Source organism: Monodelphis domestica, chromosome 3 (genome assembly GCF_027887165.1).
Source record: "Monodelphis domestica isolate mMonDom1 chromosome 3, mMonDom1.pri, whole genome shotgun sequence".
NCBI classification, from domain to species: domain Eukaryota; kingdom Metazoa; phylum Chordata; class Mammalia; order Didelphimorphia; family Didelphidae; genus Monodelphis; species Monodelphis domestica.
The window spans coordinates 226,692,361-226,836,539 of NC_077229.1; positions in this window are offsets into that span (position 1 = coordinate 226,692,361).

Genomic DNA, 144,179 nt, shown 5'->3' on the forward strand with positions numbered 1-144,179 from the left:
CTGAGAGACCAAATTGCTGAAGAAGATGAATCATATTAACTTTGACGTTCTTGCTATAAGTAAAACCAGAAGGAATAAGGAAGTTGTAGCTAAATGGAATAATGACACATAGGTGTTATTCTTGAAGAGGAAAAAAGGAGTTGGTAGAGGGAGTTTTATAGTATTACTGAAAGTTAAGAAATTTATTGAGATATTTAGTCACCAGGTATTGCAAAACAAAGTCATTATTTGTAGTAAGACCATAATGAAAATAATTGTAGCTTCTGTACCATCAGGAACTGAAACAATTCTTTAAAGAACTCTATAAAATTATCCAGATTCAATCAGCATACACTCTGATTCTTGTTCTTAGAATGCAAAAGTAAAAAAGAGCAAGGATGGGAAAAAATATATAGGAAAATAGTTGAGGAAGAAGAAATGAAAGACATCAAAAACTTGTAGTAGGTTATATAGAAGCTTCATGCCTCTTTATCTAGGGAAGAAAGCAGTAGCCATTGGTCTTGGTGATCACCAAATAACTGCATAAAGAAAAAAAATTGTTTGGAAAAGACTTGTTATTGATGTATGTTATACCTGAGTCAGCTGCCTGTATTCAGTCAGACAATTGACTCAATACATAGTATTGATTCTAAGATGGAAGGTAAGGGTTAAAATAAAAGAACTAACATCATGATTAGTAAAAAATAAGAAAGAATAAGTGGAAAAATACATAATCAAAATACTATTTTGATTAAAGTAATTAAAAATAAAAAATTAGAAATGGAAAAACAAATAACATTAACATTCATACAGATTATGATATTTCTTTCAGATTTTTAACCAGGTTAATTATACGCTGCAACAAGGAGACAAAAAAAGGTCAGAAAGAATCCTAGTTAGCAAATAGCTGACTTACTTGCCAGATGGAGAGAGAGATAGCTCCCCAAAGCAATAATTTCAGGCTAAAATATGGATTTGTTTATAAAATCCTTAAAGCATGATAGAGAATTATGAGCAATTTTGTCTCATAAAGTATAGAGAAGCAGCAGAAGATAAAACCAGATTAAAGAAAGTTTGGCAAGACCTCTAAATAAGCAAAGTCATCCCAAGGGAATTCAAGAATGAAAATGGAACAAGAACTACAAATAGAAGAAAAATGGAAAAGATTTGCAAAAAATAATCTTGGCAAACCATTTTTTCCCTTCAGAGATTGAGGAACAAACCACAGCCTAGACTGTACTTACAGAAGAAGTAGAAATGGCACTAAAGCAAAAATATATGGGAAAACCTACTGAATTTAAATATATATTTATATACATATATACAAGAATATATGTGCATATATATGATATGTATTAGAAATGATACATTCCTGAGTAGTTTGAAAGACTGATATATAAGGCTTATGAAGGAAGAAAAGGTACCAAGGAAACAGAAAAATCTTAGATCTTATTAATACCAAAAGAAGGCAAATGAAAGAACATCAATAATTATTGATCTACATGCTTAATCTCCCATCTATACAAAATCTTTATAAGAGTCATCTATAAATGAATCAAGAGCATCCTCAATAAGAGTATTAGTGAAGAGTAATCAGGCTTTCACAAGCAATATTCAATAGAGGACCATAACTTTACAATTGCATAATTAATGGAAGAGATATAGAGAATATGCAATCTCATTGTGCTTATTGTTTTTATGTTTTTGATTTTGCAAAACAAGTGTTTTGATTTGGTAGAATAAAACCATCTAATAGGATCTCTTATGATAAATTGTCTGCCATTTTAATATCAAAATCAAGATTCTTTGGAGGTTATAATGAATAAAATAATTGGGTTCAAAGATCCTTCAACAATAAATATCAAACAAAGGATAAAATAGGAAGATGTATATTTGTCAAATGTTTTTGCTATTGTGATGGAAGAAATCCAGTGCAGAGCCCAGGGTGAAGAGACATTCTCTCTGTTTGGTGAGGTCCTAATATTGTACTGGTGGCATCAAGACTCAACATTGCAGAGACTCTTGGATATAATCTGTAATCATTCAAAGATGTTTGGACTATCTATCCATACAGGAAAGACCAAGTAGATGAAGAATATCTATTCCCAGGTTGTCACATGCATGTTATTTGAGAGAGACAGTACAGACCTTGTGCAACTGTATCTCACTTAAATTCAATTCCCAGGCTAGTTAGTCATGACCCTCCCATGATGCCATTGTTTCTTTTTGAAAATGAAGGATGAATCATGGCTGAATAGGAAGAATGGGGTGGGCCAGATTAATTTTGAGAATTTGGAAATGTCTTTTATTAATCTCAGGCTTCTCATGAAAGCACAGGACCATCTTGTTAATAATAACACTGTACCAGTGTTGCTATATGGGAATGAGACATGGAATATTACTGCTTCTGAAGAACTACAATTAAGTATCTTGGTGGGGAACAATAGAAAGGCATCCTGCTTGATATAAGCAGGATGCAATATATAATTTTTGAGGAATTTTGAAGAAGTATAAATATGAATGAAAATGAATAAAAGATATCATTCAAAGATACATCTAGGTGGTCAGTGGACTGAGAGCCAGGCCTAGAGATGAGAGGTTCTGGGTTCAAATCTTACCTCAGATATATCTGAGTTGTATGGCCTTGGGTAAGTCACTAACCCCCCATTGCCTAGCCTTTACTGCTCTTCTGCCTCAGAACCAATACAGAGTATTGGTTCTAACAGGGAAGAGAAGAATTTTTTAAATGTCATTAAGGAATTCTGTGATAAGAAGAAATGGTGGGAGTCAGGAAAATCTGGGTTCAAATTTATTCTCTGACACTTTCTAGCTACGTGATAGTGGGAAAATTATGCAACTTTACTGCCCCTCAGTTTCCTAATTTGTAAAGTGGGAATAGTAGTATATTTAGTTCTTAATTCACTGTGACTATCAAATGAGGTAATAAATACAAAGCCCTTTAAAATTCTTAAAATATGGAATGCATATCAGTTATTATTGTTTGTAATACCACTGGTCAAAATGATGCTAATTGACAACTCACCAACTAGTGATATAGCTGAAAAGGGAGAGGGCATGATTTCCACTCCCAACTTTTTATATTCTTTGTGACCATTTGTGAGGCCCGATTTGTACAAAATCTCTGCAAAAGGATGCTGAAATAAAGAGATCTAATGTTGACACCTTTCTTGACTTGTAAAACCTTTTTAGGGGGTTGGCATTGAGAAACTGACATTTTGTTCTTCAGAATGCTACCCAATTTATGATATAATAGTGAGAACACTGCACCTTTCTCATTTCTTCTCTAATGCCTTCTGACAATGGCTTTCACTTTCAGTGTAAAACAAAATGGCAAGACTAGTATGAATTTCACTATTTCTGACAGTTAAATATATAAATTGTGCCTTTTCTCAGACAAAATAACAAAATGCCACCTTTGGATGGTGAACATTTACTTAAGGAATATAATGTTGAAGTATAAAAAAATCTCTGCCATTGTTTTTTGAGAAATAATTGCTGTATCTGGACCTCTATTATCAGAGAAGGTGACATTTTGCAACCCAACTCTTCTCAGCCTTCTTTGTGGAGATGAAAGTGGTGAATATGGTTGTCCTGGGTTGGACATATTCAGGATGGAAAGAATTTTGCTAATCTTGCTTATGAGCTTTTATTTGCATAACTATTGGATTTCATGAGTGAGGAACTTCCACTTCATGCAAATGTATAATAATATTTACTGTTACAAGAAATGTAGCTGACCCCCATCTTGAGAGTGCAAGAATTCAATGAGCGAAGGGTAGGTAACCCTATGATATCATAGATCCTGAATCCAGAGAGGGACAAGAGGGTGAAGGAGAAGATGCATTGGCCTTGGATCCCAGTGATTTAAAGGTGGAAGGGGTATCAGAGGGTTATCTGGTTTAATACCCCCATTTTGCAGATGAAGGAACTGAGGTCTGAATTGGTTAGAGTTCGAAGTCTTGGACTTGAATCACTTCATATCACATATTACTTGGGTATATTTAGGCAAGTTTTTTTAACTTCTGTGGTCCATGATTTCTTTACCAGAGACAGCTAAATGGAATAGTGGTTAGAGGTTTATGCCTGTAGTCAGAAAGATCTGAGTTCAAATTTGGCCCCAGGCCCTTATTAGTTATGTGATACTAGAGAAGCCATTTAGCCTCTGTCTGCCTCAATTTCCTTCACTGGACACAATAACAAAGATAATAAAGTGGATGTAATAACAGCATCTATCTTCCAGGATTGTTGTGAGGATTAAATGAGATAATATTTGCAAAGTAGCACAGGACTTGACACATAGTAGGTACTCAATAAATGCTTGTATCAGTCAAGCATACTAATACCAGGTCTTTACTGTGGCAAACAAGCACTTCATAGCATTATCACAACTTTATAGAAAATGGTTTTATGGAAGAAACAGGGGAAAAAATTAGAGACCTTTGAAGGAACAAGGGTCATAGACCAAAAGCTCTCCAGTATAGATGCTCAGTAGCAGCACTAAACATGAGGTTAAGGCCATGAAGCTTACTTTTACTACAGTTTCTTCTAGAGAAGTGAGGCATAAACTCAGTGCAATCTTTGCTGCCAAGCCAGGGGCAAAGAAAATGAGCTTAAGTACCTTCCTTGCTTGGTAAATAAGGCCAGTCTAGACTGCACATTTTCTTCAGGCTATTCCTTTTGTCCTACCTCCTGAAGTTGCTTAGTTGGGGTTGTCTGTAGTAGTTCCTAAAACTAGCACGCTGTCAGATGTTTATCCTCCTCAATTTGCTCAGGGTGAAGACAAAAAGGAATATCTATATAACTATATTTAGATAATAGATAAACTCTATTTTACTTCAACCTGCAGTCTTGCCATTTTTAGGGAGCAAATCAATGGTTACTACTTAGTTCCAAGGGCTATATATAGAACCTGAATTTCTCTAAAGGAAGTCATACTGCCTCTGAATAAGTACCTTATTTATATAGATTCCAATGTTGGGCTAATCGGCTATCTCTACAAGGATTTAAGGGTAAAATAGGTAAGGAGAAAAGGAAGTGGAATGGTTTTCTTTTTCTTATTCCTTACACTGTCTTCCTCCATCATCAGAGCCGGAGCTTGAAGGTTAATTAGTACAATCTTTTAATATTTACAAATTTTTTTTACTCCAAGTCATACAGGTAACATAACTATGATTTGAACTCAGGCCCTTTGAATCCATATCTAGTGATGTTTTCTATGATCCTACAGTTCCCTACCATTATTCCAAACTATCTGCTCTTATGTCCCAGAGCTAAGGCACAGAGAAAGAAATAAGAATCCAGGAAAGGAGAAGAGATGAAAAAAGGAAGGCAAGAGGGAGAATGGGCTGCAGATTGGAGTATATCAAGAGTTTGAATTTGGAAACGGAGCACATGGGTTTGAATTCCATCCCTGCCAATTGTTGTCTAGGTGATTATAAATTTCTTTATCAGAGAAAGTCTCAGTTTCCTCATTGATAAAATAGAGACAATAGTAGAACCTACCTCACAGGGTTGTTGTGAAGTTCAAATAAGAATATTTGTAAAAGACTTTGTAAATTTTAAAACATTATATAACTATTTTGATGATGATGATGATGATGATGATTCCAGTTCTGAGTGGGTAGGAAATGCTTCAAAAACCTCTAATAGCTAAGATATGATGTATCTTAGAACTCTCTTCCAGTGGTCTCTCTTTCAGATTCAGAATATAGAACACTTGAACATAGAGAATAATTGTTAAGGATGAAGTGACAAAGTCAGTCAAATATATTATTTAGTGCCAGGTAGGAAAGAACATTAAAATCCCTTGATTACTTTTCTTGAATTTGCCAAAAGTGACTACTAATTACATACATAGCCTTATAGTTTTATGAAAACAGATTTCAAAGAAAATGGTCATAGCATTAGATTGCAGTCAAAATACAGTACAACCAATCTTCAATTTATGAAATTGTTGTGTTCAAAAAGCCGACCTGTAAGTTGCTTGATTGGAACATGGAAGGCATTTCCCTACTGAGAATTTTACGTGGTAGTGCATTTATGACAAAAGGTTACATTAACATTATATTTCATATGAATTTAGGCAACAAACATTCTGAACAGGGGTCCATAGGCTTTACTAGACTTCTCTAAGGGAGTCCATGAACCAGGAGAACATTGTATGCAGTAACAGCAATGTTGCGGAATGATCAACTGTGATAGATTTAGCTACTCTCAGCAATACAGTATTCAGGAATAATTCTGAGGGATTTATGACACAGAATGCTAGCCACCTCCAGAGAAAGAACTGTCAGAGTTGGGAAGCAGATCAAAGCATACCATTTTTCCTTTACTTTTTTTTTATTTGGGGGTTTTGGTTTTATACGATTATTCTCTCACAAAAATGAACAACATGGAAATATGTTTTGCATGATAATGCATATAACCCAGATCAAATTGCTTGCTAGCTCTGGGAAGGGGGAGTGAAGGGAGAGAGGGAGAAAACTGGGATCATATAACTTTGGGAAACTCATTAGGAAATGTGTTATTACACATAATTGGTAAAATAAAATATCTTTATAATATAGGGGTTCATGACACACAAAATGTTGAGCCCCTTCCTTAGAGAGAAAGGCATTGACTAGCATCTGGGAGTAGAAAAGGTATTCTGTAGAAAATACATCCAGAGATTTAATTTGGGATTAACTTTGAGAACATCTTTTCTCATGGATCAGGAGCTTTAATAGCATAGAGGTTGATCAAGGTAGAATGAAACAAGAAGATAGGAGGAACTATGAGCCCAGAGAGTTGAATGTAAGGCCTTCAGCTTCCTGCTTGGGTGAGCTGTTCTCTGACAGTCCCACCTCAGCTCTTCAGTCATCCCATTCTTTTTGTCCAGAGTCCCTAGGGATTGGACTGTGAGTTTTCTTTTCACTGTAACCATCAGATGCTTCAGCCCTTGGCTTTGCTCCTCCTTGGACAACTGAATGTCAGAATATAGTCTTACAGTTTCTTTATTTAACCTCTTATTCCTGGAATAGGTACACAATCCCTCAAACACTCTTCACAAGTTTGTTTGTTTTTTATTGCTAGTTACACTGGAGAAATGAGGTTGGGGATAGATTGGCTCTCTCCTATGCCTCCCCCTATATTCTATTTCTTCTCTTAGGCTGTAGAGAAAGATGGTCACACACACATATATTAATAAATGTATTTGAATTTACAAAGGACTGAAGCATGATTAATCTATGTTCCTGGAAAAACAAGATAGGCTGTTTAGACTCTCCTGGGTATTTATCCTGGGATGAGGATAAGCAGAACCACTACACATCTTATGCCATTAGATTTTCCCTGGGACAGACCCTGAGGTGAAGCAAGAATTAGAGGCAGGGTGATCCCAGCTAGGATGAGGCTAAGGAAAGAGGGGAAAGAAATTCCAAGCAACACAGCAACTATGGAGAGAGAGACTTACTTTGGCCACTGGGGTACAAGCCCAGGACAGCCATTTCTGGGTGACTATTGATAGGAAAAAAGGCATATATCAATATATTAATGGGACTGGGTATACAAGAATAGGGAGCAGTCTGCATAATATATCTTTAAATGAGGTTGGTGCTGCATACAATGATAATAATGTGAAACTGGTATCTTGCTTGACATGATAAACAATGATTAAATTATTTAAAATGATGAAAAACTGACTTCCATTCTACAGAGATTGCCTCTTTGCCTTACCTAAAACATCATGCAAGCCAAATTCAATATTTTGATCTTGATTTTAGACTCTACAACCTAGAAAAAACATTCTAAATACTACTAGTTTGTTAGAGCCTTTGTGAGCCTTCTTTTGATGTTAGTAATTCAGTGTAGGGCCAATTAACTATAGTTTTATTGAAGGCCAGCATTCCTTACAATAATTTTACTATTCTATATTATCCTACATTATGACATGCACATTTGACCTCAGAAATTATATTATTATCACTTGAGACTTTTGACCAAAGAAGATCTTTTTCTTTTTCTTAAAGTGTGCTTTTGACAAATAATTTAAATTTGCACTTCTGAGATCAAAAAGTTTTACAGATGACTCTTATTTTTGTATGCGAAAAACCCTAATCAGAGAAAGATAACAGAGAAAGTATCAGTCTGTGACAACAGTAATTTAAAGTGAATATATCTTACCATAAAACCTAAGCCCAAATTATGCATTATTTAGAACTATTTTTGTAATGATATATCAAAGATTTCCAAAGTCATGAAAAAAATATAATGTCTTTAGAGGATGCCCTTAATATGCTGTCAATTTAAGCATCCCTTTCAAGTCAACTGACTTTTAAAGAAGGGACATATCATGGGGAGAATGATAATAGCACAATCAGTATTTAGAGAAATGACTCCTTTTCAGGGTTACCTTTCTCTTAAATTCTTTCCAAGGTTACAAAATGATAGAGGTTCAATACATGAATATGCTGCAACCCAATATGAGAGTATGAATTTAAGGGATAGATTAAATAAGAGGGTGATTATTTGTATTACAAAGAGACAGGACTTGAACAAAGGGATTCTTTTAGGTATTAAGCTCTGCTGCTGAAGGTAAATGTTTGTTTACAGATCATTGATGAAAAGGCTCAGGGCTGTCTTGGGCTAACCTGAGTCTAGTTTTCCCTGAAATGCAGATGAATCTTTCTTCAGTCTTTTGTGTACCCAAAGAACCTATTAACACAAATGTGCCATTTTTGTTTTCCTCTGATTAAAGAAAAAAAAAAAGATGAGAATTAGTGTGTTAGAAACCACTGCAGATTGAGGGCTAAGAAGAAAAACCATAAAGACAAATGCCAACAGGAACTCATGATTTGATTTACAAAAATTCAATGTATATACAACTTTTCCAAAAAAACATCCATTGCATAAAATGTGGCATGGCTGCATTTGCTTTTTAGGTTTCAAAGACCAAATTTTTTAGAGGTGAATATCATAGAGAAAAAAATGTTTGAGACCAATTGGAAGAGTTTCTTCAACTTGTGCTATGATTTTGTGAGCCAATATTCTAGAAGAAAATTGTTTTTGCATTGATGTTTTTGGTACACAGTAGGGAAAATAGCCCCCTGAGCAATACATTCAATATTCTTGTGCATGAAGCTTCCATTTACATGAATAGATGCTGGCTTTTCATTTAATTTTTATTCCTTTTAAGGGAAAAAAGCATATTGTGTGAAATAAGAGTTTGTTTAATATAATCCTTCTATCACTGAATGTTTGTGTAACCGAGACCAAGGGTATCTCTTTTAATTATCCTTTGCTAATGAACTGACCATTGTTTCTACAGTCTGTTGGGCTGGAGAGAAAATGAGAAACATTATGGAAAATTAGTTATTACATTTAATCACTTTGATCATATATGGATGCTGCTAATGTTTGTCAGGTCTTCGCATCCTCTCAGAAAAGGCCAGACTAGAGCTCAGCTCTCACATAGAGCATCAGTGCAAGGCACTGGAATAGGGCCAAAGGGACAATGCGTTTTTATATATGCCTGTAAGAATTAAAATGTCCCAAAATGAGGAAAACATCATAGATTCTCATCTTGAACAACTAACCTTTCTAAAAGAAACAATGGGGGCCAGGGCTAAAATCACCCCAGCTTAAAGTTTTAGAAGCTAGGCTTTGCCTGTGGTCTAAAATACTCTCATTAAATGAATATGAAGGGTGCTCAGTAGAATGGCTAACAATAGGAATCAGACTCCTTTGCCTATACAGAATTCTGAGATACAGGGTGTCCCAAATGTCTTAGAGCTGTTTCAACTTCGCTGCGATGCCTTAGTGACATGAAATTGCACCCAGACTTTTGGACACTCTGTGAGTCGTTTTCTGTTGCAGGCTGGTGCTGTTAAAAAAAAACTTAAAAAGGCTCAATATTCCTCTCATATTAGCTACAAAATAATAGAACACAATTATTTTTTTAGTAAAAGGTTATTTTCTGATTTATAGTCAAGTGAAAGTTCAGTGTTGTCTTTAAACATAAATTTGACAAAACTTTTCTAATTACTTCTATAAAACTTGCTAACCATGTCATTCATTTTGGTATAATTTTATTTTTCTGGATATGATAATAATAAACAATTTTGGAAAGCTGATCTCTCATTTTTAAATTCTTTCTTCTTTCTCTGCCATCTCTAAAGTTGGAATTATGTGACAAGAGGACAGTTTTTGAGAACATAATCAGTTAGTCATCTAACTGCTATATATAAAAATTAAAATGTTAGCCAGAGTAATGAATTTGTAGATAGAATTAAAATAACAAATCCATTATTTAAGTCCAATAAATCCATAAAATTAGTTGTGCATCATAGAAACAATATCACACTTGTACTTAAAAATGTAGCATCATGCAAGAAGTCAGAAAAGGATAGGAAATGAGGTAGTAAAACTTTATGGGAAATAGAAAAATACAGAGTATAATAATAAAATACCAGCAAAATGAAAGAAAATTAATAATTCTCTTCCTCTTTCTGACATGTTGAATATATAAGATTTTGGGAAAGGGATAAGAGAGTGCATCTGTCTAATGCCTCAAATCTCTTAATTTGGGACTTTTCTTAGACAGTCACATTCTAGGTACCATTAAGATAAATATCTTGTATTGAAAGGGAGAAGATATGAAAAAAAAGGCAGGCTAGTATGCTACATTCTTGTTATAAAAATTTAAATCCTATTGAAGGACTTATGGTTGCTGAGCCTGCGATAGCAACAGTTTCACATCTGCCTCACATATGGAATGCTACATCTTCTATAGCTGATGAAGTCTTATAGCTCACAGTTTGGTTGTTTTTTTTACTTTTTATCTGGGCACTTGACACTCAAGTGGTCTTTTTAAGAACAATCACACATGTACACACACATATATGCAGGCCAAGTCAAATTTCTGAATGGGGCAATGGGTAGGAAGTAGATGATGTAAATATGTGGAGAAGTGCTATTATTGCCCACTTCAAATGGAATATTGAATGGTAATCCCAATTGTAGTTTCCAAAGATCAACAGTATAAATTAATAGAAGTAGGGAAAAAAATTAAGCTCTGCCTACAGTACAAAAGTAAAGTCAATATTTAAGCCGGTTTGTATACAGTTATTTGCATGTTGTCTTCTCCATTAGATTGTTGCAAGCAGGTCAATCTGTCTGTGCATCCTCAGTGTTAGCAGGGTGTGTAGCGCATAATACATACTTAATCAGTTTATTGACTAATCTTTGATGGGAACCAATGCTTGCCTAAATTCTTAATATCACAATCTCCATCTTTAAAAGTACCATTGTGTCTAGGATAGACCTTGAAATACTTTGCCATTCAGTAAAATGTGAGCTTAATTAGAAGATATGAGGTTAGGACAAGTCTGCCTCAAAGCAAGATCATGGATTAGATGACCTCAATCAATCATTTAACATTTATTTATTAATTTTAAAAAAAACCAACCCGTTACCTTATGTCTTAAAATCAACATTCGTATTAATTCAGAGGCAGAACACTAAGGTTAGGCAATCGCACTTAAGTGACTTGTCCAGAGCCAGACAGCTAGAAAGTTTCAAAGGCAGATTTAAACCCAGGACCTCTGGTCATGAGGGCTGGCTCTCTATCCACTGAACCACTTAACTGCCCAATCAGTAAACATTTATTAAGCACCTAGTGTGTGCCAGGCATTGTGCTAAGTGCTCAGGACACAAAAGGAAGCAAAAGAAAGTCCTTGCCCTCAAGGAACCTACAATCTAATGGGAGAGAGCATGCAAACAAAAACACACAAAGCAAAGTATATATAGGACAAATAAGAAAGAAGGAAAAGAGGGAAAGCATTGGAATTAAGAGAGATCAGGGAAGGTTTCACGTAGAAAGTGGGATTTTAATTGAGACTTGGAGGAAACCTGAGAGGTCAACAGTCAAAGCAGAGGAAGGAGAACATGGAATCCCAGGAATATGGGGCAGCCAGGGTATGTTCCCAACTGAGAGATGGAGTGTCTTGTTCATGGATCAGTCAGGAGGCCAATGTCTCTGTTGGGGAAAAAGACAGGAAAACTGGAAGAATAGGAGGGGCCATGCCAAACAGAGCATCTTGGTTTTGTTCCTGGAGGTGAATAAACTGGAGTTTATTAAATGGGAGGGGATTGTGGTCAGGGATTGTGTGACCTGATTAGATCTGTGATTTAAGAAAACCACTTCAGTTGTTGAAAGGAGGGTGGATGGGATTGGGGAGAAACTTGTGGCAGTCAGACCTACCAGCAGGCTATTATGATAGTCCAGGCATGATGTGATAAGAATGGTGGTAGTGTCAGAGTAGAGAAGGGGGCATATTTGAGAAACCTGCAGAGGTGAAATCAGTAGGCCTTGATAACATATTGGATATGATGGGGGTGGAGATTTGGGGGGCGATTGGTGGGAGAATGAGAGGGTCTGGAAAGATGTTATCCTCTGTAGTAAAAGGGATGTTGATGGTGGGAAACTATAGCTTCTTTCCCTCCCTATAAGTCCAAGAGAACTCAATTCAAGACATGGCATAGATGGGATAACATATTCTATGGATTTGGTGTTAAAGAAAGAAGACTAATCAGTTTATGAAAAGAAATGCTTATACCCTAAATCATATCATTCCATAGCCAAAGAAGCAATGATTTAAAAATTATTAGGCTGTGGATTTTTTTTTCTTTAACACATCATCCACCACTCATTGAAAAAGAAGTTCTGTTCAAGTCTTGAAAAGAAGGTACTGTTTGTAAAGAATGACTTTGCTTTATTCTAAGTACTTCCTGAAAAAATTTGATGTCCAGAGTGGTACAGTATATTTAAACTTAATTAGGTTTTTTGCCACAGGGCACCATTCTGCTAGCCTTTATAAGTGGCCTGTGGTCTCATGTTCTCTGTGGGAGTGTGAGAAGGTTCTACCCCTTAGTTAGTACTTCTAGGGAACTAAATGATTAAGGAAAACAATTTCCTTTTATTAATTGAAAAAAGAAAAGGCAGATAAATGTGTCCAAGTGTGCTTTTATAGGAAATCTTAGGTGGATGATGGTCCCTTTTTATTCTTTGTGGCCTGACTTACTTTAATGACAACTTCCATTCCCACTTGAAACCAAACAAAAACCAAACTTGTTTTACTGTTTGTTGTTGTTTAGTTTGCTACACTAAAGAATGAAAGCTTTATTTTTATATATTACCATATGTCACTGATGACATTAAATGCATTGCTGCACACTCAAGCAGGATGACACAAAGCTCCTTAATTGTGGGAAAATTGTGTTTGCTTATTAAACTAGTTTCCTGTCTGATTCTGACTATAATTTTACTCCAGTTATGGAGCTCAAATAAAAATAATAGAGTTCCTCATATAAGATTAACTAGGATCTAATTGTCTCACAGTCACATATTTCAGTTTTCTTTTTGACTTACAGAATCACAGAATTTAAGAGTTAGAGGGGACCTGATGACGATGATGTCCAACCCATTCACCAAAAGAATCCCCATCATGACATACTCAACTAGTGGTTAATTGGTCTCTTTCTGAAGACCTGGAGGGAGGGGAGCCTACCTGATCCTGAATTATCCCATTCTACTTTAGGAAAACTCTAATTGTTAGTCAGTTTTTCTTAATAACTAGCTTAAATTTTCCTCTTTGTAACTTTCATTCATTACTCCATTTTTTGGTTGTTGTTCTCTGAGGCCAAACAGAACACCTATGAGTCTCTTCTCTGAAACCAGTCAGGTGCTTCCAAAGAAGACCAAAACCCCCCCAAGAAAAACCTGGGGTAAAACTGTGACTAAGTGGGTATTCTATATGCTTTATTCCCTCTAGCAGGAATAATTTACCTCCCCACTAGTAGGAGTATTAGTTTAAACTTTCCCTTTGTGGGTTGCAGTAATTTGCTCTCTGGAGGTGAACAAGCCTTAATATTATTCATTTGCTTCTTCAAATTCCTTGCCACAATTTTATTCACAGCTAAGGTTGGGCCAATAAAATATTTGGGATTTGGGATTTTGTAGTTAGAGATGAGGTGAATTACTCTAATCTAACCCAGATAATCACTAGATATAATAGTACTGGTAGCCCAGTCTAATGTGTCTCTTGCTAGTCCTGTGACTAGCTAAAGAGAAATGGCTCTATTTCTCTAAATCATTTTGGTGTTGACTGTTGTATTATTTATGTCACACAGTATCATCTGACCATGCAAAGATGTAAGAAATTAGTCTTTTCATCTCCCTATGTAGGATCAGGATGGGTATTCATGGAAAATTACCTTCAGGTGGCTCAGGATCATGGTGTTTTATTGACACTTGATCCCTCATTGGAACATACTAGTCTCCTTTTATTTGCACAGATTTCCTTCTCCCACCTCCCAACCTGTGACAGGGACACCTAAGAACTAGCAACTCTTTTGTAAATTGGACAAATGTCTATTACCAACAGAATCTATGGTTTTAATCTTGACCCAGAAATTTAATAATATACATCATATATTTTATTATATGTATCACAATAATATACATTTCATACATAGTATGTCAGAATGCTCCAATACCTACCCTTAATATACCAGGTAGTTATTTATTTTTTGTTTTTGTTTTGCATGCGAGTTCCTTTTCTCTAACCTGCACATGCATGGATTTTATGTTCTAATAGTAAATATCATCTCTTTGTTCATTCTCAGTGCCTGTGTCTCTAGTCTAGTAGTTGCCAGGGAAAAATACACCTCCCTCAAATTTCATCCTCAATCGACCTTCCTCAATCACTCTGAGCAAAAATCCGTCTCTAGCAGAAGATTCCTAAAGCAAGTTTGCTTTGACTCTTCACTGGTTCTTGGTATTTTACAAATCATGAAATCTTCTGCAAAATGCATGTTTATTCACTAGTTTAGTATAAGGTACATTTCCCTTATAGAACGTGGCTATCCCCTGCCAACAGACAATGATGAAGTCATAGAAATATGCAAATGTGGAAAAGATAATGTGCTTCAAATTCATCCAAAGGCATTTTCTTCTCTTTGTTTCCTTTTATGATCCTGATGTCATTTGGAATAAACCTTAATTGGGTCATTTTGTCATCTGCTGAGCAGTCTCCATTAGCAACTCTTTTTACCCTGTAAGTAGTGGTGGTGGCAGAGTCTCTGTCACAGGCAGTTGCCACTTAGTGAAGTTTCACAGACATATCTTCATTATTCATGCATGCTGTGTTTTATTGCAGATACCAGGTGTGAGCTGGGAACACCTCACTACACACAAGCAGCTAAAGAGGTCAGATGTCATTGTTAAAGCCACCGAGATAAAACTCCCCCAACAAAAAACAGCCTCTCTGAAACAGAGGTATACCATCACGTGATGGGTTGTGTCCTATGTCTTGTAAAGACACAGCAACTTAGGCCATATTTTATGGTAATGATTTAAGTGACCTATTCTCCAAGTTATGGGGGGTGGGTTGGGGGTGAGGGGAAACCTGAATAGTTTTTCTGATGAGCACAGGGGCATGTTTTCACCATATAACTTGTCATTAGGAAACCACAGCATTTGGAGGGCTTTAAAGTTGTCAAATTAAAATAAACGCCACTGACAACCAAGAGTATATATATATATATATATATATATATATATAATTGTAAACTCTATTGTATTTTCAACTTGCTCATATATTTATGTTTTTAATAAATTTCCTTCTAAATAAACTGGGCTCTGTTAAATATTTCCAAAGAGTACACAGGAGCCTTGTATGTTTCTTTTGCATTATCATATTGTAGTGGTAATGTATGAAATAATTACAGAATCTAATTAGAGAATGGTTCTTAGGTCATAGCAGAATTGGCACACTAAACACATAATAAATGTCTACTTTACTTTTAATTAACCAGCTTCTCCTTAAAGGTTTTTAATCACTAGATTTAGATAAGTGGGATTTGTAACGATTGTTAGGAAACTGGAGTGTCATGGAAAACATACCTGCATGAAGTTGGAGAGGAGTTTTAGGGAAATCATTGATGGCAACAGAGGACAGTTTTTTCTTCCATTGAGCATGAAGTTAAAGTGATGGATAATGCCATAATTCTTTTGAAAGCAAAAATAACCTTTTTCCATAAGCCCCAAATAAAATTCCTTGTTAAACTTCAAGAAAATAAATCTCTATCATTTGTTTAGTATGAGTGCTAAAATTTTCTCAGAAAGTAGCAAAATGTTTTAAACACAGTGAATACAAATTTTTGGAGGCAACACCAACATGGTAGAAGCATCCCTAGAAGCATAGTGAGTGATTATGACTTTAAAAAGTAACTTTTCATTTCAAACTTTCTCTTTTGCCTATTTAGCTTAAAATTCTCTGATTATATGTGTTATATTATCTCCTGGGATTTAGACTCTGGGTTACTGACAGAATAGCTTAATTATTACTCTTAAACTCACGGTGCATTTATCTCTCAGCTTTGACATCAATTATTTTTCATCACATATTTTATTTGTAGAATAGTAAGAATAAAAAAAAACAAAACACAAAACCTTTATGTGACACTAATTACAGTAAAGTCCCAAGAACTCTGCCTCTCCCCTTTCATTTAGTCAACTCAGTCTGTATTTTGTGTAGCCAGATTTTCATGGACATGTGTACTGCAATTTAAAACAATATGAAATAATGTAGAGAGGTCCTGTGATGGGAAATTAGGAATGACACGTTTAAGATAAAGGGGTGCAGCCACTGGAACAGTGTCTGATGAAGATTTAGAGTGATGGTGGAACACGTGAATTGTTTATCCATTCTGCCACACGATTGCTGCAAGCTAAGAGTGGTGCAATAATTTATTTGGAAAACCACAGTTTAGTACAGTGAGAAAAAGTAATCTACTACAACTCTGACAGGCAAGGCAGATAGATATGAAAAGGAGAAACAGATCTATTTCTTCAAATGTGGACAACAATTATGAATGGAGAGCAGCAGTCATTTATAAATTGTCTTTCTGTTACTCTCATAGATAGGTTCTTTGGGATAACTTGCTCCTAAACTTTCAAATTATGGTTTGATATCTTTGAAAATAACATATTTGTTGACTTCTCTTCTTGGGAGTGGCCTTTTGGGGTTTCTTGATGTTCTTTTTCTATCAGGTCATTTGTTTTCCAATAGGTGTCCCTTTTTATTCCTTCTAAAAGAAACTCTAAGAAAGAAAATGTCCAGAGTAATAACTTTTGGGTATTTGCATAATATGGCTATCCAGTAGTTACCTTGTTTTATATTCTCAATGTCTGGAACCTTTCTTTTGAACTTCTTTCCTTTCCTCTTGACTTCAGTAGGTCACTGTAATATGAATTTCCCTCACAGATAAAGTCTGACCCTATAAAGTCTCAAATTATGGAGGATGGAGGTGCCAATCTAAAACTGGCCAACAGAGGCCCTCTGACTTCCTGAGGGAATGTGTGGCACGTGATATTGCTGTCCCACTTCTCTACTCTGTTGGCTGGCTGTTTTTCTTTGTCCATTAGAAATGAATAGTGGTCTGCAGTGTCAATTAGGTAGTGATGATTCTTGGCAAACAGCTTTCTACCAGTTAGCAGCTAGTCTGGGCTGTGTCACAATAAATCTGTCCTGAGACACAACTTCTCCCTGTCAGATTCCAAATCCAGCAGACACCCAAGATTATAAGAACCTGCACGTGGGTTCCCCAGAAATTCTCAAATTCTTTGTGAAAGAATGAAAATTGAATTTCTACAGTACCTTATTGAAAGACAGAGTATATTGCATCCACTAGGTTTAGATCCTAGATAATTTCAAAAAATCTTGCATCAAATAAGGTGAAATAATAGAAAGAGATGACCAGAGAAAGGAGGCATTTCAATTGTGTCTGTATATTGAGACTTGAAAAATGAGTAAATATTCTTAAATGGCCACACAATAATGATGTGTGGCCTATAGGTATGAAATAACCAGTTGAGCCATAGGATCTTTGCAAAACAAGAAAGTCAGAGATGCTCTTTTTCTGCCAAAAATTGTCATAGCATTTAGTACTGTTCTTTACATATTATATCTGAAAATTAGTTGTCACAACCACACCAAATGGACATGTTCCATTACAGATATTCCATAGAGAAAGCCTTAGGTCAATTTGGAAGAAATTTTGCTCTTTATTTTGGCCTTAAGAAGTTTTATGAATCATGCATGTAACTGAGAATTAAGGGAAAAGAAAGGATACATGTGGAATTCAGGAGATTGTACATATCAGGATGGGGTAGGCAATAGATTAGGCTTTGAGATATAAATGGAAAATATCAGTCAGATGAATTATACTCCTCTACCTCAAAGAAACAAAAGTAAAGGACAAAAACCATACAGATGATCCTTAATCTTATTAGAATTCCATGTCTCAGCTGACTTTGTATTGCTTCTCTTTGATTGCCATAAGTGACAGTAAGTTGAAGTAGGATGCCAAGAGACTTAAGTGAGTAGTAGTGTGGGAGAGATGTAGGAAAACATGATTGTTGCAGAATAACAGGATCTTTATCTATCTATCTATCTATCTATCTATCTATCTATCTATCTATCTACCATATATGTGTCAATGTATCTATGTCTCTATCATATAAATACCCATACACAGGCATCTCATAAATTATCCATTTTCATGAGTATGTATAATCCATTTTGCTTTATATAGATGTTTTCAGGTTTTTAAATAGCAAGGCACAATTTTTTGAAAACTTGTTAAGTTGAGGGAAAATATTCAATTTGATGCTTATTGTTTGAATCCATATTGGATATCATATACTGAAAATGTCTATATAAAATGAGGTCAAGTAGATTTAAGCAAATTAATGCAATGATTGCCATAGAATTACATAGAATTATAGTATTTTAGACTTAGATAAGACCTAAGTCATCATTTAGGCTAACATATACTGGAAAAAAGAATCTTCATTAAAACATGCTTTAAAAGTCATCATCTAGTCTATACTTGTAGATTTTTGGTGAGAAAGATCCCATTATTTCTCAAGATATCTCATTTATTAACTTTTGAATTTCCTTTAATTGTTAGGAAGTTTTTCATGATGTTAATTTGTCTCTTTGCAATGTCCATCCATTGATCTAAGCCTTGCTTTTTTCCAGCAAAGTAGAAGAAATCCAAACTCTCTTTTGCACAATGTACTTGACCTTTCAAGTACTTGAGGACAGCTATCATCTTTCCCCCCTGCCACAAAGAAATTGGTTTCAACTCCACCAAACAAGTTCAGTGAGATAATACTTCCTCTTCTAACTTCCTTATTTCAAATAAGAGCATCAATATCCTTTTGCTTTCCAATTTTTGCAATCTTGGATTTATTCTTCCATCTTCCCTTGATCACCATTTCTTCCCCATCTAATCAGTTGCCATGTCTTGTTGATTATATCTCAACAACATATCTCACATCCTTCTCTCCATTCAAATGACCACCCAGCCAGTTCATGCTCTCATCATCTTTCAACTACTTCAGTAGCCTCTTAACATCATCTCTGCCTTCACTCTCTCCCTTCTGTCCATCTTCCAGTGAGTTGTAAATTGATATATTTCAAGGAAAACTCTGACTAAATCATTGTTCTGATCAAGAAACTTAAATGTCTATTTACTTACTCTTGGGTAAGATATAAAGTTTGAGGTTTGGCATTTAACATCACTTACAATCTAATTCTATCCTATGTTTCTAGACATAGTTCCCATTACTCCTTCATGGTATACTAAACATTCCAACCAAACTGACTGACTTGCTATTGTTCTCTATCTGTGACATATCATCTCTTACCTGCATAGACTTCTCTCCATGTCAGGAGTGCTCTTCCTTCTTATCTTCACTTCTTAGAATCTTTAGTTCTCTTCAAGATTCAACTCATGTACTGCCTAATCTAGGGGACCTTTCCTGTTTCTCCACAATTATCAGTGCTCCCTGAAATGATTTTTGTAGCACTTAAAGACTATGGACATCCTTATCTCAAATTCTCCCTCGCCTTGGTAAGCTGTTTCCCCACAGGGTAGTTAATTGTCCCTCTCAGAGTTCTAGGTGTAACCCTGAGGGGCTATGATGATTCTTCAAATACTAATGGGATGAACCCACATTCTATTGTGCTCATCAATTGTCAGTGATGAACACCCTGGTATCATTTGTCAGTTCCAGGTAGTATCTCTCCAGTAGAATTTAGCCAGTTGATATTTATTTGGTATCATCAATAAGAAATTAACAGGAATTAGCTTTTACAAAAGGATATTTACTAAAATTACATAGGAAAAAGCAGAATACAAAAGCATCTTGCACATTTGGACACCTCCTCCCTCTTAGTTTGATCTCTGAGGGGAGTGGGCTCACATTTAAAGTACTGACCCCCCCAAATTTCTCCTCCCCCAACCACCAGGTTTACTTCTGGAGTATCAAGTTGGATAGACAAGGTTTTTTGAATTTTCCTGGTTAATTCAGTGGTTGACCAGGTTAAGGGCATGATTCTTAGGGATGACTCTTTCCCAGGTTTAGCTGCTGGACTTCTGTTTTTCTGACTTTTCAAGCTAAGAAGAATATGACTTGTCCCACTCTGTCTCTGACACTTATTCACCTAAGATCAGGATAGAAAAGAAAAACACAACAGGAAGGGGATGTATGTATGTATGTCTTCTCTATTAGGCTTTCAGCAGTTTTTGCATTGATCACCAGGGAAGAGAGAGTAAATTTCATCATTGGAAACTTCTGTATGAATGTTCAGTTCTAGAAAACTAAAAAACTTTTCTTTGCCATGCAGTAAGTGAACCAGAAACAGTCACAGAATACCTGTGTTTGGTCTGATTCAGGGGCAAGTTGCCTCCATTAAATACATCATGAACTTCTAGAGGGAGGCTCATCAACTCCTCTCTACTTCTACCACGTAGGGCAGTTGTAGTCAGAGTCCTTGTGTATACCTGGCTTTCAGGATTCAATCCACAACTGGCTATTACCACTCTTGGACTTTGTATGTACTTAGTATCTGTCTGTCTACATGCTAGCTTCCCCTAGTAGAATATAAGATCCCAAAGACAGACTATCATTTTTGTTTCTGTATCCTTATGGCTCAGCTCAGTGTCTTGGACATAATAGATAATGTATTCATTAATATAAATTATTCATATAATTAATTGTTCATAATAAATATAATAATTAAAATATTAATAATTATTAATAAAAATAAAAATATATTTTTGTTGAGTTGAATAGAATAACAGAGACTTTCAAATCTTTCTTCAAGTTCTGTGTGCTTTCCTGTGTTGAAAACTGCAGGATAACTGGCAAATGCTATTTGGACACAGCTAGTCATTATTACCAAAAACCTTTTTAGAATAGTTTGTTAGTCTCTTATAAGTCCTCATATGCTCCATTCCTAGGCCACCTCATTGAAGCTTTGAATACATGACACCAGTGTTTCTTCTGTTACTTGTATGCTTTTTTCTTTCCTACTTTTAGGTGATTGAGTATCAGAGATGGAGTAGATCAGGTGAGTAGATCATGACTTTGTTATGTATGAAAAGCCAGAAGATCAGAGGCTCATCAGCCATAAATGGTCTCCTACTAGACCATTTATTAACTGATTCAGTGAAGGTTCTTTGAATTGTAGGTGAGACTATGCCAATAATTTTTTGCCTTCCCATTCTTTAACTCAGTGTCCTACTCAAAGCAAGTACTCAATAAACATTTGATGGTGAGGTGGATGCAGAATGGGTATCAAAAATGAATTAACTACTTTCTTTGTTTTAGAAATTGAATGAAATGTCATCTCCTCTCATTTCTCTTCTCTCCCTAGGAAGGCATATCAATGGGGAGGACTCTGGAATCTCTAAAAATGTGTAGGTCTGCAATTCATTTGAAAAAAACAGATCCCACTCATCATAGTACTTGAGAATAAATTGGCCATGTTTTTAGATAGATACCAAAGTAGAATATAGGGCCAAACTTAGTGAATAATGATGAAGGACTAAGGTTTAAGGAGACTTTATTGACAGGGTTAGAGATGTCAAGGTTGGGAGATCCAGTCTGAAAAAGATAAATGTAACCAGAAAAGGACATTAAATAACAATCTCATTCACAGCCACAGACAGGGAAAATGAATGGGACTAACTACAATTTCCTTAGAAAGTATAATTAGAAAAATATAAGGATTAATGTTTAGAAATAAAACCAGCTGTTTAAAAAATAAAGTTTTGGGGGGCAGTTGGGTGGCTCAATGGATTGAGAGCCAGGCTTAGAGATGGGATGTCTTAGGTTCAAATCTGGCCTCAGACACTTCTTAGCTGTGTGACTCTGGGCAAGTCACTTAACCCCCCATTGCCTAGTCCTTAACATTCTTCTGCCTTGGAACTAATACATAGTATTAATTCTAAGATAGAAAGTAAGGGTTTTAAACAAAACAAAAACAATAAAGTTTTGCTAATTACTTTTATTTTTACATTATAGTAATTTCTGAATATATCTCCTTCTTCTACTACCCAATGAATTTTCCTTTGCAACAAAGAAAAGCAGTTAAGCAAAACTAACTGAAATAGCAAGCATGCCTGACAGTGTATGTAATATTCTGTACCCATAGTCTCCTACTTCTACAAATGAATGGAGGAATTTATCTTTCTTCATCTTTTGTCAGCTCTTATTGCACATGTAACAATCTCAGGTCTCTGACTATTAAAGAGTATTATTATAAGAACAGACCTAACATTCTCATGATGACCGTTACATATTTAGAAGGTTTAAAAGATGTCACCCCACAAAGGGCATAACGTAGGTAATGTTACACATACAGTAAACATAATCTATCTGTCTATCTATCTGTCTGTCTGTCTGTCTGTCTGCCTGCCTGTCTGGCTGCCTGCCTGCCTGTCCACCATCCATCTGTCTATCTATGTATCTATGTATCTATCTATCAATCAATCAATCTATCTGTCTGTCTGTCTATCTACATGCATACACACATTTATGTATTTGATATATACATATTTATACACACATATGTATTTATATATAAAAATATAATACATACATACATACACAGGGTTTTCCAAAAGTTTTAATGTAATTTAAAGCTTTAATGGCTTAAAATTTCACTAAGACATTTGGAGATATTGTATAAAATAAATTTATACATGTCATTTAGCTATATATCTATATATGTATTTTTATGTTCATTGTTGGAACTAAATATATATTGCAGCAAATTTCAAAATGATCATCTATAAGTAATAATTCTAGTTTTGGCCATTTCCCAAAGTGACAAAATGCAATAACAGACTTCATTCACTCATTCATTTAACAATCATTTAGATATAACTACTTTGTAGAATATAATCAGCAAGTGAGAGATATCAAAATAATGAAAGCTTAGATCAATTCAATTCAATTCCATAAACATTAGCTAAGTGTTTAATATGTGTCAGGCACTGTGCTAGATTCTGGGGACACAAATAAAAAATGCAGTCCCTGTCCTCAAGGAGCTTACTATCCAATTAGGGAAGATAACACCTACAAGGAAGCAGGAAAGGGAGAGTGGGGTAGGGGTATTGGAAGAGACACCAAGGGGTGACATCTCATTGAACTTCTCCAGGATTCACACTCTATTTGTTATTGGGGCCTTGATCCAGGATTTTCCTATGGACAGAATGTGAACACTGAGGAATCCTTAAGGAAAGCTCACTGTTGTTATATGGGTGTGTATATCATAAGGTTGCTTTAAATGACATTTTATTCTGAATTATTATTGGACTTAAAAAGTAAAGAAAAGGTAGGATCCACAATAATATTTTACATTTATATTCTGAAGGATCAACAATAATATTTTACATTTATATTCTGCTTTATACATAAATTTTAGGGTAAACCTGAGTTCGTAGGTGAAAAGGAAGAGGGAGACGGGTGTAGGGAGGGTAGAGGGGAGAGGGAAGAAGTTCATCTCTAGATTGTCTACAGGATGATAAATGTGAGAATTTATTTTTCATGTATTGTATTAAATCTTACATCAAGGCCCTGGAATAGAAAGCCCCCAATTACTGTATGTTAGGGTGAATCACTATTTATTCTTATGTCTGGGATCTGGGTCAGAGATTCCATCCAGTCTATAGCTTTATGCATTTTCTTTGTTTTTAGAAATTCCAAAGAATGCCTTCCCTTTGAACAGAATTTGGTTAATAAATGAAGTGGAGAAAGATTCTTATCCTGTGGAAGTGTTCTCATTGACATGAGTAGGGAGAGTGGATAACTTGATATACCTCCTCTTAATTAGCTGTTCATCCATTAGAGATGTCTTGAGATCTTCAAGGGAGGGGCTGAATAATGAGCTCTTAAAAGTTTATTTATTGAACTTACTGACCTAGGTTTGAGATCTCTGATCTGGAACTATACACTGAATCTTCCTACTCTGAATTGGGGCTCTTTCCAACATGTCATTGGTCTATGTTACTTTATTGGTTATGATGCTGACCTAACCAATAAGTGGATATAAATAATAAACTGATATTCAAAAGTCAGTTTCTCAAGATAATTTTAATTATAGCATTAAAAATTTTTTTTGGCCACTGATAATCTCTAAGACTATCTACTAAGTGGTAGAGTGGCTGCCATTGTCATCAACAGCAAAAGAACAAAACTGACAAATTATAGAACTTTGAATTGCAAAAGGATATGGATGTCACTAGATGTATTTCTATAGTATTTTCTATACATTATCATATACGATCTCAGCAATTCGGTGAAGTAGGTAGGATTATTTTTATTTTAATATTTTAAAATATACATTGTTTTCTTCCTGGCATTCCTATATTGATATAGTGGAAATAATGCTGGATTTGGAATCAAAGGGCTGTGCTTCTAATTTTGTCAGTCAACAATCATCTTAAAAGTGTTTTTCATGTGGCAGGCTAAGTGTTGGAAGTCATTTAATTTCTCTTAGTCTTGTTTTCCCTATCTGTAGAAAGAAGGGACTGGATGAGATGACCTCTAAGTTGCCTTAGAGCTCTAGATGCATGAGCTTTTCAAGTAATATCAGTCAAAAACTGACCCAGACTGCAAATCATCCCTCTGTTAAGTAAATAGTCTTCATAAATAGCCGTGACCAGTAAAAACTTATTCACTGGTGGTTCACACTGTGGTGACGAATCCCTCTGAACTTGCCTGGGTTCCAGAATTTCAGATGAAAGATTCACTACTCTTTACTTCAAAGCTTTCCAGCTTGGGAAGATCTGCTGGTGCTCATGTATACAATTCAATAACCCAGCTTCTCTTCTGTGAGAACATGATGCAACAGAGGAGGACTTTAATAGAGGAGAAAGGGTTTATCATTTCCTTTTAATGAATGAGCCAACAGATTCAGTGAATTGGATTGGCTTATTCAAGGTCACATGACTAGGAAGTGATGGGGCTGAAACTACACACTGAATCTTCATACTCTGCATTCAGGGCTCTTTCCAACATGCCATGTACTGTCATGTACTGAATATATATCTAGCATGGAGACTAGCAAACAATTAGATGTAAAGGGGCAGCAATGTATGCCTTTAGTTCTTCCAGGTAAGTTCATCACAGAGATGAGGCTTTCATTCAACTTCTCAAAGTTTATGTATTAAGAGTACCAGACTACCAAATGTTGCATTATTGCTCATTAACTCCTTTTTAATCATGAAGGAAAATGTTTAATTTTTACCTTTGAATAATTATTTTTGCCATGGAACTCATCTAAATTTTATTATTCTGAAAGTATTCTTTCTTTTCTATCTAAAGCAAATCTTATTTTTTCTTCCATATTTAATATCACATTTATTTCAGAATAGATTCCTTTCCTCCACTCAACCAACTAAGTGATCTCATTGTAACAAAGATTTGAAAAGAGAGAAAGAAAAAAAAACTAGTTCAGCATGCTAATCAACCAACACATTGACCCTAGCTGACTAAGTTTATGCAATATTCTATACCCATAGCACCTTATGTCTGCAATAAAGAAAGAGAACATACATTTTCTTGACTCATCTCAGGGTCAATCTTGGTGATTACAATCAGTAAGGTATACTTTTCACAAAGCTTGTTATTATGACACTATTTCGCATCTGATCCAATAAGAGCCATTTTTGGATCACCTGGTGGTATATAAAGCATTGTGTTAGAGTATATTAGTTATATGCCTCTTTGAAGAGAAAACTAATTTCTGGATTTCTTGGTCTCAGAGTAGAGTCTGCCAGCTTTAGAGTAGACGAGACTATAAGAAAGCAAATGATAACCCAGGAGCAGTTGACTGCTTATTATCTATTAAAGAGTAAATACAATTGGGATGAGTAATTTTTTTGTATGCTGTCAGAGAAGTTCAAGTTTTGTTGAGAATAACTTTGATTATTGTGAAAAGGACACAAATGTGAACTTGCAGAATCTAGAAAAATGATTTTTTCCTTTACTTTTATTTTTGGATGGATCGAGGGAAGGAAGCATTCATGGAGTAGAGGAAACTGGTTAATTATTTTGAGACTTGAAACAAAGCAAGAATCAATTTCATTTATTAAACTAAATGAACAGAAAAGAATATTTAGATTTTGTCAATGCAAATAATTTAGTTATAAATAGGCCTATTCCTTTTTTAATAGTTTCAATAGGAATTAATAATACATCAACATGTCTTAACTTCATTTGTTGTGGCTTCCATATTATTGCATTTTCTCATATAACATAGCAACAATATATGATATGATATAATAAAGTACAAGAGATGGTATTACAAGCATCTTAGTGCAGTTTTAAGGTTTCATAGCTTAACACTGCATTAAGACTTTGGGGTTACACGATATTATATGATATAATATTGCCTGAAGAATAATATCATTCTTAGTAATGATAAAATTTTATTGTTTTAGAGAACTATTTTAAATGGTATATGATCAAATAATATTAAACTGTTTGGCCATACACATTATATTTAACTACAATATGTAAAGTATGATATTATATTGATCAAATATTTTACCATAACCTTGACAATCATATAGTTTTTTCAGGGAATAATATTTTAAATTTTACATAATCAAGTTCATGTGTATACTACAGATTCAGCTCTCAAGGATGCCTGGATGTGTTTCTTTACTTTTGTCCATGGATTTTTGTGACAGTAGCTATAATTTTTGCACCAAGAGAAAAGGCCAAATGACTAATAGGCACACATTTGCACTGGACTGGACATTGTGATAGAATTTGTGCTTCAATCTTAGCAGTTAAGGGGGGGGCACAGAGGAGGTGGAGAGAGGGGAAAGAAACCTCAAACAACCCTCCACAACAATGTTATTACTGTGATAAAAAGAAATGCTTGTTAATAACTAGATAATTTTAAGAAGTTAGGTTCATACCATCTGTTAATCTTAGTTGTGATTAAAGAGGTAATCCTAATACCCATTATTCCTAATGACAAGACCAAGCAGGCTTAAAGCATTAGCCGTCGGAGGCCAAAGAGAAGAAGCAATGAAGGATATCAGCAATCTTAGCCACAATTGAGGAATTGGCCCGTCCTCTACACAACAAAAGTGATACAAAAGAATTACACCCTCACTAAAGTCTATTTCCTCGTATAATCACACAAAATGATTTTTCTTAAATATGATAATAAATCACAGCAAAAAATCAATGTGGCAGGGCCCAACTGCTATAGCCTGATAACGCATCAATCAATATTTAGTATTTAGATTTTAATTAATACATAGCAGTGCAGAGGCTTTTTAAGAGAGAAATATTATCTCAGATAAAAAATCCAGCACTGTTAGCATGCAAAAGTTGTTGCTCATATCTGTCATTGATCAATCTGCTGGAGTTGTGATTAAAAACCCTTGAAAATATCAGACAAGAGAATAAAATAGATTGAACCAAAGGGAGAATGTCGTAAGCATCTCAGTCTGCAAAGCCACTAGCACAGAAGGCTGGGAAAACCAAAGTACAGAATTGTACACATTGCCTACAAAGCACAAATCCTATACATTCTTACTTTGGAGATTATCAGCTTCAAAACTATATAGAATTTTGAAATCTTATGAAATTAACAGAATTATAATTTCATTGATGGACTTAAAACAGAATTATAAAGGAAAGAAATCCCTCAGAGTCTACTTTTTTTGTTTAAATGTGATTATCTCCTTGCTCATAAACTATCTTCAAATGGGAATTAAGTAGTATGATTTCGATTTACCCCAGAGGTTTTAATTTTCTCAATTACTCTCCTTGCTATAAGGAAGACAAACTAGGTCAAGACAGAAAATATAGACAGATGACGTGATGCAAATTTTCCTTTACCTTTGCCCAATACAAACTTTCTATACTTTACATAAATTTAAAAGGCTAGGTCCAGTCCCCTACCTAGTTGGCCTCTTTTTGCTCTAAAAACTATTCTTCTGGGATCCCTTCATATATCTCCCAAATAAGCATTTAAAATACCCAAACAATAAAATATTTAATGCAATAGAGAACGGATACACTTAAACAATGGCAAAATAATTAATTTCCCAATATTTCTGAGACGAAATCACCAAACTTCTCATCAGACAATAACTGTTATTGAATGTCTAATGTGTGTATCGAACAATAGTCTAGAGATGGTGAGGGATACAAAAAAGAATAGACAACATGATGCTTTGCTACAAGGAGTTTAAGAAGAAAATATAATTGTACAGAGATGATTTCTTTTCCATTCTATAATGTTGCCTAGCACATTTGAATTCATTGTGCTCCACTGCATTTGTCTAATTATGTTACTTCCCTTTCTCTCACCCCTGCCTTTATCCTTTATCTTTCCTTCCTTCCTTCCTTCCTTCCTTCCTTCCTTCCTTCCTTCCTTCCTTCCTTCCTTCCTTCCTTCCTTCCTTCCTTCCTTCCTTTCTTCCTTCCTTCCTTCCTTCAATGCTCATTACATGCATAGCTTTTTCTTATGATTTTCTATCCACTTGTATTATTCTCACTCAATAGTTCTCTCTATAACAATGAGTTGAAACTTATTTCAGTTCTCTGTACTGAAGCTGTTATGGATACAAACTTCCCTCCCCCACTGCCCTGAAGTCAATGGGAATTCTGTATAGACAATGTAGGACTGGGTTCTGAGGGGAGAGATAGCTCTCTCAGCTATCGTATTCTCTGATGTCTTAATGAATTCTTGGTCTTTATTTGGGATTTGATTTCCTCTATTGCATATCTCCCCATTCCATGTGGAGCTTCCATTGACTTTGGTGTCAACTTCAAGTCAATCGAAAGCCCATGTGAGAGAATGAGATACTCAGAGTCCCTAGGGCTTTTCCTTAGAAACTGATTTTTTATTTAATTTCAATTTTTTTTTTTTGAGATTGGGTCTACCTACATTGCTTAGGCTATTCATAGACCTGATCTCGCTGCTGATTGTCATGAAAGCTTTGACCTGCTCCATTTGTGGCCTGGACCATTTCCTTCCTTAGGTATTCCGTAGGTTCTCCACTCCTGGGGGTTCACCATATTGGTGTTGGACTTAGTCCTATAGCAACTCAGAACTCCCCAGTATCAGGGATTACAGGCATGCAATACTATGACTGAATAATGTTTTATTTTAAATAAGAGCCAAAGAAGATGTCTGGGAAGACATACTGAACATTGAGGAAAACATTTGGTTTCTGGGATATTTCAGTATAGGTTACTGAATACCAGATTCTTAAGAAAACCCCAGTTCTCTCCATATTTATCTCTATATTTATATCTATATCAATACACACATGCACACATACAAATGTTATACAGAAAGATAGAGAGTTGGAGACAAACACAGAGAGGCAGAGACAGAGATAGACACAGAGATACATACACATAGAACTTGGACTTGTGATTTCATCAGGATTGGGGATTTCCAGTATGTACTTCACTGGTACTGATCAGTGACTATAACTCTTATGGAAAAGGAATTTTCAAGGAACACCAAAAAGATTAAGTGTTTCTCCCATGTTAACACCTAGTATATATCAGAGAAAGGATCTGATCCTAGGTCTTCCTGTTCCAAAGCTGTTCACTTTGCCATGCTGCCTCACTGATAACTACTTATAATAGCAGCAGCTTAAATTTATAGGATCATGCCTACTATAATGAGATTCAGTGCTAGAAGGGACCTTAGGAACCATCTAATCCAACCTCATTTTACTGATGAGGCCCAGAGTGGGTAAGTGACTTGCCCTGTATGATAGTTGACAGTCAGTAGAATATTTCTTTTCCTAGATACAACCCTATGAGGTGGCTCCTGAAAAGTTATACTTCCAACACTCCAAGCATCTTAGATTTCTCTAGGGTGGGACTCTGCCACTGTAGAACACAATGTTCCTGCAATTAAATACATACTATGACCAAAAAAAAAGAAAGAAAAAAGAAAAAAAAACCCTTTTACCCTGGTGATGAGCAGACTGTGATATTTAGTCACTCAAAATCATACAATATCATATGAAAAATAGGGTTGTTAAAAAGAAGGGCCTTTATTTCATGGACAAGTTTGGGATCACTAAAAGGTCTGTGTAATTTCTTGAATATAATTTAGCCTACTATACTCAATTATGCAATTCTGGACTCAATTTCTTGTTCAAATACAGTGTCTAATATATCTATAATGAATAATTTGGCTAATAGCCATTCTTGATCCATTTAGTTTTTCTTATGTGGTTGCTCTCCCTTTCTCTCAATCCCATAAACTCCACTGGCTCCAGAATATCTCTGGGATCAGATAGAAATTTTCTGACTTGACAGTTTATTTTAAAAATTATCTTGCAGAACATATTTATATATTATTCATTTTTGTAAGTAAATAATCTTATAAAACCAAAACCCCAAATCACATACCCAAGTAAACAAGAGATATATCATGTTTCCATCTGCATTTCTACTTCAACATTTCTTTCTCTGGAGGTGGATAGCATTCTTTTTCACAAGTCTCTCAGAATTGTCCTGGATCATTGTATTGCTATTGATAGCAAAATCTATCAGATTTGATTGTTCCACGGTATTTCAGTTACTGAGTATAATGTTCTCCTGGTTCTGTTAATTTCACTCTGTATCAATTCACCTAGGTCTTTCCTGCTCTTTCTGAAATTATCATTCCTTATAGCACAATAGTATTCCCTCACCATTATATACCACAACATATTTTTGTCATTCCCCAATTGAGGGACATCCCTTTAGTTTCCACTTTGTCACCACAAAGAGAACAGCTGTAAATATTTTTTGCTCAAACAGGTCCTTTTCCATTTAAAAAATCTCTTTGGGATACAGACCTAGTAGTGATATTGCTGGATCAAAAGATATTCATTCTTTTATAGCCCTTTCATAGGCATAATTTCAGAGGCATAATTTCAAATTGCCCTCCAGAATAGTTGAATCAATTCACAACTCCACCAGCAATGTATTAGTGTCCCAATTTTGTCACATTCCTTTCAACATTTATTATTTTCCTTTACTGGCATTTTGCCAACCTGATAGGTGTGAAGTGGTACTTCAGAGTTGTTTTAATTTGCATTTTTCTAATCAAGAGGGACTTGAACATTTTTTCATATGATTATTGATAGATTTGTTTTCTTCACCTATCAATTTTGGCTTGATATTTTAAAGAAAATTAAATTTTTTTTTCTGAATTCCACATTGAAATATTTTTGGCAATTGGTTTCTGACATTTTGTAATCCTAATTCTCCCCATTCTTCTCCTTCCCCTTGGGCAGTAAGTTGTTTGAAATAGGTTATACTAGTGCTTTCATGCAATACATGTTTCCACACTCTCCATGCTGTTGGGTTGGCCTTTAAAGCACTTTATAACCTGGCCCCTTCCTATTTTTCCTGTCATCTTACTTATGTTACTCCCCTCTATGAATTCTACAATCTAGCCATACTAGTGTATCGCTCTTTCTTACTATGTTCTATTTCTATGCCTTTGCATTGGCTACCCTTCATTCCTAAAATGCTCTCCCTCCTTTCCACTGAGAATCATCTTTCTGGAAATGATAGTTGAATCCAAGGGAGTTGGTGAGTTTACTGAGACAGAATATAAAGGGACAGGAGAAGGGGATCTGGGGATAACCTTGGATAGTATCCACTATTATATTGTTTTATTTATCTACCTATCTATCTATCATTCATTTTTAGGTATGTCAGTCCTTTCCTCTCTTCCCGACACAAAAGAAGATGTACAGCAAATAGTAATATTTATGTAGATTATGTCTTTTGGGTTTCTACTTCTCAGTTCATTCTCTGGAGGTTATTCTTCAGATATTAAGTTATTCTTCAAATGTTAACTCTGTAGCTATATATAATGTTCTCTTGTTGTACTCCTTTCAGCCTTCATTATCTCACATAGTTCTTTCCAAGTTTAAAAAAATCAATCTTCTCATTGTTTCTTACAATGCAGTGGTATTCCATCACAATTATATACCACAATTTGTTCATCCATTTTCCAACTGATGGAAATCTCTTCAATTTCTAGTTCTTTGCCACCACAAAGATTTGCTAGAACTATTTTGAAAATATAGATTCCTTTCCTTTCTCCCCGATTTCCTTGGGAAACAGAACCTGTAATGGCATTGCTGGGTCTAAAGATATACACAGTTTTAGAGCTTCCTGGGCATATTTCCAAATTACTCTCCAAAATGGTTGAATCAATTCATCAACAGTATATTAGTGTCTCCATTTCCCCACATTCCCTCCAAAATGTGCCATTTTAGCCTAGTGAGTGTGAGGTGGTATCTCAGAATTGTGTTGGTTAGCACTTCCCTGATTAGTAGTGATTTAGAGCTTTTTTTTCACATACCTATATATGGTTTTGATTTCTTCATCTTTTGTTCACTTTATTGGTGAAAGACTCTTTTCCAGTATACATTTGACAAGGTTCTATATATAGGTGGTGTGGTATGGATGACAAGACATCAAAGAAGACTGGGAAGGAGTATTCAGACAGGTAGGATGAAAATTATGGGAGAGTAATGCCAGAAAACTCCAGAAATGATGGTGTATAGAGGAGAAGAAAGTGGTCACCAGTGTCAAATTCAACAGATAGGTTGAGAAGAATAAGATCTTAGAAAAGACTATCAGATCTGGCAGTAAAGAGATTTTTCAGTTACACTGGAGAAACCAGTTTTTATTTGAGGAATGAGTTTGAAAGTCAGATTACAAAATTATAGAGAAGAATAAAGGAAAGAAAGTGGTGGAAGTAAGTATAGATAGCTTTTTCAAGGAATTTGACTGAGAATGAGAGGAGGGATAGACTGTTGCTTTGTTGATTAGTTGGTTGAGTATTTGTGATGCCATTTGGGGTGTTCTTGGCAAAGATACTGGAATTATTTGCTATTTTCTTTCCCAACTCATTTTATAGATGAACAAAGTGAAGTGAATGGGATTAAGTGGCTTGCCCAGGGTCACACAGGTAATAAGGGTCTAGATGGGATTTGAATCAGGTCTTCTTGGCCTGGTGCTCTATCTGTTGGGTCACCATGTTGCCCAAAGTTAGGCTAGTGAAGGTTTGTTGTTAGTTTTTTTTTTAATAGGGAGATGTTGGAAAGCGGTAGTGAAGGAACCAAAATATAGGAAGAACTTGAAGATCTGAGAGAGAGGAGATGATTGAAATTGAAATTCACTAGAGGGAATGGGACCAAGGGCAAATGTAGAGGATTTACCTTGGAAATCAAATGGGGCACCTCTTTGTCAAAATCTGGAGGAAAGTAAGAGTGGGAGGTTAATAACAAGGGTTTTGAGAGCAAAAGTATGGAAGAAAAGGGAATTCATATTAAATGGCCTCAGTTTTCTCAGTAAAGTAAGAGGCATGTCCCTCAATTGAGAGTAGGGTTGTTGGGAGAAGGTATGTGAGCCTTGAAGAGAGAAGAGAGGGTTTAGAATTGCTTTTTTTGAGGAGTGAAATAGGTAATTATCAGGAATAAATGTATTTCTTTGATGCAGTGAGGACCTAGCTAAATTTGAATAAGATAGATTCATACTGTACCCAGTCATCATGGTTGTAAGATTTCTTCAAGCTTTGTTCAGCAGACTCTTAGTTGTAAGATAGGAGGCCAATAATAGGAATATGATGAGAGAAACTGCACCTACATAAGTCTCCATTGTTTTTTCCCAAACAGAATATACATTTTCTAAAGACAAGGACTTTAACTTTGGGCTTTGCATCCCCAAAACTTAGTCGAGTGCTAGGGCTTAATAAATTTGGGTTGATTGATTGGATAATTATGCAAGGTTGTTTTTTTTTGTGGTGATTATTGATCTCATGTTTTAGATGTCATCTAGTGTTATCTATGATCAGGAGCACATAGAGAACCTCAGCATACAGAGGAATCTCTACTTGCTTTGGACCCTGTACTTGACATTCTTCATGACAATGGTAAAACATCTTTGATGAGCTAGGCTTATACTGGAGGTAAAACAACGTTGAGAGCATTTTAGATTTGAGTCTGAAGATATGTGAAAGAGAAGGGGATATAAAATACAAGGAGAATAAATTGTGAAATTTATAAACCAAAAAGGCAATCCAAAAAATCAACATCACAGACTATAAAAGTTTTATATGAAAATGTAGAAGATGTGTGTGTGTGTGTGTGTGTGTGTGTGTGTGTGTGTGTGTGTGTGTGTGTGTATCTGTTGAGGAAGCGAGGTGGCTTTGCTTGGAGTCAGGAAAACCTGTGTTCAAATCCATCCTGTTGTATGACCCTGGGTGAGTCAGTTCATTTTTTTGGTCTTAGTTTCCTCAATTGTAAAATGAGTTTAATAGTAGCAGCAACCTTGCAGAATTCTTGTAAAGATTAAATGAGATATTTGTAAAAAATCATATATATTCTTGTGCCTACCACATAGTAGGGGCTCTATAAATGCTTATTTCCTTCCCCTTATCACTTGGCATTTAATTATTGTGTATTTGATATATTGCTATAATAGACTTTCAGCCCCTTGAAGGAAAGGACTGTTTGCATTGTATCTAGTAGATAATAAATGCTTGTTGATCTGAATTGGTTTGAAGATAAGCCTAAATACATTCTCTCCACACTAAGACCTGGAGGGCAGATTACAAGCTATAGATTTGCTTTTGCCCAATAATGTTTATAGCACTGTGATTGTTTAGTCATCATTAAGGGAGAACATTAAAAGACAATAAAGGGCAGCAAAGTGGCACAGTAGATAGAGTGCCAAGGCCTGGAGCAGGGAAGATTCATGGATCTTAGTTCAAATCTTGTCTCAGATGCTTAACTAGCTGTATGACCTTGGGCCAGTCCCTTAAATCTATTTGCCTTAGTTTCTCATCTGCAAAATGAGCTGGAGAAAGAAATGGCAAACTACTCCAATATTTCTGCCAAAAAAACAAATAAACCCAAATGGGGTCATGAAGAGTCAGACATGACTGAAAAATGACTGAACAAAAGTTGAATAAGAAAGTGAAAGCTCTTGATGACATCAAAAACATAGTAGTCACACTGTATGAGTTTAACAAATGCATATTGATTGATCATTTCACTCAATTCAGTAGAATGAGATAATTTCCTCAAAAATCAACTTAATAATGGTCATTTAATTAATATCATATTTCCTTCTGTTTCATTTAAGGATTTGTACAGTAGTGGAAAATATGACTTACTAAAATAAAAATGGAAATTGTGGCTTTTACAAGGATGAGATACTTTTATTCGACATCTTAAATACTACATGGATTTAAGGTAGTGATGGCATTGTGGGTATTCTGCTGGATTTGGAGTCAGGAACTTGAGTTCCCATCCTGATTCAGCTACTCACTAGCTGTAGGTATGACTGGGCAAGTCACCCCCACATTTTAAGGTTTCTCATCTATAAAACGAAGGAGTTGGATTCAATGGCCTTCTAGGTTTCCTTCTAAATTGATGCTTCTAAAACTATGACAGTCAAGAGTGATTGAAGTCTTTGGTTTATCAATTGCCAATGTAGGCATAGCATTATAATGAACTCAGAGAGTTCAATGAAAGGAAAATGAATTTGTGATGGTAGCATTCCTGGAGGACAACCCTACTGTAAACATGGGGTCCAATAATGTCTGATAATTGAGGCTGTTTTTGTGCATTGATTTAGCAGCCTTTAAATGAGATGACATATAAAAATAAAATGCTTTGAGAATTTCAAAGCACTATATAAATGCTACCTGTTTTTATGATTATTGTTATTCTCTTTAGTGGAGGAGAAACAGCTACTATTCAAGTCTTACTCTAATGCTTCAACCTTGTGTCTCTTAAAATTGACTTTTCATGAAATACTCACTCTGGTCCGACCTGTGGAACAGGAAGACCTTATTTAAAAGTCTACCATTCTAGGGTAGGTTTGTCCCCTTTTACCTTGGCATGGAGGGAAGGAAGGGAGTCAATAAGCACTTATTAAGCATCTACTGGGTAGCTAAGTGATATAGTGGATACAATGCCAGGACTGAGCTCAAATCTGGATTCACATTTACTAGTCATTTAACCCTGTTTGCTTCGGTTTCTTCATCTATAAAATGATCTAGAGAAGTAAATGGCAAACCACTCCAGTATCTTTGCCAAAATGGTATCTCAAAGAATTGGACACAATTGATATGACTGAAGAACAACAGCAAAACATCTACTGTGTGTCAAGCACCATACAAAGTATTTTACAAATATTTCATTTAATCCTCACAACAATTCTGAGAGATATATTATTAGCACCATTTTGTAGGTAAAGAAAGGTTGTCATTTTTCCAGATAACACAGCTAATAAGTAGCTGAGACTGGATTTGAACTCAGGTTTTCTTGACTCCAGGCCCTGCATTCTTTGGACTGTACCACCTACCTCCTCAAGGCACATCATCATATGTTTGACCTCTGGGTGATAAGATTTAAACCACAACACTGCTCACAAATTCAGTCTAAAACAGTGAGAAAAGACTTGTGAGCTGGGTTAGAGTTAGTGCCAGCCCAGGTATGAGTAAAGTTTACTTTGAAATATTGTTATTCAGTTGAGTCTGACTCTTCATGATCACATTTGAGGTTTTCTTGACAGGAGTGGTTTGCCATTTCCTTCTCCAGCTAATTTTACAGATGAGGAAACTGAGGCAAACAGGGTTAAGTGATTTGCTCAGGATTACACAACTAGTAAGTGTCTAAGATGGAATTTTCACTTAGGCTCTCTTGACTCTATCCAGCATTAGTGAAGGTTTTTCCAAGTTCCTGTGCCCAGAGGACAACTTCAAGCTATCTGTGAGTCCCCCCCTCCCCCATTACCAGAGAGAAGGGAGGAAGGAAATGCTTGCTTTGGGCAGCTGGGCAGAGGGATGAGGCATTTAAAAATGTCCTCAGGCTCTGGGAAGAGGGGTAACAAGCAGTTTCCCTGTGCTGGGGCTGGTACCCGTGCCAATATTTGGCCAAACCTGCTCTATCCACTGTGCTGCTTAAATGCCTTACTTTGAAGTAGCTCCCTGTAGTTAGCTCAGTGAGGTAAGCTGCTGAAACAAGGAACCTAAGTTAGGATAATTGGATATAGAGATACATAAAATGTTTTTTCATGGGGTCAGGTGGAGTTTCCCAAGGAGTTGGTCTGACGTGTCTTAGAAAGGAGGACTTGACAATGAAGTATATTTTGGGTCTGGCTGTGGGTGAGAGATGCCCAAGGGAAGGATGCCTTGCAATTTTGAGCATCTTGGGAACTTCCAGTCAGTTAGTTGCTAAGTATTTATCAATTACCTATTATATTCCAGGCACTGTGATAAATACTGGGGGTAGAAACAAAAGCAAAAGATGTATCTATATCTATATATGTGTTTGTTTGCTTTTGTCCAATGATGCCCTCTCTAGGGTGGGGAGAGAGGGAAGAAGGGGGATACCTGGGAACTTTAATGTAACAAACAAAATAACTAAAATTAAAAAAAAGACAATTACAGGTCTGAAGGAATTCACATTTTAAAGAGGGAGACAACATGCAAACCACTCTGTACAAACAGCATATATACAGGATAAATTGGAGATAATCAATAGAGGGAAGGCATTAGCATTAATGACTACTGACAAAGGCTTCTTGGAGGAGGGATTTTAACTAGGACTTGAAGGAAATCAGAGAAGCCAAGAATTAGAATGAGAAAGGAGAGGATATCAGTTATTGAAAAAAATTGTTGAAAATGTTCAAGCCTAGAGGAGTCTATCATGTGATGAACTGGATCACTGTGAATTTAGAAGAATAGTAGTACCAATCTGCACAATATATGCTAGGTAGGGGAGAGAAAACTTTCCATCCCACCCTCCATCCCCTTTGCTTTTGATAGCTATAGTACCAGTTCCAAGAATACTAGTAGATCAGAAAAAAATTAACCTCCCTTAGTTTAAAGAATCATGGATTTACAGAGGCATCTATGTAGCTCAGTGGATTGAGAGCCAGATTGAGAGACAGGAGGTCCTGGGTTCAAATGTGGCCTCAGATGTTGTCTAGCTGTGTGACCCTGGGCAAGTCACTTAACCCCATTGCCTTGCTCTTACCACTCTTCTGCCATGGAACCAATACATGCTATTGATTCTAAGGCAGAAGGTAAGGGTTAAAAAAAAAAAGAATCATGGATTTAGGCCTTTAATCTTTAGGTCATTTAATCTAAGCCTCTGATTTTTCAGATGAGGAAACGAAGCCCACAGAGATGAAATTAAAAGCCAGATGTCACAGAAATAGGAAGATGTAAAGTTTAAATTTGGATATGTCTTGCGTCATCAAGTGAAGTGGATAGAGTTTAGGACTTGGAGTAAAAAAAAAAACCAAAAAAACGCCTGGAGTTTGAATCCTGTCTCAGACATTCCCTATTTATATGACCTTGAGCAAATCCTCTAACTTTTCTGTGACTCAGTTTCCTTATCTGAAATTGGGGATAATAATGGTACTTATCTCCAAGGGCTGTTTTGGGAATCAAATGAGTTAACATATATAAAATGCTTTGCAAACCATAAAGCTACAAAAAACCTAGCTATTGTTATTCCAATACAGTATGATTCAGTAGTTACTCCACTTTGTTTATGGTCAGACGTTTATATAGACTCATTTACATTTTGAAGAAAATATCAAATGTTCCTGGAACTTATGTGTTGGCTTTAAAGTTCAGGTTGTCATGGAAAGATCACTGGACTTGGAGTCAGGACACTGGGGTTTGGGTTCTAGCAGTGCCACTTACTACCTGGGTGACTTTCTCAGCTTTGATTAAGAGGTTGACTTAGATGACCTTTAAGATTCTTTCTAACTCTACACCCAAGGCTGTGCTGGAGTCATCTCATATTTCTGAGCAGTTAATTAAATTTTCAGTGTGAACACTGACACCTCAGAAATCAGCAAAACTTATAAAATCTGGGCTTGATTTATTCTTTTGTTGATTGTCTAGACTTCAGAAAGTAATGGAGAAAATGTTAATAATGCAGATTAAACTTACCAGTGTGTCATGTATTATTTTTTCTCCTTAGAAAGCTTGCTGTTACATATTTACCAGAACATCCCTGTCTACATCCTATGGTCCTCTGAACCACTCAGTCTTTGTCCTACTGTCTCATGAGGTTTTCAGAAAGCATTTTGTAAACCTTAATGTGCTATGTGCAAATCATCTTTTTCTGTAAGGCAGCTGCAATGGCGGGGCCAGGCAGGAGTGGGCAGCAGTGGAGGAAAAGTCATGTCAGTGAGGATGAGAAAGAAACAGAAAAGCGATCAAGAAGAAAATTAGGGCAGGTTGACTCAAAACTTCAGTGTCTCATGGGAGAAAAGCTTTTTTAAAAAGGTGAGACAGAAACATGATTAAAGAGGAGTCTTGGAGAAATAGAGTTGTTGTAATAAGGCAGAATTGTACAAATCAGGCCTCTCAGGAGGATTGCTAAAGGAGGGGAAACATGTTCCTCATTTTATTTGCCTCTCTCTGGAAAACAAAGGATTAGACTTTTTGTCGTCGTTGTTGTTGTTGAAGGCTATTTTGCTATGTGTTGTTAGAGTGACTACTCACTCTCATTCCTTCATGGTGGTCCTGATTTTGAGTTACTGAATCCATGTCCCAGAGAAACTTTTTAGGCATGGTTCATGCTCAGGATTGTAGACTGACCCTGCCTCCACTTCTTTTCTTCTCTCCCTTCCCCATGCCCTCACCAATTATAGAGAGTCACATCCAGAATAAGTCCTAGGCATATTTATAAAGTAAACAGAGCTTATTTGAAAAGCTTCTCAATTCTTCTTTTTCTCAGCTTTATTTCACATAGGACCCCACTACCCTTAGGTTTATCAATAGTCATAACTCCATGGAAGCCTTCTCTCCCTAAGGCACCACAGTAACAGCAGGAAAGGCTTAACCTGTCCTGGTCTTGTATTATCTATGCTCTCCAATCTTCCCCTACAATAAAAAATTAATTTGAAATTACTTCCCATTTTCCTTTCCTGTAAGGCTTCCCATCACTTTATTCATCTTCCACCCAGTCCCAAATTTTTTTTCCTAAAGCACAGGTCCAGTTGTGTCATTCAGCTCAAGAAGCTTAAATGGCTCTCCATTGCTTTTAGAATAAAAACCAAATGCTTCTGTTTCTCTTTCAGAGCCCTTTATGATAGTCATTCCCCCCCACCCCCAGCCCTATTTTCTATTACTTCCTGTCACCAATTCTATGCCCCAATATCCTGGCACATGAAATTCCAGATTTCTGCTTCTGGGATTTTGCATAGTCTGTATCCTATGTCTCAAATGCTCTTCTTTCTCACCTCTCCTTTTGAAACACTGAGGTAGTTTCAAGGCTCTTCTCAAGTGCCATCTCTTCCCAGAGTCCCTTTTCCTCAATTCCCCCAGTTGTTAGTGTTTTTCCCTAATTGCTTTGTATTTATTTTGCATATATCTTTTATTTATTTATTGGTGATCATGCTGTATTCTATCCTCACTTTCTTCCAGTAGAATATAAACTTCTTGATGATAATAAAATTATGTAATATAATAAACAAGTTTGTTTATTATATTACAAAGAATATTTGCTATACTATATGGAATATGGACTTCTTAATAATAATTAAATAATATAATAAATTCATTTATTATATTATATAGAATATTTATGATTTTGAATATAAACTTCTTAATAATAATTAATATGATATAATAAACAAATAATAAAAAAGTTCATTTATATTGTACTTCAAGTTTTGCAAAGTGCTTTACATGTTAATTTATTCATCACAGTAATTCTGTGGAGGTAGGTGCTATTATTATCCCAATTTTACAGAAGGAAAATGAGACCAAAAGAAGTTAAGTGACTTGTCCAGGGTTACATAATGGGTGTGTGAGGAAGAATTTGAATTCATATCTTTTGCCTTCTGTCTGCTGCACTATGTAGTCACATGCAAGAACTGCCTCAGTTTTGTATTTATGTCTCCACCATTTTGTAGGCTTATATTTAATACTCAATTAATTGATTGAAAAAAAAAACGTCCTTTTTTTTTTTAAATTGTGGGGTTAGATATGGCTACCAATAACTAAGGCTGAGATTAGGACAGGTATGTAGTCTCTAAGAGTAGTTGTCTTTTGCTGGTTTTTGTGGATTCACTGGAGAAGGGTGTTGCGATTTACTGTTGGCCTGAGACCCCATGAAGGCTTAACCTTATCCTGCTTTTATACTTGTGTCTTTAACATATGTTTCTGCAGCACTACGAAGCATGGGATCTGGTTGAAATCTTTTTCTACACATAAAAATCCTTTTCAGGTGATGTGACCAGCTGATGTTCTCAAGTTCAGTTCATTTTTTTTTAAATCTCTGAGGCAATTTTAGGGCCACATTCTGGACTTAGAAACGTGCATGTGCATGCAAGGGTAGAATTTGCCCCCTTAATTTGTAGCTGATCTCTCAGAGCTGTCTGGCTGCTCTCCCAGTCATTTCTCAGAGGCTGGCTTGGTCTCACTGATTTGCACTCTGATTTCTGCTACATTTCTTTGATGTTCAGTGGAAACTATTAGTTCATTTCCAACATTGTGAGAGTGTCAGGTACCTAACAAGGGTCATGGTTATTGGTAAGTGGATTGGGCTAAGGCTAGAAATGCAAGCCGCTTATCAGTTCTCATGGTATTTGGTAGAGGTATGCAGTCTTTTATTGAAGGCAACCCAATAGATCTGGGGACAAATTCATATGAGTTGCATTCCAGAAAATCTAAACTAAGTGTATATTTATTTTAGTATCGCGAGTATCATAAATAAAACAAAGGAACCACCCTTCAATCCCCCAAATCTCCTTGTCAGAACTACATTTTCCTACTTAGGTCAGTTGTGGAAATGAACAGTTTGAGTATCAGTATAAATTGCCATCCATCCATTTCCTTGGAAGTGTTTGTTAATGAGATGGTAAACATGTGGTGGTGTCGTAGCCTCTTATTTGCACACATACATATATACACACATACTATATGTACTAAATATTTACATCTGTATGATACATACACATTATATATAAATATACATAAAGAATGGCGCTTTTCCTTTTCCTTCTCTCTCTTTCTCTCTCTCTCACACACATACACACACACATAAGTGAAGCCTTCATAATTATCTAAAATTAGAAATACTTTTGCTTGTATACACATACACATACACAGGCATCTAGGTCTCATGCACATAGAAGCATTTCCTCCTGTAATCCCCTATTGGGGCACATATTCACATGCTTCTGCGGAGGCACAAAGAGGCAGACAGGTATATGTATTCATTCCCTAGATAATCAGAGACACAGATAAAATAAAGCTTCCCGGATGACAGACATTGTGCAGACAGGGTTGTTAGTTTATGTAGGCTATAGGCAGAGCCGACTGGAAAATTTTGATCACTTTAATTTACTATATCCAGCATGCCTGCTGTACTTGTCCAGCACTTTTATCAAGCCCTGTGAGGTGGTATTGATTTTTTTATTTTCTATGTAGGATAAGAAGACAGAGAGTTAGGAGCAAGAGTGAATGAAGAACTTTCCTCAGATTACTGCTACTCTCTAGCTTATTGCATCCTGTCGTTTGTAGTTTCAGATGATGTCCAGTATGTCAGGGTTGCTTGAAGCAATAAACAGAGTGAATAACAATGGAAAGGCGAGATGAGAAAGATTGAAAAAGGAGAAAGAGGCATTGAAGAAAGTAAGAAAGTGAATGTGAGAAATAGGGGAAAAAAGCAGAGGTTGAGGAAAAAGTGTCCTAGGTGTGGGTAACCTGATCAGCACATTCTGTTAAAGTCGCTATAACTTGTCTCGACAGTTTTTCAGCAAATAGCCAAGACGTGAAACCTGGAAAACAAGGGAGCCAAAGCCTTTGTTATATTTTTTCCCCTTGAAACCAGCAAGAGAATGAAAGGAATATTTAGGGCCAATGCCTCAGTTTTCATTTTGAGTCTGTGTTCTGGTTATTTGTAGGGCATGAAATTGTTTAGAATGCATACATCCATATGCCTCCATATGCATCTATAACTTACATTCAGACATCTTCAACTACATCAACCTCCCTCTCATGCCTATAAGGAAGTAAGGAAAGTCTACAAGGCCAGAGTTTTCTTTTTTCAGGAAAGCTGAATAAAACCCACTGAATCCACACCCAATTCAAAGGCTTACTTCAATTTCACCTCTGTGGCGAGGACCCTGGATTCTTGAAGGCTATACTAGGGTAACATGAGCTTTAGTAGCTTCTATCAAGCTTGGAAAGTCTTCCAATATATACAATGCAAATATGTCCATCTCTAGGGCAAGTGCTCGGAATCCTACCCCTGGACACCAACATTTAGAGGAGTTGGACAGTGCCTATCATCATTTGATAGCTATAAATCATTTTTAGTACCTAGTTACCTAGAATAATGCTTAAAAATATGAAGCTACCACATGTTATATCCTAAGTGAGCTCCTCCCTGGCAAAATTCTACCCTACTTCTATTCCCAGTGGCTTATGATGTCTCCTAAGGTTTCTTCCTAATGAGAATGAGATCATGGAATCTGTCTTCTTTCTATGAAGTGATCTCCCTGACCTTAGCATCAGCAATACTTGCCCCAAGGACCAGAATATCTTTATGGCTCCATTGGTAATAGACTTTGTGCATATTATCTAAAGTTTACACTGGTAGGCATACAGTAGCTCATCCCTAGAGGGTGACATTATCAAGTTATGAAATTTTATTGGCATGACTGTGATTTATACTAGTGAAGAGAATATTTGGCAACCAGATAAGTCTTTAGAAGTTTTGAGGTAAAATCTTCAACATAGAGCCTCCATGCAAGTAATAAAATTTGACAGAAAAAGCATTTCTCTTACTATAGCGATCATGTTTCCCATAGGTAGTTGAAAGAACTGGAAAACAAGATGGGGAATCATTTTTATTAATCTTCCTGGCATAATCATTATAGGAAATGTGTATGTGATGTAGTGTATAGAATGCCAGACATGAATGTAAGAACACCTGGGTTTTAATCATTCCTCAGACACAAACTGTGTGACTTGGGGCCTCAGTTTCATCAGTAAAATGAAAGGGTTGGACTTGATATCCTTTAAATCTATGACTTTATGACTCTTGGGTATGTTAGATTTTAGAGTTGGAAGGGATCCTAGATATTATCTGATCCAAACCATTCATCTCACAGGTACAGAACCCAAGTTCCAGAATGGATTAACAATGATAATGACAACACCAACAATAACAATAATAATATATAGCATTTATATTTTGCTTTAAAGTTTGAAAAAATCATTTATGAACATTATCTCATTTTGTTCTAACAGCCCTGGGAGGTAGATGTTATTATTATCCTCCATTTTACAGATGAGGAGACTGAGGCAGGCAAAGATTCAGTGATGTGTTCAGGTTCACATAGATAGTATATGTTTGCAATCAAATTTGAACTCAGGTTTTCCTGACTCTAGATCCCATGCTTAATCCATGATACTACCTAACTGTAAAAGATCTCACAGTAAATAAATAGTGCAACTAGGATTTAAACCTAGGTCTCTTGATCCTTGATCCTATGCTCTTTATATTTTAACACCCTACTCACCATTTTGCATTTGCTAGTCTACTCATTTTCTCTCATTTGCTTTGCTTATCTTTTACATGTTAGGACAATGACTTAAAAAAAAAAACAGAACCATAACATATAAATGATAAGATCAAGACCTGCCTTGATCTATGGCTTCCAAGCTTACCCCTAAACAAGGATGTATATAGCTTGTATATAATTCAACAATAAGACAGAACGATCTATTGATTTCCCAAGTACAGGGCTTTTCCTGAGATGAACTCCTTGCAAAGATCACAACTCATTTGTGACTCAGGAGACAAGCCACTTGAATGAATGAATGAATGAATGAATGAATGAATTTTAAATTATTTATTAAGTACATACTAGGGATATAAGTTGAAAAGTGAGACAATTCTTGACTTAAAAATGTTTGCATGTGAGTAGGGAAGATAGGGAAGAATATGTTGGTCTGTGACATCACAGGAATGGTAGATGGAGTGATAGGGCTAACATACCTTTCCAGAGGCAAGAGTGCTGTTGATTTGATTACAGTTCTCAGAGCAAGAGGCAGAAATACATGAGGATGGAATGCAGTGGCAAGGTTGAAAATGATATGGATGAAGAAGTATAGTTCTGGGGACTTGGAGATGAATGGCTTAGTTCTTCCTGGATATAGTTTCTGGAGTTCTGGTTTAGAGGGTGAAAGAGTAGAAGTTAAATGACTTGCTTAGGGGCACAAAGCTAGTAGTAAATGGAAGAGTCAGTATTCCAACCTTTAAGCCCAGTTCTTGACTCCCAGCTCAGAGCTCATTCTTCTATATCCTGTTGCAGCTATCATTTAACCCAAGGGTATGTAAGCTACAGCCCAAGGGCCAATTCTAACCTATAGTCTGTCTCCTTAGTCTCCAACTGAGAATAATTCTTATTTTAAAAAATTAAATATAATTAATTATATCCTGAGCTTTAAAAAAAACAAACAGATAAGGGGCTATCTTTGGCCTAGGATTGTTTAACAGCATACAGAAAAATACTTTTCTATAACTTTTTAAACTTTTATATAACATTTTAATATCACTTTCTATAACTTTTTAAAATCCTTACATTCCATTTTAGAATCAATATTATGTATTGGTTCCAAGGCAGAAGAGCAGCAAGGGCCAGGTAATGGGGGTCATGTGACTTGCCCAGGGCCACACAACTAGGATGTGTCTGAGGCCATATCTGAATCTAGGATCTCCTGTCTCTGAGCCTGGCTCTCATCTATTTAGCCATCTACCTTCCCTGTTTCTATAACTTTCTATAAAGAAATGCAAATAGACACTTTCAAAGTACAAAAGAAATTTTTTATTATAAGAGGAAAGGGATTATATATATCCAAGATGAATTATTATTATTATTTTGAGTGAGATGTTCTAGAACATAAAGATTCGTAAGCTTTGCCTCAAGGTTCCAACTCAGAAGAGTCTACAGTGTAGGCAGACATGAATATGTGGGCAAGAAGACCAGAGTATCTGGAGGGACTGGAACATGGAGATGGCAATGATAACTACAGTTTCCAGGAAGTCAAGCCTTATTATCATAGAATGAAACTGAGAGACAAGGAGCAAAAAGGTCATGGAAAAGAATGGATAGTGGAGTCAGCCGACTGAAGAGAACTGGGCTCCTTGGAAAGAAGGAGGTAGTAATAATAATAGTTCTCATTTATATAGCTTTTGAAAGTTTACAAAGCACTCCACAAGGTCAGGGACCTTGTCTTATCTGAACTTTGTGTAAATCTCAATGCCAAGCACAAGATTCCACTTTTAATCTATGATTAGTAAATATTTGTTGAGTTTCATTTTTAAAGAAAAATTGATTTAGGAAAACAAATGAAAATTATAAGAATAGTTCTATTTTCTGGAAAACTTTTTCTTCATTTGACGTTAGTAAGAATATTAGACTTGACTGAATATTGACTGGAATGTGCGAGAATTTCATCCTAAATGGATGTTACATTTTTTCAAGAAGTTTAAATGGTTCTTCACATTGAGTGTCTTTCTCAGGAGATACTCCTGAGAAATTTATATGGCTCATGTCTTGAATTTGGTACTGAAATATGAAACCCAATAAGATATGAATAATGAAATTATAATGTGTCAAATCATTTCTAAAGCAAAGAACATATACATGTAGAATTGTGTGTATGAATGTGTAAATATATATTGTATAATTAGAAAAAATCTTGTACCTTTGGACTCCATCTCCCAGAATTCTTCTCTTGTCTCAAAAATCCTTTTCCCTTCGTTCACTAGGGATGTTAAGTTATTGTTTTTAAGCTGTGGGGAATGCTTCCCTCACACTCTTTTTTTTCACCATGTGCAAGACTAGGTGAGCTCTCTGTTTCTCTAGCCTTTTTGCTTTGCTTGAAGTTTTATTATTAATAAATATTGTAAATGTAATACTTGGAGTATTGGATATTAATTTTTAAAATCTACAATACACACATAGACACACCAACACACATATCCACACATGCATGTACAACATGTATACATGTATATAACAATACACATTTATGTATATATTTATATAATAGTCATATATGCACACATATACACATATATACATATACTTACTGATTCTTCCTATTTCACCAAGGCCCAATTCCACTACTGATTGGCTTATAAAGGGGCTTTCATCTGCTCCATTTCTGAGGTGGGCCAGTTTGCCTTTCCTTAGGTAATCTGGTGGATCCTTGTTGCTACAGTTTTCATATTGATGCAAGATCTAGTGTGGACACTACAGCTTAGAATTTCCAAGCTCAACCATTCCACCATCTTCAAACTCAATGGTAATAGGGATTAGAGGTATGTACTGGCCTATGAAACAAGTATTTTAGTGACTTGAATATTTAAATTTCATGGGCTCATTTTTTAGTTCTTTTTTCCTTTTTGACCTAAGAAATGGGTGCCTTGTGTTTGTGCCTCTAATCTGATATTTGTTAAAACAAGAATAAGACTAATGCATGGTACTTTTATGGGGGCATTGTGGTGTCATAGAAGACCATTAGGAGTTAGAAGACAGGTTTTGGTTCTAACTTTGCCAAATATTGGTTGTTTACTCTGGGAAAATCACTTAATATCTTTCAACCTCAGTTTCCACATCAATGGAATTAAGAAGTATACATCCTTTGCCTGTCTTATGAAGATCAAATGAAATGATATAGATATTTAGATGCTTCAAAAAGCACAATGAAAATGTAAGACAATTCTTTGTCTCCATTTTGTGTTGATGAGAACTGATGAGCAACTTCTCTTTAGTAATAAAAATCTTGTTGTTTACATGGATAAAGTGGCCACCAGTTACTTGTCCAATCTCCCACTTAAGGAAGTAGATGGTGCTTTACTATTCAGTTCCAGCTTCTCAGATTATTTTTAGTTGCTGTTTGAAAATTTGACCCTTTGTGCCAAATGCTCTCAAAAACAGAGATAACAATGCAAGTAATAGTGGGGATAAGTCAAAAATGCAAATAGGCACATTCCTATTATGAAATAGCATTAACTGCTGTTAAAGCAGGGAAGATTATTTGAATTGTATTTTTTTTCTCCTCCTTTCTATTCAAAAAGCAGACCTGAACATTTTATTAGATAAACAGGGGAAAAATAGACAACTGAATATTGAATAAATAGCTTCAGTTTATCCAGGTTATTTCCAAACAGTAATGCAAAGATGTAATAGAAATAATTTAGACATATGGATAAGAACCTTCAGAATCAATAGTGCTAGGAGAAATGAAACATATGCTGATGCAATCAAACAGAATTGAATTTCATACAAATGTTAGCAAATCTATATCAGATTATCACAGCAAAAACTTCATTTTCATTGATTTATAATGTATTATTATTGTTTCCACCGCACTGCCATAGACAGCCATTTAGCAGCTGTCAAGCGCCTTAAGGGTAAATAAAGGATATCACTGATGGGAGGAGGTTATAGAAGTTTAAGAGACCAATAACTCACAAGTGCGGCAGGTGTGACATTCCATGTATTTTTTTAAGGCTTTTCATTGAATCCTATTGTCTATTTCTTTTTTTATTTATTTTTATTTTTCCCTTGGTGAGAATGGGAAGGAAATTAGTTTGGAGGATCATAGGAAGGAATCAAATAAAAAGGAAGAAGAGTGTTTCATATTGTAGACCTAACAAACATATGCACTTAAGTGGATATGTACATACCAAAAGCTTGCTGGGGTTTGCTTCATCATAGCTTTTATGGCTAAGTGGGAAAAACTATCCTGTACTTGACTTGTGTTAAGGAGTTCTGATGCTCTTGGTCTCGGTACTGTGGGATCAGTTAGGATACTGAAGAACCCTGAGTTCAAATTCTGGTTCTGCTTCCAATTAGCTATGTCTTTGGGCAAGTCACTTAATTTCTCTGGGCCTCTGTTTTGTCATCTGTAAAATGAGGGTGAGTCATCCTACATGATCTCCAAGGTCTATTCATATTAACTCATTTTAAAGAAGGGTCATACTGAAAAAAATAAAGTGGTGTAATTTATACAGGGCAGAGCCTGGAGCAAAGGTTCACATATACTAGGGATGTTTACTATTTACTAACTCTGTGATGCTGGGTAAGGCATTTAACCTCAGGCAAAGGTGTATGGGGTGTTCATGGAGGACCAACACCAAAGGTGAACACCTCATACACCTTTGTGAGGGCTTGCTCAGTCCTTTTCAGGTTTGCCCATTTACCTTTGGTATCTACCGTTCACCCAACTCTCTCCTGTGGCTCCAAGAATCTGTAGCATGTGCAGCAGTCATACCCCCAATAAAACTGTCTCAGCAGGTGTGATAAAGTGGGTTGAGGGTAACTGATGGGCCTCAAACCCCTTGGTGACCCGGAGGGATGTCTACCCCCAGCATGTGAAACCTTCTTCCAGGAGAATGGGTAGATGAGAACGATTCATCCCAACAGCTATGAAGGCAGCTGAAGCAGGGGCTGTGGAGCTTGGTCAGACATCAAAGATGTCAAGGTCATTCACTGTATCCTGGGCTATCACCAATGATTCTGATTTTTGTCTTGCCACTGGACTTTGATAGTTAGAAAAGAGAGTGAAGCTGATGACTTTGTACAACTCTTCTTCACTTAAATCTAATTCATTCATGAGTCAAGACATCACCCCATGATGCCACTGGTCCTTTTTGAAAACGGACAAACAACAACGACCCAAAGCAAGGCATTTAATCTCTCTTTGCCTAATATTATTGCTCAGGACTTTCCTCTTAAGTCATATAAGTGGTGGTGACATGATCAAATCACAAATGCAGTGAAAACATTTTCCCTCATAAGCATGCTCTCTTCAGCTGTCCAGAATTCATCTGGAAGCACTATTTAGCATAGTTCAGGGGCACAGAGAACAGACTCTATTAAAAAATTCTCTATAAACTGATGTATAGGGAAGCAAGCAGAACTAGGAGAAAAATTTATACAGTGACAACATTATAAAGAAAAATAACTTTGTATGACTTTAGATCAATGAAATGACAAACCACAAATTCAGAGGACTGAAGAAGAAACACATTACTTACTGCCTGCATAAGAAATGATAGATTTAAAATGTAGAATGAGATGTACATTGTTGGACATGATTGATTTGTTTTGCTGGACTTATGTATGCTGGTTATAAGGCTCTCTCTCTCTCTCTCTCTCTGTATGAATTGTTCATTTGGAGAGAGAACAGTTAGAAGGAGGGATAATCAATAAGGAAATAAATGAATATGTAATTAATAAAATGGATATATAATCAATAAATATGTAATAAAATATATGTGTAATTAATAAAAAAGAGACTAGGAAAACATTTTATAAAAAAACCCCATATACTTAGTGAGCAAGTATTCTAGCCATGCCCATAAGATCTTTTAAAAAGAATGGAAATAATAATAGTATTGGAGAGTGGTATTTAGTGATTTTTAAAGGCTTAGAGATTTTCTTCCTAAATTATCATAAACTTGCATATTAAGGTAATGACTAGAGACCACAGGTGTTTAATTTCCTTTCAAGCAAAATGATTTTTGACTCAAGGTAAAAAGTTTAATAGAAAACAGTATCCATTTAATTCAACAAGTAGTTATTGTGCTCTGGCTGTGTGCAAAACACTTTGGAGGGCACTGAAGCAGATACACAGATGAATAAAACATAATGCCTGCCTTTGAGTTCTTAGAACCTTTTTTACCTTGGAGTCTGTGAACTTGTTTTTAAATATTTTGAAAACTGCATTTTAAATTTCTTTTGTAATCCTATGCACTTTATTATATGTATTTAAAAACATTATCCTGATGAGGGGTTCATAGGCTTCACCAGTCGGCCAAAAGGAAACATGAACTCCAATAGACTATGAATGAGCAATTCGAGGGCAGACTTTTAGCTTTTATTTGTATCCCCAGCACTTAGAACAGTGACTTGGTACATAATAACAAATGTTTATTGACTGACTGCCTGACACTAAAAAGGTTAAGAACTTTTGATGTAATAGGATACAAATTACTTAATATATTTTCTTAACACTTGATCGATGATTAGTTTATTAATTTACAACCTGAAAAGTTCCCCATTTATTAATCTCTTTTTCTTTAAAAATAAAAGACTTGATAAAAGCATTTCATCTTTTAATATAGTAGAAAGTGTCCTGAACTTGGAGTAGAAAAATGAATGTTTGAGTCCCAACTGTCATGTACAAACCATATGACAAGTCAATTAAATCTTTTTTTCTTTGTACCTTACTTTCCTTTTCTCTAAAAAGAAAATAGATGATTAAGTCAGATTATGCATGTTAAAAGGACTTTGTAATCTTAAAATGACATCCTGATGCAAGTTATCATTATTGGTGAGGTTTTATTCTGTGAAAATGTATTTACTTGGGGAAATATCGTCTACTTATTGATTGCCTTCTTACTCATTGATTAATGGATTGCTGATTGTCTAACTGATTATTCTGATGAAATATGACTTGCCTCATTAGCACTATTCACAATTCCTTTGAGCTTTGGTAGGTTACCATACTTCCAGTGAGTTTCAATAAGCTGCTAATTAGGTCAAGTTTTGCCTCTCACATGGTCAGGTGAACAATGAATGATGTATCAAGATAGATTTCTTCACTGACTCCTCTTGGTTGTTTAGCAAATGTATGTCGCTGTTCATTTGTTTCAGTCATTACTGACTCTTTGTGATACCATTCGAAATTTTCTTGGCAGACATAATGGAGTGGGCTAGCTATTTCTATCTCCAGCTCATTTCACAGGTGAGGAAACTGAGGCAAACAGGACTAGGTGACTTGCCCAGTGACTGGATCTGATTTGAACTTGGAAAGATGAATCTTCCTGATTTCAGACCTGGTGCTCTATCCACTTCACCACCTAGTTACCCATCTAGCACATGCATATAAGGCAATATTGAAGCCAAGGGTTTAAGGAGAAGGCAGAGTGATTTTTTTTTTTGATGGAGAAAGCAAGATGTGACACAATCCTCTTGCTTTTAGGGAAGGATTGACTTATATGCAAAGAGATAGGATTGGCTTTAAACACGTCTTTGGAGCATGGGGAAGAGCAGAGCTGCAGTTGTGTGATATTCTGGACATTATTCCCTTTTAGATATTTTGTATGTGCTCTGTCGGTGCAGAGATTTGCAGGAAGGCAACTGGTACTGTAGGAGAGGTAGAATGTGTGTTCAGGTGTTTAGTTAATCCTTCCCTCTCCGCCCAACCCAACCCTTCCCCTCATCATGTCAGTTTACTGGAAGGATGAGTCTGTGATGACATGGTAATTCATACACAGTTCAGGGTGCATATCTGATAAGGCCATTGTTTGGAGTCTCTTCCTAGCCACCCAAGGGATATATACGAAAGCTCCAGGCTAACAGCTCAGAGCAAATGACCCACCAATAATAATACCTTGTAATTACAGTTCATAAAGTCCATTTCACAGACATTGGCCCATTTGAGCCTCAAAATAACTTGGAAAAAGTAGGTAAGACAAATATTAACACTTTCAGATAGGCAGCCTAGTAGAATAGAAATCTGTTTGGGCTAGGATTCAGGGGCCCTGGATATTAGTCATTCAGATAGTCAATAAACACCTATTAAGTGCCTACCACATTCCGGGTTCTCTGCTAAGAGCTGATGATACAAAGAAAGATAAAAGACAGTTCCTGCTCTCAAGGACCTCACAGTCTAATAAGGGAGACAACATGAAAACAACAATGTACAAACAAGCTACATACTAGAATTAAAAGGGAATGGGAAAGGCTTCTTGTAGATGTTTGATTTTTATTTTGTTCAGTCATTTCAGTTGTGTCTGACTCTTTGTGATCCCATTTGAGGATTTCCTGGCAAAGATACTGGAGCAATTTGCCATTTCCGATTCTAGCTCATTTTACAGATGGGCAAACTGAGTTGAACAGGGTTAAGTGACTTTCCCAGGATCACATATATCTGAGGCTGGGTTTGAACTCAGGTTTTTCTGATTCCTGGCCTGACTATCTATTGTTCCACATAGCTGTCTCAGTAGGATTTTAGATGAGATTTAAAAGAAGTCAGGGAACTAATAAAAGTAATTCAGGAATGGAAGAAAGCCATAGTAGATGAGGAGAGTTAGGAGATGGAGCACCTTGTTTGAGGAATAGCAAAGAGTTTTTTGGATCTCAGTTTCCTAACCTGTAAAATTAGGGAATTGGACTGGATAACTTTAAATATTTCCATCAGTCTAGGACCCTATGAATATTAGATTATTAGAATATGAAATTCTAATAAATGAGAGAATTTTACTATTTTACAGATGAAGAAATTGAGATTCAATAAGACCTTGAAAGTCTTGCTCAAAGTCACAGGGCTCATAGGTGGTAAAAGTATCCCTTGAACTCAGGTATTCTAACATGGAGGCCAGTAGTAATGTCTTCACAGAGAAAAAGATGATTTATTTACTTAAAAATGTTTTGATGACTCCTTTTATTTTTACAACATAACCTTTTCCTTATACAAGTTGTTCCAGAAGTCTTAGTGCAGTTTTAAGCTTTAATAACTTCAGGTATGTAAATGATTCAATCTTCAAAAAATATTGAAACTTTCATTATTTTTATGTCTTTTAGGAATAAAATTTATTTGGTTTCATGAATTTAAAATAATAAATTAAAATTTTAATTTTAACAAGATAGGGCACACAAAATTTTATGTATTATGTGTAACAGTTTCTTTCTTTTTAATTAAAAAACTTTTAAACCCTTACCTTCTGTCTTAGAATCAAATCTGTATATTGGTTCTAAGGCAGAAGAGTGGTAAGGGCTAGGCAATGGGAGCTAAGTGACTTTCCCAGGGTCATAAAGCAAGGGAATGTCTGAGGCCAAATTTGAAACTAGGACCTCCCAGCTCTAAATCTGGCTCTCAATCCACTGAGCAGTCAGTCACCTGCCCCTGTTTCTTTCTTTACTCCCCCCCCCCCCACCCCATTACCTTTCATTTTAGAATCAATGCTTGTTTTGGTTCCAAGGCAGAAAGGTGGTAAGGTTAAAAAGCCCTTAAGTGACTTGCCTAGGGTCATGTACCTAGGAAGTATTTGAGGCCACATTTGAACTCAGGACCTCTTATTTCTAGATTTGCTTCTCAATCTGCTGAACCACCTAGTTGCTCCCTGTGCAACAGTTTCTGAATGAAACTTTCTCAGATAGGAGTAGAAGAAGTCCTCTTGCTTGACTATGTCAGTCATGATCTATTTCCATTAGAATTTTAATCTGTGGAATCATGTCAAAACTGTCATGGATGCATCAAAACCTCTTTCTCTGTCTTATTTTAAAGATTACAAATGTAATTTTTTTCAGTCACTGAATGGCAACTGATGAAAACTTGTGTATTCCCTAGGCCTGTTCTTTTCAGATGTCAAATTAGAGGCACAAACCACAAGGAACTAGTTTCTTAGGTTCATAAAATTAAAAAAAAAACTTTATTAAATTTCAGCTAGAGTGGTATTAAAGAAATGACAGTGGTTTTGTTGAATTTTTAATATGAAGCATCAATATATTAAAATTTTAAAATAACCTTTCAAATGGTTTTTTGTAAGTTTGTAACATTTGTATTCCTGAAGTTAATATTCCTAAGACTTTTGGGATACTATGTATATCCTTCCCTCAATTCCAACACAAATTGAACCTCTTCTATAAAAAAATAAAAGCAGTTAAGCCAACCCAAGTTGCATAGTAACCATGTATGGCAGTACATATATTAATTTTTTATTGTAGTTCTGCCTCTATACCAAGAGAAGGGAAGTATGCATCATCTATTCTCTTAGACCAAGATTGCTTATTACAATGAATGAGTTTGGGTTTTTGCTTAGATTATTGTAGACATTGAATGAATGAAAAAACATTTATCAAGTGTTTACTCTGTTCTAGACACTGTACTAAGTTTTGAGGATAAAAATACAAATAATGAGACATTTCTTTCAAGAAGCTTGTATTCTGAAACAGGTGGATAAGGTAAGGTAACTAGATGGCACAATGGCAAGTAGGTGGCACGAAGAGTCAAATATGGCTGAAACAACTGAACAACAACAGATAATACATACATAAGAATGTACATAAAAGAATGATGTTTAGGGAAAGCTATTCCTTTTCAAAATGGGTCAGAGTTCTGAATAGATCAAATAGACCACCCCACACTTTCTGTCTCTTACTCTGGGAACAGTTAAAAAAAACCAAACAGTGCTGTTCTTTCTTCTGGAAAGGGTCCATCATTCAATTGTTCTTTAGCTCCATTTACCACAATCATTTTATATGTTTTGTTGTTGTTCAGTCATTTTAGTCTTTTCCACTTCTTTGTTCCCCCATTTGGGGTTTCTTGCCTCAAAGCCTTATGTCTTTATGTTTCTTGTTTTATGTTTTGTTCTCTCACTCGTTTTATGGATTAGAAAACTGAGGCAAACAAGATTAAGTGACTCACTAAGAATCACACAGCTAGTAAATGTCTAAAGTGAGATTTGAACTCAGGAAGATGAATCTTCATGACTTTAGACCTGGTGCTTTAATAATTGTGCCACCTAGCTTACCCTTGTGTATTATGTTAGAATACAAGCTTCTGATGAGAAGGGACTGTTCTAGCTTTGTATTTGTATCCTCAAAGCATAGCACAGTGCCTAGAGCCCAGTAAACACCTGATAAATGTATTTTCATTTCTTCAAAGTCTAAAATAATCTGTGTAAAAACAGTACTGAAAGACAATCAAACTCTGATCAATTGCTAGCAATCAGCTTAGGTGAATAGATAATGTAAGAAAATTGGTCTAGGAGACTGTATAATGAAAGTTTATTGCCCTTAAAGAAAGGGCATCTCAGTATAAAAACATCTTCATTTCACCAATGACGCAAAACAGCAGGCTATGAAAAGACTCAACTTCATTGTAGCCACAAAATCTATGCCTTTATCCAAGCCATTGCTCAAATGTTAAATGTCATAAAGTAGCTAAGCACAGCTCCCAGAGATATGCCAATGGAGAACTCTTTCCAGATTGACACGAAATCATTAATTACTATTCTTTTGTTTCATCATTTAACCAATTTGAAACTCATCTCTTATACTTTTGTTTAGTCCATACGTCTATGGCTTTTCCATAAGAACAGCATGAGGAGGTAGTATACCCAACCTAGGTTACATGTTTGCAGTTGATAAAGAGCCAAATTCCATGAACAACTCAATAAGAACTTTCAGATTAAATCAACATATACTTGAGTATTTGGTGACCTCAAAACAAAGGAATCAATAGCTAAATAATCACAAAAATGTTAGAAAATGTGGATCAGTATTAAAAAAAAAGATTTATAGGATTATACTAAAGGATTGTAGATTATACTGAAAGATTATAGATTATACAGAAGCTGCTTGATTATATATCTGGAATCCTTTCTACAAGAAGATACAGTGACTATTAAATAAAATAATAAAACTGAAATAGGTTTTATTATTACAGAGAGGTCATTTCCAAATCAATTATTGGAGTATAGTCAGACCACCAACCAGTTAAAGCAAAGATCCAAATCAATAACAAATTAAAAGGAAGAAAAAAAATGGAGAGAAGATAAGCCATGCAATTGAGGCCCTTCTGACCTTACCATTTTTTAATTTAAATAAATTTTTATTGATATCTTTTGTTTTTACATTACCTACATTTCTCAATGTATCTACCTCTCACCTCCTCCCAGATAGATGCATGAACTTATATGAACTGATGTAAAGCAAATAAAAAAATTTTTAAAAGAGGAAAAGTGTTTTAAAAAAGCAGTTTAGCAAAGCTAGTGAACTTACTGAAAAAAGTCTGGCATTACCAATATTCCTTACCTCTTCAATAATGAAAGGAGTATGCCTTCTCACATTTCTTCTTTGAAGCTATGCTTGGTCATTATAATTTCTTAGCATTCAGTTTGATTGTTGTTGTTGCTGCTGCTGTTTTATAGATATAGAAAGGAATTTAGAAGTCATCTAATCCAAATCTCTAATTTTATGGATGAGAAAATAAAAGCACAAAGAAATTGTTCTCATTCATAATAAATTGCAAATCTGGGATTTGAAACCAATTGTTTGACTCCAAACCCAACTCACTTTCCTCTACTTGTAGTCATGCAAATTGTTTTCCTGATGATGCTTACTTTGTATCAGTTCATATAAATTCATGTTGCTCTGTATTCACTGTATTATTTCTAATAACAGTCTATTTGCTCCACAGTCACACTTCTAATTCTTTGCTACCATAAGTGTTATTGTAAATACTGTATTTTCAATCATGTCTATTTAACCAAGCTATTGACACTGAAAGGTGGGAAATGGGTAAAGGAACCGACATTTGTACAAACCATTATCATCTCCTACATGAGTTTAAATGGATGTAAATTAACCAAGACAATAACAGAATCTAAAAGAATTTAGAAATTGTTTTAGCCAGCTAACACTTGATTTCCTTGCCAAGTGGAAAGTTATGGCAGTTAAGGACAATACTGTTTTAGTACATAGTTATATGTTTGTAAAATCTAATGGAGTGAGAGAATAGAAAACCAGTTAAAGGAATTGAGAATATTTACTCTGGAAATGAGAAGACATGATCCATATGATAACTATCTTCAAATGTTTGAAGGGCTGTCTTTTGGAAGAGAGACTTGTTCTGTTTGTCCTAGAAGGCAGAGATAAAACAATGGATAGAAATTGCAAAGAAGCAAATGTAGACTTGATATCATGAAAAGTTTCTTCATAATTAGTGCTATCCAAAAGTAGAATTAGCTGTTTCAGGAATATATTCAAAGAAAGGCTGAATATTTTGTTAATAATGGTAATAATAATAGCTAGCATTTACATAGTGCTTACCATGGGCAAATAGCTACTTTACCAATATTACCTCACTTGTTTCTTACAACAACTCCGAGAGGTAGAAGAGATCATTATTCTGATTTTACAGTTGAGGAAATTTGTAAGGTGGGTTGTTAAAGGTCCTTTTTTTGGTTTGGTTATGGGTTAGGCTAGATGGCTTCTGGGCTCTCTTTTACCTATTAGAATTTCTGATTTTGTGGTTGTGAACAACACTAATTAATAAAAGCAGTAGAGAAGAGAGCAAGTATATGTGAAGCTAGATGAGAGATACATTTTTGCCAAATTATCTAGGGAAATGAAGAATGAATTTGGAAAGATAATGATCAGATAAAAATATAAAAAATCTGTAAAGATTTCTTTTAGAAATTTGTTTGTGCATTAATGATGGGAAATCTATGCCATTTGGATCCAAACATCATAAGTCTTATGTGACACATGAGGGAGCAGAAATGGCAGTAAGGAAAGCAAAAATGAGAGGATAGCTGGCCAAATATACACAGAGGAATGTTTTGAAAGGAACACAATTTTGAGTGTGTTAAGGAATTGATTCTCAAAGTATTTGAAAGAGGGGAGGGTTATAAAACTGTGATAAAACCTTGCATATTATTATTATTGAGGAAAAAAGGCATCTTGGTGAATGTTAGTAACTTCTGACTCACACTTACTTTTCAATATCTACAGAATTTTTATGAGAATAAACCAAACATGCATCAAGAATATTTTGGAGTTTATGACCAAACAAGAAAGAGATAGGGAAGACTATGAGAAGTAAAATGGATAATTTTGATGACATGAAATAAAAAAAAATATTTTTGTGCAAACTAAAGTAATGTAGCCAAAATTAGAAGTAAAAAAGGAAACCAGGGAAAATTTTTGATAGCAAGTTTCTGTGACAAAAATCACATTTCTCAAATAAGGAACTAAGTCAAATTTATAAAAATAAGACATTTCCCAGTTGATACATTATCAAAAGATATAAGCAGGTTGTTTTGAGAAGAAATCAAAGCTGTTAATAGTCACATAAAAATGCTTTAAATCACTACTGATGAGAGAAATGCATATTAAAATAATTCTGAGCGACACTCTTGTCAGATTGACTGACATGACAGAAAACGAAAATGAAAGTGCAATATGATTGTGATAGAATACTATTTGCTAGAAGAAATGATGAATAGGATGGTTTCAGAAAAACCTGGGAAGGCTCCTATGAAATAAAGCAAAGTGAAGTGAGTAGAACCTGGAGAACATTGTACACAGTAAAAGGCATATTGTAAGAATGATCAACTGTGAAAGATCTATTAGTAGGGTCAGGGCAAAGATCCAAGACAATTCTACAAAGATCCCATGATGAGAAATATTGTCCACCTCCAAAAAGAACTGATGAATTCTGAATGCAGATTGAATCACAATTATTTGTTTTCTTTATTTTTCTTCTTTTTGTAGTATATTTTCTTTTGCAACATGGCTAATTGACAATATGTTTTCTACAACCTCACCTGTAAAACTGATATCAAATTGTGTTTTCAAGGAGGGGCAAGAGCAAAAGATAGAATCTGGAACCCAAAATTTTAAAAAAGGAATGTCAGAAATGTTTTTACATATATTAGGAAATAATGAAATAAATAAAATCATATTAAAAATAAAAATTTATCTGACATGTTTCTTACACCTGTCAAATAAGATTCCTTGGAATATTAAATATGAAAATGGCTAACTTTGTTTAATGGCCCTCTGATTGTTAATAATCAAATGATGTGTAAAACAGGGAGACATTTTCACTCAAGGGACGGAGGTCTGTTGGACATCCCTGGAGGATGTCCAAGGCTGAGTCCAATTAGAATATGGATTATCTATAGATGGTGAACTTCATTGTCCTGGTTGTAGATGACATGTGCCAAATCCTAGAATACTACAGGTCCTCTATAATCATTTTACTGAGTTAAGCCTAAATACTTACATGGAAAAAATTAAATGAAAATTACCTTTTGTCCAGTCTATTATATGCAATTACTTAGGTAGCTCATAGATCTGTTCTTTCAGTTATCTTGGATAGACATTGCAGAGAAAGCTTGAATTTAAGACCAGAACTGAATAAGAGGAGCAGAGTGGAATTGAATTGACTTTGTAATACTGCATAGCACTTTTAATGACTACAAGATTTTTTCTAATATAAGGCTTATGATTTTTTGGGCCCTCTTTCCCCAAAATTTTTCCAGTGATGCAAAATGGTCTTAAATCCTAAAATCACCCAAAGGATAATGGAGAAGTACTTGAAGGACAGAGGTAGGTCATAGTATATTACTAATGAAGAATTACACTCAATAAGTGGTAATAAGGATGTTATCAGAGAGTCTCATGACCAGCAAAGGGAGGCTGTCCAGCCTCACAGAGAGAACAAAGGATAACAGATGGATAGCCCACATACTTCATGGATATTTACATGTAACCCAGGTTTCTAGCAAACCTAGTCATTTTGCTTGAAGCTTTCCTAATTGACAGAGGTATCACTGACTTCATGTTGTGTGACTGAAGACTGAAGGGAAGAGTTAATTTAGACTTTTTGGAGAAGAGATATTATTTTTAAAAAATTCTTTTATGAGAGACAATAATGATTCCTGATTTTCTTGGGGAGCTACTGTAGACATGTGGGAGGAGAGAGATATGGAGAGACAGAGAGATGGGGAGATAGAGAGACAGAGAAAGAGGAAGAGACAAAGACAGAGAGACACAGAGAGAGAAGACTTGGAAAGCTGCAGAGATATAGAGCATCTGGTTGCTCAACATATTCCTAATTTCTACCCTGCCTCACTAAAACTTCAAGCAATTCCCCTTTGAGTGAGAGCCCTCTTGCTTGAGCAGAGGTCTCAGATGACTCAAATTGAAAGAACTCATTTACTCTTATTTACTCCCATCTTTGTATTTGGGGATCTATTCTAATCTAGGTAACTTCTTTGATTTGTATTTACTGTTTGCTTGGATAAATGGATTTACTTCCTATTTGCTATTTGTGATGATCTTTTGTGTAACTAACCTTTGGAGTGAAGGAGTCAAAGTGGTCAGTGTCCTCTTTGGGTAACCTCTCTATTGTAAGTGACTGTGGTGAGGAAAGTATTTTTTTCTTTTGAACTTATGTGTTCTTAGACTAGCAAGGTTTATGGTTGGGGTGGTGGTGGAGCTGATTGACATACTTCTATATTATAGGTAGCCTTTTGGATATGGGAGTGCTGAGCATCCATCTTCATGGTGCTCTGTTGCTTGTCTTCTCCTCCTCTGGCTATTTGTTGTCTCCTTCTTCCTCTCTTAAGAGACAGTCCAGACTTCATATTACATCTACACATGCCTCCTCAAGAGCTATGTGTCTAAAATATTAGTGCTATAATAATCAAACCTACTATAAAATACCATGATAATTGTAACAAAAAGCATTTATTAAGTGATTACTGTGTACCAGGCACTGTATTCTAAGAACTCTTTGACAAATATTGTTTCATGTGATACAATAACTCTGTATGCTTGGTGCTATTTTATCCCCATTTTACAGTTGAGGAAACTGAGGCAAACAGAAGTTAAGTGACTTGCCCTGGGCCACACAGCTAGTAATTGTCTAAGTCCATATTTGAACTCAGGTCTTCATAATTCTAGGCACTATCCACTATTCTATCTAACTACCTCTTTTTTAAAAAAATGGCCCTGTGGACACACGTATTTTACTGGAGTACATATACCTCCTTGCATGCATTATATGAAATCTGAATGAGGGCCCAGCCCTAGCACTTTGAGGGAACCTACTTGGGGAAAAAGTAAGCAAGATTTGTACAACATGAGATGGGGTAGATGGGTTGAGATCTTCATTTTTGGAAGCAATGCTCACATCAATAAGATAACCAATTATGATTTTTTCTAACTTTAGCATGTGAAGTTATGAGATGAAATAATGCCTCAAATATGAAGTATCCAATTTATACCCCCTTCCCCACCTTTGCCTTTCAGAATCCCTGGCTTCCTCTAAGACTCAGCTCATGTACCACCTTCAATAATTGGCTTTTGATGGTCCCATAATCTATTAGTGGCTTCTTCTCTAAGAACACTTTCCATTTGTTCTGTATGTCTCTTATAAAAACTCATTTACATACATGCAGTCCCCTTCATTAGAATGCAAATTCTTTAAAATGTTTTACATCATTGAACATGTAGAAATCTATATCAGATTGCTTTCTGTCTCAGCAGGGGGGAAAAGGGGGAGAAATAGAAGGGGGGAGGATTTGGAACTCAAAATTAAGAAAAAAATGTTAAAAAATTGTTTTCACATGTAATTTGGGAAAATAACAATATTATTTTAAAAAAGGAATATAAATTCCTTGAGGTTAAGGATTGGTTTTGCTCTTTCTTTGTATCCTTAGCACTTATGGTGATGCCTGCTTAATAAATTCCAGTTCATTGATTGAGAGATAGTTCCCAGGTGCCTAGGAAGCTTAATAAGGATTGTCGTTGACTGACAGTCTTGGTATAACAGCCTGGTGGAGAAAAGGTTCCATGTTACACTAGAGTTAATAGTTGAGTTCTACATCATGACTCCGATTTCCTGATAACCGTTGCTTGATCTTTCTTTGGTCGAAATCCTGAACTTTTTGGTATGGAGTCTAGGGAGACCTTTACTTATCTCAGCTTTACCCCTACTAACTGCTGCCCCTTCCAGTTATATATCATTGATGGCCTACACAGGTAACCTCTAACTAGCTATTTGTTCTTATCAGATCAAATGTGTTTATTTGTCCTCTGAGCTATGTTGATTAGTTTAGGCCAGAGGCAGCTTTCTCTTGTCTCACCTACAGTCCGAACAAAAAGGTTTCTCTGTATACCCTCCCAGTGAGACTCAAATAAAAAATCCAAAGCATGTGGAATGATTCAAACAATGACTACCCTATGATAATTTTATATCTTTCAGCATGGCATTATCTGTATTCAAATCTGAGACCCATCACTTAGTACTTGAGCAAATGTGGAATGTGTTTATCTCTCAGAACCTCGGTTTACTCACCTGTAAAAGGAAGGCATTGGCAAAATTATCTTGAGGATCTCTTCCAGTCCTCTGAGATCTTATCGTCTACACAGAATAGGTAAATTCTTCAAAACATTTTTCAATCTGCCCCAGTCTAATGGATAATGTGCTTTAAATTCTTAAGGAAACTAATTCTCTTTCTCTACCCCACCTCCCATCCTGTCCTGGCCTTTTTTCTTGGGAACATATAAGATAATTTGGCTTTTATGAAACAAGTAAAACAGAAGAAATAGGGGTTAGTTTAAGAGAACATGAGGCAAAATCTTGAGGGGAAGTCAAAGATGGGTAAGAATACTGAAGAAACTGGCCTGAGTGAAGCAGACATTGTTTAGAGGGAAGCAACAGTGATGGGAACATAGTAGGTACTTACTAAATGTTTATTGATTGATTTAGTAGGCAGTCCCTTAAGTGAAAGTGGAAGGCTAGTTGAGGGAGAATGTTGGAGCTAATGGTTCATTTGGGTCTGGGTATCTAGAGTTAAATTAGGCAGCATCAGAGAAGGGAGTGACAACTGGAATAGTGTGTTTGGTTTTGCAAGGTAATTTTTTGGTGTTTGCACTATATTTTTGAGATAGGATTTGAAAAGTGAGAGCTCAGAAAAATGAAGATTCTTATGAAAATAAGTGAGGGCTATGGCAGTTGATAAGAAGAAAAATGAATGGTTCTTGGCAATACACTGGAAGTAGAAGTTGGAAAAGGTATTTATGGACTTGAGATAGGCTTGAAAGTTGTGTCCCTTGCTCATTTGAAAATTATGCCTCATTGTATATTAGGAAGACCCTAGGCCTAAAACTGGGAAAGATTATAGAAGTCATTTATTCAAATCCCCTTTTTTACAGATGAGGGAACTGAGTTTAAGAGAGGTTAAATGACTTTTCCAACAACACACAAGCAGTAGTAGCAAAGCTGGAATTCAGACTCAGGCTCTGAAGATATTAATCCTTCCCTTGTAACACATGTGACAACATGCCATCTACTGATTTATGTCCCAACCCTTCTAAAACATCGTAGGCTGTCTTCAAGAGTTGTTGTGGCTAACCTAGTGATGATCCTCTATGAACTTAGCTAGGTTGTTCCTTAGAAAACCAACATATTGCCAAGATAATATCAAAATTTTCACCTCTTGATAGGACTTCCCAGAACTCCTCCTTTGTTGTCATGGGCCTCAGGACCCCAGTGTCACCACCATTATATGATAAGCATTGGAGATTGATTTTTGTGGAGGATGATACTTTTTCGGTAACCTGCCCCTCAATTTCCACATCTGTAAAATGAGACCTCAGATGAACTCTGAGATCGGTTCCAATCCTAGATCTATGATCCTTTAGATCCCAAGTATTAGTCACAAAGAAAATATTTTTTGTCAGGTACAGTGCCCTTTTTATTTTTGGTGTTAACCATATGAACATTAAAAAATATATATTAAAGAGTCAAACTACCCCAGCATACAGTGCTTTTTGTGCAGTAGGCAGCTGCCTACTTATCTTGCTTATCTAACTAATTGAATAGAACGACCTTGGAATGTTGAGCTTGGGGAATTGACAAAACAATCATATGGACAATGAAGGGAATCGTAGGCAGGAGGGAATGGTATAGAATAAGTTTAAAATTTGGGCTTTGAGTTTTAGGTACTTCTCTTACAGAAACAAGAAGTATGGGGAGTGGAATAAGATGTTGGAGGCAGGGACATGGATCTGGGAATTATCTGGATATATTTGAAATTATGAGAATCACTCAAGTTAATGGTTTGGCTTATAATTGACTGAGATAAAGTGTTCTTTGGGAAATAAAACAACAGACATCATATCCCCTTATCTACCTCTTGAGTTCCATTTGGCTATTCCATTAATTCATGCACAGACTTTCTAACATGTGTTCTCTATTAGCTCTATTTGGCCAATTTTTGAAAAGCTTTCACTGAGGCAAACAATTGGTGAAAGAGCTACAATTTAACTAGAATCATTCATTAATTGGGATCATTTATTAACGGGACAGAAAGTGTCATTTTTGAAGTCTGACAATTTACAGTGAAGTTAGCTTCAAGTTTCTCCCTCCTAGATGTTATTATTGTCTGGTTGATGTTATTCTTTATTTTTCCCCCTCTGAAAACAGGACATCTATGACACAAATTCACTAGTATATTGTGCCCAAATCTAGCTTTGATAATAAATATCATTATCACTATTCTTATTTCATAAGATTATAAGATCTCTGACTTTAGAGCCAGAAAAAAATCTTTGAGGCCATCTAATACAACCCCCTCATTTCACAGATAAGGAAACTGAGGCTCAGGGAGAAGTGACTGGCCTAACCTGCTATGTGCAGATTTGTGCTAGGTTTTAGTAGGCATGAGGAGAGAGGAAATTTAGATGAAACATCATAAGCCCTCCTTTCATGGAACTCATCATCAAGGATATGGAGGAAGGAACAAAGTGTCTAAAAGTATTAAGGAAAGAATGGATGAAAGAAAAAAAGATGTCAGGGTAGTGTGGTTGTAGCATCTGACCTACCTTCTCTCTGGGATTTCTCTCTACTGACTGATTTGGTCACCCAGACTCTGTTCAGGCTGACAGGAAGAAAGTCCACAGAAGAGGTGGTCACTGCTAAAGCTCACTTTCTCAGGGTTCTATGACAGTAACTGCTGGGGTGACAAATGTCCTACTTTTGTATGCTATAGTTCCTAAGCTCTCACTGATGTCCTTCCCATTTAACAAATCATGCAAGATGAACTTCAATAAGAACTATTTAATAAATAGGAGGCAGAATAGGAGGAATAACAACATGCCATCTGTAAACTGTGGACTCTCTCTTCCATTGGGGAGAATGGACACAATCTTAAAAGACCACAGCAAGGAGGCAAAGCTGAGTATAGAAGACAGAGGGAACATATGCAACTCACAGTTGTGGACTGCTGGCTTGATGACCTTCCCCCTCAGCAGCAGTCTATAAAGCTACTCTCTAAGCGGTAGGTCTACTCCATTAGAACTATTCTTTTCTGGGTCTGACTCTGTCCTTCTGCTGGTTTGAGCTTTTTCTCTACTGGCTGCTCCCATCAAGCCAAATTCTGGGTTGTGGATATAGGGTTACTTTCAGAAAAATCAATAGCCTTAAACCTAGGATTTGCAGATTTTTCCCTTGTCTGCTTCTTAGGTTCTAAGAAGTTTCCATTTCTTATGCAGCTAACAGCATAAACAAAACCTTTCTTCCTCTAGTTTTTTTTTTCCCTTTCAGGTAGCACATAGAGTGCTGAGCCTGGATTTGGGAAGATCTGAATTCAAATTCAGCCTTAGACATTACTAGCTGTGTGACCCTGGGTAAGTCACTTTGTCTCTGTTTGCCTCAATTAGCTCAGCCATAAAATGGGGATATAACAGGACCTACCTTATAGGGCTGTTGTGAGAATCAAGTGAGATAATTTTTGTAAAGTATTTGGTACATCATAGACTCTTCAGAAATGCTTATTCCCTTTCTTCTTCCTTTCCCACCTCCTTCAAGCAGCAGATTTGAAGCCTGTGTTCCTTTAGTCAGCTTTTCCAAGTAGCAAATGGCAATGAAAGGTCTGAGGTCTTTTCCAGGACTTGACCAAAGGTTTCTCTTGAGACTGATTTTCAGCTCTGAGTTCTTTTGAACTCTAAGCTCAGGCATCTTAATGGTTTACTGAGATGATATTTCTATTTCATAGTGATAGATCAAAATCCACATTTCTGCCATCTCTAGGAGGATACTGCAAACATTTTGCCCTGAGTGAGATTTGCCTTTTTTCTAAAGAACTCCTTTATTCAAGTTTTTTCATTGTTGAACCTTCTCATTAGCAAAATTGTCCACATCTGTGGAGCACCCCTTTAAGTCAGAATAACAAATGTTGTCAGCTTTATAATTTGTCTGGGGGAGGGGTCGTATCTGTTTCTGGAAATTCATTCATGTGATGCCATTAAAAAGCATAGATTGTGTACTGCCTCTGCCTTGGATTGAATTTATAATGTCACAGAGGAGATAAAGCCTAGATATAGACAATACAAGTCTCTTATTTACAGATTATTTATGAAATATACATTTATATGTATATATCAATAAAGACAGGGATAGGGGATAGGGATTGGATTTGTGATTTCACTGTCATAAAGAACTCTCAGATAAAGGGAATTCTCTGGTAGAATCATGTAAGATCTCTCAGCCTTGGGCTCCTCATTGGTAAAAGGTGGATAATAATAGCATCTACTCACATGGTCTATTGTGAGGATCAAATGAAAACATGCATGAAACCTGACTGGTGCAAGATGCCTAATTGGCCTGATATGAATATTCCCTTGTGGAGCCTTTGGGATGTAAAATGGAGACATCACGTGGGTAGGGAAACCTCCTTTAATTGGTTGTCTATATACTTAAGACTGGTAAGATTGAGCCATTTGCTCCTTTTTCCTCCCACCATTCTTTTTTCCTGAAACACCCCTTTTAATAATTCTTTGCTATGTCCAGAGGTTGACAGTTCCAGTTCACCCAGGGCACAAATATGGTGAACTGAACCAATAAGAGGGGAAGGACCTCATTCTCCTGATCGTGTTGTCTTACTCCAGCTCTAGTAGGCCTTAGAATGGTAGTTTCTGTTCTGCCATTTTATCCTTTCTGTTTCAGGTGGTAGAGGTGATCCTCATAGTACTGATAGTTTGAGGCATGGAAATGTTGGAACCAAGACTTAGGTGGGGTGGTGCAGTCAGTAAGCCTTTCATGGAAGCCTATAGACATCAGGGTGTCTAGGACTTGAGTCTCTTGGGAATTTTTGACTTGGAACTAAGATTGTACTCTTTAGGAACTGAGCTGAACTCTGAACATAATCTCTTTCCACTCCTGAGAGACTGAGATGGGACAAGGGAATAGAGAATTATGTTTCATGTATGTTGGGAAATAAATTTGAACCCTATTGTTAGGGACTAGAACCATTTTCAGAAGGCTTTCAATCCTATAAACTGCTATATCCTATAGATAACTCTAGGAGTGGAGTAAAACATAACCAACTGGATCTTCAGGGAGGGGGTACTAGGGTGCTGTGTTATTACATATGGGACCTTGTCAGGGATAAAATTGAGCCCTTCATTTTTTCAGGTACTTCTAGAAAGATTCTCTGCCTTGTTTGAGTTTTGAGATACTCTGGACTGTGAGCTCCTAGAGAAGAGTTTATGTATTTTCCTAGTAATAAAACAGTAACTCATCTTAGATCTGTCATTGTCAGGGAAGAATTTCCGTACAAATAAATTTTCTGGAAAATCTTTTAAGTTAAAAAGTTAGAAGTTAAAAAAAGTTAAAGTTAAAAAAAACCACATATGATATTATGATCTGAAATGTATTATATGCACCATATTTTCTTAAACAGAGTATACTGAACTAACTTAACTTTCTAAGTGACTCACCATCAAATCTATAAACATTTATTTATAAAAGTATGAAGCAAATTATGTCTATTTTTTACTTTTTCTGTTTTATTCCTTGAGAAAATGGGCTTATTAGCTGTTCTTTTCTCTCCTGTAACTATGTCTCCCTCTAAATGTCTTATCCTTCTCTTGTTTGCTACTCTGACTCTGTTATGGATCAGAATATCTGATAACCAAGCTTTGTGAAGAATTCTCTGACAGGTAATAGTTAATAAGGCACCAAATGAAGGCTTAAAGAGTAAAGTGCATTTGTAGAGCTCTTAGCAAGGACTCATTTCTCATTTACTTCTTTGCTTGGGTGCTGACTGTTCTTGGTAGGGTTGAGTTTGCTGGAAGTCTGGTTTCTTTTTAAAATTTTTATTAGTATTTTAAATATTTTTCCATGGTTACATGATTTATGTTGTCTCCCTCCTGTCTGTCTTGCCCCCTCCCAGAGTTGACAAGCAATTCCTCTGGATTATACATGCATTATCACTCAAAACTTATTTCCATATTATTCATTTTTGTAATAGAGTAATCTTTTAAAATGAAAACCCCAAATCATATACCCATATAAATAAGTGATAAATTAGCTGTTTTCTTCTGCATTTCTCCTCCAACATTCTCTGGAGGTGGATAGCATTCTGTCTTATAAGTCTCTCAGAGTTGTCTTGGATCATTGCATTGCTATTAGTAGCAAAGTAAATTACTTTTGATTGTCTCCACAATGTTTCAGTTGCTGTGTGTTTTCCTGGTTCTGCTCATTTCACTCCACATCAGTTCATGTAGTTCTTTCCATTTCTTAAAGAAACCATCTGGTTCATCATTCCTTTTAGAGCAATAGTATTCCATCACCATTATATGCTACAATTTGTTCAGCCATTCCCCAATCGAGGGACACCCACTCATTTTATAATTTTTTTGCCACCACAAAAAGCACAGCTATAAATATTTTTGTACAAATCTATCCTTTCCCATTAAAAAAAAAAACTCTTTGGGATACAAACCTAGTAGTAGTATTGCTGGATCAAAGGGCATGCATTTTTTAAAAGCCCTTTGGGCATAATCCCAAATTACAAAAGTCTGATCTCTTGATAGATAGAAAGGATCGCTGTATTTGTGTCTGGGAATGAAATTAAAAAAAAATAACCTCTTACCTTTCAGCCTATAATTAACACTATGTAGTGGTTCCAAGGCAGAAGGGCTAGGCAATGGGGGTGGTGTGGTAGGGGGTGGCTGGGAAGTGACTTGCCCAGGGTCACATAGGTAGGAAGGATCTGAGAACAGATTTGAACACAGAATCTCCTGTCTCTAGGCCTGGCTCTCTATCCACTGAGCCAACCTACTGTCCCTGGGAATGCAGTTCTTGATGGTAGATCTACATACACATGCAGCAGTCATCATAACTTGTGAGGTGGTGGGAGGTTTGGTTGAAAAGGGGGTGATCATAGCATAAAGAGTGCCAACCCTGAGCCTTATGCCCTTTTGATGAAGGTCTGCTTTCTAGGATACCATCTAGAGTCAAACAAGGATTTTCTCTTTTTGTTACCTTCTAAAATTACTTTGACCACTGAAAACCAATCGAGTAAGAAGCTATGCTTCTTAGAATTTCATGACTTCTGGGTTTGTCTTGCTCACTGAATTAAAAGATTTCCCACAACAGCAGAAGGCAAGCTCCTTGAGGAAGGGATAGTTTTGTTTTTGTGACTCCACTGCCAAGCCACATGTTTGGTATATAGTAGGCATCTTAGTAAATGTTTTTTGAATTGAATTGCACCTATGACTAATGGTCCTTCCCCTATTCTTTTATTGTATCAGCATGTCTTGGTGCAATCTTCTTTCTTTTCTTTTTATTTTATTTCCAAACAATTCATACCATCAAAACAGCTTGGAAAAAAGAGAGAGCATGCAAATTAAGACATAATGCATGAGGGCAGAGTATTTAGAAGTGTATGAAAACTATATCCTCCTAGGCTAGGTGGTACCTAAATTTGTTGACTAGCTATTGTTCCCTGGCTCAGCTTGGTCATGAGTCTCTATGCCTAGAATGTCTACTCATATTATGTCCCTGAGACTTGCAAGAATTAGGTCTTCTCTACTCATATAATTTCAAGCTAACTTTGGGATCTGCTTACTTAGCCAATCTTTGGACCATTCTCAGCTAATCAGAAAGCCTCCTTTTGGAATGAAAGGCTTTTGGTACTGCACAGAATCACAACATATAGTAGGAAGGGATCATCATTTCCAGCACATACATAAACAAAGATCCAGTCTATAGTGTCTCTAACTTAGAAAGTCATCTATGTAATATGGGTTTTTCATCTATATTACTATGTTAATGTTTATAGTTAGCTTTCTCCCGTCCCATCAAGGACAAATGTGGAGATACAAACAAGGAAATATGGCAAAGTTCTATCCCCTCAACAATTAGAAAACTTGAATGCAACAAATAGACTTCCTCCACATCTCTCAGATAACTCCTTAGTTTATAGGCAGAGGACCCAAACCAAAAATACTAAGAAAAGTAGAAAAGTCAGGAGACCAAAGTGATAAGGCCCATGGAGCTAATTGGGATGCCCTTAGGACCATCATGTCCCCTAGCCCAACTCATATTTTGCTTTTTTTTTCATTACCTATTTGCAGTTTGTCTAGAAAAGAAAATTCTGAATATATCTCTAAATTAAGGGAGCTGGGGGGAGTGAGACAGGTGCTTATGCATTTTGTTGCCCCCTTTCCCCCCAAAAAAATCACTGATTCAGACAGAGAAACAAGTAAGTTGTTTTCCTTATTTCAGTCAGGCAAATACAATTTCCTCTACAAATCAACAGGTCTGTCATTGATCAGACAAACAGTGTGTGCTTCCTGGGGATACCAATGTTACATAAAAAATTCTGGGCCCTCTTTCCTTCATGATAAGAGAAGTCTAGCTGATGTAAATTATACTTGTGAGTAGAAGGAGGAAATTCTTAAGGTTCTACGGCATGAAAGCTTCCATTGAGTTTATAAACATCTAAGTCAATTTAGTATTTGTGCTTGTGAACAGCATTCTTGCTTAGAAATGTTGGTTTCTGCTTCATCTGCTCTTTGAGTACTACAAATTTAAATGAGAATCTTGGTGTCACCAAGAGTCCAGCAACCAAGTTGTGAACTTGGCAAATTTGTAAGATGGCTTCAGAGACAAAAAATAAACAAAAATTTATTTTCTGATAATTCACTGATAATGATCTGAGACCACTGGGACCATTAAGGTACTATTCATTCACTTCTGTGGTCTCTAAGCTGGACTAGGAAGGCTTCCTTCTATGCTTCTCCCTTCTAGCATCTTCTTCCCTTCATCTTCAATCTATCCATTTTATTAAGCATGGGCATTCCAAAGGAATAAGTTGTAAAGTAATGAGTCTGCTACCACCACTCACCTGAAAATAGGTCAATTCATGTTGTGGTCCACTGCTTGCCAATAATCAGAATGCTTTTTAAATTTAGAACTTTTCATACTTCATGCAGCAGGCAGCCTAGAGTAACAGGCAATGCTCCTACATGTTGAGCACCTGTTTATAGTCTTGACATAAACTGAGTATTAGATTCTGGTCGGTTGTCCTTGAGATCCTCCTCCATCCTCTTGGATGGATTTGGGCCAGTAAACTTAAATTGAACATATTTCTAGTAGGTGTATACTAGGAATAAAGTCCTCAGGACTAGATGGTTACTAAATTCCCTTTTAATCCTTAACACCAAAGTTTTGGATACAGGAAACTGAGATCATTAGCAAAAGTTAAGAAGTCAAAAGGAAGATCAGATTTGGGGGGCAAAAAGAATAAGTTAAGATTTGCATATAGTGAGTTTGAAGTGTTGATGAGATTCAGGTTGGAAATGCAAGTCTAGAACTCAGCTGGAGAAAGATTAGGGTATGATCTGACCATAAATGAAGGCTGATGCTGTGGGATTGGCAAGGGAGAGAGAAGGGAAAGTACTGAGTATGTAACCTTGTGAATCTAGTACCTTTAAGAGGTGATAAAGTAGGGAAGATAAGTTACTCAAAGAGACAGAGTAGTTGCACAGTTAGGAAGAGAAGTAATTGTATATGATGTCTTGGAAACCAAAGAAAAATATTTAGAAGAAGGGGTGACTAATGATATAAATTTTTCAGATAAAGAAAGGCAAAATTTTTTTTAAATGGCCATTGGATTTGGCAGTTAGGATGTCACTGGTGGTTTTTGAGAGAGCAATTTCAATAGAGTGATGGAAAGAAGAAAGGAAGGAAGGAAATAAAAGATAATGGGGTGAGGATGCATAGAGTTTTCAGGGGTAAAGGAAGGGAACTCTTAAGAAAACATGCATCTAGGTGGTGATGGACAGAACTCTTGATTGGGAAGCAGGAAAACTGAGTTCAAATCCAGCCTCAGACACAAGTTGTGGGCAAATCACTTTAGTTCTTTTTTGCCTCATTTAACTCAACTGCAAAACGAGGATAAGAAGAGAACCTACTTCACAGAGTTGAGAGGATCAAATGAGAGAATAATTGCAAACTGATTAATACAGTGTCTGACACTTAGTAGGTTCTATATGAACACTTATTTTATTTCATTCTTATCTCTTTCTGAACTTTCCTATTTCTGATTGACACCCCACCATCCTCCAATCATACATCCTTGCAACATTGATATCATCTTCGAGTCTTCACTTTTTCTCACCTCTCCATATCCAATTTAATGAAAAGTCTCATTGTGTTTATAAAAATTATTTGTTATATTAAAATACTGTTAACTTCTTTCTTCTTCCCCATTAGAGAAGACATCCTTTGACAAAAATATGTTATATATAAAACTATGTCTTATTTCTATTTATTAATTCTTTTCTCCAGAATTGGAAATATGCAAGCCATTCTTCAAACAAGGTTTCTCTTGGTGTATAAAATGTTCTCTGGGTTCTGCTAATTTTTCTCTTCATAATTTCATGTAGGTCTTTCCATGTTTTTCCAAAATAAACTTGTTCATCATTTCTTACAGGGCATCATAATCATATACCACAACTTATTTAGCCATTCCCCAATTGATGGACATCCCTGCAATTTCCAGTTCTCTGCTCCCACAAATAGAACTACTCTAAATATTTTAGAACATGGAGATTTTTTTACCCTTTCAACTGTACTATTGTAACATCTCTTGCACATGTCCCATTCTTTTTTCTGGTACTGACACCACCTTGTTATAAGTCCTTATCATGTCACCCATAGACTGTTGTAATAATTGATGATTGGGCTCTCTGCCACAAGTTTCTCCCTACACCAACCCTCCACGAAAAGGGTAGGTCAAACTATGCCAATTCCCTACACAATAAACTCTAATGTTTCCCTATCACCTCCAGGATCAAATAAGAAACACTTTGTTAGTCATTCAAAGCTCCTCATAACCTAGTTCCCTTTTGATTTTCCAGTATTCTTATACCTTACTCCCTACCACATACTTTGTGATCCAGTGATACTGACCTCTTTCCTGTTCCATAAATAAACCATTCCATGTACCAACTTGAGGAATTTTCTCTGATTTTCTACCATGCCTGGAATGCTCTCCATCTCATCTCTGACTTCTGCCTCCACTGATTTTCTTAAGTCCCAATTAAAATCCTTATCTTCTACAAAAAGCCTTTCCCAATCCCTCTCAATTCTAGTACCTTCTTTCTGTTAATTATTTCCTATTTATTTTGTATATAGCTTGCTTGTACATAGTCGTTTTCTTGTTTCCCTTTCCTTATTAGATTGTGAACATGAGGGCAGGTCTGGCAAATGCTTTTCCTTATATCTTCAGCACTCAGAATAGTGTCTGACACAGTAGGTGCTTAAAGAAATACTTCTGTTTTTTGACACTTATTTGCTGTCTTAATATCACTTCTAAGCCAGAACAATGACAAGGACTAAACAACTGGAGTTAAAAAAAAAACAAAAAAACAAAAAACTTGCCCAGCTAGGGCAGTCTGAGGTTTAGGAAATGTCTGAGATCAGATCTGAAACCAAGTCCTGCCAATTCTAGGTCTGGCACTCTCTCCACTGGGCTACTTAGCTGCTCCACTAATAAATACTTACTGACCAACTATTAGAAGTTAAAATTCTCAAGGATCAGAGTAATACATATTAGCCTGTTACTATGTAATCCTTTACACTGTGCTTGGCTGCCTGGACTCTGTACCACCAAACTTAGAGAAATAAATTTGAAGTGTGGGGGCACAGTGCCAGAAGCTATTAGAACAATCATAAAAATAGAGTTTGGCGGATGGACCATGGGAGTTATGCTATTAAATAGAAAGAACCAATAAGGAGAAATTCTAGAAGAACGATGGAAGGCCTTTGCATTGTCATAAAGTTAATTTCTTCATTAAACCTTTATTAATTACCTGCTGTATTCAGTACTGATAGGTGTTGGGGGAAATGAAAAGTTTAATGAAACATGGTTCTCACCGTTGTGGAACTTATGGTTTATTATAAGGGGAAAAAAAAAGTACAGCTCTCTAATACCTAATATCACATGGAGAGTGTATTAGGAAGTTGAAAAATGGAGGGCTATGGCTAAAGAAATGATTATAATGTCTAGGTTGCCTAAGATACTGTGATTTTAGGTAGAAGACAAGGGAAGTAGAGCTTTGGGGTTGTAGGGAGAATCCATGTAAATTTGAACAATTTTTGCATGTACTTGGATTGGATTCTGAAGCATGTAGAAATCAATTGTCGAGTAGATGCCAGGGTCTGGGTGGCATTGGCAGCAGGGTGGAATGCCTTTGAGAAATTGCTGGTCAAATTCAAGTGATTATGCTAGTGGCATGCATGCAGCTATTAGGAAAAGGAAGCCATGTAGAAAATGTGAAATGATGGTGCTTTCAAACTTAGGGGGAGGGTAGTGAAGACTTGTAGGAAAAATAGCTTTCCTTCAAATGTGTGAGTATGGGAAACTTGAAAAAGGAAAACAGCATGGCCAGAAAATGAGAAATGAAGGCCCTCAGTTTAATGTGGCAAGTTTACAACTGGAAAAGCAACAACCTAAAAACATGTTTTTCCCTTTTCCACCACCATTTGGTCACATCAGGAATCCACAGAGGTGTTCTTGCTGTCAGTGAATTGGGTTGGCTTGAATTGGATTCTGGAAGGAGCAAGCTGCACCTGGTGGAGGAATCAGCAGATGCCAGGAGGACTGGCAGGAATAAAGTGATGAGTAAAGGGCTATGAATTACCCGGGTAAGATGTTGTACATTCTTCCATTTTAGCAAAGAGAAGATTTAGTCTTTGGTCCAAAGATTGCAGTTCTTCCTCTTATACCTCAGGCCTATGTTAGGAGAAATGAAAAAAGCAAAGATGGTGGACACATTTCTCTCTGTGGAATCTTTTCTATGAAGTGGGTTTGGAAGGCAATTTGGTTCCCTGTGCTGTCTTTCCCTCCTTCTGGCTACCACTCTCCCAGTCCCACAACCTTCAGGCTAGAATTGTCTTCTGTCATTTTCTAGTGATCAGGTATTCCCAAGATGTAGATAGGACAACAGTTTGCTTTAGGGAGAAGCAGAATTCACATTAATTTGGAGCTCAGTGTGATTTATTATCTCTGAGTGGATAAACTATCTGGTTTTAGGAAACTTTCCTGGTAGCATGGGATATGTGAGTAGAGAGGGATTTATGACATAATTGTTTTCATGTAGGGCCAGAGAGTTTGAATCAGGTTTTATATATGTATTATGTGTTTGTTATACACATTACATGGTCATGAAAAGGATAAAGCACCAAAGAAAAGAGAAAAAAAATGTTGTTCTCTCCATGCATAAAGGAATCATTGATTTGAAGGATGTGACAATTTGGATTTTTTGTTCAGTCACTGTAGTTTAAGTTATGCAGGAGAAGAGGACATTGGTTCCATTGTGATAGTATCCAGGGTCTGTATTAGGTAGTAAGAATAGGGCTTGTTCCTCATGGGGACAACCTTTTGGGTAAAAATTACCATTTTTCTGATCAGAGAGATAATATCCTCTCCTAAGTGAAGTGAATTTTTGCCTTTGTGGAAGAGAAAATATTTCTTGTATGCATTCTTCAGCATCTGCCTTTGTTTGTATTTCCTATTGTTTGGAATCTTATTAAAAATATAGTAGTCTGGCATAGTAGGAGGAATACTAGTTTTAGAATTGGAAAACCCAGGATTGAAGTTTTGGTCCATTTCAGCCATTACTATTACAGCTGGGCCTTTCTCTTCTAAGATCTGCCCATGATGCAGTCAGATGATTGATTTGGCTCAGCCAGTTTCCCTAAAGAGACAGGTCTATTATGGCAGTTGCTAGTGCCAAAATGCTGTAATGGTCACCATCTTTATCCCTGACTCAGAGAATTACTTTCTTTAAGATGAAGTTCAGGCACCATCTTCTGCATAGTAGTTGATGCCCAACTACTAAGTCAACTACCTTGGATGTATTTGTGTTTATTCTTGGTTCATGCTGTTATGTTTTTGTATGTACTTATTTCCACCCATAAGAAAGTAAACTCTTTGAGAATAGGGATTGTTTTATTTATTTTATTTTATTTGTATCCCTACTATCTAGGGCAGTGCCTTGCACATGGTAGTAATTAAATAAATACTTATTGATTGACTGGCCAACTGATTCTTGTCTCCTCTGACTTAGATGAAGGCTAGTACCATTAATTGTCTGGGTAATTTTGTTTGCATACCTCATCTTCACATACTTTTAATTCTAAGATTATATTGTAGCTAAATACATTTTAGAATTGAAACTATAAAGATAATTTAGCCCAGATCTCTAATTTTATAGAGTTTTTGTTTTAACTACTGTTGCATATTATTTTGTTTAATATTGATGTGAATTACCTAATGTTAGTTATAATATTTTTAGGGGCATCTAGAGCTATGTTTTCATCAGTGTGGAAAACTCCTGGGTGTGTGAATTGTCTCAATTTGTATAGATAAGCAATTTGTCTGAAATTTATAGTTTTTGAGAATTTCTTAAAAGATTAAATAATTTGTTCACAAGCTAGTATGTATCAGAGAGGTAGGACTTGAACTCAGGTTTTCCTGACCATAAGGCTGGCCCTATATCAGTTACATCTTGCAGCCTTTCATCTCATCTATAACATGTGCCTTCTGATGTCTTGCTAAATGTTTTTGAATATCAATACATGTCTCTCTGTCCCCAGAATCTAGCATGCAGCCTTGCAAACAGTAGGCTTTTTAAAAATAAAAATCTGTTGAACTGAATATAGATTATTAGAGAATCTCCCCTCAGTTTCCTGCTTTTCTTAATTTTTATTTGTATGTAGAAACATTGTTATCGACATTTTGTGACCCAGATTCTCTTTCTCTCCTTCCTTCCACTTCTCCTCCCTGAAAAGATAAATAGTCTGATATAGATTATATCAGCACTATCATGCAATACACATTTCCATATTCCCCATGTGATGAAATAAGGCACATATTGCACCTACAAAAAAAATCTCAATAACTTATGAAGGAAATAAAGTGAGAAATGGTATGTTTTCATCTCCATTCAGACTTAGTTGGGAATCTTTTAGACATTTATGCTATTGGACACTTGAATGGGTTTATATTTTCTAGGACATCATTAACTTTAAAAGGTTGACTTGCTTGCCTTTGTTCAATGTGTTGAACATTGAAACCATTTTATAGTTACTAAATATAGTCAGGCTTATTTTGGGGGAAGATGTATCTTGAATGTTGGGAACCTGATGATAGCATTTTCCTATCTCCTTCTGGGGACCACCTAAAATGGCTTCTTACTAAAAGAGAAAGAAAAAAAGGTACAATGAAGTGCTCTGTTTCCTGTCAGGACTTTACATTCACCTAACATTGCTTTTTTTCTCTTTCTTTTAGTTTAGTTGTCATCTTGGAGAAATGCCCCTTGAAATGCCGGGAGGCTGGATGTTAGATTGACAGCTCACATATGATCAAAATAAAGCTACTAACAAGGTACAGTGAACACACTTGAGCACTGAATTAAACTGTCTTAACCTATTAACCTGAACAATGTTGGGGGAGCTGTAGTTTTCCAAGAAAATTTTACTTAGATCTATTATCACTGCAGTGGAATGATTATGTCATGGGGTTGCTTTGACTAGGGGTAGTGGCAACACCAGTCACCACTGGATTATTATAAACTACTACAGATGTAGTCAACAAGATAGTTCTCTTTGCAAGTGCTTAGTCCAGAGGGGCTCTTTAAAAACATCAAAAGAATGAGAGACTTTCTGTAAAAAAACAAAATAAAAAAGCTCAGCATTTGGTATCAGTCAGTTGGAGAAGTTAAGAAGCAGTTTACCTAAAGCCATTTTCTCTCTTTATATTTATAAAGCTGGAGTTTATCTGTTATAATAATATCCCATATGACATCACTTCCCAATCTTGGGGGAAAAAAGCCTTACATCGTGTTCTTCCCAATGAGTTCCCACAAAACATGCTTTGTTGAATTTTTCTAAGACATAGTGTGAACAGTTTTAAAATAAAACAGTTGTTCCCTTAGATTTTGCACCAGAGTTGCATATTTACCACTACAGGAAGTGATGTCAATTGTGCCATAATTTAAACAGGAAAGGACTAGTTTATCCAAGATTTTTGTCTGGTATCATCATCAACAATATTTTAGTTTTTGATGTTTAAATCCTTCTTGTTACGGTTTAAAAGTTTTTTAGAAATAATATTTCCATTTAAATATTACTAGAAATGGATGTTTTCAATTAGCTATAGGGATGTTGCTAGATTAATTCACCCCACAGATATTTATTAAGCAATTCCTGTGGGGGATTTACAAGATTAGCTACAAAAAATGTTAAGAGCTGTATCATTTGTAAAAGGCAGATCAAACATCAATTTTTTAAATCTATCTTGCTGAAAAAAAATAATTGTGTCTAAATTTTTCCATGTTATAAGTTTTGATATTGGTCACTCCCATATTTACTTTTCTCCTTGTTCACTTTATTTTAAATAAAATACTATTGCTTTATGTGAAGAATTTTGCTTTAACTTTACATTATCAGGACAGTAGAGTGTTGCTTTAGCTGGGGTTTGTGATAGTCCATCTATTTTGAGAGAATAATCATCCTAAAGACCACCTAGTTCAAGACCTTCATTTCATGCTTGAGAAAAGTGAGGCCTGGGCAAATACAGGGACTTGTTCAAAGTTATACAGTTAGTTTGTGGAAGAGCCAAGTGTAAATCCCAGTTTCCCTGGCTCATGTTCATTACTTGTCACATCACACCATATTAAAATACTCCTCTCAATTTACCACAGTACCTCCTTAAAGTTTTAAAACTGATACCTTTATTTGAGGAGAGGCAGGAGACTGGGTAGTCCTGTCTACTCCAGGCTGGAAGTACAGCAATCACTTAGGGGCTGGATCCCCTTTCTGATCAGCATAGAAGCTTTAACTTGCTCTGTTTCTAACCTAAGAAGGTTAGGCAGCCTGGTGGACCTGTTCCCATGAGGTTACCACATTGGTGACTGATCTAATATAGACACTCAATCTTGAATTGAGTTCTACCATAGCTAAGTACTCCACCAACATCAATCTCCCTTCTCAAATTCCCTGATCCATTATCAGAGAATATAAGAGTGTGCCACCCATACCTGGTTTTGAACTGATAACTTTCATACCACTTTAAAATAAATTTCAGAAGAATTTGCTTCCTCATCCATTCTGTTCCTGAAGCCCTCCATATATTTTTTCTTGAACTACGCTAATGCCATAGTTCCTATTGTCACAAGGGCAGTTGCTGCCTGGTCATTTAAAAAAATTAACAATAAATTAAATTAGTTGCATATGTTTACATTTTGGACCACCAAGCAAAAATTTGTAAGGGCATCCTGCAGTCTATCAGCCTACAGCCAGTAAAAAACAAAACAAAACACCCTAGAGACTAGTCTCTCCTCCAAGTTCTGCTTATGTGGAAGGTAGATCTATGAACCAAACAATCACAACAATTTAGCATGTTGATGAAGGCAAATACAATCCTAAATTTTCAGAAAATCATTTGAAGTTTACCTGAAAACTATTGGTACTCCTATTTGAGAGCAGCCTATTCTGAAAACTTGATACTGTAACAAAATTTTCTAAGGGAAGTAAGAACAAAAAACTGTCCCCACATCCCTCAATCCAACCGTGACTTTTATCTTAGAATACTAGCTGATTTCCTTGGTCAATTTTTGTCTGTTTCCTCCTTTCTTAATCATTTCCAGAGGACTTCCAAAGTGTGAGATTATGCCACTGGGGAAATAATATCGGTGCTTATCCAAATTGTATTACTCTAGTACCTAATATGATGACCAATTGAATTAGTCCTTGGTGCTGATGTGATTAAATGCTCACACACACACACACACACACACACACATTTTACTCTGAATATGGTTCCTGGGGTATTGGATTTTCATTTTATGGAGCTCTTGGTACTCTGTAAGTGGGATTTCTCACTGTCATTAAAAAAGAGAAAACAAAACCCAACTAACGAAACCCAACTCCAAAACATTTATTGAGTGTCTACTCAATGCATGGTACTGTGCAAGTTACTGGGAATATAAAAGGGTGAAGTATATGCTCCTTTTCTCAAAGAGTTTATAATCCAATTAGAGAAGTGGGATCTGCATATAGAAAGAAGATGAATGATAATACAAAGGAGTCAGTAAAAAGCTAGTGACTATTAATGTTTTTAGAATTGAGAGGAGGGAGAGGGAAAGCTTCAGAGGAGGTAGAATTGAAGTTGGTTGTTGTTGCATGGGTAGGATATAGGTAAATGTATATATTCAAAGGGTGGTTTTCAAGAGAGAATAAACAATGAAAACAAGTTCTGATGCTGGGAATAACTTGGTATATTTGGAAGACAATGAATGTGATTAGTGAAGAAGGTCCATTTAATGGAGTTAGAGAAGATGATATTTGAAAGATGGACCATATTTGAGGGCAATAAAAAAAACCCATTACCTTCTGTCTTAGAATCAATACTGTGTGTTGGTTCCAAGGTAGAAGAGTGGTAAGGCCTAGGCTATGGGGGTTAAGTGACTTGCCCAGGGTCACACAGCTGGGAAGTGTCTGAGGTCAGATTTGAATCCAGGACCTTCTGTCTCTCAATCCACTGAGTCACCCAGTTGCCCCCTTGAGGGCAATATTTTTGAAAGGGCTTGATTTCCAAGTTGAGGATTTTGAATTATACTTTGAAAATCATCTGGGAGGTATCAAAGGTTTCTAAGCAAAAAGTATCAGGATCAGAAGAATGAGAAAGGAAAATGAATCTGGCAGTGCAGTGTTGAATGGGTTACAGAAGGGACAGGTCAGAGGTTGGAAAGCCATCTAAGAAGTGTGAGATAATGATAGTATTTATTAAGCTGGCAATGTGAATGGAGGTGAGATTTTTTTGGAGGTGGGTCAGTGGGGACCCAGTTTTGTGATTTTATTTACCTAGGGAGCTAACAGTATAGAAAATGAGGGTGATTAGTGTCTTATCTATAACCTACAGTCAGAGAACTGCTTGGGGTATTGAGAAATTAAGTGGCTTGCTCTTGTCCACACATATCATGTATATGTCAGAGACAAAAGTTGAACCCAGATCTTACTGATTCCAAGTTGGACTTTTTTCCCATAGTCTGACTTTTCATACATTTTCCAAAGAGAAATTGATGAGATTTCATGATTTATTGCATTAATAAGCAATCAAAGGTGACCCAAGATTCTGAGCCTGATTGACAAGGGGGATAGCAAAAGGGGGATAGAATTGGAGAAGTTGGGAATGGAAGCTTATTTTGGGGAGAAAGATGGTAAGTTCAGTGTTAGATTCATTAAGTTGGAAGTGCCAAAAGATTATTCTAGTGGAAATAAGATTAGACATTTGGGACTAGAATTCAGGAGAGGGTTAGAGTTGGAGATATATAATCAATCATGCAAGAGGTTATAGCTGAAGCTTTAAGAGTGAATGAAAATTTCAGGTAAGAATGAAGAGCAGAGAGCTAAACGCCATACACATACTCATATTTAAGAGATAGGAAAAGAAAAGAAAGTAATTGAAGAAAATGGAACCAGGTACTGTGCTATGTGTCTGAGAGTCAAAAAAAAGTAGAAATATAGACCCTGACATCAAGGAATTTAAATTCTAGTAGGGATTTACTCATAGTATTTGCTTAATAAAGGCTTTAACCATGTGTTCATTTGTTCAAAAGCCTATTGGAGTTGACATTACTGATGACCTTATTTCAGTAGAGGAATGGAGATAGAAATGAGATTTCAGGAGGCTGAAGAGTGAATGGGTGGTAAGAACATGGATGTAGTGAAGATTCCCCCCCTCCCCATTTTGAATGTTTCTGAATTTATATTTGAAGGCTAACCCTCTTGAGAAAATTTGCCAGAGCTCAGACTCTGCAGGCATAGCTTGAGAACCTCAAGTCCCCTCCATTTCATGATGAATTGCTGTAATGGAAGATTGCGCATAAAATCTCAGGTAAAAGTTGTGAGTGATTCTGCTCTTCATTGAGGTCTGGGAAGCTCCCAGTACATGACCCATAGTCAGTTCATGAATAAGTGAGTTTGTTGTGTTGATTGGTCAGTGGTCACTGTGACTGAAAGACTTGTAGCACTGAGGGATTTCTGCCACTACCTCCAAGTTCCAGTTTAGTGAAAAACCCTGGCTTTATATTGCTTATACTGAGGCCAGTTCTTCCACAATTATCACCCTGATGTCACTGTAAACTTATGGCCAGCCTGAACGTAAAGCAGAGGATTGCGTAGTTGGGACACAAGTAAGAATGAGTACCTAACTAACTATTTTTTTGTCCCTGAAAAAAAAAAAAACCCACCACATATTTAAAATTAAATGGCTTAGAACAAATGTAACATTATATATGAACATAAATGTTAAACTTATTTAGGAGCTATTTGTACTGAAATGATTTAATTCTAAAACCTAAAACATTCTAATGCTATTTCTTTTTAAATGAAAAAACAAGCAATCTTTACCTTCAGTCTTAGGATCAATATTGCGTATTATTTTCAAGGCAGAAGAGTTTTTAGGGTTAGGCAATGGGGGTTAAGTTACTTGCTCAGGGTCACACTGCTAGGAAGTGTCTGAGGCCAGATTTGAAACTAGGATCTTCCCTCTCCAGGCAGGATTCTACCCACCACTTATCTAATGCTATTTCAGGATTTTTTTGTTCATTTATTCTCTTCCTTTTCCTCATATAATCCTAGGTATGTATCTTTCATTTTTGTTATTCTGCTTTTAAAAAGAATATTATTTTTTGTTCTGAATTTAACAAATACCAAGTAAAATAAGAATTTCAATCCATCCCATACACACATATCAAAACAAAAAAAATGTGATCCTAAATGAATGTGTGAATCTCTATTTTATATATACAACTTGATTTTCTTTAAAATGTATAGTAAATTCCACATGCATTTTCAAAGCTGTCCTTATTTCTGTTTTTTAATTAGAATTATTTCAAAAAGGACTTTACAGATTTCTGAGCTTTTCTCAAACTTCTCAAAAATTTCAGTCTTAATTGTATCATAGTACTTCATTATGTTAATATGCCATGATTTTTAAAAATATTCCCTACCATTGGGCATTTTTTTTTTTGGTCATTGGGGTTTTTTTTTGGTCAATGATAATAATTCTCCCATAAAACTCTCTGAACAAATAGCTTTTTAAATATATCTATCTAGGTATATTCCAAAAATGGAATTATTCTTTCAAAGAGTTGATTAAGAAAAACACCTTACCTTTCATCTCAGAATCAATGCTGCGTATTGGTTCTAATGCAGAAGAGTGATACTGGCTAGGCAATGGGGGTCAAATGACTTGCTCAGGGTCACACAGCTAGGAAGTGTCTGAATCCAGATTTGAACCTAGGATCTCCCTTCTCTAGGCCTGGCTCTCAATCCACTGAGCCACCCAGCTGTCCCCTAAAGAGTACATTAAAAAAAATAACTTTCACTGTGTACTGTTAGATTGCTTTTCAAAAATTCTTCCAGCAATGAATGAGTTGATTTTATTTTTAGTATGAAAATACAAGAGGCTAGGGAGTTTCTTCTTATATTTTATGTAGTTCCTATTATGCTTTCACCTGCACTAGTACTATCTATACAGAAACTTATATTTATTATCTTTAATTTGATATTTATTCTTTATTAACATTTATATATGTATTTGTTATTTCCTCCATTTGAATGTAAGATCTTGAGAAAAAGGGATTACTTTCTTCTCAGTGTCAACACAATACTTAGTATAAAGAAGGGACTGAAAATAAGCTTATTGACTGATTTACATTCAAAATTGGATTCCCCTTCTGCTTAGAACTGCTTAAATTTCTTTTTTTATTCAAAAATATTTTATTTTCCCAATTATATGTAATAATGATTTCCCACATATGTTTTCCAAGATTATAAGATCCAAATAGTCTCCTTCCCTCTTTTCCCTTCTCCCTCTCTGAGATGTTAAGCAATTTGATCTGGGTTATACATATTATGCAAAACATACTTCCATATTGGTTATTGTTTTAAGAGAATTCTCATAAAAAACTAACTCCTTCCCCCAAATAAAATTGTAAAAACAAATGTGAAAGATAGTACGCTTTGATCTGCATGTAACTAACAGTTCTTTCTCTCAAGGTAGATAGCATTCTTTGTCATAAATCCTTCCAAATTGTTCCAGATCCTTGTTTTTGCTGAGAGTAGCTAAGACTTTCACATCTGATCATCATCTGATATTGCTGTTAATGTGTACAATGTTCTCCCATTTTGCTTATTTTGTTCTGCATCAGTTCATTTTGATCTTTCCAGCTTTTTCTGAAATCATCCAGCTTATCATTTCTTACAGCACAGTAGTATTTTGTCACCAACATATACCACAATTTGTTCAGTCATTCCCCAACTGACAGATATCCCCTCAGTTTCCAATTCTTTGCCACCACAAAAAGAGCAGCTAGAAATATTTTTGTATCAGTAGGTCCTTTCTCCTTTTTTTTGTTATCATCTCTTTGGGATATAGACCTAGTATTGGCATTATAGGATCAAAGGATAGCCCTTTGGGCATAGAACTGCTTAAATTTCTTGTTGAAAGGCTGATTACCCAAGTGAATATTCACAGCTACTGCCAACTCTTTTCTTCCTTGGCCTCGTTATTAAATGAAATGATATCCTAATGTAAACCTTAAAGAGTTCAATACATGTCACTATTATTGTTATTCCATATAAGTGAAACTCCATTTCTATAGCAGTCATATCGGCTGTGGCATTGAGACATTAAGTGACTTGCCATTGATCACCCGCATCAGAGGCAAGATTTGAACATAGGTTATTGCCGTTGCTCTTGCTATCATTATTGTTGTGGCTGCCAGACTTCTGGCTGAATTGGAGTTTCTCTGGGAGTTGGAATATGGGAAGCCTGCTTTTCCCCAAAGGCCACATTTCCCTTCTCCCTAGGAGCAGAGGGCACACACTTTCTCAGACTCTTCAAGCACAGCCTGCTTTGTGTTGGTGAAATAAAAAGGATAACTGGTGAGATGATCCGGAGGGTAGGACTTTTTCCTCTGGGGGTTACCACAAGCTTCTGGCCCATCAGAACAATGTGATAGAAAAGAGTGATATAACCTCTCGGAGTAAGGGAAGGCCCACAACTCCCCTCTATCAAAGCTGTGAGGGAATGCAGCTGACACAGTCGTATAGAAACGACTTGACACAAATTATTTTCTGACTTAGCACCTCGTGTTCAATCTGCCACGATGGGATTCTCTGGGCTGGCAGTAGAGAAAGTAGAAATGTACGACTTGGGGAAAATTCACTGTAATTCTTTGCTGCCACCAGTGCAGTAAGTGAAAATAGTTACTCTGCTTGTTGGAGAATGGGAAGCAGAGCTGACATTTGCCAATGTAGAGACACATTCTGGGAATATCATGGGAGTATTTTCTTTGAGTATCACAATGAATTTGGCCTTACTATTCACGAAGGCATTCGCTTTTGAAAGGACAGGGGAAAACATAGTAAGTGGAAGGATTGAAGAGAACAATGTATAGAAAGAATTGGAAGGACATAAACAAAAGCATGGTACTTTTTTAAGGACTCCATTCAGAAATCCTCTCCATCCTTGGATCTCTACAACACTTGATTTAGAACTTCCTTTTTCCATTTTCACATTCTAGCTTGTAATGTAGTTATTTGTGTGCACATTGTGCCACCTAGTAGAGTAAGAAGTGTATTAGGCTTAGAGTTAGGAGACCTGAGCTCAAATCCCACTCCAGACACAGTGACTCATTGGACTTGACAAGTCACTTGTTCACTCAGAGTCTCAGTTTATTTTTTTAAACCTTTATTTTCTGTCTTAGAATCAATACTGGGTATTGATTCTAAGGAAGAAGAGTGGTAAGGGCTAGGCAATGGGCATTAAATGACTTGCCCAGGGTCACACAGCTGGGAAGTGTCTGAGGCCAGATTTGAACCCAGGACTTCCCATCTCTAGGCCTGACCATCAATCCACTGAGCCCCTCAGCTGCCCCCCCCCAGAGCCTCAGTTTCTTAGTAAAGTGGGGATAATATTACAGTAGCACAAGTGGGGAAGATAATAAATGTTAAGGTGCTACACAAATGCAGTTGATCATTCCTATTCCCCTCATAGCCTCACACAGTATTATATAAGTAGTAGGTATTCAACAAGTAGATGTTGAAGGAATGAGTGGAGTACATTCTAATTATCGACAGACCTAATGACATCAACATGACCACTTTTCTTATCTTGTAACTAAAATCCTAATTCCCAGCTTTTTCTTTGAAAAAAGAGTGTACAGCTCATGTGCCAGTCAGTGAAATGCCACATCATACAGAAGTTGCTATGGTAATTATAATTACACATTTCTTTGCAAAGCCTGAATAAATACTTATGAAAGGCTCTGTGTAAATGGACAGAGTTCAAATCTGAATGTTCTGGGTAGTGGTATCACATACAGAATAAGCAAGCAAAGGTTCATCCCCCTACATAGCTACCTGCATTTTTACTTTCTCTCTAAATATTGGACTCATGTATTCACAGCTTCTTCCTTCCTTTTCATGAATGTACAACTGATTGACTAATGTTTCCTGGCTCTAGATCCGATCAAAGCATTGGAACATAAATTGTATTAAATTCTAACCTGAAAGGATTTGAATTCACGAGTGGGAACAACTAATTCTGCTAGGACCTGTGTTGCTTGGATAGCAGTATTGACGGGCTAAAGAGCTTTTGACAGAATTTGTCAGTTCCTTCTGGATTTACTTCTTCATGAAGTCCTATTCTGGTGTCTCAGTGTAACATGGAAGAGATTCAGTGTTCTTGAGGGCCATGTGAGCATGTAACTTCTGGCAAATCCTATCATGTTCAAAAGGCCTTGAGTGTGATTCCAGTAATAGATTTTGTATCTTTTCTGGGGATTTACTCAGTTAAGCACATAAAGGCTCGTTGCTGTTAGACTGGGCACTTGATGATGAAATTTTTGGCTATGCATGATAGAACTCTGTACCATGGCTCTACCTTCTCTCATGCATCATGAGTTAGGCTAATTTCCCCTCATAAAGGTGACAAAGCTTTCTCTGGCATTTTATTGGCCCAGGGGATTAAGGCTTAAACTGTACTTCTTTTGTCAGCTTTCTTGTAACCCCTAGATGGAATGAAACAATTTCTTGATTTTGTAAGAGGATGAAAAGTCCACCCAGGTGGAGGTGTAGCCCTTCAGATTTGTCATAAATCTCCAAATGGTGTAATTCATCATACTCTGCCCTACTGACTGCAAGCATTTCCATATGGAGGCAGAGAGGTATACATCTACCTGAGTGGAGTATCCTTGATGAATTTTGACCTCGTAGCCAATATCCCTCCTTTTGTTAGCTGTTGAATGCTACATGGATGTCTCATTTCATTCCAATAATGAACCAAAACAAATAAAACACAGTTCAGAGTCAGACCCACCAATTTCACCATGGCAACAAGTAAAGCAAAGAAAAACTATTAAATGGATCTTGATCCTGAGTGGTTCTATTTAATGTTTTTAGTGATGGTGATGGAGTATCAAAAATGGAAGCACAAAATACTGAGCCACATGGTTTTTAATCATGAGTAAATAAATCAACAAATATTTATCCAGTGCTTACTAAAATGCTTACTATATACCAGATGTGGTGCTAACTGGTGGGGTCTTAAAAAGAGGCAAAAGGCAATTCTTTCCCTCAATGAGCTTGCAAACTAGTTGGGGATAACACACAAAGAAATATATACAAAGCAAGCTAGATGCAGGATAAATAGGAAATTTTCAACAGAGGGAAAGCACTAGAATTAGAAGGGTATGGGAAAGACTTCTTGTAGTAGGTGGGATTTTAGTTGGGACCCAACAGAAGCCACAGATGTCAGCAGTTGGAGTTGGGAAGAGAGGCATGGGAGATAGAGAAAATGCCAGGAGGCTAGAAATGTAGTGTCTTGTTCATGGAATAGCCAGGAGGTCTGTGTCCCCTGGGTGGAAGAGTAAGTGATGGAGAGTAAGGTGCAAGAAGCCTAGTTTAAACTGTATATGGACTAATCAGTAGATATGGTGTTGGAGAAACAGAATTATATAAATTTTGACATCTTTTCTATAAACGAATCTATGATGTAACAAGAAGTTTCAGTTAAATGGACTCACAGGCTCTCCAAAGAGAGGGAAATAAAGAAGTTTATCATGTGTCCAAAGGCAACCAAAAAACCATTTGATGAGTCATTTGGTTATTTTATATTATAGTCTTCATAAACATTTGGAAATTGACCACTGAAAGTAATTATAATTTATACACCATCTGTTGCAGAGGATGGGGTAGAATGTATCCTCTTATGAAACTGAGAAGACCTTCAAAATCAAATCAACATTTTAAAAAATTCTTAGTGACTTCAATTTAAAGGTAGATATAGATAAAGACAGTGAAAAACAAGTTGGAAAATATGTTTCAGGAATAATAAATGATAAGTGCCAAAAGCTTGTAGACTTTATAGAAGACACACACACACACATAAATATATATAGTACTTTCTTCAGGAAAAGATTAGGAAGCTTCTGGACACAGTGAACACCAAATAACATCATACAAAATAAAGCTGATTACAATTTTTAGGGGGAGGGTTTCAGCATGACTTAAATTTCATTGGTATAGAGAACTCCTGGTGAGGAAACTCTCATTACTAAGTGTGATAGGCAATAATGTTGCAATTTGAAGTTTTAGAGAATTGCTGAAGGCAGCATATCCAACTCAGAAAGAAACTTGGGCCATTAAGTGATTCCTACAGGCTTTATGTTAACTTGGCCTTAGAATGTAATATTTTCTATGTTTTTATTTATTTTATTAAATATTTCCCAATTATCTTTTCATCTGGTTTAGGCTATATTCCAAAGTTTTGAGGTGGGGTATGTTTGACACATCTGCCCTATTGTATTGATGGATTACCCAGAGTACATTAATTGACCTACCCAGGATCAAACAGCTAATATTTATGAAAGATCAGACTTGTACTCAGGTCTTTCTGATTCTGAAACGAGCTCTCTATCTGCAATACCACACTGCCTTTCTTGTGTGTTACATATTTGCACACAGAAGAGAAAATGACCAGTCAATGTTATTGAAGTCATTTCTGAATCACATTTCTGTATTTAGTCAAACTACTAATTTACTTTGTTTCAGTGAAGATAAAAATAAATACCAATGAAATACAATGAAAATGAGAAGATAAAGAGTATTATTGCCATTATAATCTGAACCGTTTTAATAAGTCATTCATGTCAAAAAGTAGGAAACGGACAAAAGAATAAATAGTAACCCAGTCTATCACCATTTTCCATAGGTAAATGACCTATGTAAATCAGTTATGAAATGAAGACCCCCCCCCCAATTGAGAAATTGCCTTAGCTAACATACTCTTAATTTCCTTGCCAGGAGATTTAAGAATTCAGTTGCAGGAGAGATAATGAGCTGAAAAAAAGGGGAAAATATCCGCAAAGATTTTTAAAAGTTGTTTTATCTATTGATGGCAATGGAATCACCTAACGCCATAGGCCTTGGTGTGTTCTTTGAAGAAAAAAAATAATACTTAAAAAAGATGGGAAAGTAGCTGAACTAGGCCAAATATAAAAAGCTATCTGTGTTAGAGGCAAAATATTTTTGAGAGCATTGAAGGATTGATTCTAAAGATAATTAAAAGAAGGGAGGCTACCAAATGCTTGGAAAAACCATAGATATTATTTTTATTTTTTTGTTTGTTAATATCTTATCCACTATTTTATTTTATTTTATTTATTTTTTAATTTTAAACATTATTTTATTTGTCCATTTCCAAACATTATTCACTGGAAACAAAGATCATTTTCTTTTCCTCCCTGCCCCCCCTCCCACCACCTTTCCCTCTCCCATAGCCGACGCACGATTCCACTGGTTATCACATGTGGTCTTGACTCGAACCCACTTCCCTGCCATTGGTATTTGCATTAGAGTGTTCATTTAGAGTCTCCTCAGTCATATCCCCTCAACCCCTGTAGTCAAGCAGTTGCTTTTCATCGGTGTTTTTACTCCCACAGTTTATCCTCTGCTTGTGGAAAGTGTTTTTTAGATCCCTGCAGATTGTTCAGGGACATTGTATTGATACTAATGGAGAAGTCCATCACCTTCGATTGTACCACAATGTATCAGTCTCTGTGTACAATGTTTTCCTGGTTCTGCTCCTCTCGCTCTGCATCACTTCCTGGAGGTTGTTCCAGTCTCCATGGAATTCCTCCACTTTATTATTCCTTTGAGCACAATAGTATTCCATCACCAACATATACCACAATTTGTTCAGCCATTCCCCAATTGATGGGCATCCCCTCATTTTCCAATTTTTGGCCACCACAAAGAGTGCAGCTATGAATATTCTTGTACAAGTCTTTTTCCTTATTATCTCTTTGGGGTACCAACCCAGCAGTGCTATAGCTAGATCAAAGGGCAGACAGTCTTTTATCACCCTTTGGGCATAGTTCCAAATTGCCCTCCAGAATGGCTGGATCAATTCACAACTCCACCAGCAATGAATTAGTGTCCCCACTTTGCCACATCCCCTCCAGCATTCATTACTTTCCATAGCTGTCATGTTAGCCAATCTGCTAGGGGTGAGGTGATACCTCAGAGTTGTTTTGATTTGCATCTCTCTGATTATAAGAGATGTAGAGCACTTTTTCATGTGCTTATTAATAGTTTTGATTTCTTTGGCTGAGAACTGCCTGTTCATGTCCCTTGCCCATTTATCAATTGGAGAATGGCTTGATTTTTTGTACAATTGATTTAGTTCTTTGTAAATTTGAGTAATTAAACCTTTGTCAGAGGTTTTTATGAAGATTGTTTCCCAATTTGTTGCTACCCTTCTGATTTTGGTTACATTGGTTTTGTTTGTACAAAAACTTTTTAATTTGATGTATTCCAGATTATTTATTTTGCATTTTGTAACTATTTCTAAGTCTTGCTTGGTTTTGAAGTCTTTCCCTTCCCAAATATCTGACATGTATACTATTCTATGTTCGCCTAATTTTCTTATAGTTTCCTTCTTTATGTTCAAGTCATTCACCCATTTTGAATTTATCTTGGTGTAGGGTGTGAGGTGTTGATCAATTCCTAATCTCTCCCACACTGTCTTCCAATTTTCCTAGCAGTTTTTATCGAATATTGGATTTTTGTCCCCAAAGCTGGAATCTTTGGGTTTGTCATATACTATCTTGCTGAGGTTGCTTGCCCCAGTCTATTCCACTGATCCTCCTTTCTGTCTCTTAGCCAGTACCAAATTATTTTGATGACCGCTGCTTTATAATATAGTCTGAGATCTGGGACTGCAAGACCCCCTTCCTTTGTATTTTTTTCATTATTTCCCTGGATATCCTTGATCTTTTGTTCTTCCAAATGAACTTTGTTATGTTTTTTTCTAAATCAGTAAAAATTTTTTTTGGAAGTTCCATGGGTATGGCACTAAATAGATAGATGAGTTTGGGTAGGATGGTCATTTTTATTATATTGGCTTGTCCTACCCATGAGCAGTTAATGTTCTTCCAATTGTTCAAGTTTAGTTTTAGTTGTGTGGAAAGTGTTTTGTAGTTGTGTTCATAGAGATCCTGTGTTTGTCTCGGGAGATAGATTCTTAAGTATTTTATTTTGTCTAAGGTAATTTTGAATGGGATTTCTCTTTCTTCTCCTAGTTCTGACCTTTCTTCTTTAGCTATCTCCTTTTGAACCAGTGATTTATTTTAGGTCAGTCTTCCTGGTCCCCTCCCTTGAGATGCTTCCCTTTCTAGCCCCTCCATTTTTATGCTCCCTTCCCCTTCCCCCTCCCCCTCCTTAATTTTCCTTTCTTTCTTGCCCTAATGGATAACATAGAATCCAGGATCCCACTGGATCTAGATGTTCTTCCCTCTCAGATTTGATTTCACTGAGAGTAAGGTTTAAGTAATTCCATGCTCTCTTCCTCTCCTTCTCATATGAGAGTTCTTCCCCTCCCCTTCCCATGTGTATCTTTATATGGGAAAGATTATTCTGTTAAGTCCCCCCCCATTTCGTGAAGTAAATTTTAGTGTTATAGAGAGTTCCCCCCTCCCTTTTCCTTTCTTTGCCCCCACTTTCCCCAAATCTTCTTAATGCCCCAATCTTTCCCTATGCATGTTTCTTCTAACTACTCTTATGATGCTACAATTTTTGAGAGTTATACAAAACATTTCCCCCACATATTAATATATATAATTTGATGTAAATGTAGTCCTTATAGAAGAGAGTTTGACTTAAAGAAAAAAATAAGATTTATCTCCTTTTCCCTTTCTTTCATATTTACCTTTTCATGTTTCTCTTGCTTTCTGTGCTTGGATATCAAATTTTCCACTAAGTTCTGGTCTTTTCTTAGCAAATGCTTGGAAATCTTCTATTTTGTTGAATGCCCACACTTTCCCCTGGAAGGATATAGTCAGTTTTGCTGGGTAGTTGATTCTTGGTTGGAGACCCAGCTCTCTTGCCTTTCTAAATATCGTGTTCCATGCTTTGCGGTCTCTTAGTGTATTAGCTGCTAAGTCGTGTGTGATCCTTATGGGAGCCCCCTTATATCTGAAGCTCTCTTCTTGGCTTCTTGTAGAATTTTCTCCTTTTCTTGGAAGCTCTTGAATTTGGCAATTACATTCCTAGGGGTTGTCTTTTGGGGATTTAGTATAGAGGGTGTTCTATGAACCCTTTCTATTTCTATTTTGCCCCCTTGCTCCAGAATGTGTGGGCAATTTTCTTTTATAATCTCCTGTAGAATAATATCGAGTTTATTGTTTATCTCTGGTTTTTCTGTGAGACCAATAATTTGGAGGTTGTCTCTTCTCCCTCTGTTTTCCAAATCTATGACCTTCTCAGTGAGATATTTTATGTTTTCTTCTAATTCATTAATTTTTTGGGTTTGCTTTATTGATTCTTGCTATTTTATGATCTCACTTTCTTCGAGTTGCTTAATTCTGGTCATTAGGGACTGGTTTTGCTTTTCAGCTTTGTCTGCTCTTCTATTGGATGCTTCTAGCTCTTTTTCCAATTGAGCAGTCTTATCTGTCAGACTGCTGATCTCTTTCTCCCATTTTTCTTTCCAGGTTTCCATCTTTTGTATAAGTTCCAGTTTGAGATCTTCCAGAGCTTGTTGATAGTTTCCATTTTGGGAGGCATGTTCTGATTTTTTTTTGGATTTCCTCCTCATTCTCTTCTTTTCCTTGGGTACTTCCACAATAAAAGTTTTCAATAGTCACCTTTTTCCCTTTCTTCTTGGAGGCTTGATTTTGGGCCATGTGAGCCATCCCTTTGGTGGTTTTATTTCCCTTTCCTTTTTGATCTGGGGTCTGGGTGATATGGGCGGGTTTTCTGTGAATTTAGGTTGCCTCAGACTAGTTCTTCCTAGCCTCCAAGGTTTCTTAGAGTACTGGGGCCCTGATCACAGCCAAACTGCCCAGGTGTTCAGCTCTGCCCAGATAATCAGCGCGTGGTCTGCCCCTGGTGTTTAGCTCCCTCGAGATGTTCAGCGCAACCACCCCAAGTACAGCTCCACGGACCCCCCGTGCTCAGCGCCGGGTTCTCCCGTGAAACCACCCTGAGACATTTTTTACTGGCAGTCCCCAGATCCCAAGGACCCTGGAGTGCCCCCCTCCCCAGACAGAGACATTCCCCACTCACTCGCTGTCCCAGTGAGTGCTTTGGTAGCTCACTCTGGTTTGGTGGGGGAGGTGGGAGGGGAAGGGCGGCTCAGTTCATGTTTCTGTGCAAGCTTTTCCTCCTTCTTATTATAGTGTGGAAATGTTCAAACCCCACGTACCTTCGCCTCTGTGGGGTACTGGGGAGTACTGGGGAGTCCTTCTGTTCCTCCAAAGGTGATTTTTATGCTCCTTTGATGTAGTCTATTTCATTCGGTGCTGGGGAGAGGAAGCATGTAGCATCTATATTGCAGCCATGATTACCCGGAAGTCCTTATTCAGTGACCAAAATGGAGAAACAGTCTGAGGGCTCCTCCACTCCAAGGACCAGGCTCCAACCACCATAGATATTATTATAAAAAAAGACAAAAAAATCTGACAAGCTCTCAACCCATATGCCTTTCCTATCCCCATAAGATTTTTTTTTAATAAGAAAATGCTATACATGCAGTGATGTCATCCTTGATAAACATGTGAGACAGCAATAGTCAGGCTTTTGCAAATGATTTTTTAATAGCAAATCAAATCCTTAGTTGCTGAATTATACAGAGAACACAATATTGCATTGCATTTGAGTATAAAAATGCATTTGTTTCAGGAGAGTTGTACACCTCTTTAGTACTCATCCACTAATATGTTAAAATCCCAGAAAAGTCTTTTTTTTTAAACCTCTTACCTTCTGTCTAAGGAAGTATTGGTTCTAAGGCAGAAGAGTGGCAAAGGCTGTATTCTCAGCACTTAGTACAGTATATGGAACATAATAACTACTTACTATGTTTCTATTTTTGTTTCTATTTCTCTTTTTGTCTCTGCCTGTTTGTTTTTATCTCTCTTTTTTCTTATGTGTCACCAAATAGATGAACGATTATAAAAGCAGGTACAGTCATGTAGTGTGAGTGAGGACTAATTAATAAAGTAACAGGAGTATCTAGGGGTGAAACTTTTTTTATGCTTTGTATTCTTCACCTTCTATAGTTCTCCTTCTTTAATTACTCTCTCACAAAGATACATAGAGAATTTTCACTGACCAAATATCCAATTTGTAGATTACTTAGTCTCCTGGTTTCTTTTCCAGTCATCTATTTAATTCTTTTGGGTCATTTCACTACTTTTTAGTACTAACCCCAAAATTTTAGAAGAGGAGATTAATCCCTTGCTAATTAATCATATGAATTATTAATAGCCTTTTTATAACATTGATGAGAGTGGAATGATGGATAAATTTTGTCCAGAGATTCAAATTGTCTTCTCCCTCTTTTCTCCTTTCCCTTATTGTTCTCCCAGATAATTCTAAGCAGCCTTTATTTTATGAATTTACGTGGCTCTAGCCCCATATATGCTTATGTTTCTTCTCAGAGGATAGAATCAGTACACACCCCCAAAAAACAAAAACCTTTCAGTATGAATATTAGTTAAGAGGTGTGATAACCAATTTAAATGATATCAATGAAAATATTTTTTTGCTTATATATATATATGCATATATATATATTTATCCTTGCTTATTCATCATGTTATAAGGTTATCACAGGCATGAAACAGGAGAAAAAATACAAAGAAGATAGAATTCAAGATCATTTTGGCATGCATTTCCATTTTTGTGTAGGAAAAAATTAATTTCATTGAAAATATGCTTTTAATGTCTATAATATTTGCATATGAACAATGGAAAGGATCTCATTTTACTTGAAGGTATTGTAGGCATTTCAAATGTTCTCCAATGACACTTAGCAGAAGTTGTGAAAATGTCATTAGGCACCATAAATATACACCCCTAGGAAATTTTGCACCTTTGAGACTTAACCACTTTCTCAGGTAGTATGTTTGATATTTGAATTATATGTATGTCTAGATTAAATTACAAATCTCTAAAACAGGGTCTGTGTCTTCATTATGTTTATATTCTGCCATTCACACTGTTAGTACTCAATTAACTAATAATAATAAGAATGCAGCAATATTCAACCTCCATTTGGTTACATATTCTGTAATACAGTAATTGTAAAAGCATATTATTTCTTAGATTATTATGTGTTGTGCTGGAACTAGGCTAAAATGTGTCATCATTATGGAATTAGAGATATAAGTGCAGGAAGGGGACTTCTTTGATCATCTAGTCCAAACCCCCATATACACCTCTCAAATGTACCTCATTATGAATTCATTTTAAGCTTCATTGAATCCCAGAAATTAATCTGAAACAAGTTTCATTCCAGGGCTTTGAAAACTTTAATTTCAAAGGAAATGATAAAATACGATGTATATCTTTATATGTGTATATATGTATGTCTTCATACCTACTTATGAACACACATACATTAAAGTTATATGTTGTCAACAAATACTTCATCCTACTAAATTATTTGTCCATAAAATTTTATTATTTTATTATTGGGATATTTTTTTCCTCTCTAAAGTGCTTACAAAGTGATATGTTTACCCTTAATGCATCTCTTATGGGCATTTTTAAATAATCTTCATTTCATAGCTTGGGAACCTGAGGCAAAAGGAGGTCATTTGAGCTATCCAAGATCACCTGATAAGTTATGAACAGAGCAGGGACAGCTATCCTTTATTAAATGTTTTGGTTATGCATATGATTTTCTAGGATCAAGTGTTGTTTACAAGAGTAGCTAAAATATACTTTTGATGAATCAATCAAAAATAAGCAGAGAAAATCAATCATGTTCAAGGCAATGTGAGGAGCCGCATGATTCCTGTTTTTTAAGGAGTTTACAATCTAGTTGGGAGAGTAGGTACTCAATAAATATTTGTTGTATAAATCAATGAATTACAGATTCACAGAGACAGAATGGCCATGTAGCTTTTAATCTTTTGCTGTGTGTGTGTTAGAGACCTCTTTCATAATTTGGGAGGCCTAGGAACCCAATTTCAGAATGCAAAATTACAAATGCACAAAACAAAATGTATGGGATTATAAAGCTATCATTAATTTTCTATTAATATACATTTATATATATATTGAAGTATAGTCACCTATATATACATACATATACATATATACACACATGTATATATGGGTGACATCTTTCTCTTTTCTTTTCAGGCCAATCTCTTTTGTTTAGATTCACAAGGCAGATAGACATATGCTAACCATTCCTTTTAGATTCACTCTATCCAAAGGCAGGGGATGGATAAATATAAGACTTATGGTGAGAAGGGTAAAGGACAACCTAGGCAGAGGAAATGGTATCAATCAATCAAGTTATCAATTAATAAACATTTATTAAGCTCTTGCTATGTGTCAGGGGCAGCTCAGGGGAGCGGTGGTTAGAATGCCAGGCTTGGAATCAGGAAGACTCATCTTCCAGAGTTCAGTTCTAGCTGTAGATACTTACTGGTTATGTGACCCTGGGCAAGTCGCATCCCTGTTTGCCTTAGTTCCTCACCTATAAAATGAGCCAGGGAAATAAATGACAAACCACTCCAACATCATTGCCAAGAAAACCCCAATGGGGTGAAAATATGTTGGAAATTTCTGAAAGGACCGAACACAACAGGAATGTGCCAGACATTGTGCTAAGTGCTAGGAATACAAAAAGAGGCAAAAGAGAATCTCTGTCCTCAAGGGACTCATAATTCAATGAAGAGATAACAATTATATAATGCTTATAATGTGTCAGGTACTGTGCTAAGACCTCTAGAAATATTATCTCATTTGGTCCTCACGACCACCCTGGGAGGGAGCTGTTTTATTATTGTCATACTCATTTTACAGTTGAGAAAATTGAGGAAGAGACTGTGACTTTACCCAGGTCACGTAGCTAGTAAATGTCTGAGTCCATATTAGAACTCAGGTCTTCCTTACACAAGATCTAGTACTTTACCCACTTTATCATCTAGCTGCCTCTATAAACAATTATAAAGAAAAGAATGTGCATAGTGTCTGGGGGTTAATAAGCAGGTGAATTTTGCTAAATTGGAAGGAGAGTGTAGAAGAGTAATTGGATATAAGAATGGTGAGGATTGTTGAGACTATATTTCAGGGGGTCCAGAATGTCAGGGAAAGGACTTTGTGCTCTAATCTCTAGGCATCTGTGAGTTGTTGAAACTTTGAGCAGCACAATACCTTGTACAAAATGAGATTTTAGGATGATTAATCTGATAATGTAGAAGGGCTTGTGGGGAGTAGTTAGAGGCAGAAAGATAGGCTATTGAACTACTACAGCTTTATAGGCATGAACTAATGAAGACCTGGATGGAGGTGGTGATGGGAATGGAAAGAAAAACATGGGTGAGATAGATATTATGAAGGGAAATTAACAGGTTCTGTTAACTGATTTATATGGTGTAAGAGGGAAAGGGTAATGACACTCAAGTTTTGATTCTAGATTACAGGAAAAATAATATAAATATGGAAGCTAAACAGAAGAGATGAGTTGGGAAAAATGAACAACAATTTAATTTGGTTGGTGTTTGAAATGTTGGGGAGGCATCTGGGTGGAAACTAATTTGGAAATATGGGATTGGAGCTTAAGAGAAAGGTCAGGGCTAGAAATTTAGAGAGGATTCTTCCCAAGCTCTCTCTGTCTCTGTCTGTCTCTCTGTCTCTCTCTCTGAGTATATCTCTGTCTCCCTCCCTCTTTATGTATACATACATTATATAAATACACACATGCACATATATTTATTGTTCAATTAGCTTTTATTAAGAACCCATGGTGTGATTTTTCTTTTCTTTTTTTCCAGATTACTTGTTAATACAATTTTAAATAATCACTTTTTGACATTTTGTGACCTATGTTCTCATTCCCTCCCATTCCATCCCCATCCCCAAGATGACATGTAATATAATATAGGTCATATCTATTATCATATAACACATATTTCCATGTTTGTCATGTGAAAAAATATACTTTGCTTACACTAGAGAAAAATTTCATGGAGGAAATGAAAGTGAAGAATGGTGTGCTTCCATCTGTATTCAGATTCTGCCAGTTCTTTCTATGGCAATGGATAGTCTTTTTTCATCATGAGTCTCTTGGGAGTGTCCTGGATTCTTGCATTGCTGACTATAGTTAAGTCATCCATAATTGATCATTGTACATTGTTGCTGTTATTATATATAATGTTCTTTCCAATAGAGATTGATATTGAAAGTTTGTCTTGAAGCCTTTTGAGTAGATGAGATTTAAAGAGAGTATAGTAAAATAAGAACAGAAAGCTGAAGGACCAAGCTTGGTATACACCTGTATTTAGAGACTAGGAAGAAGAAAACACAATAAATGAAAGAGAGAAAGAATGGTCAGAGAAGTTGGAAGCCAGCACATTGATTGTCTACGAACCCCTTTCATACTGTATAATGGGAAAAGATTACATTTAAGCTTGACATAATGACTACTAAATTTATATTTTATACTTTCTCCTCTGTCTGGTAAGCCTTATATCTCTGCTCACAGTAATCAAAGATGAACTAAGGCACTTATTATTTCAAATTAAAATGGTTTGTTTGTTGTTATTATTTACTAGGTATCCTTCAAATTATGAAGGTGTGATTTCATGATCTTAAAACATTCCTCCTGGTCATGCATCTTTGGATTTGCCCCATTTTACTTTGCCAAGAATAACCTGAAAATTACAATAAATTATTCAAATGACTGGAAAACTGACAGGGGGTAAAATGTAAAAAAATCACACTTAAATTTCCTTCATTAAAGTCTTCATCTGATTGTGCTCATAATGGGATATATATGTAAGTGTGTGTGTGTGTGTGTGTGTGTGTGTGTGTGTGTGTGTGTACACAACTCCCAGATCCTAAAGCTTATCCTAGAGAGTAATAGCCCTTGGCAGGTACAACTAACAGGAGAAACTCTGAATGGAGTTTGGGTTAATGGGTTCTATACTATTTACAATCAGCTTAGCTCAATGTGGAATGATTCATCATCAGGAAAATTGGCACCCGGATGAAATATATAATATATTGATTATAGATATGTATATATACTCATACATATGATCTTGGTTTTAGCAAATCATAAATACCAGCTGGCATGATAAGACCATGAACTGTGATGCAAAGGGAGTGATCCTTGAAGTAAGTATATTTAAACTGAACATCTGTCTTATACTGTATCTATTTTTATCCTGTGGTTTATATTATCATCAGAAACCTTCTACAGAAATGAGACTTTGTATTATTCAACCCAAGTGAAGTTTAGAAATATCTTACATTGTGTGAAAGAGTCACAAAAAATCTATTTCAGCACTTTGGGTAGGAAAAATGCCCTGGCATCTAGCTTAAAGGAATAATGTCAGAGATCATGACCACTGGTAGAGAGTCAGTATTGTAACAAGAAAGAAGGAGAAAGGTTAAATAAAACAACAGATTGGAATTGGTATTAATTCTCCTTCCTTTGGAATTCCTCATGGTGTGTATAAGATGATTCTATTGTGTACTGACCAGAGAATATTCTAATGATGTATTTTAATTATCTCTCAAGCTCAAAATGGAACTGAAAGAAAATGTGAGGTACTGGAAGGGAGAGGAGGAAGAAATGAGTATCCAGAAAAATAAATCTTTCTTTTAAATAGGATATCACTCCTGGATGTACTATTTTTTTGTCATTAAGACCAATTTGCAATATTTGGTATGTATGGGAGAAGTGTCTTGAACCTGTAGGAGGGAAAGAGGTTAGTGACATAAAAAAATAGAGGGAAGCCGAATGATTAGAGATAGAAAAGAAGGGAGAGGTAATTCAGTCTATCCCTTGGGCTTAAGTACTAGATTCTTCCCATAGTATATTTTTAGTGTTTTCTTTAGCTGTGTTTGAAAAGTCCCAGGTGATTGGACTTCTGTCATTTCCTCTGGAAGATTATTTCACAGTCTAACATCCCTTAGAGTTGAAATTTTTTTTCTTATATTTAACATTAACTTTGCTGTCTAATAGCTCTTCATCCATACTTATCATATTCTTTTGAATGTATTGAATTTTTTCTTCCTGGAGAGGGTTTGTATATTTTAGAGGTTCATAGATGTCACTATTGCTTCCATAGTTGCTACTTATCTACATCACAGTACTCTTTTCTTTTCTTCTTTTAAATTATTCTATATGTTACTTTAATAATTGTTTGCTACACTAGTGATTTTATTTGTACCCAGATTCAGTGACATTCTCCATATGTAGTTCATAGACTTATAGGATTATAGGTTTAAAATTGGAAGAGATCAAGTCAAGGTAGCTCATTTCCTTCATTTTTTCATATGGAAAAACTGATATTTAGTAAAAGGAAGTGATTTGTCAAAGCCACACAAGTGGCAGAGTCAGGATTTGAATCTGGGTCTTCTGATTCCAAAACCAGGGCGTTCCCCATTATAGCACAAGCTGCTGAATTTGAAATTTTAACAGGGAAGTTTATGATTTTCTTTTCCCTATAAGTATATGAAACTCTACAGAGAACTGGCTCTTCTACCTGCTGAGTTATTTCACAAAGCTTGTAAACAGCTCTACCATTCTTAAAACTTTTAATGTTACTGGAGTCCAGCTTCTTCTGTCCATAAAATATCTATTGTTCAGACTATTTTTATCCAAATGTATTCTTTTGCTCTCCATCCTCCCCCAATTGCCCAACATTGTTCTGGCTAGATGTCTATCTTCTCCATTGCTGGCTATATTTGTAACTTATTCAGACTTCTGTATTTCCTCACATGGATGTCTGTCTACACCATCTACCAACCTGCATTATCCTAATATTTCATCTTAACATGTTGTTTATTCCCTTTGTTAAATTCATGTGGCATTCCTCTAGTTCCTTAATGGCAAACCTATGACATATGTGTCAGCACTGACATTCATAGCCATTTTTGATGACACACCGCCACATGTGGGCTCAGTGGGCCTCAGGGCCAGGAGCTGAGTGCCCACAGCCCCAGTGCGGTCTGGGGTGGGGTGGGGGGAGGGCTGCTCCACACACTGGCTGCTGGGGGGGAAAAGGGGGGTGGGCTGCACCAGCCAGGCTACTGGGGCACATGGGGCTCCTACAGGGTTGGAGAGGAGGAGCGATGGGGCCCACAGAAGGATTGAGGGGTCAAGCAGGCTGGTGGGTGGCAGCTGCTGCTCTTGCAGTGCCCCCTGGGCCAGCCAGCTGCAGAGGGGCAGTGAGGGCCAGGGGAAGACTGGGCAGGGCTCTGGCCCAAGTGCAATAAAGGAGTGCCTGGAACCCATTACCATACACTTTTAGCACCCTGAAAAATATAGCAATGGCTTTATTCACAATTTTTCCCTCTATGTACTTTTGTTAGACCTTATTCTCAGTATTAAATAATATCAAAACCAACAAAAGAAACAGATTGACAGATGAAGTTAGTAGCGCTTGCTTGGGCTTGAAGTGTACAAAATACCAACCTTTAATTGAAGATTTAGCTAATGAAATTCAGCAACAAAAAAGTTACTAATAGGCAGGTTAGTTAAAGAATTCCCCCTCCCCCTCACTTATCTTAGTTCACAGCACCCCACACAAGTTAAATAATATCAAGACCAACAAAAGAAACCAACTGACAGATGAACAAAGAAGTCACTAAGCAGGTAAGTTAAATAATTTAGTTTTTTGGTTTATTGAATACAGTTATATATTATAATTATATATTTTTGTTATTTAAACTATAAATATTATGAAATTATGTTTTTTTTTCTCCAAGTGTCACACCACCTGAGTTATGCTCATTTTTTTGGCGAATTTTGACACTCCAAGCTCAAAAGGTTGCCAATCACTGCTCTAGTTGCTACCTTCCACAGCTTGTGGTGGCTATAGGTACTCTTTGTTCATAAGCATACTTTTAGTTTTGTCTGTGTATACTGTGATAGAGGGTGTCACTAGAGAAAAAGTGCCAGACTGAAGAGTATATTAAATCTATCACCTCGATGGGGGAGGGGCCTTAGGAGTAGATTCCTGAGGAGAGAAGACTCTGGTGAGGAGAGCAGTGAGGGTCTCTCTATCTTGAGACATCTAAGAGAGAAGGTAGAAAAAGACTTTCTCCTGAGGGTTACCCACTTTTCCTGCTGGTGACTGGAAATCTTTCCCCCCAACACTTCCCAGTGGAAGGGACTTTCTGAAGAGAAATCTGAGCAGACTTTTCCTCAGCTTCTGTTGCCCAAGGGTGAGTCAATCTGACTTTCTCTCAGGGGGGTTCAGGCTGCCAAGGCCTGAGTTCCCCCAAACTTGAGGAGGGAGGAAAAGGGTTTAGATAGAGGCAGGGACCCCCTTTTCCTACTTTCCTTTTCCCATTCTTCCCTGCCCATTATTTCCTTTTGTAGTACCTGATTGGGTTAACATTAGTTATCTGTTCCCCAAGCTGAGTATGAGTGAACAGATCAAGGGGAGACCCTTTGGTTTCCAGTAGTGGAGGGGGGGGGGACAATAGGGACAAGAGGGAATTGGGAAGAGCAGCTTAACTAAGGAGGGAAGACAGAAGGGGGAAAATCTTCAAACCCCCTCTCCTCTCTCTGAGCCAACCTGTTACATCTCCTGTCTCCCTTGAACCTCACTTTGTGAGAAGGGGGTTTTCCTCCCTTTCCCTCTCTCTCCATATACCTTGGCAGCTAAGCCTCCCATGGGGGATACATTCCCTTCCTTTTCTTTTTTATTTTTTTAAGACAATACAGGCAGAACTTTGGTACTGAGCTGTTTGTTTCTTCCCAAATGGCATTGCAAAGACATGCCTTTACCCTGAGAAACATTTCTCATGTTTCTTTACCTTTCCCAGGTCTTAAATTGAACACGCTCTCGCATGAATGGAAAAGGATCCTTTAAATTTTTGCCTTTCAAGGAAAGGGGAGAAGGTGATGTGAAATGATATTTTAATAGGCACAGGGGAGCCCGGTGTCCTTTTATTTGGCTATTACAGCCCAGATTCTTCATGTCCCTTATTTTAGTCTCTTGGTTTAGAACTCAAGTGAGGTTCCTAATAAGTGGGTAAGTACAGAGTTATGAGAGGTGATATTTTGGAGCACATGACTTGGGTTCTTCCTCTTTGCATTGGGCTTCAGCTTTGCTGGATGAGCCACTTGGGTCCCTTGCTTGAGGTATTTGTCTCTTCTGGAAGAAACTCCAGGGTTCTTTTTTCTCACCATAATAATTTTGGAAATATAGGAACAAAGTAAAATTATTTCTCTTTGTTTTTGAGTATCCTTTGGGCCAATCATCCCCAATTATTCACTATTGAATAAAAGAGTTAGACGTCATAGGTACAGATATTTTCAATTACCATAATGACCAATGTAGTTGTGTATATTTCTAATTAAACTTTAATTTTTTAAACCCTTACCTTCTGGCTTAGAACTATTGGTTCTAAGACAGAAGAATATTAAGGGTTAGGCAATATGGAGTTAAGTGACTTGCACAGGGTCACACAGCTAGGAAATGTCAGACCAAATTTGAACTCAGGACCTCCCATCTCTAGGCCTGGCTCTCAATCCACTTAGCTACGCTGCCCCCATAGGAACTTTAATTTTTAAGTAGCCATCTTATAAAATATGTTAACTTTGAAGGTAAATTTCAGTTGCAGTTTGATAGAGACAGTTTGATATAGTGTACTCAGAGAACTTGGGATCAAATTCTGCCTTTGATGTCTATTCCTCATATAACCTTGGAAAAGCCACTGACCCTCAGTTTCCTTATTTGTAAAATGAGAAGTTTGTATGGATGACTTCTGATATTCTTTCTAGCTCCAATTCTATGATCCTCTGAATCTTGATTGTGATGTTTGCAGTAACACTATGAGCAAAAGAATTTAGCTTTTCTGAACCTGTTTCTTTTTCTGGAAAATGGGGATAATACTTGTACTACCTCTCTTCAGGAGAGTTCTTATAAGGGAAATGCTTTGTAACTTAAAATTTTATTTTTATTTTTATTGTCATGCAAAACACACTTCCATAATGGTCATTGTTGAAAGAGCACACTCATACATAACCAAAACCTCAAAACAAAATCATAAATACACTGATGTGAAAGACGACTCCAACAGTTCTTTCTCTGGAAGTGGATAGATAGCATTCCTCATCATAAATCTTTCAGGATTGTCCCAGATCATTGCATTGCTGAGAGTGGCCAAGTTTTTACAGATAATCATCATACAAATATTGCTGCTGTTGTATACAATGCTCTTCCAGTTTTGCTAATTTCACTGTGCATCAGTTCCTACAGATCTTTCCAGCTTTTTCTGAAATCATCTTGCTTATCATTTTTTATAGCACAATAGTATTCCATCACCAACATATATTACAATTTGTTCATTCATTCCCTAATTGATGGACTTCTCCTCAATTTCCAATTCTTTGCCACCACAAAAAGAGCTGCTAGAGATATTTTTGTACAAGTGTGTCCTTCCTCCTTTTTAATCATCTCTTTGGGATATAGACCTCATAATGATATTATTGGATCAAAGGGTATATATGCATGATTTTATAGTCCTTTGGATAGAGTTCCCAAATGCCTTCCAGAATAGTTGGATCAGTTCACAGTTCCACCAACAATGAATTGGAAAATGCTAATGGGAGAACAGAATCGGTGCGATTTCAATCCTGGGGCTCTGCAGAAAATTGATTCTAGGATAATTAAGGTTTAATGTTTGAAATGGTTTTGATTTCTTTAGCATATTAGGCATAATATATATATGTATGTATATATATATATATATATATATATACACACATTCTATGAAAGCCAATGAGATAAGTTATCTGTCTTATTGTCCAGTTCACTCCAAATCTATACTAGAGAGACGTAACAGTTTTAGCAAGAACTGAGGTGTGGAGGAGGGAGTGTGGGGAAAAGAGAATTTGTTTCTTTTCTTCCTAGATGTAGTAGAGACTCAGTCCCCCACAGCCCTCAGTTCCCACCCCTTTGACTCAACATGACATGTGCTGTAACTCCCCAGAGGGTTGAGCTGTTTCTAATTTGAGTGCCACATACTTGTAGTCCATTTTGGTATATTTGGTGGTTCATGCTACTGACAGAGTTTTATATTCTAAACTGGTCTTTCCAAAGGCAGGCATAATCAGAGTTGAAAGAGACTGTAGAGATTATCTGAGGCAACTAAGGGGCAAAGAGGGAAAATTTAGGCCGGGATATGGATTCTAATCTTCTGATTGCAGATCGGTGATATTCCCACTAAATAGCACTGCTAGGCACTTCACAGGATGCAAAAGAGCATAATATTTTCATTTAATCAGTGAATCAGTTTTCCACTACAAAGACGTACCATTTTCCACTTGGGTGTCTATTAATTTTATATGTGTTGGGTGTGCATGGGTGTCAACCAATACATTTGCCGATTGTCTCTCTTACCAAGCTACTCAAATGGTAAATAAATTTGGCTTATGTGCCTCGTACCTGATATCAGACTCTCATTAAAGTGAATGGTCCATTAGGTTGTGGTGCCCTGGAAACAAAGAAATACACCTGGTCAGATGAATAGCTGTAGGGAGTGGTATACCTTACAGGCTGTGTGAGGAGACACTTGGACAAGATCTGGAAATGCTAGCTTTCCTTATCATTTGCCATCAGGAGGGAACCACAATTTCACACTCCAGAAAGGAAGGAACAAAATATTTTGGAGGAATATTGAGCAGATAATAAAAATGAGTTATAGAATTGATTGCCCACCCTTCAACTTATGGCATTCTGAAGAGCCTCACAATTTTGTATGAAAACAGTCAAGGGCTTTTTTGTAATACTTTACTGCAGGTTTAATTGCAGTGATATTTCAATGCCAAAGAGAGTAATTTGCTGCGTGAATACAGCATTAGATTTGCAATCCCCTACATTTTAAAACCTCAGTATAAAAATGAGCATTTGGAACTAGTACTAGTAGAATTCTCATTTCCTGTTCAACTTTCAAAGAAATTGAAGTTAAATGTCTATATTAACGTTTATAAAATTTTAAGAGTGATTCCCTTATTACATAATTAGCCTAAGCACTCTGAATATCTGTGGATCTGCCGCTCATAGACATTACTCAGAACATGTCCGGGAACAGCTGCATTCCCAGACAGAAAGAGCTGCTAATGTGGCCCTGGGGGAGTGCTCTCCATTTTGACAGAATAAAGCATTCTGGGGATACAGTTATTACAATTCAAAAGTGTTCATTTTAGGGGAAAAAGGTGTTTTCTTGTTAATAAAAAAAACATTCTCATGCCAACTTGGAGTACCTGAGGAGACAACAATGCCGTTTGGCATTCTGTGAGGCAATGACATTGGAGAATGTAGACAGGTCAGGAGGGCTCAGAAATGAAAGAGAGGGTGAAGAAGGGGAGCCTTTGCATTCCTCTCTATAGGTGAGCAGTTGACTCTTTACTTAGCATTGCAAAATCAAATGCACACTGAACCATAACTTCTCTAGGGGTCTGTGGATCTTGAAGGAAGTTTTATTTCTGACCAAAAGAACTCCAGAACTTAACAGAGTGCCTGGCACATAGTAGGTTCTTAATAAATGTTTATTGACTGGCTAGCTGAAGGAAAAGATAAATGCTTTTCCAATCTCAGTGATGAATGGTATCAGACCTTGATCATGAAGAAGAGATTACATGAATAAAAGGACTTTCCAAGATGAAGGTATCCAGAGAGTTCCGTGATCTGAAAATTCCTGGAGTCTCAGAATTTGAGTTAAAATAGCCATGTAAGAAGTGGATAGAGAGCTGGTCTGAGAGCTGGGAAGATATAGGTTCAAGTCCTGCTTCTGACATCTATCAGTTGTATGATTCTAGCTGGGAAAGGCAATTATATTACTAGTGCCCCAAGCAAATCTCTAAGATTAGAAGTTGAAGAATAGGGATAGAGCTGCATTAATAGAGGGAGGTTCTCTAAAAGAAGTTCCTGATGCTAATAACATTTTAGGTCTAGTATAAATCAAAAAGGAATTGGGATGTGGAAGTTATTTTCCTGGTATTTAAGTTGGAGTCTATCAATAGCTAGGTTTACAAATAAGATGCTTTGGGAGTTGTATGAACACATTCAGTCAGCTTCAATTATATTTAATTAGGGAAACTGAATTTTGCAAAATGATCCTCACATATGATACCTGCTCTTTGAATAGAACCTTAACTGTTAGGAGAGAATGAATGGAGCTTCCAAAGTTGTTTTGCCATGACCTGATAGACACTTTGGCTTTGGGAAGATTGGATTTAAACACCTAGAACTACTGTGAGTCTATGACATGAGAGTAGGGGTTCTTGACTTGGGATCCATATTTAGATGATTTGTGAACCTGAATGGGAAAAAAAATTCCTTTCATTTTCACTGACCCTTCAACTGGAATTTAGAAGTTCTTTCAATATGAATATGGGCAGCAAACATTGCTTTGAGAAGGGATCATAGGCTTCATCATAGGTTTTCACCAAAGGGGTGCATGACACAAAATAGGTTAAGAATCTGTGTTATCCAGAATTCAAATGATTCAGAGATGATTGGGCCAAAATTGATTGAATCAGGTCACCATAAAACTAGAATACATTTATACTCATTAAGTGTCTATTAAGTAACTATGATGTTCCAGAAACTATGTAATGTGTTAGCTCACAAAAGCAAGACAGAACCTGTATTCAAGAAGATGACATTCTACCGTTAGAATGTTGAACTTCTGCAAAAAGTGAATGGTATTTTATTTTTCTTTATTTCCATCACTTTATCAAAAAAGTAGTTAGTAGATGAGGACAAAGTCCCTGTGTCAGGAAGAAATTACTCCACATTGTGCTATTGACTATTTCCCCACTGACTCAACACTTTCCTGTGGACTATCCCTCCATTATTCCATCTCCTTTCTCCATTGACAAGTTCTTTCTGGGAATTTCCATTTTGGGGATGAGTTCAGGTCAGTTATGCTTTTTCCTTTACCTCCCAGTTGTGTTTTTGATTCTTCTGGACTTTGCCAGAGTACCTTGGTGGGAATATCTCTCCCTTCTCCCCTTTTATAATTTCCTTTTATGTGTAGACTTCCCTTTTTAGAATGTAAGTTACTTGAGGGCAGGGACTGTCTTTCCTTTTGCACATATTTGTATCTGTGGTGCTTAGCTCAACACCTATCTCATGGTGCTTAATAATTGTTTTTTGACTGAAAAAAGAAATTAAAAGACTAATTTTATGCAAAGTGGGTCAATGAGTTTGGGGCAGCAGCCAAATCCTAGAGAAGATTAATTATCTTTCATATGAACATACATAAACCACAATCATGTTGATAAGACTCCATGTAGCTAGCTTCATTATTATGAATGTCTTTCTTGTTATCCATTGCCATTGGTTTAGCAGATTCTTTTCTAGGAAAGGAAAAATAATGTATACAATTTCTTCCATGAATATGAATATGGAAATACCTAATATAAATGGTCTTTAATTCTTTTGTTCTGGGCTAGCTGGGCCTGACTCTGGCTAGTCCAGTAGTTCAGGCTCAAGACTGGAGTAAAAATGCAACTCTCTTTCTACCACATTTGCAATGGTGCACACATGTCAGAGATGAGTATCAGACTTGAAGTGTATTTCAAACCTTAGGGGCATAATTTTATATTTATATTACTAGGAAGCTACATCAATAGTCCAAGTCTTAGTCTCAAAGATGATTTCATTTCTTTTTAGAGAAAACTAGCCTAGCTGACGTGAACTATATGTTGCTCCTATTTTATCTCTGAACATTAGGGACCAGATTGTGCTGTAATATATGGAATCATCCTGTCATCTTTGATTAATTTTGAAAACCAGAGGCTACTCTCTTGTTTATGCATATGTTATGGCAACAGTGAAAATAGTAGTCCAATTTTGATCTGATTGATATAGAAAGACCAAGAACCAAACATAAAAAATTTGATTTGAGATTTTAAAATCAATGAATTTTAAGAGTTAACAGTGCTTCTGCTCATAAAAAAGCCCCCCATGTTTTTGTCTCATCTTCTTTTTATCCATGTCATTGGTTTTTAAATCCAGGCTAGAGGCTCCCTCTTGCTCTTTCGAAGGTTGCTTTGACTAATTTATGAATAAATTAGGCTGATTACAGAATAAAGTGGCCTGAAATTAGAATGATAATATCTAGAAAGTACTCTATTATCAATTAAACTGAGAAAGATGACAGTGGATGTTGTAACTGGGTTGGCTGGGAAAATAAAGAGAAGCTTGGTTGCAGAGTTCTATGGGATCTCATTCTTCAGAACCTCTAAGAGCTTCCTAGCATTTATATAGTGCTTTAAAGTTTGCAAATCAGTATCTCATTTTAGGACCTCACAATGACCTTGTGAGATAGATGCTACTATTATCTTCATTTTACAGATGAGCTACCTGAGAACAAATGACTTGCCCAGGATCTGAAGACTGATTTGAATTCATGTCTCTCCCAATTTCCAAAGTCCAGTACTTTATCTACTTTTACCTACTTGCCTTTTTAAATCTAGTTTATTCTATAATCAGTTAAAGGTAGGGGCCTATTTAGGCATTTAAAGTCTATATTTTTTTCTTTTTGGAAGAAAGTAGAAGTTGGTTAGCCTGAGAGAAGATGAATGGGTTATGTGGCCTTTAAAAGTTCTCAAGCTTCATTAGCGACACTTCTTATTTTCATTTGTCTGGCATATTATATCTTTCTTTTTTTTTGGCTATTTGTTTGCTTCCCTGGAAAACATACTAACTAAGACTCCATACATCACATTGGCCTGTGTAATCTCTAGGCTGCTTAGAACAGCATATATAACCCAATTCATGCCTACAAGGCATTGAGTATTTTTTTTTTTTGCTTTTAATTTCTGCCTTTATTTTCTTTATATTACACACTGTACAATTTGTAAACTGTCTTATTTGATTGTCCCTTTTATGAGATCAGAGATTTGGGGTTATTGTCATCAAGTTACCAAGAAGTTACTAGTTGCAATACATTGCTAGATGCAATGACAGAATAATTGAATGCACAGGGTTTGTACCTTGTGTGACAGTGGGTTTTGTGTGTATAATTATGTATGTGTGTGTATGTATATGCATGTGAGGACCTTTCCTTAGTGAAAATTTAAGTAATTAAAAAAATAAATCAGAATAGCCATTTATTCTTTGTGGTGGACTTGATTTAGTTGTAACTTGAATGATGCCAATAGACTGTAGGAAATGCACAGAGTAAGGATTTTTATTTTATTTTATTTAAAATTCTTTAATGAAGTTTATTTTCATTGAATACAATTACAAAAGCACATAATATCTCAAAATTTTGAGTTACAATTTGGACTTGTTACTGGCAAAAAGCAATTACAAGCTATTTTGATGCTGAGTTCAAACATAAAATTAAGAGCTCAGAAATGAGAGAGAAACATTTTTAACCACACGATACAGGGCTCGTAACAATGTCTATGGAGCCAAATGTAGAACATGGAGAAGATGTCTATTCTGCAGCACATTGAGGATGTTTATAAAGATATTGGAAGATAATTCAGGCCAGCTGTTTGTAGTAACCTGATTTATAGATGCTCTGATTTATCCGAAGATGCAAATGACAGGAAGATAGATTCTTTTGAAAAACTTGACAACTTGGAATAAGTCAACTTTTTTTTTTCCTAGCTGTGGGACTTTAAAAATGGGAGCTCAGCATTTGGCCCATTCAGCTTGGTATAGGCATCCTCTTCTGAGACCTCAGAATCTAAGAAGTGCTAATACTTGAATCCCAAAGGGAGAGATTAATAACTCACCTTTATTTGATGCTTTATGGTTGGAAACATGCTTTTCATACACTATTTCCTTTGACCCATAAAACAGCCCTGTGAGAAAAGGGGCTATTATTATTCCATTTTACAGATGAGGAGACTTAGAGAGGTTAAATACTTGAGGAAGGATGTGATTCTAGGTCTTATTGACTCCAGGAAGAACCCTTTTTATTATACTACAATTTTAAGATTAAAGGAAGTGACAGAGGGCCTGAACCTGAAGAGAAGCTGCTTTTTTTGTGGATTATTATCCTAAGAACAAAGCTCTATGAGACAATTCTCTTTAAAAATATTCATTTCCAGATATATTATATTATTCCTTGGTAGATGTGTGCATAGGAAACTATCAAGAAACAATTCAGGGACTATAGGAGTTTGGGAAAAATTACAATAGTGTGTTCTTCCCTCTTTCCCCCCCTTCTCTCTCTCTCTCTCTCTCTCTCTCTCTCTCTCTCTCTCTCTCTCTCTCTCTCTCTCTCTCTCTCTCTCTTACTCTTTCTCTTTCTCTCATTTTCTTTCTCTGTTGCCCTTGTACATTGTAGCCTTCTTAAAAAAAACCAAAACAACAACCTCATGCCTGGCAACTTAGATGTGTAACATAGTGATGTTACCTTTCAGTTTTGTGCAGATGTTTTATGAGTTAACCAGTTTCGCTACGAAGGCCTGTTTCTCAAAGTGCTGCCTTATGGTACATACCATAACCTCTCATTCTGACTGTTGGAAGGTGAGAGCAAATGAAGGGTAGCAGATGGTTGTCTTTTATCTGGATTTCCCTGTTCAGATGCAATTTTGCTATATACAGCATATTCCAATATGCTTCAAACAAGAGAATTAAGGAATTGAGGAAAACCCCTTATTAGTCTTTATGGAAGAAGGAAACATTCACATACCATCCATTTCTGAGCTCATAAATATTAGAGAACATTTAAAATATCTAAATGGTTAGTTAGACCATCTATTTTAAAAATTTGCTTTCTATTAGGTTGGTCTCATCAGATAGTATTTTTTTTTAGTCCATCATTTAGGGAAGTGAAAACAGAATGACTGATTGTTGTGACTGTATCATTTAATGTTTCTACAAGTTCTTTTATTGAAGGAAAACTATAGTATTTTCTTTGACTTAGCTTTTTATTCATGTAGGATTTAGAATGAAAAATTGAGCACAATCAGGATGTCTTTTACTTCTGATTTGTTGGCAAATTGAATAAGTTCAGTGGAAGATGACTTGAAGGATTTGGGAGTGGGATGTACACATGAGTATATGCTTGTGGATTGTGTGTGTAAGCAATTTACTTAGCTGCAAAGATATACTTGGATATGGGGGAGAATTGGAGGTTTAAGTCTCATACCTTACGCACTGGCTGCATTGAATGTAGATTAGAACATTCATGAACTTTGCTTAAAACGTGGCCATTGTAGTCTTAGAAGCTGCATTCATAGAATTCTGTGGCTAAATCAGACCCAAATCAAGTGACTTATTTCTTAAGAGATCTATTAGACTGAGTAGAAATGAGGCAGTGAGTATGTCTGTCATATGCACTACTAGAAACTTTAAAGAGAGTAGGAAGCCTAGATTGGAAGTTTTTTGGAGTTTGAAAACGTTAGTCTTCCTTTTTCTCTGATCACCTTGGGAAATAAACCTAATAATAGTATTTCTGGGTCAAAAGCTAGACACATGAGGGCAGCTGGGTGGTTTAGTAGATTGAGAGCCAGGCCTAGATATGGGAGGTCCTAGGTTCAAATATGACCTCAGACACTTCCTACCTGGGTGACCCTGGGCAAGTCACTTACCCCCCATTGCTTAGCCCTTATCACTATTCCGCCTTGAAACCAATACATAGTATTGGTTCTAAGGTGGAAATTAAGGGTTAATAAAAGGTAGACACAATTTTATCTCTTTGGGCATAATTCCAGATTGTTCTCCAAAATGTTTTGACCAGTTCATACTTCTACCAACAATGCATGTGTCCCTATTTTTCCATATCCTCCCCAACATTTGTACTCTTGTCCCTTTATTATTTAAGCTAATTTGATAGTTGTGAGATGATGAACTGGAAATTGAAGGGATGCCAGTCATTTGAGGAATGGCTAATTAACTTGTGGCATACAATTGTTATGGAACACTACCGCATGGTAAGAAATGACAAACAGGTTAATTTAAAAAAAAACATGGAAAAATCTATATGAAGTTATGAAGATTGAAATGAGGAGAACCCAGAGAATGTTATATACAGCAACAGAAATAGTATTTGAAGAAAGACTTGTATATGTCCACTTCTGGAGAAAGAACTGATACATAGAAATAAGCAAGTCATAGTTTATATAGCTATATCTATCTTTTTGTCAAATGATACTTTCTCTAATGGTGGGAAGGGGAGGAGGGAGGTATCTGTGTATTTTAATGTAACAAATAAACAAATAAATACATTTGATTTTTAAAAGTTTCTCAATTTGATATTTTCATGCCTCACATTTAACAATTTTTGACCAATATGAGAAATTCTTAAATTACTTTGAAAAAGAATCTACTATTATGAACTCCTTTACTCATGGAAGCAAATTTCTCATTTTAATATGCTATTATGGCTTAATATAACACATTACAAACAGGGAATTACAAAAGGGGACTGAAATAAAAGTTATTATCAAAGGGGTGATAGATTGTGTACTCATTGATATCTCAGAGATATCCTTACCAATGCTTTTATTATGAGATTACCGTCCATTTAAATTACCTATACCTTGTATGAACATAGCTATTTATAGCTTGTCTCTCCTATTAGAATATTAGCTCCTCAAGGGCAGGGACCATGCTTTGCTTTTCTTTGAATCCCTTCAAGTTTGCATAGTGCCTACTTCATAGTTAGTGCTCAATAAATGCTGATTGAATGAATAAGAAAGAGATTGGGGAAAGAAAATAGAACTCCATCAGTGTTAGTGATAGCTATACATTTATATATATATATATATCAATGCATTTGTTAAATATACACTACAAGGCAGTGTAGAAGAAATCCTTAGAGATTCATCTTTTGATGAATCAGTCAGGTAAGATGATAGCCACATCATTGACCATATTTCTCTCCTTACCATTAAACAGTGTTTAGGCACACAATGGAAAACACTGTGAACAGAGAAGTCTCATCTTCGCCTTTTCCTTCCACATCCCGACCCCCATATATCTGGCCTGGCTTCTATTCAGAAAAAGCCTCTTGACATAAATCCCTTGGAGAGTCCTGCAGACCATATTCTATAGTCCCTTAAGTAGACAGTGGTCACAAAGTGCAGCTGCTTCACTTCATCCCATTCCAGTCAGAAAAGTTGCTGTTCTGGAGTTCTGTATTTTGGGATCCAAGCTCCCAGATGGAAACTTTATTGACATTCAAACCAAATCCTTCCAGACCTTCCTGCAGGAACAACCTTTGGCTTACCCTGTGTTTATATGTATATAGCATCATCAAAAAAGCATTTATTACATACTCCAATGAACACAGTCTTGTGCTAGTGTTATTCAACGTGGTTAACGAGATACTCTCTAGGTTCTTACTACCTAAATGACTCTGAAGCAGACTAAATATAAACGGATATAGAAATGGTTCACTGCACGAATAAATAGGGATGAAAGTTATGTTACATGTAAAATAAAATATGCAGGAACATAAGCTTATATACACTCTCATATTCATATATGTCTATATATGATTATCGCACTTAAATACATTTTTTACAGAGTATATATTGAATTAGAGATGGCCTGGCACAGTGGAAAGAGGGTTAGATTTGGATTTAGGTCCAAGTTCCAGTTTTGGTTTCACCACTAGGATGATTTTGGGCAAAACATTGAGTTTATAAGCCTCAGTTTCCTAATCTGTATAAAGAGTAATTCTTTAGTTGATCATTAACATCCTCCCAGGTCTAATTTAAGATATATTATATTTCTATATTTGGGAACTTCAGCTATCAATAATCTAAGTGAGACAGCATGGGAGCTGCAAAAAATAGGGATAAAACTGTAAGAGGACAGATTCATGGTTCTGATACTTACTAACTGGGTGAGTGGGTAAGTTGTTCCATTTCACTGAGGCTCATTTTCTATACCTTTAAAATGGCTATAATAATAATACTTTCATTCCCTCCCTCCCAGAGTTTATGTGAAGAAAGCATTTTGTCACCTTTAAAATGCTATAGAAAGTGAACTACTTTTATTAAGTGATGATAATTCTGAAGCACTTAAGCCCATCCTACTTGTGTTTTGCCAGGTCATTTAACCAAGTCCATGACTTTCAGAGTTCTTAAGAGCACTTAAAGTACTGTTCATACTAGCAATAATTAGCAAACAGACTATATGAATAATCACACTCATTCCCACAAAGATTTCTTGGTTTCACAGGCCAATCTATTACCTGCTTCAATGAACCGTCTAGTTGTTAATTTGCAGGACTTTCACCCCTAGGTGATGGAAATACCTGCCCTCTTTCCAGTCTCCCATTAAGTATGGTTTTCAGTAATATGCATAATTCATGAGAAAAATTTGTTTGTCAAGCATTCCAGACAGGTCACTTAAATCCTAGATCAATTGATAATGTTCACACCAACATGGCTAGAATGAAAGTACCCAGGGTTCTGATTTCAGTTGCCATTAAAAAAATAAGAATTTTCACTGTTTAAAAATAGGTCAAAAGGTACTTATATTTTAAATTAAACTAGCATTTAAAAGACTTGAGGTTAGTGCTATTTTGTTTATGATAAACAGACATAACTGGATGATATAGGTCTTATGACCCTGCTAGCCACCAGAACACCACTAGGCAGTTCTAATTTGGTGCTGATTTGTTACATTTGGGAAATTTAGAATTTTCATAAAACAGAATAGTTTCCTGATGCACAGAAGTAACATTTGTGGAAATTTGCCCTTTGGAGACCTACAGAATGTAGAACTTGGTTTCATTTGCTTGATTAGGAAAGGGTGTAAAGTCCTTGAGGATAGGGATTGTTTTCATGTTGTCTTTTACATATCCTAACATTGAGCTCAGTGCCCTGACACATAGTAGTTCTTTAATAAATGCTTATTGATTGAATTGAAATTTCAATAACTTAAGTGACTTTAAATAAAAGTTATAAAATAAACAATTATTTTTAGATGATTAATTGTGCTAGTCTAATCTTAGGAATCTCAGAATCTGTAAATGGTGATCACTCTAGCTGACTTCAGATATGGATTTTAGAAAAGATGGGGCTTCAGTTAACATATTTTTAAGGAGTTCTTTTCATGTGAGTTTAAAAAAAACAACAACTAGACATTGAAGAAGAATATTGAAGTCCCTAAAATGTAATATGTGAAGACACCTAGATTTCATGTGCTATTTGTATCATTTTTAGCCCCTGCATTTAGATGCTTTGACACATTGTGAAGTGCCCTAGGTGTTAAGATTACTCCTCTCTTCGAATCACTTCTGACAGATTTTTCAAAGCCATTCCAATCTCCAAAAGATATTTTGAGGTACATCTGACTTCTACTTTTCCCAACATAAAATTGTTATCCTTTAGGCAACAGACACAAGGACATTTCAATATCCCTTTATAAATCCATGACATGGCATGTAATACGTGCCTAATACAGGCCAGGCACTGTGATATAAATTGAGAATAACAGGGAAATAAGGATTATTGAATACTGCCAAACAAAGTCTTACAAGGAAATTTCAAATTCATTATAAACATGTAATTCCATAAAAATGACTTCTATAAATTGCAAATCTAATTTTAAAAGATAACCCTAATATATGACACCCAAAACTTCTATAAACATGATTGAGAATAAAGATGTATTGCTAGCAAAAAGATGGAGTGATAAAATGCTGGACCTGGAGTGAGGAAGACCTAAGTTTGAGCCCTGCCTAACACTTGTAGTAGCTATGTGACTCTGGGCAAGTCACTTAACCTGTCTTGTACCTCATTTTCCTTATTTGTAAAATAGCATCTACTTCATGTGGTTGTTGTAAGGATCAAATAAGATAACACATAAAGCATTTCGTACATCTTAAAGTGCTATATGAATGTTAGCTATCATCATTATGGAATTAGATTATCTCTTCCAAGAGGAATTCAGTAAGAGGTGGTATGAGTTCTTTTCTTTCTGATTCCAAATAGCTACAGGTAACAAGGTTTCAGTTGGTAATATCAATATGATATCATCAATGATGGCCATCCAGGTGGCCTTCTGATGTTGTGGTGTTCTGTGGCATTGGATTTTTTTTTCATTCTTTGATAGTTTTTAATGCAGAAGGGGAAAATGATGATGTTGGCCATGGTGAATACTTTGGTGAGCGTATATCTCCTTTAATAATAATGAAAAAAATTATGTAATTGAACTATGTGAAAGCTGTTATATTCTTCAAAGGAAAATGAATTCCAACATAGTCATTGGAGGCATCTTGTGGAGTTAAAGAGGTATTTTGCTCTCCTGAATTATATGTGGAGTAGAATACTTTTGAAGATGTGTTCCAGGTGGATGAATTATATTCTTTTAAAAAGTCAATAGATGATAAGCACAATGAAAATTTAGACTCAATACATCTTTCAGTCAATGTGTGGCAGTAAAGACGTGACTTATTTTTGAAAATACAATCATTTGTAAAAGTCTTTCTAATACAATCTTATAATCAATGATATCTCTGCTATTTGTTCAGATTCATCTTTATAAACTTTTGTAGAGATGGGAAAGTGGGAATGCAGGTTTGTGACTATTGAGATTTTCTTCTTCTATTTTTAAAAAATTGATAATGGTAACTTACTATATGATATTTTCTTTATGTTCTTGACCCTGAGAGTTGATTCTTCCATGTCTTAGCATATCTTCCAACAAAAATTACTTCTTTGCATATTTGGTTTAGTCTAGCTGCTGTTCCCATCTTTTTCTTCTTTCAATTTCATTTCCTCTTCTTATATGTTTAGGACTGTGGACCTAAAAGTTTAAATATGTTGATATTATTTATGATGATATTATCTTTGATGGTAATAGTGCTATAAAAGACTTGCAGATCTTTTCCATTTTTTTACCTATTGTTCTTGTTTTATCCTTAAAACCTCTTGGGATAATTTCTCTTTACTAGCTGTTACGTCAAACTTTTTTAAAAAAATATTTTTTCCCTTCAGCTATTTTTTTCTTTTTTATGTGGCAATATTACTCATGATATCCCAACATTCATTATCATAAGATTTTACAAATAATTTTTATTCTTAGCAGACTTTGGCAATAATATCTTTTAAAATATTCTTACTTTCCACTTTAAAATCAATATTAGACATTGGTTCTAAGGCAGAAGAGCAGTCAATGCTAGGGAATGGGGGTTTAAGTTACTTGCTCAGGGTCATACAGCTAGGAAGTATGTGAGGCCAGATTAATTAATTAATCTTAAGTATGTGAGGCCAGATTGGAACTAGTGACCTTCTGTCTTCAGACCAGGTTCTCTATCCACTGAGACACCTACCTGCCCCTTACTTTCATACTTTTTTTGAAAGTAAATCAAGTGTTTTTCTGAATGAGGTAGTTTTTTAGGCAATTGATTTTTATTGGCTAAATTTCTCTATGAAGTTATTATTTATTATCTTTTCTTTTATGGTTTTCTTCCATTTTTGACTTCAATAACTTCTTTAAATAAGTTAAGTTTCAATTGTTTTAATTGCTGTTATATCTCTTCCACATTTTGCTTCTATCTTTTAATTAAATCTACTCTAAATAATTGGTGGCCTGATCACATATAGATGGTTCAGGTATGACTAAGATCAGTAATAAATTTTTTTCTGTTTGCTAAACTATAATCCAAATCATTTTTGTGATATTTATTTTCACCACATTTATCACTGTCTAATTTTTTCTTAGAGAAAGTATATTTGATGTAGAGAGGCAAATTTTTGTGTTTTCTATAAGTTGTTGGCTTCTTTCATTTCTTATTCCATAATTATATTTTCTGAAATGATTAAAAAAAAACCCTTTTACCTTCTCTCTTAGAACTGATCAGTTCCAAGGCATAAGATTGGTAAGGGCTAGGCAATTGGGATTAAGTGACTTGCCCAGCACGGAAGTGTCTAAGGTCAAATTTGAACCCAGGTCCTCCTGACTCCAGGTCTGGCATTCTATCCACTGAGACATCTAGCGGCCCTCCAAAATGATTTTTGCTGCCCTTGCCATTGCCACCTAAATCACCAACTATCTATCTACCTACATACCTAAACATCTATCTATCTATCTATCTATCTATCTATCTATCTATCTATCTATCTATCTATCTATCTATCTATCTATCTATCTAATTTAGAGGGTTTTTTTCTGAGTTCCTTATTGAATTTCCATACTTCTTCATCTTCTGCAAGAGACGTATAAACTTTAATTATTTTCAAGGTGGTTGTTTTTCATATGCTTTTTATGAACACTAAATATGTAATGGTGAAATGTTCCATGAAACAATGTTTATTGCATCCTTTTGATGTTCTTTAAAACCAGTTCTCCCAACTTTATTTTCCTCTCCAAGAAGAACCTATGAACATCTTTTAATTTATTTGCAATTTCCTCCTTTTTCTTTGATTTTGTTTATAGTAAGGATGTACAGATTGATAAAATTCAGATCTTTCAGTAGTCTTGTCATTGGTTGATCATTAGACAAAGATCTCACATTAGAATACCAATAGTTAATGTTTTATATGTCCTAAAACAGTGATTCTTAGTATCCTCTGCTTCATTATTTGTCACTGTCATTATAATTGCAAAAGTGTAAGTGATCATAAGATCATGGGTTCAGAATTGGAAGGAACTTTAGAGGACATCTAGTACAACCTCTTTATTTTACTGATTGGTGACCTGAAGTTTGAAAGATGAAGTAATTTGTCCAAAGATACATACCTTAAACATGTATGAGGTAGGATTCAAACCCAGGTTTTTTGAAAGGAACTGAGGGCCATTTATTATTTTTATTCATTTCATAGGTGACTTTGTCCAAAGAATTAGTAATTAACTCTTTATGCCTATCTAGGCTGGTTTTAATAAGGCAGACAGCCTGTTTGCAGGATTATATTAGAAGCCTTTGCATCATGGTGAAAGAGGCCAGAGCTTGTGCTCTCTTGACATAGCCTTTGAGAACCCAGTATCATTTCCTCATTATCAGCATTAAAGTAAGAACTAGTAGAGGGAGATCATTATTATTTACAATAACATTAATAATAACTATAATTACTAATAATGACTTACATTTGTACAAGACTATATATCTCAAGGCATATTGACATACATTATGGCACTTGATCCCTGTTACATTATCAATCTCATAAGATTATAGTTGGGAAAGTGTAAACAGTAAAATACTATATGCATGTGGATTATTAATATTAATGAATATTATTATTTATAAGTTTAGATCAGGTTTTCAGAATAAAAAAATGAGATTAAGCTGGTTTCAATAACAACTATGGTCACACAGGTAACTAGTGACAATGGCATAGGATTTGAACTTTGATTTTCTCTGATTTATAGCTTGGTGTACTTTTTATTCCACTAGTCATTGGGGTTATTTTTTTTTCCATTAATGATAATGTACTAAACATTGAAGAGACTGCAAAATCCTACTTTTCTCCAAGGCAACTTCTATTTAGAATACATATGGCTCATAAATAGTGGATATCATTCATTCATGGTATTCAATTTCATTCATTCATCAATTCTTTCATTCATTTATTGAACAGAAAGTTGTTCCATATCACTTACTTGCAACTTGCTTTGAGAGATACTGTGAAAGATAAAGATGACATAGTCCCTACATTTAAGTCACTTACAATATAGCAGAAGAGGTAAGTCATACATAAATATATAGAGAACAAGTATGTGATTAGAAGACAGAATATCAAAGCTTGATATTTGGGGTCATCATCATGGATGTTGAGGTCACCAAAGTTAATGACAAGGGACAGAATGGAAGAGGCAATGTGATATAGATAATATCAGGGAAGTTAGATGGGGCCAAGAGGTCAGTAAATAACAAAAAGAGGATAGGGATAAAGTGGTATAATCATTTGACATGGGCTTAAAAGAGATGCTATTGACAAGTTTTGGATGTGACTTCTTCAGTGTTGGTACATTTCCTTCTTTGATCTGAGGTGAATGGACACAGATTTGGCTCACTTATTAATTCTAAGGTGGATTTGGCAACTGTTTTCATTCACTGTTTTTATGTCCTAGCAATTAAGTCACTGCTATGTTCCTAGATTCCTGAAGAACATTTTTCTTAGAGGAGAGTTGATGTCTGTACACTCGAATTCATCATAGACCATTTCCATTGTGTTAGGAATTGAGTTCAGGGTGGAACAATAGAATGGCCACACATTGACAGGACATCAAAAGGAATATGGGCACAACACAACCCCATCAGCCTTGCTAGGAGATGAGGTGGCCAGGGAAACACCTAGACACAGATGAAAGCAATATTCCCAGGAGATCTGCCCACCTCTCCAAACCAAGCTTCTCAGCCACACCTGGGAGTACTGGTTGATGCTTTATTTTCTCCTTGCATGCAATCTTTCTGAAACTGGAGAATTGTGTTGATTAATTCAGGAAATGGACAGGCAACTTTGTGAAAGACTTTCTTTAAAAACCTTGGGAAAATATAGCTCCAGTTAGAAATGCTGCATACTTTGTTCTAGCTCTTGGCCTCCTCTGCTAATGTGGTGAGTCTCCAGGTCTGAGGATCCGCAAGGTTGACTAAGAAGGGGCAAAAAGATTCAAGTAGGTGATGTTGCAAATCAAAGCTCCTATCAGTAGTGGAAGAGGGCCATGAATGGTTATGAACTTTTGTCATGGAAGAAATCGGGAGACACAATCTTAAAAAAAAAGAGATGACATTTCTTATTATAAGTTTAGCTATCCTAGAGCTGAGTGTGCTGATTTTGAATAGGGTATAACTGATTCTGAAGACTGGAGTGCTCTAGAAACTCACTATAACACAACTAATTATAGATGGGTATTACAAGGATCTAGAACTTGCCCCAAATGCCATTGTTTTGGCCATGTCATTTTAATGTGGTCTCATAAACCAGCCAGTTAGTGATGTTTCAGCATGTTTCTTTATCTCCTACATTTTGTATCATACCAGACAATTATTTTCTGTGCCAATGCAATGATGCTATTAATGAATGGTGCCCATGGGATCCTTCCTAAGAAGCAAATTTTGTTTCAAATTCTTTCTTTGTAAAATCTCAAAGATCAGCTCAGGGAGACTTTCTTGCACCAAAGTCCAGAAATTCTTTTTGTTATAGAATCTTATTAGAGTTGGCAGAAACTTTAGAGGATGGACCAATTCACTTTTAGTGACTCCTTATATAGAATGCATGGCTCTCTTGTGTGGGAAATTGGCTGCATAGAAACCAACTATGTAGGAAAATTGTAGCTACATAAATGTTACTAATGGGAAAAAATCCTTATTTTCACTTAAAAATTGATAGTAAGTATTGGTTCTAAGGTACAAGAACAGTAAGGGCTAGGCAATTGGGGTAATGTGACTTGCCCAGGATTACACAGGTAGGAAGTATATGAAGTCAGATTTGAACCCAGTACCTCTTGTTTTTAGACCTGCTCTCTATCCATTGAGCATCTAGTGTAATATTTAAAATAGTGAAGCTATAAACTGTGGCATTTAAAAGAGTTGGGGTCATAAACTGTAAGAGTTAAAATAGTTGAAGATATAAATTGTGATAGATATAAGAGTGGGTGAGTAAATTGGTGACCTCAGAAAATATGTTTCACTACAGTGTCTTGGTTTTAAATCAAATATAAGGTGGTCGCCAGGGAAATATTCCCAATTATGAATATACCCAAGTCAACTGGGTTTTATAGAGAATTTAATTAATAATACAATGAGGAATTAAAGAAAAGAGAGAGAAAAAAAGGAAATAAGTAAGAAGGGCCTTAAGCCAACATGGCCTAGACCTGAGTCTTAAGAGAGAGAGATCAGTCAGTCAGTCTTTTATCACTCACCACAAGGTCTGTCTAAGCAAGGATTCTAGTGACAGAGTCCTCCTCAAAGAGCCTTCCAGCCAGAGATTGTTTCAAAGGGCCTCTCTCAAGAGCCTCCAGAGGGACAGAGTCCCCTCAGAGGAGCTCCAGCGAGACCTCCTTAGAGATTTGTCCTCCAAGAGCTTCCCTTCTCCAGAGCCTTTCTCAAGAGATCTTTCAAAAGGATTCTTCTCAAGCGATCCTGCTTTTTCTTATATAGGGCGTTTTCTCCTATGTCACCTCCCCTAAGTTCTTCCATCTACCAATCACAGTAGACATTTTCCAAAGGACTGCCCATTCTGAATTCACTGCTGGACTAATCCCTTTAGTAAGTTTGTACCAGAAAAAACTTGTAAATAGGTTTTCACCTCTTTGCTCCTGGCAACTTTACAAGTTGCCTGACCTTTAATAGGTACTTAGCACCCCTTTGTATTACTTCTAAAAATAGACATGGCTTAAAGAACTTTTTGCCTCACTATAAGTATGGGCCCAAGTACCCTCATTGTTTAGCAAGGAGTTTTTTCCCTTAAAGCAGTCCTAAGTATGGGTGGAGTAGAGGTCCTCCCATTTCTGATCCAAGTAGAGTTCTCACATCCAAATGTGGACTGTTCTCAGTAGGGAATTGTTTCAATTGAGAATTCCCCGATGGGGAAATTTTTAACATTCACAAGTCTGAGAAATTTCAAGATTTACACTAGCTACCCCAGAGCTATTAATTTTGAAGCAAATAAATACTAAAATAATTTATGCAAGAAATGTCTTAGTATCTGTAACATAAAGATATTGAAGGATGATTAAAAAGAGAATGATTTTTTTTCTTAACAGTTGTTGCAGAACTGGTAATAGAATGGTTTGCCATTTCCTTATTCAGCTCATTTTACAGATGAGGAAACTGGAGTAAACAGGGTTAAGTGAATTGCCCAGAATCATGTAGTAGTAAGTGACTGAAGTCAGATTTGAATTCAAGAAACAAGCCTTCCTGTCTCTGGGACCAGCCCCCCCCCCCAAAAAAAAAGGCGTTTTATGGCATCTAGCTATCCCTTCTGGCTTCCCTAGAATCATTCAAGACTCAGCAAAATCCTTTCTTCTGCAAAAAGTCTTTCCTAGTCTCTTCCCTCTCCCCTCCTCCATAGGTTGCTAGCACCTTTCTCTGAAGTTAATTCTCATATATATATGTATTATATATATATATATATAATACATATCTTATATGTACATAATTGTTTACATGTCCCTTCTGTCTCATTAGAATGTGAGTTCCTGGAACCCAGGAACTGACTTTCTTTTCTTTCCTTTCCTTTTCTTTCCTTTCCTTTTCTTTCCTTTCCTTTCCTTTCCTTTCCTTTCCTTTCCTTTCCTTTTCTTTCCTTTCCTTTCCTTTCCTTTTCTTTTCTTTTCTTTTCTTTTCTTTTCTTTTCTTTTCTTTTCTTTTCTTTTCTTTTCTTTTCTTTTCTTTTCTTTTCTTTTCTTTTCTTTTCTTTTCTTTCCTTTTCTTTTCTTTTCTTTTTTCAGTATCTGAGTATATGAGAATATTAGTTTTCTTTGGAGATAAAGAGCCCTAGATTTGTTATATTCTGGGTGAGGGAAACTCCTCAAGTGAATAATCTATTAAATGGTGCAGTGCAGCAACTCACCTGTAATTTATGGTCTTAGAAAATTGCTTGGGACACGAGAAGGGCTATTTTTCCCATGGTCACACAATACGTGTCAGTGGTAAGACTTGAAACTATGTTTTCTTCACACTGAGCCTTGTCCTCTAACTAAATTAGAGTTCTTCTGACTCCCCATCAGCATAATCTCTCCATTTCCACTACATTACCCATATCACTCCTTATCTTTAGCATGGATCTGTATTGTTCCTTTGTACATTCTTTTCTGCTAATATTCTTAATTACTACAATACTTATTTTGATGACCATTCCAACCACCTGGACTCACAATTCTCTACACTTTGGTCTTCCACCAGCATGGTCATACCTTGAGTCAATGTATCACTAGGAATTATAAGTTTTTGAATTCTGATATTCCCTTTTCTAATTATATCCATACCTCCTATCTTAATCCTATACAATGTTATCTTTAGTTACATTTTGACCTTAACCCCTACCTATTCACAAGGCCTCAATGGATAGGATGCCATTCCATCACAATCAATTCATTCCTCTCCCCTCTGTCTATGTATATACTCTTTCTAATTGCCCCCAAATTTTTAGGAGTTATCAGTATCATCTTCCATAAAGGAATGTAAATTGTTTCATGATATCAAATTACTTATAATTTCTATTTCATATTTAACTTTTCATCTTTCTCTTAAGTCTTGATTTTGAAAGTCAATTTTTTATTCAGCTCTGGTATTTTCATCAGAAATGCCAGGAAGTCCTCTATTTCATTAAATATCAACTTTCCCCCCTGAAGGGTTATACTCAGTTTTGCTGGGTATATGATTCCTGGCTGTAATCCTAGCTCATTTGGTCTCTAGACTATGATATTCTAAGCCTTCTGATCCTTTAATGTAGATGCCACCAAATTTTGTGTGATCAGGAGGTAATTGATGGATAACTTCAATTTCTATTTTACTTTCTGATTCTAGAATATCAGCACAGTTTTCTTTGATAATTTCTTGAAATATGATACCTATAGTCTTTTCTTGATCATGCCTTTCAGGTAGTCCAATAATTCTTAAGTTATGTCTCCTGGTTCTATTTTCCAGGTCAGTTGTTTTTCAATGAGGGATTTCATATTTTCTTCTATTTTTTATTATTTTGATTTTGTTTGTTTCTTGATGTCTCTTGGAATCATTATTTTCCAAACTTCCAATTATTTTTTTAAAGAAATCATTTTCTTCAATGAGTTTTTTGTACCTCCTCTTCCTTTTGATCAGTTCTACTTTTTAAAAAGTTCTTTTTTCAGTGAATTTTTTATGCATCTTTTTTCATTTAGACAATTTTATCTTTAAAGAAGTTCTTTTCTTCCATGGTTTTGTGTTTCTTTTACCATTTTGTCTATTCTGTTTTTAAGGTATTATTTTCTTCAGTATTTTTTGGTACCTCCTTCACCACACTAATGACTCTTTTTTCATTATTTCCTTGCATAGATCTTTTCCCAGTTTCCCTCTATCTCTCTTATTTAATTTTCAAAATTAAGCTTTTTAAATTAAAAAAAATTATTTGTTACATTAAAGTTCCCAGGCATCTCCCTCTGTTAATCTCCTCCCCATATTAGAGACAGAACCATTTGACAAAAAATGTATATCACACACACATACACACACACACAACTATGCCATGTATGTTTCTATTTATCAGTTTTTTTTCTGTAGAGGTGGCTAGTCACAGTCATTTTCTGAACAATATTTCTTTTACTATATATAATGTTCCCTTGGTTCTGCTCATTTTATTCTTCATAATATTCTTCATAATTTCATGTAGGTCTTTACATTTTTTTCTAAATTAACCTCTTTGTCATTTCTTACTTCTCAATAGAATTCCATCAAAATCATATGCTACAAGTTGTTTAGACATTCCCTATCTGATGGGTATACCTTTCAATTTCCAGTTCTTTGTCACCACAAAGAAAGCTGTAATGAATATTTTCTTACATATAGGTTCTTTCCATTTTCCCCTGATCATTTTGGGAAATAGATCTAATAGTGCTATTGCTAGATCAAAGGATATATGCAGTATTATGACTCTTTGAGCATAATTCTAGATTGCTGTCCAAAATGAGTGGATCAGTTCACAGTTCTACCAGCAGTGTATTAGTGTCTCCATTTTCCCACATTCTCTCCAACATTTGTCATTTTGCCCTTTTATCATTTTAGCCAGTCTGACAGATGTGAGATATCTCACAGTTGCTTTGATTTGCTTTTCTCTAATAAGTAATGATTTAGAGCATTTTAAAAATATGACTATATATAATTTTTAGTTCTCTATCTAAAATTGTTCATATCCTTTGACCATTTATCAGTTGGGTAACGACTCATATTCTTGTAAATTTGACAAAGTTCTCTGTATATTTGACTTTTTTGTTTTTGATTTTTCAAAAATTTTTGGTTCATTTTTAGGACCTGAGACCAAATCACATTTTTCTTTGAAAAAAAAAAAAAGCATTTGCTTTGAATTAGTTTTCTACTTCTGAGTTTGCATTTTGATTTTTCCTGTCATCATAGTAACTTTATGTGGTCAGATTTTTTTGTTTACTAATTTTTCTCAGACTATTCTATGACTTTTAGCTTTATGTTAACATTGGGATCTATTCCTATGGTGTAGGGGGTACTGTTCCAAGGTTCAGTTTTTTTTTTTTTTGTGGTGCTGATTTCAGAGCTAGCTAGTTCTGGGCATTTATAAGTTTTATTTCAAGGTAGTATGATTTAATAAGAGATATGGTCTCCAATATTCTGACTTGTGCTCTGATTTGGGAGTGACCACAAGTATTCTTCTCTGTCATGGGTCTGTGATCAGGGTCTCCAGTCCTGTTAATGCATCTCCTCGCTCTGGAACTGAGACCTAGAATCATGTATATGTAATACAACAGATTTCTACACAGTGCCAGCAAAGGGACTGCTGTAATCTTCTGACCAGTTGGCCAACTACCCATGGGCTATGAGCTATGTATGGGCTGAGAACTTTGAAAGTTGACTCTTCTGCTAATTCAGTTACCCTCAAGGCTTGCTGCTGTCTTGCTGGGGCATAGTCTATGCTGGATTGCACTTCACTCTTACCAAAGTAATATAGACCTTTCCTATTGACCTAAGTTGATTTTGGGTTGGAAAATTGTCCAATCCCTGCTTTTAATGGGCCTGCCACTTCAGAATTAATTTTGAGGCCACACTTTAAAATTGTATGGAGGGGAATTTGGGAAATCTCAGGCAAGTGTCTACCATTACTACACCATATTGATAGAATTTTGAGGAAGTCAGGGAAGTCATGAAGAAAATCTGAGGTAGGAGAGAATTCCAGCCATGGAAGACAGTCAGAGAAAATGCTGGGAACTGGGTATGTCTTATGGAACAGAAAGAAAGACATTGTCAGTGGATCATAGTATATGTGTGTGTGTGTGTGTGTGTGTGTGTGTGTGTGTGTGTGTGTGTGAGCAGCATAAAGCATAAGGAGGCTGGAAAGGTAGAAGACAGGAAAGGTTAAATTTTTAAGGACTTTGAATGCTAACCAGAGATTTTTTAATTCAGTCCTAGATATGTTAGGGATCCATTGGAGTTTTTTGAGTTTGAGAGTGACATAGTTGGTCCAAAGTAATCTAGTCAGTTAAGGAGCAGAGCCTAATCTCAAAATCCAAGTTATCTGATTCAAATGCACCTCTCCAACCTTCATTAGCTAGATGAGAAAACTGAAGCACAGAAAGGGGGCAATGATGTTCCCCAAGTCACACAATTAATTAGTGTTAGATTTAGAATTGAAACTCAAGTCTCCTGACTCTCATTCTAGTAATCTTTCTAGAAGTCTATGGATTCTCTTGCTAAATTTATGGTTCCTACTATTAGAAAGATGAATTCTTTGTTTGAAGTCACAGTTAACCTCACACTTTGTAGAAGACTGAGAAAGTTGATGGCTGCCATAAACTAGTGTTCATTTAGGGTTTTATCATTCAGTTTTTGAATTATCTAGATCACATACTTTTTTTTTTTTAGTTGCCTGCTTTTTGATCACTTATTAAAAGGGACCATTTATAGGGAAGTGAAACTCAAATCAGTTTTTTAAATGTTCTGAGCTTCTCTATGGAAAAGTCTTGGTGGATAGGAAGGAAACTATTAAATTGAATCTATTGTGGATTTTAGCTCTCCATCTAATGTGGCTCCTTTATTATTAGTAAAAATCAAGAGTTAGTCATATGGGATCTGCTAGTTCTGGCCTTAAGATAATAGCACTGTCAAAAAAAGTTGAGGTCCAAATCACCAATGAAATTGAGAATTCTGAGTGAAAATGAAGAAAGCCCGTTCCTTCATTTGATTGGAGAAAGACTGAGAAAAATGTTTTCACAAAAAGATCATAGTTTTAGAGTAAAAGGGAATTTGGAAACCATCTAGTCCAACTTTCCTATTTTGAAGATGAGACAAGGCAGATTCAAATAATTTGCCTAAGGTCATATAGGAAGCAAGTGACAAAAACAGAATTTGAACCTATCTCCTCTGATACCTGATTAATGCACTTTTCACTATGCTAGGGCATTCAGTGTAATTTTATCAGTCTTCATTGCAGAGGCAACAGTGGATTAGAAAGCAAATTGTTCCTGGAGTCAAAAGACTTTAGTCTGAGTCCCTAGCTCCATTTGTTACCAACCATATGACCTTAGGAAAATCACTTATCCTAAGTTTCCATTTTCTAATCTGTAAAAATGGAGATAACACCTGAAAGAAAACAATTTGTAAACCTGAAACTCAAAGAAATGTGAACTATTTGGAATATGTAATGGGCAAAATTGCTTGCTAGCATTGACCAAAGGGACTGCGGTTACAAATTCTATGTGTCTTGGTGGTTCTTTTCAAGGGCAGATAGTTATGAGGAAGTAAAAGGATCAGATTTTTCTGGGCCCAAATTATGATTAGGTTGAAGAAATGAATTGTATCCTGGTATATCCTACCCCACATGCCCAGTTTATCCATTAACCAGACTCGTGAGTGCATGAGAGTTTAATTGTTTTTATAGTAGAGCCAGAGGACTTTTTCTGCATATTGAAAAACATTACATTAATTTCCCATTGTTCTGAAGTGTCTGGTCAGTCCTAAGATGATGTGGATCCAATTGAAGTTCATTGATCCCACTGGAAAAAGTCCCCAAAGAAAGTCAACCCTTAAAAAACTGACCCCTCTTTTCCCTCAGTCAAACCAGGAAGTGATATCAGTGGCTTTAGTTTTGCTTCCAAACTTTTGTATTTTCCTTGACTTGGAAGCTGTTTTTCTTTTGTGTAATCTCAGGCATAAGCTTATGGGAATGACTAAAGACAAACATCTTGCAGTTTTACTGAATATCGATTTATCATTCTTTGACACACTATTAACAATCTGTTGACCTACGTAAAAATTGGAGTTTGAGGCGGGAGAGGGAACATCTCATGCCTCCTTATCGATAAAATGCTCACACTGCATAGATACATGAGTATATTGGATTGGGCTGGTCGTGGTTAACACATTCAAGATCCTGCTTATTGTCAATATCTGACCCAAAACCAATGATTCATGTTCCAAAGAAAATGCTGCTTTTATATGTTTTTTTTCAATCAGCCCAGCTCTCACCACAGGCCCAGGCTATGCCCTCAATGCTGCTCTACATCTGGGTGACATGAGAGATAATTGTAGGACTCTTACAGTTGTGATAAACTCTGGTTTCCCCAGCTTTCCAGCCCTTTGAAGCTGCAGACAGTTTCATGATAATTGATAATCTAATCTCTGTCCAGCTTTTCCCCCCTTCTTTTCCCCCCAGGCTTCCCTGTAAGAGCAAGAGGGGGAAATATGACAGCATTATGTATTGACTGCCTCATGTGGAGGTCACTGTGTGGGGACTGCACTTTTATCACAAGGTTCTTGTGAAAGGCAAAATCTTGGCACGATCCTAATAATAACCACTGAGCCCTACTTAAATATGGGGAGGGGAAGAAAGTGGAGGGGGGTGGAGGGGGAGAGAAAGGATTTTTTTTATCCTTACTACCTCAGGGCTATACATGGCAATTACTATTTCGGAGGCAATAAAGAAGTTGTTAATTACAGGTTTTATGCCCTTGTAGCCCAAAGTAGGAAAGGAAGGACTAAAGGTTACAAAGTGGTACTTGAAGAAAAAAAAATACAAGTTATAGGTGAGTTCTTTTCTCCTGTTTAGTGGAATAGTTTAATTAATAGCTAAGCTTCACCTGATGAAGAGGAGAAATCTTAGAAGAGCTCTTAATAATTCAATTCTCTTATCTACTTGAAAATTTTGCTTTGCTCTTTCTAATAGCCACTCTATTTTTATTTTCCCTAATTATCTCCTGAAATGTTTCAGATATGTGGCTCAAAGCACTAGAGAGGCAAAATGGCACTATAGATAGAATTTTAGATTTGGGGTCAAGAAGACCTGTGTTCAAATCTTCCTTCTGATGGTAACTCTATGAGGCTGAGAAGGTATTTATCTCCTCAGGGCCTGTTTTTTTATTTACAAACTAGTGAATAATATTTGTATTCATAGAGTTGTTGTGAGGCTTAAATGAGACAACGAATGTAAAGTAATTTATTAAAACCATGTTATTAAAATATTGATGTTATTAGGTGTTAAACTATATGATTTCTGCAGCTTTTGGGTTGGAGAATAGTAAAATGTACTGGAAAAGAGTGACTTGAAAGACATGGAATCAGATACAATTTATTTCATACTATTTATCTTCGGTGACTAGTTTTTTCATCTGTGAAATGATGTGTATATGTGTGTATTTGGGCAGCATAATAATAAATAAAAACAGGGAAGACAGTATAGATAAAGATAGGGAACTAAGAGGTTTTGGGGATATTGAAGAGATCACCCTGATCAAATTGGGGGATATATGTTTGGGAATAGTGGGGGAAATAAAATTTTTGTTTTGATTTGGTAAGAAATAAGGAACCATTGAATAGTTTAAAAGTGGAATTTAATGGAGTGAATTCAAAGAGATTATTTTGCATGTGTCTTGTATTTACTTGCCTGCTTAAATATTTCATCCCTCTTAATCCTCTTCCCCAACCTACTTCCATTCCAGCTCCTTTAAGAAAGTAAAACTCTTTGAGGATAAACTCTTTCTTCTCCTCTCCTGTCCTTTTCTGCCTCTCCTCTCTTCTCCTCTATCGTCCAAATCAAATCAACACATTTAAAATTGACTTGGAAGCAGAATTCAGGATAAAAGTAAATGCACTTATTTTCCATTTTTCATTTATGCTTTCCACTGAGGAAACTGCCTTATGAGTAAGCAACTCCACTGGACATAGGATGAGTCTCTGTGATTCCTTTTGGTAACATCCACTTTTGTAGTTCTGGGCACACAGTACCTGTCATCTCACATCCTCAGAATTTTGGTCGAAAAATATTTCACAATACTTATAAATATAAATATACTACCATGTGATCAGATCTTTGTGAATATCAGGAAAACAAAACAAAGCCAAGTTAACAGTGCTTATGAAGTCCTTTACATGAATTCTCTTATTTACTCCTACATCTGAGAGGAAGGTAATGCAAGTTTCAATATCCCCATTTTTAAAGATGAAGACACTGAGGCTCAGACATGGTAAATGACTTGCCCATGGCTACACAGGAACACAGTGGCAGAGCCATGATTCAAATTCAGATCCTCTGACACTAAGTTCATTGTGAATTCTTTTTACTAATAATAAGGGTAACACCTGCCCTGCTATCCCATAGGTTTGTTGTGAAGATCACAACAAAATGATACCCGAGAGGTGGCAGTTGGGTAGCTCAGTGGACTGATAATCAGGCCTAGATATGGGAGGTCCTGGGTTCAAATTTGACCTCAGATACTTCCTAGCTGTTTGACCCTGGGCAAGTTACTTAACCCTCATTGCCTAACCCTTACCACTCTTCTGCCTTGGAACCAATACACATTATTGATTCTAAGATGGAAGGTAAGGGTTAAAAAAAGACACACAAGAATGTGTTCAGTAAATTTAAAGCTCCATATCAATATAAGTTACTTATCAAAAATAAAAATTCACTGTTATTTGCTCTCCCTTGAAGACTCTGAGTTTGACTTTCTTTTAGTGATAAAAAATTATAGCTTTATCATTCTCTATTTTGTTCTTTTGCTTCTGCTTATTTTGTTCCATGTTAATTTTTTATTCATCTTGTGTTTCTTTTAATTCTTTGTATTTACAAATTCTCAGACCAAGCCTATAGTTTCACTGAGATAGGAATCCCTTTCCCTTCCTCAGGGAGCAAGCTCCTTCAAAACAATACAGCTCAAACTGCTCTTCAATATCTTTCTTTGAGAGTTGCCTGGGTACTGAGAGGTTAGATGACTTGTCCAGGGTCACTTAGGAAGCATGTCTGAAGTAGAAATGGAACCGAATTCAGAATTCTGATTCTAAGGTTAGCTCCTGATGTCAGTATTATCTCCCTACCATGATGTTCTCATTTCAGATGCTATTTCATTATGTTGATGTACCATAGTTTTCCAACTATTTCTTAGTCCAGGAAACCTACTCTGTTTACAGTTCCTTGCTACCTCAGAGAGTTCTACAATGGATATTTTGGTATGATTGGATTTTTTTTAATGTTGCACTTCAATTCAATAAATTAATCAGGGGTGTCCTAGAATTGGCTTGTACTAGCTGGCAAGAGCTGATAATTAAATCTTGAATGTAAGCATTTTTACCTCGGAAACTGCCAAACATTTCAAATCAGGGTTTGATCTATGGTGCTTTTGTTTGTCTAGAATTAAGAAAGTGATTAAGAAAATGTTAGTAACAGATTAAACTTAAATGTGTCATATGTACATCTCCCTTCCCCTAGAGGACTGGTTGTTAAACATTTACCAGCACACTAGTGGAACTACTGGGTCAAAGAGTACGGATAATGTAGTGATTTTTCTGGTATAACTCCAAATTTATATAAACATGATTGATCCAACTCATAGCTCCACCAAGAATGTTTTAGGGTTTCTGTATTTGCACAGGTCCTCTGAAATTATTGGTTCACATTTTCAAATAGCTGATAATTTACATGATTTAATGGGAAACTTGAGAGTTTTCATTTGTATTTCTCTTGCTATTAGGGATTCAGAGCATTGTTCCATATGTTTATTTATAGTTTACAATTGTTTTGAAAACCGTTTATATCATTTGAACATTTTTCTAATGGAAATGACTATATAGGAATATTATATACTTGTGGTAGTTTCCTAAATATTTTAGATATCAGATTTTTATCAGTGGTATTTGCTAATCATTTTTTTCTCCCTTTTCAACAGTGTGCTGACATTAAAAAAAACCCATTTCCCTTGGTTTCAATTAAACATTCTCATACTCCTATTCAATATGAGTTTACCATGCATATGAACATAAGAAATAAAACAAAGTAATTAATTTTGATAGGAAAACAGAGTACTTTCTCAAATATTCCATGTTCCTCCTTGACAAGGTTATCATACTTGCTGGCTGTATGCATAATTCTCTCAGTTATATTTTTTATGTTCTCACCCTAAAAATAAAGGGAGAAAAGGGAAACCACTTGTTTACCTTTCCTCTTTAATCCTGATACAATTTTGCCAGGGTTCCCTACTCTCTATGTCCTTTTTGTAGCTAATAGGTTTTTTGTCGTGAGTTATCTGTGTATTGTGACTTTTTCTTTGAATGTTTCTTTCTCTTCCTCAGTCATTCTTTATCTGATTTTGTCAATTGCTTCACTTGCTTTTCTTTCTTTCTTTTTTTTTAAAACCCTTACCTTCCATCTTGGAATCAATACTGTGTATTGGTTCCAAGGCAGAAGAGTGGTAAGGGCTAGGCAACATGGGTCAAATGACTTGCCCAGGGTCACACAGCTAGGAAGTGGCTGAGGCCAGATTTGAACCTAGGACATCCTGTCTCTATGCCTGGCTCTCTATCCACTGAGCCACCCAGCTGGCCCCTTCACTTGCATTTCTTAAAAAAAAGTTTTATTGATTTATTTTATATATTTATACATTATGCATAGGATATATAATATATTCAGTGGAGATTATTATCTCTGGTATGAAGTCTTACAACCTCTTTTTAGGGCTGCTCACCCACCATTAGTGTCCCTCTGCTACCCAGCTCTCACTTACAGCTCCATGAAGTTGTAGCACACTCAGTGGCCACACTCCCATAAACTATTTTGGCAGGTGCACTAAGCTAACTTAAGAATAACCAACATACCTCTAACACATTGGTGAGTTAGAGGAGTGTCTAACCCAGGTATGTGAAGATCCTGTAGAATAGTCACATGAGAACAATTTGTTCCAACAACCATGAAGGTGAAAGAAACTAGTGCTGTGGAGAGCTTAGAGCTTGCATAGACACTGAGGAAGCCAAGGTCATCCACTGCATCCTGAATCATCATCAATCCTCCTGACTTTTGTCTTGTCACTGGACTTGGATAACTCAGAAGAGAGAGTGAGGCTGATGACCTTCTATGACTTTGCTTTGCTGAAATCCAATTCTTTAATCTTGAACAGTTGTTTTTTTTTTTTTTTGGCTTGGGCTCTCTACTACCCTACTAGCTCTGCTTTCCTTCTAAGAGTAGTCTTTCTATATTATCTTCATAATAAAGAATGAGATTTCCTGCCTCTCTCTGATATATCTATTTACTTCTGCCTACTCTTTTACTAATTTTCCTTTTTGCTCCCTTTGCTCATGCATGAATCAAAAGATATCACCAGTGATGTCATCTTGGTCCACTTCAAAGGACAACAACCAACCAATATTTTGTCCATTTACACAGAACCCTCACTTCAAGAGAAATCTCCTGTGACAAAGTAAAGCAATTATACATAACCAATAATAATGACAGTACATGTTACATTGCATATCTGTAGTACCTACCACCTATTTATTTTTAATTTTTTAAATTGGAGATCTAGTTTATTTTCTTCCCATCACCATCCCACTTGAAAAAAGAGAAAATAAAAACAAATTTCCTTATAACAAATATACACAGTTAAACAAAACAAATTTCCTTATTGATTCTCTGAAGAAATATATATTTTGGGGATATAGTCTAGAATGTTATAACTGAGTCAAAGGATAGTCACTATTTGGTAACTTTTTTTTCAATTCTAAATTGTTTTCTAGAATGAAGAGAAGAAAGGAAAAAGAAAACAAGTATTTATTAAGTATCTACTATGTTCTAGGCATTGTGCTAAATGCTTTATAATTCTTACCTCATAATATTATTATATCATTATTTTAATTTGCAACTAAGATGCACCCTCAGTAATTCTCCATTATGCCACAGGAACTTTTTAATTCTGGAAGATAATTTTAGCCCTGGAGCTCATACCTCATCAATACCCTCTGCTCCTGTGGCCCCCTACCTCTCACTAAAAGATGGAGGGCTTCTCTTAGAATCCCCATTTAATGAGGACTCTCAGGCCAGCTATTTCTTAATTTCCCAGCTGGCCAAATCTCTCTGGATTTCTCCATCATGTCTCTGCACATGGTGGCTTCTCTCTTTGTTCTCCCCCTACCTACTATCATTTTTATGGTCCTTTTATGTGTTGTCTTCCCCCATTACAATGTAATCTCTTTGAGGTCAAGAACTGTCTTTCTTTTTCCTTGTATCTGTGTCCCTAGAACTTAGCACAGTGCCTGACACATAGTAAACATAATAATTTCTTGTTGAGTGACTGCTGCCTAATAACAAAAAATCCTGAGAAGCAGGTCTATTAGTTTACTTATTTTACAGTTATGGAAACTGAGGCAGTGATCGAGTGACCTGTCCAAGGTTATATAGCTAGTAGATTTCTGAGTCAGAATTTGTACATAGGTCATTCTGGCTCCAGGCTCAGTACTCTCTCCACTGTGCCATATGGTTGCCAATATGGTTGACATCAACAGATCTTCCAAATTCTCTATCCATTCTACTTTTAAAAAAAATCATGTCTTTGATTTAAATATGCTTCTTATACCCTTTCTCTTCTTGATTCTTTCTCTTTAGATGGCCCAGTGTCATGTGTTCTCTTAGATCACTGGGACCTGAGGTTTGTATCTCATAGGATGAGGGATGAAAAGCCACTACTGCACGGAGACTGCACAGCTATTATAAAGATCATGTTCTCTATTTTTTATGAGCCTCACTCATCTGGGATTTATCCTTCTCTATGAGATTGACTTTCTTGGGTTCTGTTGTTGATTGATTAAGGGGTAAGACATGTGATAAAGGAGTGAAGAAGGGGAACATTGTTGTTGTGGTTAGGGAACAAAACTCATTGCTATTATGTCATTTACCCACCTTACTCTCAACATTTTTGCTGGCTGGCCAGTTCTTCCTCCATTAGATTAAATAATTTCAATTAGTACCATACTTCTGGTCTCCTTCCTCCTCTTCCATCTTGTACCCCAGGTTCCACATTCTTCCTTAAAGAGCCTTTTTTTTTCTCAAGTCCGCAGAGTGGTCAGATTCATGGGCCTCAACCTGACATAGGCAAGGATTTTCTCCTAGAATGTATAATGCTAATGAATTAATCACAAAAGTTAATGCCTAAAATTTCATCAGTCATTAGGGATGTGAGACTTTCTATCTGGTATGATAATAGACTGTGGGAGAATCAGAGAGGCTAGGGTGGGAGAGCCAGGTACAATGGGCTGGTGAGTTAGCCTTAAATGATTACTTTTTCTGTTAGAACTACATCAGAGTTCAGCTTTTTCCGTTATCTTCTTCCTGTCATTGCTGAGTTTGCTTTGTTTGGGGGTACCCTTGTTCATTTGATGTAGAGATGTAAGAGCTGCCCCTCAGCTCACTCATTCTGCCATCATCCCAGGACTCCTGCCTCGTCCCCACAGATATCTTTCACATTGCTTTTGTTTAATGTCCGTACTTGGACAATCTGCCTTTTCAATCTGAATGCAAGACTTTACATTTATCTCTATTAAATTTCATCTTGTTTGTTTTGGTCCATTTTCCCAGGCTGATGGAATCTTTCTGAATCCTGATTCTGACATCCAATATATTAACTCTGAGCTTTGTGTCATCTGAAAAATTGATAAGAATCCTTTCCTTCTGCATCCTCATCCAAGATAAAAATGTTGAAAAGAACAGGATGTGTTCACAAACCATTTAAAAATATCCATTTGTAGAATTTTGTTGAAGAGCCACAGCAAACTAACAGGGCTATAGATTTAAGAAGCTACCCTTTAGCCCTTTTGAAAATTGGGACAAAATTTGCCTGTCTCCAGTCATCTGTCACCTCTCCTGTTCACCATGATTTCTGAAAGATTACTGTTCTTTGATCACATCTGTAAGTTCTTCCACTAACTTGAAATGTAATTCATCTGGGTGTGTTCTCTTACTATCTGCTCATCTATCTTTGACTTGGGTTCCTTCTTACCTATGTTTGTTCTACCCTTTCCAGTTTGGAGATTATTCTCCTTGATGAAGAATACAAAGCCAAAATAGAAGCTGAGAGGTTCTGTTTTCTTTCTGTCATCTTTTAAACCATTGCACCATCTGCCTGGAGAAGCGATCCTATCAATTTTCTTGTTTCTTTTGCATTGAACATAACCTTTTAAAAGACTTTTAGTTTTGCTTTGTTTTTAAAACCTTTCTCTCCCTTTTTTGCACAGGAGAGGATTCAAGAAGGGCAAGCCTCAGCTCATTCTGGACTTTGGCTTTGGTATGGAGCACATTTAATATATTTTTTCTGTGTCTTTGTATTCTTTTCCAACTCCACTCAATTCTATTCAAGTCAATCTACTTGACATAAAAAACCCTTACCTTCCATCTTAGAATTATTACTAAGTATTTATTCCAAGGCAGAAGAGCAGTAAGAGCTATGTAATTGGGGTTAAGTGACTTGCCCAGGGTCACATAGCTAGGAAGTGTCTGAAGTCAGATTTAAACCCAGTACCTCCCACCTTCCTGCCCGAATCTCTATCCACTGAACCCCTAAGATATCCCCACATGATATTTCAAAAGTGCTTATTATCTGTTTATTACTGCATCCAGAATTGGGAATACAGAAGTAAATATTACCTAGTCTGTTTTATCAAGGAATTTATGTTCTAATATGGGAAAGCTATTTACAAATAACCATAATAGGAGTAATGAGGGCAAGACACTATGAGAACTTCGAGAAATTAGAGATTACTTTCAGCTGGGGATTGAGGATACAGATGATAAAGAAAGACTTCAAAGAGCAGATGATTCCTGAATTAGGCTTTAAAAGAAGAGAGGAATGGATAATAGGGAGTAAGGGGGATTCTAAGGATGTAAGATGTCATGAACAAAGATATAGAAATGAAAGAAACCAGGACTAGGATGGTAATAGAGAGTAGTCCAGTTTGGTTATAACAAAAAATATTTCAAAATTTGTCTTCATTATTATCTATTTCAAGCTTCATTACTTTTTAAAAACTCTTACCTTCTCTTAGTATTGATTCTAAGTCAGAAAAAATGGTAAGGGCTTGACAATGGGGGTTAAGTGACCTGCTCAGGGTCACACAGCTTAGGAGGTACCTGAGACCAGATTTAAACCTAGGACCTCCCATCTATAGGCCTGGCTCTCAAACAAGTGAGCTGCCCCCAGCTCCATTATTTATTTATTTTTAGATCACTCTTCCTTTTTTATCCTCTTTGGGTCTTATATGTCAATTAGGATTTCATTTTTTAGAATCTCCTTTCCCCTTGAGCCATATTCTCTTTGCAGGTTTCTTCCCTGGGACCATACTCATCTTTTCTTCAAAATGTTTGAAATATATTTTTCCAAAACTTACAAAATACCAAAATATAATTAGGAAGGGTAGCGAGCACATTGGATAAGACAGATAGGATCCAAATAGAGCATGACAGTCATATAACATTGAGCTATATAAAATGAGATGAAATTCAAAAGGGATAAGTTAAAATATTACCTTTTAGTTTAAAAAGAATCAATTTTATAAGTACAAAAGATGGTAGCCTTGCTACATGGCAATTCATTTGAAAAGACTTGGTGGTCTTATCAGGCTGCAACTTCATTGTGAGCTAGCAGTGTGATATGGTAACCATAAGAATCAATGTGATCAATGTGTTGGGAGTAGCATAGTGGTCAAATTTAGGGAAACAATCATTTTGCTGTGTTCTCCCTTGATCAGAAAACATCTGGAATACTCTGTTTAGTTCTATGTGCCACATTTTAGAAAGGGCAGTGATAAGCTGAAGAATCTCCAGAGCAGGGCAATTGAGATGGTGATATGGCCTTGAGATCATGCCATATCAAGACTGAAGGAATTGGAAATGTTTAGTGTGGAGAAGAGAAGAATCAGAGGTGACATGGCAGCTGTTTTGTGAGAAAGGGACTAGAATTATTTTGTTTGACCCTACTGGGGCAAACTAAGTGCAAGGGTTGTAGAGTTGTAAGTTGTGAAGAATCAAATTTAAGCTCAGTGTTAGGAAAAAGCAAGCAAACTCCCTAAAAGTTAGAGCTGTCCAAATGGGAATGGGCTACCTGAGGAAGTAGTATTTTATCCTCTCTTTCCCTGGCCCCAGGGGTCTTCTTCATGTCAAGTTTAAATGATCTGTCATTAGTCTTATTGAAAAGAAGATTCTGCTTCAGGTAGAATTGGGCAAGGGGAGCCCTTACAATTTTGATATTTTGTTCACATGTGCCTGGTCATTTCCAGCATTTCCTTCTTTTGTACAGGTAGAGATAATAATGAAGCAACTACATTGTGCAGTGGAAACAGTGGCAGGCCTGGAGTCAGAAAGACTCATCTTCCTGGGTTCAAATCTGGCCTAGGACAAACTGTGAACTTGAGCAGGTCACTTAATCCTATTTGCCTCCATTTTCTTATCTTTAAAATGAGCTGGAGAAGGAAATGTCAAACTGTTCCACTATCTTTATCAAGAAAACCCTAAATGAGTCACAAAGAGTCAGACATGACTGAAAAACAACTGAACAACAAGATAATAATAATAGCAACAACAATAACTGTCTTTTTATAGCACTTTACAATGTTTAATATGCTTTATATATGTTATCTATATATGAATATCAGATGAGGCATAAAAGAGAAAGATGTATGCTCCCTAAAGGAGCATACAATCTCCTCCATTATGATGGTGGAGATTGAGTGCAGAGTCCAATTCAAGGAAGGACTCTTTCTGAATGATGATGAAGTATTTCAAGAGAATCTTATTTTATAGGTGACATGGTACTAATTGCGACAAGCCCCGAACCTTCTGGAACAAATGGGTAGAAGAATCTGGCACATTCACCAGAAGATGACAAAAGAAAAACTAAATGGACTATGCAAGAATGATCCAAGCTCTTATTAGATTATCCAGGAGGTTGTATATATGGTACAATTAGTAGAAGAGTATAATGGACTGGAGTCAGGGTTGAAAAGGATGAGAATGGGCTGGATTACTTTTGGAAAACTGTAATAGTCTTTGACTGACACTAACTTTTTCATGAAGGTGAAGGGGGAGTGACAGGTAGATAGCCAGTGCTCCACTGGTACCTTTTATTATGTAAGGATAAAGCCAACAGGGCCTCCAGCATGTTGTATGGATTTCCTATGGTGAATTTCTGGAAGGACAAGAGTCACATAGAATTAGCAGGTGAGGATGGGCCAAAATCTGTCCCACTACAGGCAGCCTCCAAATTGAAGAAATCACAAATCCATTTGAACCAATATTCCCTGCCAGAGGCATATTACCTCATTTGATTCTCATAGCAACTCTGCTAGTTAGAGGGTTTAAGAATTATCATCTTTATTTTATAGATAACGAAACTAAGAATCAGAAAATTTAAGTGATTTGTTTTATGATGTACAATTGGTAAGTGGTCAAATTGCGATTTGAACCGGGTTCTCAATTTTACATGCAGCTGCTTCTCTGGATGACATGATCCCAAGACTCCTTGTCATTTTGGCTTTTACATTGGAAGAATACTTAAAACTCTTGACTGAAGATTTTCAATTAGATTAAGAGATTAAAATAGCACGTGGGACCTCTAAGTCCTTTAGTTTCCTACCCAGGACTTCAAAATTACTAGAGATACATATTTCAAGATTTTTCTGTGGCATCATTTGTTTCTATATGTGCCAAAAGGAGTGGATATCAGTTGATAAGGTTGATGAATTATGGTTCTCTTTTATGTCAAGAAGATAGCACACCTTTCAATTATCTATGCCAAACCTAAGCAGGAAGGAAGGGGCAAAGAAGAGAGAAGGAGATAAACAATTGCTTACATTCCAAGAGCCCTTGAGAGCCTTTGCTTAACATGCTAGAGACATGCTCATTCCCGTGTCCTAACCTATCCAGAATAGCTGCCTGGGGGTGACATTCATTGAATACGGTAGTACAATGATGAGTTAGAGTACTTTTTCTGTGTAAACAGGACCACTTAGTCCTGTTTCTATAGCTGCATCAACTATACAGTACAATAAATGTTGTTTATAATAATTGCCTGTGATTAGTTTAGGAGATTTTTATTATGTCCAGCAATACTATTTAGAAAGGTAAGGAAATGAATAGCATAGCACATTTTGGAGAAATTTCTATCAAGAAAGTTAAAATGAAATGTTCTGGAACATAGAAGGATTAATTTTTAATTATTTGAAAAACATTCATTCTTTTTTTCAATTGAAGAAGTATTCATTTTTTAACATTCACTTAAAACCTTTTTAGTTCCAAATTATCTCCCTCCCTTTCCTTCCCCTTCCATGAGATGGTGAGCAACCTGATATAGATTTTACATGTGCAATCATGTAAAACATTTTTCATCATTAGTCATTTTGTGAAAGAAAACTCATATACTCCTCTCTCCT